This window comes from Melozone crissalis, unplaced genomic scaffold (genome assembly GCF_028551555.1).
Source record: "Melozone crissalis strain CALT ecotype California unplaced genomic scaffold, PUWL_Pcris_2 ptg000120l_1, whole genome shotgun sequence".
NCBI lineage: Eukaryota > Metazoa > Chordata > Aves > Passeriformes > Passerellidae > Melozone > Melozone crissalis.
The window spans coordinates 1-112,490 of record NW_026535896.1 but is presented as its reverse complement, the minus strand read 5'-3'; the positions used below and the strand labels follow the sequence as shown (position 1 = coordinate 112,490).

Sequence of the window (112,490 nt, the reverse complement as noted above, 5' to 3'; positions counted from 1 at the left end):
AAGAAAATAATTTATTTCAAAGGCTCCAGCGCTAAACCCAAATATTTTTAACTCCACTCTGCACCTGCATGCCCAATGAAGATTTATCAGAGCATGGAAGCACAGGACAGCTCCTGATTTGCATCTCATTTGCATAGATGTTTATTGCACTCTGCAGCTCCAGCTCTGATTCCAGGGCAGAATTGGGATAAATTTGTGCCCCACAACCCTTTGGGACAGGCAAGGTGTGCACAGGGCAGCTGAGCTTCAAAATGCAGGAGCAGGAAGATAAAAATGGAAAATTGGAAGAAAAAATTGAATAAAAATTGGGAAATAGGGTGCTATAATCAGCAATTTTGCTTTTTGGCTCAAAAAATAAAACATGCCATAAAACCACTGAAAATGTGGCAATTTCAGTGCACAGGGCAGCTGAGCTCCAAATGCAGGAGCAGGAAGATAAAAATGGAAAATTGGGAAAAAATTGAATAAAAAATTGAAAAATGTGGTGTTATAATCCGGAATTTTACTTTTTTGGTCAAAAAATAAAACAAGCCATAAAAACACAAAATATGACAATTCCTTATGGGATTGCTGAGCTTTCTCCCTCTTTTTTTCCTGCTGTGTTTTTTACTTTTTGCTGCTTCACATTTGTCCTCATCCCAAGTGAAGATTTTTTTTCACTTAACCAAGAGCCCACAACTCCAACAACCTCAGCCCTTATCAAATTTATTGCATGAGAAATCTTGCATAAATCAAACTTGGTGCAAGAGAAAAGCTTGAAAATCTGGAAGTATGGAATAAAAAAATGGAATAAAAAATCATGAAGAAAACACCCCAAAACTTCCATGAGTATGAATATTTCTAGTTATGTTAAATAAGGTTATTTATAAGTTATTCATTTTATTAAAGAGCAACAGGTGCTTTGAGTTCTCTGTAAAATAGATCAAACTCATGGCTTAAATTCCCCTAAAATCCACATTATTCACAGGCAATTCAACTCCAAGTTATTTGTGTTTTATGAATGGAAGTTTTGCAGAAAATTTAACAAAACCACATCAGGATTTTTCCCTCTCAGGTGCTGCCCTGTGTTTCCTTCTCCTCCTCAGGGTCTCCTTCAAGACTCAGAATTTTTTGGAGACATCAGGGAATCACTCCTGGGTTTGCTGCTTTCCAAAATACCTCATCTTATTCTATTATTAAAAATGAAATTAAATATTAAATTAAATTTAGAATTAAATATTATTCTGTTATACACTTGTTAGTTATCTTGGTCTTGGTTAGGGGCCCAAAATTTAGAATTAAATATTAAATTATTCACTTGTTAGATATCCTGGTCTTGGTCAGGGGTCCAAAATTTAGAATTAAATATTATTAAATTATTCACTTGTTATTTCTCCTGGTCTTGGGGTCCAAAATTTAGAATTAAATATTAAATTATTCACTTATTAGTTATCCTGGTCCTGGGGTCCAAAATTTAGAATTCAATATTATTCAATTATTCACTTGCTATTTATTCTGGTCTTGGTCAGAGGTCCAAAATTTAGATTTAAATATTATTCAATTATTCACTTGGAGGAGAAAAGTCAACAGGAGCTTCAAGGCTCAAATTTTTGGTTTTCCAAGATCAAAAGTTTATATTTATTAATGTTTATATTCACAAAATATAGGTTGGAAAAGGAAAAACAAGAACTATTCATCTAGTCCAGATAAAGCAAGATGCTGATCAGTGTCATTCATAAATAAATGAGATTCTGTTAAAATAATTTACATAAATGAAATAAATGTATTTTACTAAATGAATATATTTTAATAAATAATTTTACTAAATAAATGCATTTTAATAAATGGAATAAATGAGGGGGTTTTGTATTTTAAATGAATAAATGTTATTTATTTAACATTTACCCAATAGTTTCAGACTTCTTGTGTGGAAAAGGTCAAAAGCAGATGATGGTAACAGCACCTGATATCTCCATAATGGCCTTAAATTTCTTTTTTCCCTCTTTGCCTCAGCGTGTTCTCACGAAAAATGCACAGAAGCAAAATGGATCAGATATGAAATCAGACAGAATTTTAGTTTAAAATAAATTAAAGACAAGTTCTGGTCACCAATCAATGCTCTTGCATGGAAATTCCATTTACAGCCTTGCAATTGCCCTGAGCAACAGGACATGAAGCTGTGGAGAAGATTAAAAAGGAAAAAAGGGAATTTTTCCTGGATCTCCAGTGATGATTTTTTGCTTTCAGTGTGACATTTCTATCCAGATTAACCAAAAAAAAAAAAAAAAAGGGATTTTTTCCTGGATCTCAAGCGATGATTTTTGCTTTCAGTGTGACATTTCTATCCAGATTAAAAAGGACAAAAAGGGAATTTTTCCTGGATCTCAAGTGATGATTTTTGCTTTCAGTGTGACATTTCCACCCAGATCCCAGCAGTGTGGGAAGTCTGCAATCCCTGCATCCCCTGCACACAGTGACAGCACGCTGCTCATATTTCAGAAATGTTTTCTGTCAAGCACCCAGAGAATCCCAGCTGGCAAAACCCCCAAGATTAACGGTGTCATCTTTTATTCAGGATCACTATTAATGAGATTAGCTGGGTGTGCTCACACCATAATCAATTCCCGGCCAAAATCCTGGGCTAGGCTCAGCCCAAACTCCAGCCAAGGATTTTTTGGCAATGTTTATTGCTCTAAGCAATGCCTCCTCTCAATATTTGTGTGAATTATAGAAAATATTTGGGTTCATCCTGAAAGCACACAAAACAACTGGCTGTGAAAAGTGTGGTACCACTGATGTTAATTACAAATCTGTTCTGAGAACTCAAATGAGAGGTCTGGACCAACTTAAGCCTGATAACTCCTGTCTAAAATGCTATTTCAGGGCAATCACCTCCAAAGGGAAGCTAGGAATACTTGTTGGCAGGCAGAAAAGCCGCTCAAGAAAAGAAAACCAGAAGAAAACCGCCACAGAATGAAGATACGAGAGCAGAGCGAAAGGTTCGGTTTTAAAATTGAGTAGGTGCACAAGTGGTTTGGAATATCCAGGGAAAAAAAAATCCAAAAAATATTCAAAAAATATCCAAAACATAGTCTGTTATCAGAGCTGTCTGAACACCCCATCCTTCCTGTGCCAGCCCTTGGTTTGGAGGCTTTTGATGCTCCGAGACACTGAAATCTTGTGGGATGAGCAAAGCCAAAAGTGCCTGAGTTGTCAATTCCCTCCCAGCCCATCACAGCCTGGGTCCGTGTTAATAACTCCAGTCCATGTTAATAACTCCAGTCCCTCCCAAGCCCATCACAGCCTGAGTCCATGTTAATAATTCCAATCCATGTTAATAATTCCAGTCCCTCCCAAACCCATCACAGCCAGTTCCTCAGTCCATTTTAAGAACTCCAATCCCTCCCAAACCCATCACAGCCTGTTCGTCAGTCCATGTTAATAATTCCAGTCCCTCCCAAACCCATCACAGCCTCGGTCCATGTTAATAACTCCAGTCCATGTTAATAATTCCAATCCATGTTAATAACTCCAGTCCATGTTAATAACTTCAGTCCATGTTAATAATTTTAATCCCTCCCAAGCCCATCACAGCCTGGGTCCATGTTAATAATTCCAATCCATGTTAATAATTCCAGTCCCTCCCAACCCCATCACAGCCAGTTCCTCAGTCCATGTTAACAGCTCCCAACCCCATCACAGCCTGTTCCTCAGTCCATGTTAACAGCTCCCAACCCCATCACAGCCTGTTCCTCAGTCCATGTTAATAGCTTTACCAGCAGCAGGGCTGGGTTCTCACTGCACCCTCCAGAGATCTGTACTTTTTACTCCCTCATTTGTCCACCTGGCTCCGCACCAGCGCTGGTCCTGCTGCTGTGGCAGAGCCTCGGGTGAGGATGGCAGCAAGAATGGCTCTTACCTGGTTCCCGATGCCGTGGCAGTGCCTCAGGTGAGGATGGAGCAGGAACACCGTTCTTACCTGGGTCCAGGTGCTATGGAAGAGCCTCCCGTGAGGATGGAGCAGGAACACCGTTCTTACCCGGGTCCAGGTGCTGTGGCAGTGCCTCCAGTGAGGATGGCAACATGAACACGGGTCTTACTCGGGTCCCGATGTTGTAGCAGTGCCTCTTGCGAGGATGGGAGCAAGAACTCGACTCTCACCTGGTTCCCGGTGCGGTGGCAGTGCCCCCAATGAGGATGGCAGCAGGAACACGGCTCTCATCTCGTTCCCGATGCTGCGGCAGCGCCTCAGGTGAGGATGGAGCAGGAACTCGGTTCTTACCTGGCTCCCGGTGCTTTGGCATGCCATGAGGATGGAGCAGCAGCTCGGCTCTCACCTGGTGCTGTGGCAGTGCCTCAGGTGAGGATGGCAGCAAGAACTCGATTCTTACCTGGTTCCCGAAGCTGTGGCAGTGCTTCCAGTGAGGATGGAGCAGGAATACGACCCTCACCTCGTTCCCAGTACTGTGGCAGTGCCTCCAGTGAGGATGGAGCAGCAGCTCGGCTCTCACCTGGTGCTGTGGCAGTGTCCCCCGTGCGGATAGGAGCAGGAACTCGGTCCTTACCTGGTTCCCGATGCTGTGGCAGTGCTCCCAGTGAGGATGGAGCAGGAACACGGCTCTCACCTGGTTCCCGGCGCTGTGGCAGTGTCCCCCGTGCGGGTAGGAGCAGGAACTCGGTTCTTACCCCATTCCCGGTGCTGTGGCAGTGCCTCCAATGAGGATGGAGCAGGAACACGGCTCTCACCTCGTTCCCGATGCTGTGGCAGTGCTCCCGGTGAGGATGGAGCAGGAACTCGGTTCTTACCCCATTCCCGGTGCTGTGGCAGTGCTCCCAGTGAGGATGGAGCAGGAACACGGCTCTCACCTGGTTCCCGATGCTGTGGCAGTGCTCCCGGTGAGGATGGAGCAGGAACTCGGTTCTTACCCCATTCCCGGTGCTGTGGCAGTGCTCCCAGTGAGGATGGAGCAGGAACACGGCTCTCACCTGGTTCCCGGTGCTGTGGCAGTGCTCCCGGTGAGGATGGAGCAGGAACTCGGTTCTTACCCCATTCCCGATGCTGTGGCAGTGCCTCCAATGAGGATGGAGCAGGAACACGGCTCTCACCTGGTTCCCGGTGCTGTGGCAGTGCTCCCGGTGAGGATGGAGCAGGAACTCGGTTCTTACCCCCTTCCCGGCGCTGTGGCAGTGCCCCCCGTGCCGGCGGCAGCAAGAACACGGCTCTTACCCCGTTCCCGAAGCTGTGGCAGCGAGGATGGAGCAGCAGCTCGGCTCTCACCTGGCTCTCATTCACTCAGCAGCCGCGGCCAGCGGGATATCCCATCGCAGGGAGCAGGACGCGCTCCGGGCTGCGGGGACGCTCCGGGGGAACCAGAGGCGGCCCAGGCAGCGCAGCCGGCGGTGCCGGAGCTCATCCCAGCGCCGAGGACACGCAGAGCGCCCGCACGGCGGCTCGGAGCCTGGGAAAGCCTGTTAACCCTTGCCTGGCTGCGGCGGCGCTCCCGCATCTCCGGGGATGCTCCATCCGTGCCCGCCAATCCCGGCGCTCGCAGCCGCCTCTCCCACAGCCGGTGGGATTTGGAGGCTGAAAAGGTGTCAAAATCCCTGCTTTAAAAACCCCAAAAAACCCTGATGGAGAAGGTACAAAACCCCTCATTATCAGCAGAACGAGGGGGTGTGTGACCGTGTTCACAGGGGTCTCAGGAAAGGGAAGAGATGAGGATCTGACTCCATGTTTCAGAAGGCTTGATTTATTATTTTATGATATATATTATATTAAAACTATACTTGAAGAATAGAAGAAAGGATTTCATCAGAAGGCTGGCTAAGAATAGAAAAAGAAACAATGACAACAAAGGTTTGTGGCTTGGAGAGAGAGCCCGAGCCAGCTGACTGTGACTGGCCACTAATTAGAAACAACCAACATGAGACCAATCCCAGATGCACCTGTTGCATTCCACAGCAGCAGATAACCATTGTTTACATTTTGTTCCTGAGGCCTCGCAGCTTCTCAGGAGGAGAAATCCTAAGGAAAGGATTTTTCATAAAAGATGTCTGCGACAGGGGTGCTATGGAAAGGGAGCTCCTGGACCGGCTGAATCTCAAACCTAAAGGAGTGGAGGTGGAAAGGTGGCTTGGACCTTACAGAGGAGGGGTCTGGGTGTTTATATTCCCTCCTTTCACAGCAGTATTGGAGAGATTTGGAGCACCTGTGCCCACCAAGATTACAGTTCTTGGGGAGTTTAAGGATTTCTTTGTTCCCAGAATCAGAGGGGTGAGGGCAACGCCTGAGAGGTCCCTGGCCGAAATGTCACAGAGGACACACAGAAACAGATCAGGTTAATGGGAAATCAGCTCCATTCCAGCACTTTTAATGGGAAATCGGGTCCATTTTTAATGGGAAATCAGCTCCATTCCAGCACTTTTAATGGGAAATCGGATCCATTTTTAATGGGAAATCAGCTCCATTCCTGCATCAAAGCCCTTGCACTGGAGCACACCAGCCCTGCTGCCAACACGGGCTCAGAGCTCTGATTGATCCTCTCTCCCTCACTGTGATCACCTTCCCTTTGCACATTGCCTTGATTCAATGACAAGGCCTATTCCATTTCTCTCTCAACAATGTTTATCCTATTCTATAACATTTCTAAATCAACATTTCTTATCTCAAAGTTAAGAAATCTGAGAAGAAATTTGTTAAGAAATTTATATACAAATACAGACCATGTAAACCTTCTGTCAAGCTTTAAAAATTCTCTACAAATCCACTTCCCACAAAGACCAAATATTCCTTCCCTAAAAACACACCCAACCCTGGGGGCTTGGATGCCAAGCTGTCGTTGACTGTAATGAACCAAAATCCACTGTGGGGGCTGAGGTTCAGCTGCCTGGTGCTGCTTTAAGCACAGCTCAATACAAAACCTGAGACTTCCAGCCCTGACAGAAAAACCATCTCCCACCCTGGGCTTGCCAATTCTCAGGGGACAGCCTGGATTGTACAAGGTCAGAGGAATCAGACTGGTTTGGAGCAGGCTGGCGCAGAGAAAGAAAAAATCAAAATTACGAAGCACGTTTCCTCAAAGGACCAAACTCACACCTCCAATGCACCAGGGTCAGGGAAATAAAGCATGTGGGGATGGCAAAAAACCTTCACAAAGCAAACCCCAACCATCACATCCTTCCCCTCCAGGACTGGCTAATTCAGGGCTTCCTCCTCCTGTTTGTTCCCAAAGCAAACCTCAGCCTTCTTCTCCAAGTTTCAAGGCAAACATTGGCAAACTCCAGTGTTTGTATTGTATTATATTCTATTGTATTATATTATATTATATCATATCATATCATATCATATCATATCACATCATATTACATTATATTACATTACATTACATTACATTATATTATATTACATTACATTATATTATATTACATTATATTACATTACATTACATTACATTACATTATATTATATTATATTACATTATATTACATTATATTACATTACATTACATTACATTATATTATATTATATTATATTATATCATATCATATCATATATCACATTATATATTACATTATATTATATAACATTATATTATATTTATTATATAACATTACATTATATTATCATAAAATAATAAATTAGCCTTCTAAGAACACGGACTCAGATTCACCATTCCTCCCTGCCACAGGGGACCCCGAAAATCCCACAGTAACCAGCAGCACGCCCATCCCAAAAACCTCACTCAGGTTTTTCTCTTTGATGTCAATGTAGAAAATTTGCTTAATTAACTTTTTGCTGTGAGTTTGTCTCCTCAGGAGCTCACCCAGCATGAAGCCCATCACAGCATCCAGTACAAATACCAAACACAGCACAGCTCCATCCCTTGGTGTCTCACTGAGGAAACTCCTGGCCTGGAATTTAAAAAATTTAAAAGCTTAAAAAAGCCCAGAACAGGCTGGGGGTGTGGAGCATTTCTCACTCTCTTCTGCAGGCAAAACAACCGGTCTTCGAGAAACCACCCTGAAATTCCACATTTCAATCAGAGTTTTGGGTTAGTCTGCCCAGACTTGAATAAAAAATGGGGCTGAGGAGCCGGAATTTATCAGGGAAACGCAGCCACAATTCAAGCACAGCCCTCACTCCTTGCTCTGCTGCCTCCATCCCTCTTGCTTTGATGCTCCTCTACAAAAAGCAAAGCTGACCCTTGGCAGGAGCCAAGCCCTTCGTGCATCACCTGCCAGCTCAGGAAAACATCCTGGAAGGGAGCTGTCAGTGCAGAGCTTAAAATACCCCGAGGATGGCAGAGCTACACGGGATTTCCATGGGAGGCAACAAACACGGCACCAGCACCAAAAATCACATTTCTTGTGCTCCCAGCCAGCGGGAAATTGGACATCAGGCTTCCACCTGCCTGTTTTCAGGCCTAAATCTCTTCCCTTGGAAAAAGGAAACAAAATTTGCTCCTGTTTTGCCTCCCCCAGGCTCTAATCTGTGTTCTGCAAAGCAGGGAGTCAACACAAAGCCAACCCAGGGCTCCTGAGAAAGGAATTCGACCTCACAGACTCATGTGGATGTTGATAAGCTGCAAAAGAAAAACAGTTTCACAAACAGGATTAAAAAATCCCCCAAACCTCAAACATTTAACTGAGCCCACCTAGACGTGGGATTAAGTCTGTCTGCACAACAGGTTTGTGTTTATTCCCCTCAAATATTGAATTTTCTGCTAAGACTCAGCTCTTAAAACCCAAATATGTGGTTTTCAACAAAGGAAAAAACAATAATGGCGAAAAAACCAGTCAAAAGCTGCCTTATCACCACACAACCAGAGTATTCTTGATTTTCTGAGCAGAATTAACACCTAAATTGTCTCCAAATGCTGCAGTTTCAGCCCTTCAAGGCAGGAGTGCAGCATCCCATAAGGGCAGAAGCCAAACTGGCAGAGCTGGGATCAGAATTTAGGAGCAGCCCCTGCCTAGGCTGGAGAATTCCCGGTTTTCCCATTGCTTTGCTCTCCGCACATCATTTTTAGGGCCACACGTTCATTTCTGTCCTGGAGCAAGCAGGGAACGCAGCTGGGAGCTCAGCCCTGCAAGAACAGCTCCTAAATTATAAATTATACATGACCCTAAATTCCAGCCAGCCAGGAACTGCTGCTGGGATTCACCCCTGCTTTTCCAGCTGCCAATTAGAGGGAAAAACCAAAATAAATAAAAAGGTCTCATTCTTCACTTGTGAGTTCTTCAGGGAGACCTGGGGGAAAGTGAAATTTGTCCCTCTTGTTCCAGCTGCAAAGAGAGCTCTGGGGATTTTGGAAGTTTTGAATGAGTTAGAGATGGAATTTCAGAGGTTTTATGTGATGTGGTTTATTTTCCTTATTTTTTATATAGGTAAGAAGGGTGAGTTTGGTTTCCATCTTCACTGTATGGTTTAGAATGTCACAGGTCTTCTAGTTATAAGATTTTTTTTTAAGGATTTATTGATTAATGAAATATTGTTAACAAGGTATGGTTTTGACTTAATTTTTAAATATTTCATTTTTAAATATTTCATTTTAGGACTTGTAGTGTAAGGATTTTTGCCTAATCATATTATGACACACAAAAACTAATAGTACTGCGTTTTAAACTTCTTGCTTATTTTTATAACTGCTTCTATTTTTTATATCTTAAACCTTAAAACTCTAAATTTTCTTCTACTTATCATATTTCTGCTTTAAATTATAAAATTTACATTCTCGCTTTTAACACCTAAGTTTAGAAATCTTTTCTAAGATCTCAAATTAAATGTTGTGTTTAAGCTTTACCTTATAGACCCAAAATTCTGAGAGTTCCCTTTATTTCAGATTCCAACAGAGAGCAGAGGGATTTATCTCCCCTCCCAGCACTCATAAATTGGAATTTGAGGATTGGAGCAGGGAGAAAGGAAATTCAAGAAGAAATTGAGCAGCTCCTGATGGTTGGGATGGGAACCAAGAGATTTTATAAGATTTAAGAGGTCATTGGGCCTCCATTCAATCCCCTTGGGTAGAATTCTGAATTCTCGGGCAGAATCCTCTGAAAAGGATTTTTTCTCTTCCATAGAATAGTAACACTCAGATTTTTGGGTGAATTGCCTCATCCCTGCTGGGGATGGGTGGAAAATGCAATTCCAGTGTCCAGGAGGGTCTGACTGTGCCCTCACACCAAAAATGAATTTATCTCCTCTCCTGGGAACCCACATTGCACCCGCACCCTGCTCATGGAAAATGTTTCCCCAAAATCCTTTTTATTTGCTAGCCCCTATTGTGCAAGTTAAACTGCCCAAACAGCTGCACAGGGAAATAAAAAGCTGCTTCAGCTGCTCACAAGGTTGAATCCACAATCTGTCAGCTCATAATTGCTGCACAAACATAAAAGGAGTCCCTCAGAAATGGGATTTTTTTCTGAGACCTAGTGCTTGTTCCCATTAAAAATGCAGGTCCCAGGCTCTGTTCCCATTTCCTTCTGTATTTTTTATTTTTTGCCACGTGACCAAATTTAGTTTCAAATAAATCAGAAGACAAAATTTGTCTCAGTACCTGCGAGTGCTGAAGCAGAGAAATTAAAGCACAATCAGGCTGTGGAGAACTTGAGCACACAAACATTCATTTTCCCTCTGAACCATTTCCATGCAGCATTCTTGGTTTAGATGATTTTAGATTTTTGTTTTAACATTTTCCACAGAAGAACTGAACATTCCTCAGGTTGTGGAGGTCAGGACAGATTTGAAGGAAACTTTGAACAGATTTCTATTTTCTCCAGTTCAAAACTCTTTGTAGAAACATTCAGAATTTCTCCAGTGAACCATTCCACCCTGCTCTGAACTCATTTTTACTGCAGGCTGCCCACTTAAAACAAGGGGAAAACAACAAATAATGGGTAATTGGAAGCAAAAAAAACCCAAGAAAAGCCCTGACAACAGGCTGGGCAAAACAGGCTTGGCAGCACAAGGCTGTGAAAGCTTTGAGGTTTTATTTTTCAGGAAATAAACCCATTATCTAAAGCCTGCATGCTGGAAATGCCTCTGTCTTCACTTGGCAGGCTCAGAGAAACTTCTGAGCATCAGCTGCCCTTGCAATCCTCAACACTTCCACAGGGAGAATAAACAGAGATATTAACGCAATCCAGGCTGACACAGCTCTTTATGATATGATAAAATTCTTTATTTACCTATTTTCAACCTCTGACACCGTTCCTGGATGGTGAAAAACCTGAAATCACGTTTTCAAATTCCTGTCTGATGTGGTGGCCCCACAAATTCAGGTCCCATAAATTCAGGTTTGGCCTCAGCTCCTTGGGGTGACCAAATCAAATATTTTTCATCAATTTGCCTCTGAAAAGGATTTTTTCTCTCCCTATTAATAGTAACACTCAGATTTTTAGGTGAATTACATCGTGCATTGTTGAGGAATCCCTTCACTCTCCCATTTCCTGAGAAACTGGGCTCAGTATTGGAGATCAAGCCTGGTTTATAATCAGGGCCTTCCAAGATTTCCAGCAATAAAAAGATTTAGAAATAACCTGAGGAAAAAGGGCCCCATCTCCCTTTTGAGCAGCCTGGATTTATCCAAGAGGATGACAAAAATCTGCTCTCTAATTTTCAATCACACCTCAGAATTTGGCAGCTCTAGGGCTGCGCTTCCAACCCTTCATCCTCAAATTTTACCTTTTTCCCTTCATCCTCAAATTTTACCTTTTTTGTGTGAGAAAAGGCAGAGTTCTGTGCACCAGTAAAGGCCTGGTGAGGCTCCAGATTTAAACTCAGTGCACAAAAAGTTGATTTTGCTTAGTTGTGCACTGGGGAGGGAAAATAAATCCCAGCTCAGGGCAGAAATAGGAGCTGCCCTCTTGGTCCAGAATTCAAGCTATTTTTTGATATAATGGCCTGAGGAAAAAGGGCCCCATCTCCCTTTTGAGCTGTCTGGAGTTATCCAAGAGGATGACAAAAATCTGCTCTCTAATTTTCAATCACACCTCAGAATTTGGCAGCTCTAGGGCTGCGCTTCCAACCCTTCATCCTCAAATTTTACCTTTTTCCCTTCATCCTCAAATTTTGCCTTTTTCCCTTCATCCTCAAATTTTACCTTTTATTTTGGTGAGAAAAGGCAGAGTTTTGTGCACCAATAAAAGCCTGGTGAAACTCCAGATTTAACCTTGGTGCACAAAAAGTTGATTTTGCTTAGTTGTGCACCGGGGAGGGAAAATGAATCCCAGCTCAGGGCAGAAATAGGAGCTGCCCTCTTGAGACAGAATTCAAGTTATTTTTCAATGTAATGGCCTGAAGAGAAGGGGCCCCATCTCCCTTTTGAGTTTGAGCTGTTTGGATTTATCCAAGAGGATGACAACAGTCTGCTCTCCAACTTTCAATCACACCTCAGGGTTTGGCAGCTCTAGGCCTCCAACCCTTCATTCTCAAATTCTACCTTTTTTTGGTCAGAAAAGGCTGAACTTTGTGCCAAGTTCTGCACCAATAAAAGCCTGGTGAAACTCCATATTTAACCTTGTTGCACAAAAAGTTGATCCTGCTTAACTGTGCATTGGGGAGAGAAAAATCCTAGCTCAGGGCAGAATTAGGAGCTGCTGTCTTGAGCCAGAATTCAAGTTATTTTTCAGAGTAATGGCCAAAATCGAGGACTTTTGCTTTAAAGTCAGGCAGAGAAAAGAATCACAACATCTCCACTGTGTCCCTGTGGCCATTGCCACCAAGGCCAGGAAAAGCAGAAATCTTAAATTCTTCAATTACATCAGACCCAGGCAGGCAGCAGTAAACAATAAATACCAGAGATAAAAAAGTTCACCAGGCCTCGAGGCTTCTTCTTCCATCAAGGGCTGGGGTGTTAAATAATAAATGGGAGATTAATCCAGCTCCCCATCAGCGGGGCAGGCCCTGGGGGAGAGCTCAGGATGGAGGCTGATTTTATTGGAGCCATTTAGAATATTCCCAGTGTCTGCTCCCTCCCAAACCCGCCCCACACGGATAAACACAGCGTCCAAATTTAGCTCTCTGATTTCCCTCCTCTTCCCAGCACTCCCACAAACAAAACCTTGGTTAAAAAAACAAAAGGTTTTTGCAGCAGCAAAGAGAACAAAGAGAGTGGAAAGCCAGCAGGGTATCAGGGGTGTTGCTCCTGCTAAGCGGCAAAAGTTCTCTTCAAAATGAGGTGAGAAAATTCCAGTGTTGGAGGAGGAATTGTGTGGGGCACGTGGGGAGAGCAGCTCTTGTTTTTGGGTTTTTTCAAATTTTTTCTGCCACATTTTTGCCTAAAGTCCCCCTGAGCGCCACCCAGGGCTGCTTTACCCCATCTCCCCTCCAAGCACATTCACAAACCCCTCTGAGCCCCTGCAGGATTATCAAGCACAGAAAATCCCATTATCAAGCACAGAAAATCCCATTATCAAACACAGAAATTCCCATTATCAAGCACAGGAATTCCCATAATCAAGCTCAGATATTCCCATTATTAAACACAGAAATTCCCATTATCAAACACAAAAAATTCCCTTTGTCAAACACAGATATTCGCATTATCAAACCCAGAAATTCCCATTATCCAAAATAGATATTCCCATTATCAAGCATAGAAATTCCCCTTGTCAAACACAAATATTCCCATTATTAAGCACAGAAATTCCCATTACCAAGCACAGAAATTCCCATTAAAATGCTCCCTATTCCACCCAGATCTGCTGCTGCCCTGGGAAGGCTCCAGAGGAGGAATCTTTTTTGGGTTTAAACGAAGTGACTTTGTGTTTGTCACCTGGGGAGCCCTGCCCGAGGCACAAATGGAGCTCAGCTGAGTTCCTGCTGCATCCTTTAACTCCTGACCATGAAATTTTATCTTCTTGCAATTCATTGCAGAGCTCTGTCCAGCCAGGGACTAAAATAGAGTTAATAGGCCGCTGTTTCTTTTTTATTATTCCTTTAAAAAGGAAAATCTCAGCCCAAAACCCCAAAAATCAAAGTTCCTTTGCTGTGTCTTCCTCCCATTGCTGCAGGGAGAACGAAGGATTGATAAAATGGTAAAAAGCTGAACAAATAAATGTGATTTTAGTCCTGGAAGCCAAACCCTCCCCAATTCCCAAGGGGTTCAAGGTGCAGGCACTAAATTGTGCGGCTGGAGTGTGAATGGACTCAGCTGGAACAAAAATTCTTTTTATCCAAGGGAGAAACCTCCCCGTCCTCTCTCTTCCAACTCCCCACAGGATTATTGCACATTCTGATTATTCCAGTGGGCTCCAACCATCCTGCTTCCACCAGGAAAGGGAAATTCCTCGTTTCACAGGAATTGAACTGTTCCTTGTTTCAGTAAATTCAGGATTTGCTGCCACCTGGAGCAGCCACCAGTCCCACTCAGGAGCATCAGTGAGGTGTAAATCAGCCGAAATCCAGGATGAGAATTTCCTTTCTGACCCTCATTTCCTCATGGATTGGCTTTCCCTCATTTCCCTCATTTCCTCATGGATTGGCTTTCCCTCATTTCCCTCATTTCCTTCTGGATTGGTTTTCCCTTGTTTCCCTCATTTCCCTCATCTCCTCGTGGATTGGCTTTCCCTCATTTCCTTCTGGATTGGTTTTCCCTCATTTCCCTCATTTCCCTCATTTCCTCATGGATTGGCTTTCCCTCATTTCCCTCATTTCACTCATTTCCCCATTTCCCTCATTTCCTTCTGGATTGGTTTCCCCTCATTTCCCTCATTTCCTCATGGATTGGTTTTCCATCATTTCCCTCATTTCCCTCATTTCCCTCATTCCCCTCATTCCCCTCATTTCCTTCTGGATTGGTTTTCCCTCATTTCCTTCTAGATTGGCTTTCCCTCATTTCCCTCATTTCCCTCATTTCCCTCATTTCCCTCATTTCCCTCATTTCCTCATGGATTGGCTTTCCCTCATTTCCCTCATTTCCCTAATTTCCTTCATTTCCTCATGGATTGGCCTTCCCTCATTTCCTTCATTTCCCTCATTTCCCTCATTTCCCTCATTTCCCTCATTTCCTCGTGGATTGGTTTTCCCTCATTTCCCTCATTTCCTTCTGGATTGGTTTTCCCTCATTTCCCTCATTTCCTCGTGGATTGGCTTTCCCTCATTTCCCTCATTTCCCTCATTTCCTCATGGATTGGCTTTCCCTCATTTCCCTCATTTCCCTCATTTCCCTCATTTCCCTCATTTCCTCATGGATTGGCTTTTCCTTGCACACACAGAAGCAGAAAATGTTGACCCTGTTGCAAACATCCAAAGTTATTCTTCAAACAAACTTTCAAACCTAATAACTGATTAAAAAAACAATGAGAAGGGCATGCCAGCCTTAGTTAGGGCAAGCCAAAGGAATCCATTCCTTAACATAATACACCTGGCACAAATAATCCAGTGCAGCAGCAAATTCGCTTCTTCTGGAGATAAAGATTGGATTCCTTCAGTGGGAGCAGAGAAAACTCGATGTGAAATCTCAGGATTGTGCTAATCCAATGCGAGAGACAAGCCCTTACATGGCAGAATTGAGGGAGAAAAGCACTTGCCTGTCTCACTAAAAAAGCTGGAGAAGCCTGGCAGGAAAAATTCCCTTCAGTTCCTTCAGGATGAAGTGCAGGATTTGAATTTTAAGCTTTCCAGTACAAGAGATTTCCATGCAAATTCTTTATTCTGTTGTCTACATCCAGACTAGCTGAGGCTGGGGTTATTTATTCATTGCTCACCCAAAGGAAAGGGTTAATGTTGCACAGATTCCTGGGGTAACAGTATTTCAGTCTGTTGATCAGCAAAGTAAAATATTCACAGCAATCAGTCTGTGAGGAATTATCAGCAAAATAAAATATTCACAGCAATCACTCTGGATCTATCAGCAAAGTAAAATATTCTCAGCAATCAGTCTGGGAGGATCTATCAGCAAAGTAAAATATTCACAGCAATCACTCTGGATCTATCAGCAAAATAAAATATTCACAGCATCACTCTGGGAGGATTTATCAGCAAAATAAGATATTCACAGCAAACAATCAGGGAGGATCTATCAGCAAAATAAAATATTCAGAGCAATCAATTTGGATCTATCACAAAGTAAAATATTCACAGCAATCATTCTGAATCTATCAGCAAAGTAAAATATTCAGAGCAATCAATCTGGATCTATCAGTAAAGTAAAATATTCACAGCAATCAATCTGGGAGGATCTACCAGAAAAGTAAAATATTCACAGCAATCACTCTGTGATGATCTATCAGAAAAATAAAATGTTCACAGCAATCAGTCTGGGAGGATCTATCAGTAAAATAAAATATTCAGAGCAATCAATCTGGATCTATCAGCAAAGTAAAATATTCACCGCAATCATTCTGTGAGGACCTATCTATCAGCAAAATAAAATATTCACAGCAATCAATCTGGATCTATCAGCAAAGTGAAATATTCACAGCAATCTCTCTGGGAGGATCTATTTATCAGCAAAATAAAATATTCACAGCAATCACTCTGGGCAGATTTATCAGCAAACAGCCTCAGGGGGAAGAAAGATGTGGGGGCATTTGCCAATATTCCCCTTCAGTGTGACAAATTCAAAAATAAAACCTAAACCAGGACACCACAGAGGCCATGTCACAAGTTTTTATTCACCCCCTGCTTTCTGTTGTGTTCTTAGGCAGCATTGCCACGATTTTGTGCACGCTCAGGTCACGCTGATCTCTCCCCAAGGCCATTTTCTGGGTGAAATGATCCAAAGAACAGGAGTGTGAGCTGTCCGTAGGGACAGGAGGCAGAGACAGGGTCAAAACCTCCCTTGTGGGTCCCTCTGAAGGGGAGAACCCTAAAAACTTCAGTGCCAGGAATGATAGACAGACGGGATTTTTGATTTTTTGGCCTTCAGGTTGTTGTTTATTTTTCTTTCATTAGAATTTCAGCACTCTGCCTACATCTCAGACAGTGTAAAAAGAGAAGGCACCAAAAGTCACAAGACGCACAGATTCAAGGTCTTTTAAAGCTATTTTGTCCAATTAACTCTCAGAATGTACTTTATTTCTACCAATAACTAATTATTCGTCTGTCAACACAACCTCTTTCTAACCAACCACTCTGTGCCCCAACAGTGCAGAAAATGGAGCAGATGAAGAGCAAGAAGGAGCTCAGACAATGCCCAAAATCCTTAATTTTGTCTCCTATCCACCTCTGTGGAAACCCAGGGCACTGGGAATATTTCTGTGCCTGCTCTGGGGTGCCCTGACCCCCAGGGCAGCGCTGACTCTGACCCTCATCCATGGGGAAAGTTTCCTAAAGACTCCAGGATAGACTGGAATGCACAAAAGTGTGGAATGGATTATAGAGAGCAGTGTGGGTGTGTCGCTGGGTGAGAAATTGAGGGTTGGGGATTTTTAGTGTGCTGTGGATGGAAGCAAGATGGAGGGCATAGGGTGCTGTCCTGGGTTTCTTCTTCATGATTCTTCTTGGGTTTGGGTGGCATTTTGTAATTGGGTGGAAAGTCTGCACTGGGGGCTCTGTGGGATCAGTTATTGGGTTATTATAAGGGGAAATAATCCAGGTGTCAGGTCTTAATTGGATAGTTTAGTCTAAAAAAGATCTTGTTAGTCTTAAAAGACCTTGGAACAAGAGACTGTTGACCGTTTTGTGCCTTGTTAATGAAAAGCTGCAGAACTCACGGTAGTGAGACTGTTTCACTGATAAGAAATAATAAACACCTGAGTCTGAACATGAGCTATCATCTCAAGTGCCTTCAATCCAGACCTGACTCATTCTCCCAGTTTAGGTTCTGGGATTTTTAGTGTGTTGTGGATGGAGGCAAGGTGGAGGGCACAGGGTTTGTCCCGGGTTTCTTCTTACTCCTCCTCCTTCTTGGGTTTGGTGGTGTTTTGTAATTGGGCAGGAAAGTCCACATTGGGATCAGTTATTGGGTTAAAAGGGAAAATAATCTAGATGTCACTTCTTAACAGGACAGCTTAGTCTTAAAAGGCCTTGGAACAAGAGGTTGTTGCCATTTTGTGCCTTGCTGCAGAACTCATGGTTGGGAGACTGTTTCACTGATAAGAAATCATAAACACCTGAGTCTGAACATGAACTACTTTCTCAAGGGCCTTCAATCCACACCCAGAGAAACCAACAGTTCCCCAGCCTGACTCATTCTCCCAGTTGAGGTTTGGGATTTTTAGTGTGTTGTGGATGGGAGCAAGATGGAGGGCACAGGGTTTGTCCTGGGTTTTCTCTTCTTCCTTTTTCTCCATGGGTTTGGTGGCATTTTGTAATTGGGCAGAAAAGTCCGCATTGGGATCAGTTATTGGGTTAAAAGGGAAAATAACCCAGGTGTCAGTGCCTAATTGGGTAGTTTAGTCTTAAAAGGCCTTGGAACAAGAGGTTGTTGCCATTTTGTGCCTTGCTGCAGAACTCATGGTTGGGAGACTGTTTCACTGATAAGAAATGATAAACACATGAGTCTGAACATGAACTACTGTCCCAAGTGCCTTCAGTCCAGACGTAGAGAAACAGATCCACCTGCATACTAAAACCCCAAAACTCTAAGTGTTTCACCCTGCGACAAACTCTACCTATTTCACACATTCACAGATTCCATCTCATCCCAAATCCTTGGCAGTTTTCCCCATGGATGAAGGTTTAAAGCAGTGTTCTCCTGGGGATCAGGACACCTCACCTCAGAGCAATATTCCCTGTGCCCTGGGTTCCAACAAGGCAGAATCACCCTTAGATTTCTGCCATAATTCCCTTTTTCTCCATCCTTCCCTTGGGATTTGGGAGATCCAGAGCAGCCTCCTGGCTGACGGGAATTTGGGTGGCAAGAAGCATAAAGACGTGTCTGCTGCAATCAGAGAGTGTTCAGCCATTCTCCAGAGAGCAGAAGGAAAATTAGGATGAGGTTGGGAGCCCTGAGGGGCAGAATTGTGGCAGGCAGGGCCAGCAGCTCGTCCCTTGCTTTGACTGCTAAAGGTTGTGGCAGCAGCAGGTCTGCCAGCCTGCGACAATCCCAATTATTTCCAGTGCTGTGGCAAATTGTGGCCCTTCCAAGGAAGGATCCGTGCCAAACCATCTTTTCATAGCTACAGGGGATGCAGCAAATGTGGAAGGATGAAATTCTTGTTGCTGGTATTACCCAGACTTGTGTTCCTGCTGCAGCTGTGCCCTGCTAGGCTCTGTTACATAAGCACAGCCAGTGCTTTCCCAGAGGCTGAATTTCTCTTTTTATAGAAAAAAAAAAAGGTTGAATTTCCCTTTTTATAGAAAAAAAAACCAGGCAGATGCACTCGGCAGGCTGAGCAGGGGGAAATGAGGCTCTATCACGTCAGTATAGTGAGAATCTGCTTTACCTTGACAATTTTCTGTCACAGGCTCCAGCCCTTCCAGCCTCCTTCAGCAGATCTGAGTTTATTTATCTGAACTGGAAAAGGGAATGAGCTTTGCTTCATTTTGCTCTGAAAAGAAACTGGGAGCAGGAGAGAAGCTTTGAATAAAAATAATCCATGGGGCCCGACCCAGCCACTGAAAAATAAGAAGGAATTTTGAAGCAGGTGATGTTAAATTTGGATTCATAGGAAAACACATTGTAGAAGCATCTTGATTTTTAATCAGGTTCTGAAGGCAGGGTTGTGTTGATGTCTTATGAAGGCTGGCCTGGAACAGAGGCTGGACAGAGTTACAGAATAAAGCAGGGATTTATTAAAAGGATCTCCTCCACGGATGCACCTTGGGCAGCACAAGAGCCCAGCCAGAGCTGCACCCAAGATGAACCAAAATGGTCCCAAAATGAACCTAAAATGGTCCCAAAATGAACCCAAAATGGTCCCAAAATGAACCCAAGATGACCCAAAATGGTCCCAAAATGAACCCAAGATGAACCAAAATGGCCCCAAAATGCACGAGCGCTCCCGGGGTCTCTCCCTCGGATCAGTTCTGCTCCATTTGCACCTTGCAGTTCATTGTCCCATCCCAGCTTTAGCCCCTGCAGTCCCACCCTGCTTGTTTTTCTCTCTCCAGCCCACGGTGTTTGTGCTCCTGGGCTGAGATTGGGATCATTTGTCCTTGGTGCCCAGCTGGAGCAGGAATTGTTTTGTCTCCCTGCTCTGTGCACAGAGCTCAGCATCCCCTGATGTGAGCCCAGACCCACACACTAAAGCAGCATAGAATGGGAAAAATAGAAAATCCAAACCCTGAGGCATCAGTGGCAGCTCAGGGTGGGGAATTCTGTGTCCTCTAGGAAAGAACACAATCTCCCTGCTGGGCAGGTCTGTCCTGCTGGGAATCCCTGGCTCAGTCACATCTTTAATTTTAAGATTTTGGGGTGCAGAGTTCAGCTCTTCCCCCATTTTTCATTCACACCCACAGCAGCTCCTCATCACCACCTTCCAGCTCAAATTTCCTTTTCTCTCACGCTCACACCCTTCCCAGCCAGTCAGAAGTGCCACCAACACCAACCATCAGGACCTCACTCCTCCACACCACAAACGCACCTCATGCTCACCCAAAGCCATGGAGAAGAAATCCAACATAAATAATCCATCCTCAGACTTTCTGGGGCCCATTTAAAAGTCTTTATTCACTTGTTAACCCAGCCTGGCCTTGCTTAACTTCCACTTCCAGATAAAAATCATGACCTAGAAAAAAATTTTTGCTGTGGGAAGCAGCAACGTTGGTAATTGAAGTGCAGGGGAAGGAAAGATAAAAGCGCTGGGGAAAGGCATTAAGTTCCTTTGGAGGCCTGGGGAGAAACATATTTCAGCTTTAATGTGGGGTGACATGTGCAGGCTTAACAAAGAGATGTTAGATCATGATCCAGCTCCCTGCATCCTCTCCCCTGAATTCCAGGCATGAAGCACCAGTGGTCAGAAGCACTTCTGCTTTCTCTTTAGGGGCTCTGGGTTTGCTTGCCAGGACATTTTGGGTTTTTAAATCTCTGCTCATCCCGTGCAGCACTTCCTTTATCTCCTGGATCAGCTCCTGCAATGAAATGAGCTGCAATTCCTGCCTTTCCTCCTTGGCCCTTGGAAAATGTGTATTTTATGATTGGTTTTTTTACAAATATTCAAATTATTATTATATGTGTTGTCTTAGAAAGTGATGCTGTATTAATTTTCTTAAGTAGTGTGTTAAATACAGTTTTAGATTATAACATAATGTTAAAATAGAAACTATGCTATGTAAGATGTTTTTTTTAAAAGAAGGGACTCACAGTGAGATAGCAGCCACAGGACACCTGAATCTTTCAGAGAAAGAGAATTTATTGCTCCATTATCAGAAGAAATGAACGTCTTCCCACCTTGCTCAGCCCTGAAGAGCTGTCAGGATTCAGAGGAAGAAGCTGACACTGCCCAGCCAGAATCCTGTGTTTGAATGGAATTTATGCATCATGGGTGAGGTGTATGAATATGCAACAGGCTGTTGTTTTTAAGAGTTAATCCTCTGTTAATGCGGGTCCTTTTTTGGGCCTATTTTGCCTAGAAAGAGACACCCAGACTGTCCCTAACTCTTTGTTTTTATTGTCTCGTATTGTCCTAATCCAAACTGTCGAAAATTATTATTACTCCAATTATATTACTATTTTATAACCATTTCATTACTGTTAAAGTTTTAAAATTTTGAAAACAAGTGACTGGCATTTTTCACAGCCCACGAACCTTTCCCAGACTTTTTCATTCAAACCCTTCCCAGATTTTTTGCTTGCCAGGGTGTGTTGGGCAGGACTGGAAATGTGACCTGCTGCATTTCAGAGTTCATTATCAGAGAATTGAACCACTCCAGGAAAACTGGAGTGGTTAAATTCAATTCTCACATTTCCTTGGTGTCTTTCATTTCATTTCCTTGGTGTCTTTCTGTGACCGTGTTCACAGGGGTCTGAGAATGAGGGAAGAGACGAGGATCTGACTCCATGTTTCAGAAGGTTTGATTTATTGTTTTACGATATATATTATATTAAAACTATACTAAAAGAATAGAAGAAAGGATTCCATCAGAAGGCTGGCTAAGAATAGAATAGCAAGGAATGATAACAAAGGTTTGTGGCTCAGCTCTCTGTCCAAGCCAGCTGGGCTGTGATTGGCCATTAATTAGAAACAACCACACGAGACCAATCCCAGATGCACCTGTTGCATTCCACAGCAGCAGATAACCATTGTTTACATTTTGTTCCTGAGGCCTCCCAGCTCTCAGGAGGAAAAATCCCAAGGAAAGGATTTTTCATAAAATGTGTTTGTGACATCTTTCCTTTCATTTCCTTGGTGCCTTTTCTTGCTTTTCTCCGGAGCTTTCAGAAGCAGCCAGATGGAAACAGCGTTAAAGCCAAGTGTCTGCTGTGTGTAAGAAACAAAAAAAAAAACCGTTTAGTATTCCTTGTAACTTCCATGAGATATAAAATTAAAATAAAAGATACTTGTATTGATGGTGAATGTTTTCATTATTTGGGGTTAGGGTGAGCTGTAAGCTCCGCTTTGCAGGAGGTGCAGAGGTTCCAGCTGGGCAGGGGCTCCACCTGCTGGGACACGGGGCAGCCTCGGGCTGCTGGACGGACGAGAATGGAAAATACACAATGAAAAATTATTGTATTTTTGAGAGGAATGAGGGATTTGTCTTTCCAAACAAGCTGTGGGGCTGCTGGGAGATAAAACCAGCACTGGGAGATAAAAGAGACAATGGGAAGGATCCCACTGACTGATGAATGGAATAAGAGATTTGCTTTTACAAATAAACTTTAGGTTTGCTGATTAATGAAATTAGACATTGAAAAGTGAAAGAAATAATGGGGAAAAACCCCTAAATTTCATTAGAATTAAGAATTAAAAGGGAGGGTTATACATGAGAGGGGAATCTCTGGCATCAGGTGTTGTGGGAAGTCTGAACCTCTCAAGTACCTCAGAAATGGGGAGGAAAACCCTAAATTCTATAAGAATTAAAAATTAAAAGGCAGGGTTATACATTAGAGGGGGAATCTTTGGGATCAGGTGTTCTGGGAAGTCTGAACCTCTCAAGTCCCTCAGAAATGGGGAAAGAGAGAAGGGAAATGTGGCTGGAAATTGGGATAAAAAGGAGGCTGCAACCTCCAAAAACTGGAGAGACCCCAGGGGATGCCCCATGGCCTCGGCCTTGATTGGTATAAAGTACCAGGACTGCTCTGTCTCCTGTTTGGACATCAACCTCTGGTGTTTGTGGATTGATTTTCCTAACAATTTTCACAAGGATGAAGAAACATATATATTCATTCTTGTCACGATTTTTTCTTTTTAAACAACAGCACAGAAAAATCAAATTATTTCATTTTTCAAAGGCATCTCATCACTCCTGGGGAGTGGGAGCATTTCAGGACAGACCCACATGTTGGAATATCAAGGAGCTCCTTCTCCATGCCTTGTTTTTTATCCATTTTTGAACTAAGTTGATTAAAGTATTTAAAAACGCTTTGAAATCTTCAGCACAGACCCAGCACCCAGTGTGTGTGTGATTAAAATTTCCAACTAACGAGCCGCACTCGGCGCCGCTTTCCTTTGATATGGATTCGCTAGAATTGCCCAGAAACTCCTTTGAAAAATGCGAATTAAAATCCACCAAATAACTCTTGTCTGGCTACAGCAGAAAAAGGGTAAAAAATTAATTGTTAACAAGAAAAGTGTTGTAAGGTGAGGCTGAAAAATGGGAATTTAAGGGTTGGGAGCGTCCCCTGCTCGCTGGATTTCGGCCCTTCTTCCCTTCTGAGCCCACGAGGGGGCGCCGTTACCAAAAGAACAAAAACAGGAATTAATTATTTCATAATCCATTAACAACTCCCGAGTTTGGAGAAGTTGGGAGCAGGATTTTCACCTAAAAAAAACAGCTTTAAATTCCAATTTTGCCTTTAAACCGATGCTGAGACAGAAATAAAAAGGAATTTTTTTTTATATTAAATAAAAATAAATAAATAAATAAATAAAAATCTTATTAAGAAATTAAAATAATAAAATTATAAAAATTAAAATAATAACATTTAAATAATAAATTTAAAAATAAAAATAAAAATAAATATTTTAATGAAATAAAAATGAAAATAAAGAAAATCAAGAAATAAAAATATCATAAAAAATTAGAAATTATGAGAAAAAAATAACATTATAAAATAAAAATAAAATTAAATATTTTAATGAAATAAAGTGAAAATAAATAAAAATGAAGAAAGAAATAAAAATATTATAAAGAAATTAAAATTATAAATGAGAAAAATTAAAATAAAACTATTAAAAAAACTTAAAAATAAATATTTTTATAAACAAAAACAAATAAATAAATAAAATTTTACGAAGAAATAAAAATTATAAACGAGAAAAAATTTAAAATTATAAAATTATAAAGGAATAAAAAGTCTGTTCTGCATTTCCAGAGCAGAGCAGAGAGCTCATAGAGGCTCTCAATGCCCCGAAAAATCCGATTACACCCTCGGAGGGCCGGACGAGCCTCCCTTGGTGTCTATAACAGAAATATGTGGAGAGCCTGGTTCAAACATGGCTTAAAGAAACAGGCCATGAAGGTACACTTCAGGTAGACTTTTCCCTTTGGTCAGAATTGGAGGATTAAGTTGTAAAAACTGGGAGCTCTAATTTACACAAGGAGCAGAATCTAACAGTGCTCACAGAATCACGGGATCAGAGAATCGCAACCACAGAATTATAGGATCACAGAATCACAGAATCACAAGATCACAGGATCAGAGAATAACAGGATCAGAGAATCTCAGAATCAGAGAATTGCAGGATCACAGAATCACAGAATCACAGAATCATAGGATGAGAGGATTGGAGAATAACAGGACCGCAGAATCAGAGAATCAGAGAATCAAAGGATCACAGAATTACAGAATTACAGGATCGCAGAATCACAGGATCACAGGATCACTCACAGAATCACAGAATCACAGGATCACATAATTACAGGATCAATCAGAGAATCACAGGATCAATCACAGAATCACAAAATTGCAGGATCAGAGAATCACAGAATTACAGGATCACAGAATTACAGGATCACAGAATCACAGATGCACAGAATCATAGAATCAAAGAATCACAGAATCAGAGAATCAGAGAATCAGAGAATCACAGGATCACAGGATCACATAATTACAGGATCAATCAAAAATCACAGGATCAATCACAGAATCACAAAATTGCAGGATCACAGAATCACAGAATCAGAGAATCACAGAATCAGAGAATCACAGAATCACAGAACCACAGGATCACAGAATCAATCATAGAATCACAAGATCACAAGATCAGAGAATAACAGGATCAGAGAATCACAGAATCAGAGAATTACAGGATCACAGAATCATAGGATGACAGGATCAGAAAAATAACAGGACCACAGAATCCGAGAATCAGAGAATCAAAGGATTACAGAATCACAGGATCACATAATTACAGGATCAATCAAAAAATCACAGGATCAATCACAGAATCACAAAATTGCAGGATCACAGAATCACAGAATCATAGAATCACAGAATCACAGGATCAGAGGATCACAGCATCACAGTACGAACTAGCTCAGAAGAGATCTTTGAGATCACCAAGCCAAAGCCATTCTCAGGTGTTACAGCACTGAGCTGATGCTGCTCTAATGGGTGGTTTCCATGCAATTCTCAAATCCATGATGCACTCATCAGAAGTTCTGTTAGATAAACGAATTTTCTCCCTTTTTATCTTATTTTCTCCCTTATTTTATCCCTTTTCATCATCCTGACCTGATGAACTCAGCTCCTTTAGAGCTGTTTGGTTCCTGACTGTTCTTGCACTTCTCCTCCAGGCTAATACAGGCAAAGGCCAGACATGGAAATATGTGGAGAGCCTGGTTCAAGCATGGCTTAAAGAAAGAGGCCATGAAGGTATACAGCTGAGGGAAAAGTAAAAGGCAGCTGTACAGCAGCATTTCCCAGGCTTGATTCTGTAAATAATTAGGTTCTCAAGCAATTTTATAAAGCAATAAGATTCTCAGACAGTCTTCCCATAACAGGCAAACATTCTGTCCTTGGGCTCTCTGGGAACAGACATGAAGGTTTTGAGAACTTTTCATATCACAGTGAGAACGCTGATCCTGGTTTCAATGAACAAACCACAGGTATTGTAAAACAAAAGGAGGGGTTAGAGTTTTCTCTGTAACCTATCGTGAGCTCAAGTTTTGCAATATGCATGAAGTCACTTAACACTGTTATAAAAAGTGGCTGATTTGATCAATAAATCGGAGTCGATGCTGATCAACAACAAAGATGGGTTGGCTCCCTTCGCTTTCAACAGAAATATTGGTTTGAGCAGCAGCTGCTGCCCGGGTTCAGCTTTAAGGAAGCCGGGCCTGGGCTGCCCCAGCTCTCCCGTTGTCTCCTCTCCAGTCCTCATTTCCATAACAATGCCATCAGCTCAAGCGCCCTCATCAGCTCCATTGCCTGTGACATCCCCTCAATATTTCATGATGGAACAGCCCCTGCCTTCATCTTCCCAGCCCTGGCTCCAAGCTGTTGGAGATTTTTGCTCAGACACGGCTTGAAGGAAAAAGGCCATGACAATATACAGCTGATGGAAAAGTAAAAGGCTGCTGTAAGCAGCTAATTCTCACAGCCTGTTTCTGTAAACAACAAGAGTTCTCAGGCGTGTTTATGTAAACAGCAGAAGTTCTCAGGTTGTTTTTAATAACAAGTAAATATCTTGTCCTTGGATAAGTGTTGCTTTCTGATGTAAGGCAAGGCGACTTGGTTTTGAGGAAACGGCACGGCGACTCAAACCCTCTAGGGTCACTCGGGTTAAGAATACGCGCTAGTACCAGTATGGTGGACGGTCTAAGGCTTTTATTGTTTCGTCTCGTCGGGTTTTATACTCGGCAAGTTTTTTTTCTACGTCAGGGGGTCTTACTTTACTGTAATTGGTTAGTAAGGAGTAGAAAGTTACTAATGTTAGGGGCGACTACATTCTTGGGTGATCTCTTATCACTAGGCGTTAGGGGGAGAGGAATTCTACTGCTTTCTGTGGCATCGTGAGTTTTTCCGAGCGCCTAACCCTATCTACTACAGATAAGGTATGGGAAAGCAAAAGTGACAAACATGAAGGCCTTGAGAACCTTTCATACCAGGGTTCTCAGGCAGTTTTCTCATAACAGGTGAACATTCTATCTTTGGCTGTTTTGGGAAAGTAAAAGTAAGTTTTGAGAGCACAAATCTTGGTATTGAAAACAAAAGGAGGGGTTGATGTGTAATCTCTGACCTATGGTGAGCTCGAATTTTTGCAATATGCATGAAGTTAATTAACACTGTTATAAAAGGTGGCTGATTTGATCAATAAATCGGAGTCGATGCTCATCAATCGGATGGTCGTCTTCCTTCACTTCAATACCAAGCCTCAGGTTTTTGCCCATTTCCATCTCCAAATGATAAAAATTCTCCCGTTTTTTCTGCTCAAGCGCTGAGGAATGTTGAATTTCCATTCAGCAAAATAATCCTGATTTTCCCCTCTCTCCCAGGGGTGGTTTAGCAATGTACCCACAGAACGTTTCCTGCTGGTTCTAATGAAAGTAAAATTGTCCACACTACAAATGAACAGAGAAGGAGGGAATTTAAAAACCTGCATTAATTAACATGTCCTAAATCCTGAAAATTCAACCATGGTGATGCCACCCTTGGATCAACCTCATCCTCACAACCTTCAGCTGACACAAAGCTGAGACCAAAGTTAAACCATCCTTGCCTTCAGCTCGTTCTTCTGAGCACAAGGAACAAGTGACACCCGTTTGAGTAATTTATCCATCAATATTGCAATATTGCAATGACAGGAAGAGAGAATTTATTCTTAATTTACATAACTAATAATAAAAATAAATAAACAAAAAAATTTGATATTTATAATAATAATAAATTAAATTAAATTGTTTAAATTTTTATTTAAAATAATAATAATAAATTAAAAGAATGAATTATAATAATGAAGATAAGTTAAAAATAATAAATAATATAATAATAAATTGCATTGATAATAAAGTAAAGTAATAATGAAATAAATAAAAAGTAATAAAATAAATAACAATAATAAATTAAAATAATAATAAATTAAAATAATAATAAATTAAAATAATTACATAAATAAAAATAAAAATAAATAAAAATAAAGTAAATTAAAAAATAAAATAATAATAAATAATATAAATAAAATTAAGAATAAATAAAAATAACAATGAAATAAATAGATAAAAATAATAGTAACTAGAATTAATTATAATAAACAATAATGTATTAAATTAATAAAAATTAAAATAATAACAGAATAAAATAGTAATGAAATTATAATGATTCATAAATAATATAAATTGTTTATAAAATAAATAATGAGTCGTCTTGTTTTATTTCAACTCCACTGGATATTCCCAGCCAGGCTGAAGAATCCCAAGGGTTCCTGCAGAGCATGAAAGCTGCAGGAACCCTGAGCTTGTGCTGCTGAAGATCACCCTGCCCTTCTCCAGGCCGCCTGTAATCGATGTGACAGAGGAGCAGCTGAAACAAGGTGACATTTTCTACCTCACTGTGCAAAACACCAGCCAGGAGTGGGTTTGCATTCCCAAAGCGCCACGAGCACCTTCCCAGCCCCGGGGAAACATCTCCAGAGCTCCCCCAGAACATCTCCAGAACTCCCTGGAGAACATCCCCAGAACTCCCCGGAGAACACCCCCAGAACATCCCCAGAGAACACCCCCAGAACATCCCCAGAACATCCCCAGAACATCCCCAGAACTCCCCCAGAACTCCCCCCAGAGCATCCCTCAGAGCATCCCTCAGAGCTCCCCCCAGAACATCCCCAGAACATCGCCAGAACTCCCCCAGAACTCTCCCAGAACATCCCCAGAACATCGCCAGAACTCCCCCAGAACTCTCCCAGAACATCCCCAGAACTCCCCTGAGAACATCCCCAGAACATCCCTAGAACATCCCCAGAACTCCCCCCAGAACTCCCCCCAGAACATCCCTAGAACATCCCCAGAACTCCCCTGAGAACATCCCCAGAACTTCCCCAGAACTCCTCCAGAACACCCCCAGAACATCCCCAGAACATCCCCAGAACATCCCAGAACATCTCCAGAACATCCCCAGAACATCCTCAGAGCTCCTCCCAGAACATCCCCAGAACACCCCGAGAACATCCCCAGAACATCCCAGAACATCTCCAGAACATCCCCAGAACACCCCCAGAACATCCCCAGAACATCCTCAGAGCTCCCCCCAGAACTCCCCTCAGAGCTCCCCCCAGAACTCTCCCAGAACACCCCCAGAACATCCCCAGAACTGCCCCGGCTGCTGGGGCACACTCAGGGATGGCAGAGCCCTGCAAAGATGCGGGCTGAGGTTCCCTCCAGAGCAATGACAAAATCAGGCCCAAAACCTGCTCAGATTTTCCCCATCCATGCCAAATTCCTGTTTTCAACAACTAAAATCTTCCCTCACCTCATGCCCTTCCCCTGACAGCCAGGCAGGCTGTGGGCATCTCCTCATTTCTCCTCCCAATCATTTTCCAGCAGCTTTTCCCTGAGCTCCTGTGGAAAGGAGTCCCCAGACAGGTCAAAAAGATGTCTGGCTATGCCCTCTCTCAAAATTCCCTGTCCTTTCCAAGAGAGGGCCATCCCATCTCCCAATATTCCCCGTCCTTTCCAAAGGACATCCCTTCTCCCAAATTTCCCTGTCCTTTCTCCTCAGGCAGAGTGAGTTAATTACCCAGCTGGATAAAGCAGCTTGGAGCTCTGTTCTCCAAGCCAGACTGAGGGCAATGAAATAAAACAGAAGACTTTTCCCTTTGGTCAGAATTGGAGGATTAAGTTGTAAAAACTGGGAGCTCTAATTTACACAAGGAGCAGAACCTAACAGTGCTCACAGAATCACGGGATCAGAGATTCATAATCACAGAATTATAGGATCACAGAATCACAGAATCACAAGATCACAGGATCAGAGAATAACAGAATCAGAGAATTACAGGATCACAGAATCACAGAATCACAGAATCAATCATAGAATCGCAAGATCACAGAATCAGAGAATAACAGGATCAGAGAATCACAGAATCAGAGAATTACAGGATCACAGAATCATAGGATGAGAGGATCAGAAAATAACAGGACCACAGAATCAGAGAATCAGAGAATCAGAGAATCAAAGGATCACAGAATCACAGAATCACAGAATTACAGGATCACTCACAGAATCACAGAATCACAGGATCACATAATTACAGGATCAATCAAAAAATCACAGGATCAATCACAGAATCACAAAATTGCAGGATCACAGAATCACAGAATCAGAGAATCCCAGAATCACAGAATCATAGAATCACAGAACCACAGAATCACAGGATCAGAGGATCACAGCATCACAGTACGAACTAGCTCAGAAGAGATCTTTGAGATCACCAAGCCAAAGCCATTCTCAGGTGTTACAGCACTGAGCTGATGCTGCTCTAATGGGTGGTTTCCATGCAATTCTCAAATCCATGATGTGCTCATCAGAAGTTCTGGAAGATAAAGGAATTTCCTCTCCATATGAACTCAGTTCCTTCAGAGCTGTTTGGTTCCTGACTGTTCTTGCACTTCTCCTCCATCTGACCCTGAAACTTATAAAAATTAACATCCAGGAAACCACGATTGCAACAGAGGAAACAGCAACGCTGGCACTCAGTTAGGGGCACGAATCCCAACGGAGCACAAGCTGTGAATTATTCACCAAGCCACATTTTCCTCTCCTTTTTGTGGCCAGGCTCTGAAAAAGGATGTGGCAAATGGTCTGTAACAATCTCCATATCTGGCTGGAACACTTTTTCCTTTTTAACAGGCTTTTAGTTATGTTCAGTGGAGTGAGGAACTTTATTCAGACACCAGGGGACAGCTCCCAAAAAGTCCAAATGTCCCACAGAGAAACCAAATTTTTAATGTGCACATCCAGCTTTAAATTCATGTTCAGCAGAGGGAGGAGCTTTATTCAGACACCAAGGGACAGCTCCCAGAAAAAGCAGCTTCGAATTCTGTTCTCATGCCCGTTTCATGAGGGCAATGAAATAAAATGGGAGAAGACTGTTCCAAGTCCAGAAATCCCACCAAGCATGGAGAAACCCAAATTTTGAGATGCACATTCAGCTTTAAATTCATTTTCTCTAGAGGGAGGAGCTTCATTCAGACACCAAGGGACAGCTCCCAAAAAAAGCAGCTTCGAGTTCTGTTCTCATGCCCATTTATGAGGGAAATGAAATGAAATGAAATGAAATGAAATGAAATGAAATGGGAGAAGATTGTTCCAAGTCCAGAAGTCCCACCAAACACAGAGAAACCCAATATTTGAGATGCACATTCAGCTTTAATTTCATGCTCAGCAGAAGGAGAAGCTTCATTCAGACACCAAGGGACAGCTCTCAAAAAAATCATCTTTGAGTTCTGTTCTCATGCCCGTTTCGTGAGGGCAATGAAATAAAATGGGAGAAGATTGTTCCAAGTCCAGAAGTGCCACTAAACATGGAGAAACCCGAATTTTGAGAATTTGAATTTAAAGCACATCCAGCTTTAAATTCATGTTCAGTAGAGGGAGGAGCTTTATTCAGACACCAAGGGACAGCTCCCAGAAAAAGCAGCTTTGAGTTCTGCTCTCATGCCCATTTATGAGGGAAATGAAATTAAATGAAATGAAGTTAAATTAAATTAAATTAAATGGGAGAAGATTGTTCCAAGTCCAAAAGTCCCACCAAACATGGAGAAACCCAATGTTTGAGGTGCACATTTTTAAATTCCCATTGGCATCACAGTTTTGATCAGCCCAGGAGCCGTCGGAGTCATTCCCCTCCTGCCCCCTCCATCACACAACTCCAGCCCCTTGCTGCCCCTCAGGCAGCCAGGCCCTGTCAGATCTGCTGCCAAATTATTGCCAGGAAGGGCTGAATCTGTCAGGGCAGAGCTTGGGGCGAGCAGCCATGAACAGAGCAAACCACAGATCACCTCACCCTGAGCAGGGCTGGTCTCTGTGTCAGAGCTCTCCCGGATTCCCAAAGATATTTGGGATATTTGCTGCTCCATCCCTCCCTCCTCAGCAAAGCTTTCACTTGGAAGTGATGAACAAAATAGAGGAGAGGGGAAGGAGGAGTGAGCTGCACAGAGATTTTATCGCATTTACGATCACCTGGACAGGTGAAGGTTGTCTCAGCAGAAGGCCCCACCACAGACTACCTTTCCTAGTAGAAAGCACAGCTGCTTTTTGCAAAATTTCTCTGTGCGGAATTCAAAATAAACTCTGGCTTTCCTTCCCTCCTGAAATTCAGAGGATTCACAACTCCAGTTATTCAGTGAAGGGACCAAAATCAGCTGCCAAATGTGGGTGGTGGTGGAGGAAAAGCTCAAAAAGGTTGGAAAAGACCCCGAGGATTATTAAACTCATTCTCTGGCCAAGCAGCCCCTGATGAACCAGAGCAGAGCACCCAGGGCCACATCCATCCTGGGGACTCAGAACAGCCAAGGAGTTGTGAAAGAAAAGCTGGAGTGAATTTCCTTTTATTCTGAGAGGCTAAAACCAATTTAAATCCAGGCTAATACAGGCAAAGGCCAGACCATGGCCTGGCCCCTGTGTCAGCAAAACCCCTTCAGGTGTGTGTTGTGTCCCAGCGTCACAGACATCTTTCATGGAAAATCCTTTCCTTAGGATTTTTCCTCCTGAGAAGCTGGGAGGCCTCAGCAACAAAATGTAAACAATGGTTATCTGCTGCTGTGGAATGCAACAGGTGCATCTGGGATTGGTCTCGTGTGGTTGTTTCTAATTAATGGCCAATCACAGTCAGCTGGCTTGGACAGAGAGCCCAAGCGACAAGCCTTTGTTATCATTCCTTTCTATTCTTAGCCAGCCTTCTGATGAAACCTTCTCTTCTATTCTTTTGGTATAGTTTTAATGTAATATATATCGTAAAATAATAAATCAAACCTTCTGAAACATGGAGTCAGATCCTCATCTCTTCCCTCATCCTCAGACCCCTGTGAACACGGTCACAATCCTGTGTCCCCCTGTCCCAGAAAATGAGTTTCTGGTGAGTTTTCTGTCTCAGAAAATGAACTTGGGTGAATTTTCTGTCCCCGAAAATGAACCTCTGCTGAGTTTTCTCCCCGTTTCCCTCTCCCTGGAAGGGCTGGGAGGCAGCAGCAGGGCAAGGCTCCATCTGCACACTCTGCAGCGCCAGATCCCCGCCCAGCATCCCCCTGCTCACACACAGCAGGGCACAACTTCCTACAATTTATCTCCCCAGGAGCTTTTCTGCTTCATCATCTCCCAGACATGTTATTTTGTCTTCAGCTCCAAAGGGACACACGATGTTCTAGGGAAGGATATTTGCATTTTGAAAGCATTTCCATTAACTGGCTTTTCCTCCTTTTTATTTTTTTTTTATTTATTTTTTTTCCCTTTGCTTTTTGAAGGTCACATAAATAATTCAGAGCTACATGCTGGAGGAACATGCAAAGCTCAACTTTGGACACGGACTGGAGCTAAAGGAGAGATTTCCATGAGCACAGGATCACAGCTCATCTGAGAGCTGCTCCACTCAGCATGGAAAGCTGTGAAAAACGCCAATCACTTGGTTTTAAACATTTAAAAGTTTAATAGTAATAAAATGGTTATAAAAATAGCAATATAATTAGAGTAATAATAATTTGGACAGTTTGGATTAAGACAATATGAGACAATAAAAACAAAGAGTTATGGACAGTCCAGGTGGGAGATAAAAAATGAAGCTGTGAATAGAGCAGATCAAAATAATTGGGTTTGTCTTTCATTTCCCCACCTCTATTGAGTGAAAGTTGCTTTTTTTCAATCTCTTAAAGCAATGTACAGAAATTAGCTGTAAACTCTGCTGGTTGTTAAGCAAAGCAGCTTCCTCAAAAAAATCAACACACAGGAGCCCTCAAAAAATATCAATACACAGGAGTCCTCAAAAACCATCAACACACAGGGGTGCTCCAAAAATATCAATACACAGGAGTTCTCAAAAAATATCAATACACAGGAGTTCTCCTTCATCTGGAGCCAGAAAAATTCCAGGTTACACCTCAGCTATACTTCTCTTAAATTAAAAGTTCAACATTTGTTTTTATTCCTCTAAGGCAGCACTGGAGAGAAAGGAGCACTGCCTCTGGGGTGGGAATTTACACACCCCTTGCAAGAATTTACACACTCCTTGCATGAATTGACACATTCCTTGCAGGAATTTACACACTCCTTTCATGAATTTAAACACTCCATGCATGAATTTATGCACACACTCCTTGCATTAATTTACACACTCCTTGCAAGAATTGACACACTCCTTGCATGAATTTACACACTCTTCACAGGAATTTACACACTCCTTGCAAGGATTGACACACTCTTCACAAGAATTGGCACACTCCTCACAAGAATTTACACGCTCCTTGCAGGAATTTACACGCTCCTTGCAGGAATTGACACACTCCTTGCATGAATTTACACACTCTTCACAGGAATTTACACACTCCTTGCAAGAATTTACACACTCCTCGCAGGAATTGACACACTCCTTGCAAGGATTGACACACTCTTCACAAGAATTGGCACACTCCTTGCAAGAATTTACACGGTCCTTGCAGGAATTTACACACTCCTTGCAAAAATTTATGCTCACACTCCTTGCAAGAATTTAAACACTCCTTGCAAGAATTGACACATTCCTTGCATGAATTTACACACTTCTTGCAGGAATTTACACACTCCTTGCAGGAATTTACACGCTCCTTGCAGGAATTTACATGCTACTTGCAGGAATTTACACACTCCTTGCAAGAATTGACACGATACTTGCAGGAACTGACACATTCCATGCATGAATTTACACACACTTCACAGGAATTTACACACTCCTTGCAAGAATTTACACACTCTTTGCAGGAATTTACACACTCCTTGCAAGAATTGACACGATACTTGCAGGAATTGACACACTCCTTGCATGAATTTACACACTCTTTGCAGGAATTTACACATTTCCTTGCAAGAATTTACACACTCCTCACAAGAACTGACACACTCCTCGCAAGAATTTACACACCAGTAGCAGGAATTTATGCACTCCTGGCAGGAATTTACACACTCCTTGCAAGAATTTACACATTCCTCACAGGAATTTACACACTTTTTGCAGGAATTTACACACTCCTTGCCAGTGGCTGCCTGCAGCTGCCTGAGCAGCAGCTGATGGGGAGATTCCACTGGGACTGGGGCTCCCATTTTGGGGATTTTCAGGCAACCCCAACAAGGGAAGAGATGAGAATCTTGACTCTACGTTTCAGAAAGCTGATGTATTATTTTATGATATATATTATATTAAAAAGGCTATAGAAAAACTATACTAGAAGAAAGAAAGAATAGAAGAAAGTATTTCATCAGAATGCCAGCAAGGAAAGGAATCAATAATAAAATCTTGTGACTGCTCACAACCTCAACACAGCCGGACTGTGATTGGCCATTAATTAGAAACAACCACATGAAACCAATCACAGATGCACCTGTTGCATTCCACAGCAGCAGATAATCAATGTTTGGATTTAGTTTCTGAAGCCAATCAGCTTCTCAAGAGAAAAATCCTCAGGAAAGGAATTTCATAAAATACATCTGTGACACCCATTCACACCCCAAACTCTTCAGCACAGTCGCACTCAGTCCATCCTTCAGCACAGCCTCAAGCCCTAAAAGGCTCCATCTCACCCCAGCCATGCTTTGCAGCTTGATGAATTCCCTAAAACTCATTGCCATGACAAAAGACACGAGCGCTGCCCAGGCCAGACCTGTCAGGTTTCTGTCGGGAGCAGGAAATGAGTCGCTAAAGCTGGGATCCGCTTTGCTGCAGCATCTGTTCCTCGTGTGGGGGCAGCGCGGTGACACCGAGCATCGTCTCACGCTCGGGATACACGAGCTGGATGCAGCAAACACGGCAGGTGCAGCTGGTACCCCGAGGGGTGAGCCAAGGGCTGCTGCTGAGCCGCTTGCTCCGGTGCCAGCAGAAGGAAAATCCGGCTCCAGTGCCAGCAGAATGAAGATCCTGCTCCTGGAGAAGGAAAATCCCTGTTCCTGCCAAAGGCAGTGTGTTCTGAGGGAGAGGAATGGGATGAGGATGAAGAAAAGGAGATTTTTTCATGCACAACCTCCCTTTCCACCCTCCTCGCCCCAGCCCTGTGGGATGCGAATTTATTTTTCTAGAGGAAGCTCCCTTAGAGGGGGTTCCCCTTTGAGAGGACTGAGGGATTTGCCTTTCCAAACAAGCTGTGGGGCTGCTGGTGGATAAAACCAGCACTGGGAGATAAAGAGACAAGGGGAAGGATTCCACTGATTGATGAGTGGAAAAAGAGATTTGCTTTTACAAATAGACTGGAGGTATGCTGATAAATGAAATTAGACCTTGAAAGGTGAAAGAAACAATGGGGGAAACACCTAAATTCCATAAGAATTAAGAATTAAAAGGGAGGGTTATACATTAGAGGGGAATCTCTGGTATCAGGCGTTCTGGGAAGTCTGAACCTCTCAAGTCCCTCAGAAATGGGGAAAGAGAGAAGGGAAATGTGGCTGGAAATTGGGATAAAAAGGAGGCTGCATCCTCCAAAAACTGGGGAGACCCCAGGGGATGCCCCATGGCCTCTGCCTTGATTGGAATAAAGTTCCAGGACTGCTCTGTCTCCTGTTTGGACATCAACCTCTGGTGTTCGTGGGTGAATTTTCCTCACACTGGCCAAGGCACCGTGTTCTGAGTGACTGTGCTGCAGTGTACAGAGCACATTTCTCCCCCACGCTGAACCATTTCCATTCCTGACCTCTCTGTCCTTTCCCCTCCCCTCCACCTTTTAAAAATATTTTGCATTTTAAGTCGCTGGCGACAAAAATGTTTGCGTTTGGAGCTTTTCCAGGTTGGAGCCTTCACGTCCCCGTCAGCAGAAGCCTCTGAGTTAAGAGAAAGAAATTTGCAAAAATCTGACACCTGCCACTTTCCATTGAGCTTTGGGTGGAAAATGTCCCTGGCCTCTTCCATTTTTAATGTCAGAGCCAGCCTGGCGGAAAAGATTACCTCAGGTAAAGTCATTGGGAACAGGAGCTGCTGCCAAAGCCCTCCCTGCACACGGCTCCTCCTTCTGCAGGGATGATCCTGCACCCTGGGGAGCTGCACACAGCCCCCACTGCCAGGGCTTTGCTCTCAGGGGGGGTTTGGGAGCACAGGAACCAATCCTGGTGGGATTCTCCTCACCAGGAATGGGGCAGGATGTCCTCTTTGAAATCCTTCAAGAGAAAAAACAACCAATTTCAGGATCTGGATGAGAACAGAACAGGACTTCTGCTCTCCTGGTGTATTTGTGAGGCCAGGACCCAATCCTGGTGGGATTCTCCTCACCAGGAATGGGGCAGGATGTCCTCTTTGAAATCCTTCACAAGAAAAACCAGCTCATGTCAAGAGCTGGCAGAGAACAGAAGAGGATTTCTGCTCTCCTGGTGTGTTTGTGAGCCCAGGAATGAATGCTGGTGAGATTCTCCTCACCAGGAATGGGGCAGTGTCCTCTTTGAAATGCCTCAGAAGAAAAACCAGCCCACGTCAGGAGCTGGAAAAGAGCAGAACAGGATTTCTGCTCTCAGGGGATATTTGGGAGTCTACGACCCAATCCTGATGGGATTCTGCTGGCCAGGAATGGGGCAGAGTGTTTTTGAAATTCCTTCACAAGAAAAAAGCAGCCAATTTCAGGATCTGGATGAGCAGAACAGGATTTCTGCTCTCAGGGGGAATTTGGTTTCTAGGACCAAATCCTGGTGGGATTCTCCTCACCAGTAATGAGGCAGAGTGTCTTTGAAACTCCTTCACAAGAAAACCCAGCCAATTTCAGGATCTGGAAGAGAACAGAACAGGATTTCTGCTCTCAGGATATATTTGTGAGGCCAAGACCCAATCCTGATGGGATTCTCCTGCACCCTCTGCAATTCCTTCACAAAAACAACCAGCTCATGTCAGGAGCTGGAAGGCAACAGAACAGAATTTCTTCCTGTCCTTGTGTATTTGGGAGCCCAGAACCCAATCCTGATGGGATTCTCCTCATCAGGAATGGGGCAGTGTGTCCTCTTTGAAATTCCTTCAGAAAAAAATATTCTCATTTCTGGAGCTGGAAGACAACAGAAGAGGATTTGTGCTCTCAGGGGGTATTTGGGAGCCCAGGAATGAATCCTGATGGGATTCTCCTCCCCAGGAATGGGGCAGGGTGTCCTCTTTGAAATCCTTCACAAGAAAAACCAGCCCATTTCAGGATCTGGAAGACAACAGAACAGGATTTCTGCTCTCCAGGTGTATTTGGGAGCACAGGACCTAATCCTGATGGGATTCTCCTCACCTGGAACTTGACAGTGTCCTCTTAGAAATTCTTTCAGAAAAAAAAACCAACCAGTTTCAGGATCTGGAAGAGGATTACTGCTCTCAGTTGGTGCTTGTGAGTCCAGAACCTAATCCTGATGGGTTTCTCCTCACTAGGAACAGGGCAGAGTGTCTTTGAAATTCCTTCACAAGAAAAACCAGCTCATGTCAGGAGCTGGAAGAGAACGGAAGAGGATTACTTCCTGTCCTGGTGTATTTGGGAGCCCAGGACCCAATCCTGGTGGGATTCTCCTGGGCAATAATGGGTCACCTTTGAAATTCCTTCAGAATTAAAACCAGCTCATTTCAGGAGCTAGAAGAGAACTGAACAGGATTTCTGCTCTCCTGGTGTATTTGTGAGGCCAGGACCCAATCCTGATGGGATTCTCCTCTCCAGGAATGGGGCAGGATCTGTGCCCTCCCTGAAATTCCTTCCATCCCATTTCAGGAGCTGGAAGAGACGCCAATGCAGGAACCTCCACTTCACAGACATTTAACAGCTCTCAAATGCCCTTGTTAGTCTTCAACGGGGGAATCTCCTCAGGAAAAAGTTTGGTTTGATCCCAAATCTGTAGGACTGTGTATTTTAGCCCTCCCCAGCCCTGGGTGCTGTAATAATGAACAGCCTCCTCCTCTTCTACATATCAGCACTTCCAGAGCCTTTTTTGTGCTGCAAACTGGGGAGACAAAAAAAAAAAATCTAAGGATCAATCAGAACTTCCTAGAGCCAGAAAATGATTGGGTATGTTCCAGATTTGTACGGAGGCTGCTCAGGTTCAGGTTTAAATCCATTTGGATTAGAAGTGAATCCCATGGAAACATTTGGATTCCACCTCAGGTCCCTGGAGAGACCAAGATCTCCATCCCAGCAGAGGCTGGAGACCTGGCAGGGCAGAATTCCTCCTCAGGAAGGAGCTCCAGAACCATCAGGGCTGTGCCACCAAGCTACAGGAAAAACAGAGAAATCCAAACTAAAATAATGCTGCCTTGGAGGGGATGCATTTCTGATCAGGGCTCAGCCCAAAGCCTGAAGGATGCCTGAATCTTACTAGACAGCAATCAGATCACTCAGACATGGAAACCTGGAAGGAGCAAGGAATTCCTGAAGGAAACTCCATAACAGAATAGTTGAAAAATGCTTCCCTTGTTATCTGTGCAAGATAGAAGAGTTGTGGCACGAGTAGAGCAAGATTTTACCAGGTAGCACAGTAAATACAGCTCATCTAATTAGTATTGGACTAATTGCTTTAAAAAAACCTTGTTCCTTCTGAAAAAAATCAGATTTGAGTTCTGCCACAGCTCCCATTTATTATAGCGTTTTGAGTGGGTCGCTGGAGGTGAGAGAGAGACGAGAATCTTGTTTCTTGATTAGAAGGTTGGATTTATTGATATATGATATATAATACATTATTACTATACTAAATACAATAAAGAGAGAAGTTTGCAGAGGCTGTTAGTTAAGTTAAGAATAGAAAGAAAGAAATTTATAACCAAGTTGTGTCTAGGGACTCTGTCCCTAGCTTGCTCTTGTGATTGGTTTTTAATTATAAACATAGGAACATGAATTAATCACTAATTAAAATAGGTGTATCTTATTGCATTTTATAGCAGTTGATAACAATTGTTTACATTTTCTTTTTGGGGGCCCTTGCTTCCCAGAAAATGAACAAGTCCCAAAGAAAGGATTTCTGTGAAAAATGTCTGCGACACCCATTCCTGCCAGCACATGGAGAATCTCTGTGTCACAGACATCTTTTATGAAAAATCCTTTCCTTAGGATTTTTTTCTCTTGAGAAGCTGGGAGGCCTCAGGAACAAAATGTAAACAATGGTTATCTGCTGCTGTGGAATGCAACAGGTGCATCTGTGATTGGCCCATGTTTGTTGTTTCTAATTAATGGCCAATCACAACCCAGCTGTCTCAGACACTCTGGTCAGTCACAAGATTTTGTTATCATTCCTTTCTATTTCTTTCAAGCCTTCTGATGAAATCCTTTATTCTATTTTTTTAGTATAGTTTTAATGTAATATATATTGTAAAATAATAAATCAAGCCTTCTGAAACATGGAGTCAGATCCTCGTCTCTTCCCTCATCCTCAGACCCCTGTGAGCACCGCCACACTCTGCTCCCTTCCCTGCATGGTCTCCTTGGGCATTCCTGCATTCCTGCTCCCTCAGGACTCTCCAGCCCAGACTGAGCTCCTGGCAGGGCTGGGTGCCCTGGCTCAGGCAGGAGGAGCCCATGGAGAAGGTTCAGGGCAGGCTCACACAGCCCCCTCTCAGCTTAATGGATTCCTTTAGCACAACACAAATTCCCTTTTTTAATCCAGCCCTCAGAACCGTGCTCCAAGTGCCACTTGGAGCTGAATATTATAACTTGAATGCTCCAAAATAGAAGGAAATAAAAGCTAAAGAGATGTCATTCTTTCCTCTCTAATGCCAAGAGATACTGATGCTCTTTATTTATTGATGGAGCGCTCTCACTCCAGCCTAGCAATCTCAACATCCTCATGAATATTTCTGTGCACAGGGGAAGGAGATCCTTCTGCTTCTTGCCTTTCTGCTGGGACCATGAAAAAAAAAATTGGTTTTCCTTTGAGATGCTGGGCTATTGTCATTTGGCTGCCAAGGAACAGGAGCAAACTCTGAGGCAGCACTCTTGCTTATCTGCTCTGGTTATCTTGGTTATCTGCTCTGGTTATCTTGGTTATCTTGCTTATCTGCTCTGGTTATCTTGGTTATCTGCTCTGGTTATCTTGCTTATCTGCTCTGCCTAAACTCCTTGTAATCCACAGAAATCCAGGTGCAAATAGCCAGGAAGATCCTGGAGAAATATTAATTTAATAATGATTAATTCCCAGCATGGCAGGGGCTGTTCCAAACCCTTGAACCAGGAATGGTGGCAGGAGGTGGGAGGAGGAGAGGAACAGAACAGGAACTCCTGAGGGTGATTTATCAACCCCATATGAAGGAAAAAAGGGGGAATGGGATTCCCTCGTGAATGGCACTGGATGGGTCAGTCCTGTTCAATTAAATATTAATTTAATTAATTAATTAATTAATAATGATTCATTCCCAGCATGGCAAGGGCAGTTCCAAACCCTTGAAGCAGGAATGGTGACAGGAGGAGGAGAGGAACAGAACAGGAACTCCTGAGGGTGGTTTGTCAACCCCATGTGAAGGAAAAAAGGGGGAATGGGATTCCCTCGTGAATGGCATTGGATGGGTCAGTCCAACACACTGATCTAAAATGGGAATTCCAGCAGGAGCCTGGCTCCAGAGCCTCAGAGAGGAGGAGAGAAATAGATCTGCTGTCAGAAGAGATGTTCCTGTGGAACCAGAGCAGACAGGGGCAGCTCCAGCTCAGCTCCTGCCTCCTGGGAGGAAACAGCAGCTCCTGCTGCCTGGCCTGAGCAGTTATCCCAATATTCCAAATATTCCCATTGTTCCCTGTGGTATTTTCTGGGTCCCTCACGGCAGGAAGGAAAGATGAATCTGACTCCATGTTCTCAGAAGGCTAATTTATTATTTTATGATATTATATGAAATAATACTATACTAAATTATACTAAAGAATACAGAAGGATGCAGACAGAAGGCTAAAAAATAATAATGAAAAATTTGTGACTCTCTCCTCAGAATCTGACACAGCTTGACAGTGATTTGTCATTAAGTAAAAGCAATTCACATGAAACCAATCAAACAGTGACCAGTTGGTAAACAATCTCCAAACCACATTCCAAAGCAGCAAAACACAGGAGAAGCAAATCAGATAATTGTTGTTTTCATTTTTCTCTGAGGCTTCTCAGCTCCCCAGGAGAAGAAGTTCTGGCAAAGGGATTTTTCAGAAAATATGACAGTGACAATTCCCATTATTCCCATTAACCCCACTCCTGCCTCTTCCAGGCTGCCCCCAATACCCAAACAATTTGCTCAGAGCCCAGAGAAGAGCAGGGGAGCATGAGGGAAGAGGTGAGACATTTCCTGCTGTGTTCCTGCCTTTTTATTCCATTGCTCCAGCTCTTGTGAGGGCTGAATTTCATCCTCTCCAAACACAGACAGGGAAACCTCTAAACTGTACTAAACTATACTAAAGAATAGAGAAAGGATACAGACAGAAGGCTAAATATAATAATGAAAACTTGTGACTCCTCAGAGTCCCACACAGCTTGACAGTGATTTGTTATTAAGTAAAAACAATTCACATGAAACCAATCAAACAATGACCAGTTGTTCAAATGTCCATGTTCAAATGTGAGGCATTTCCTGCTGTGTTTCTACCTTTTTATTCCATTGCTCCAGCTCTTTGAGGGCTGAATTTCATCCACTCCAAACAGACAGGGAAACCTCTAAGAGCAGAGCTCATTCAAGATTTCTCCTCTCCCGTGTCCTCTTGGTTTAAATGGCTCTGATTGGTGCACCTGGAACTGTCAGGAGAGGTTCAGGGAACAAAATGCTAATTTATATAATTATTAGTGAGCGGGAAGCTTCCCAGGTGTCCTTCAGTCAGTGTCACCACCGCAGTGACCACGCTGGAGTCCTGATGGGAGCTGAGGGAGCAGCTCTGGGAGCCCTCACTGCTGGCACTTCACATTAAATTAGTAATACCCATTAAACGGTGATCTTAGCTGGCATTATTTAAACATAACCTCGCAGGACATTGGCCTGGAGCAGCTGCAGCACGGAGCTGGGGGATGATGCAGCTCAGCTATGCATGAGTGTGCAGCAGCTCCTCCGCACGTGGGGCTGGGGCCAGGAGCTCCAGCAGGTTCTCAAGCATATGGACACCCAAACTCATTAAAACCAGGCTGAAAATCAGGATTTTGTAATGGATAAAGTCATTTTTTTAACAGATTTGGAGTTTTATTTGCATTATCCCTAGACAAAGGAAGGAATGATCAATCTGACTCCATGTTCTCAGAAGGCTAATATATTATTTTATTATATTATATTAAGAACACTAAACTATACTAAAGGATACAGAAAGGATACAGACAGAAGGCTGAAAAGATAATAATGAAAACCCGAGACTCTGGAAAGAGTCCTGACACAGCTTGGCTGTGATTGGCCAAAGAGTGAAAACAATTCACATGAAACCAATAAAACAATCACCTGTGGATAAACAATCTCCAAACACATTCCAGCTGTGCATGAGTGTGCAGCAGCTCCTCCGCACGTGGGGCTGGGGCCAGGAGCTCCAGCAGGTTCTCAAGCATATGGACACTCAAACTCATTAAACCAGGCTGAAAATCAGGATTTTGTAATGGAAAAAGTAATTTTTTAACAGATTTAATGTTGTATTTACATTGTCCCCGGACAAAGGAAGGAATGATGAATCTGACTCCATATTCTCAGGAGGCTAATTTATTATTATATTATATTATATTATATTATATTATATTATATTATCAATACTAAACTATACTGAAGAATACAGAAAGGATACTTACAGAATGTTAAAAAGATAATAATGAAAACTCGTGACTCTTTTCAGAGTTGTGACACAGCGTGGCTGTGATTGGCCAAAGAGTGAAAACAATTCACATGAAGCCAATAAAACAATCACCTGTCGGGTAACCAATCTCCAAACACATCCCAGCTATGCAAGAGTGTGCAACAGTGCTGGGGCCAGGCCCTGCAGGAGCTCCAGCAGGTTCTCAAGCATATGGACACCCAAACTCATTAAAACCAGGCTGAAAATCAGGATTTTGTAATGGATAAAGTCATTATTTAACAGATTTGATATTGTATTTGTGTTACCCCCAGACAAAGGAAGGAATGATGAATCTGACTCCATGTTCTCAGAAGGCTAATTTATTATTTCATGATAATATATTATATTAAGAATACTAAACTATACTAAAGAATACAGAAAGGATACTTATAGAATGTTAAAAAGACAATAATGAAAACTCGTGACTCTTTCCAGAGTCCCAACACAGCTTGGCTATAATCGGCCAATGAGTCAAAATAATTCACGCTAGAAACCAATAAAACAATCTCCAAACACATTCCAAAGCAGCAAAACACAGGAGAAGCAAATCAGATAATTGTTGTTTTCCTTTTTCTCTGAGGCTTCTCAGCTTCCCAGGAGAAAAATCCTGGGTGAAGGGATTTTTTCTGAAAATGTAAATGTGGCAATTTGAGGCTTTCCATTTGAAGGCACCTTCCTTAAATATCAAGAATCTGAGTTTAGGCACTCAAAAATCTTGGGGATTTCAGGGAATCTTAAAATAAATAGAAGGAATATGGAAGGAAAAGAGAAGGAAATAGAGGGAATATGGAATTATATGAAAGGAATATAGAAGAAAAATGGAAGCAAATAGAAGGAAACTGGAAGGAAATAGAAGGAATGGAGAAGGAAATAGAAGGAATATGGAAAAAATAGAAGGAATAAAAAAATAGAAGGACTATAGAAGGAAATAGAAGGAATATGGAATGAAATAAAAGGAATATGGAAGGAAATGGAAGGAATGGAGAGGGAAACAGAAGGAATAAGGAAAGAAATAGTGAGTGCTGAGCCTCATTGAAGGGATATTTTCCCACTGATACCAAATGACTAATTGTGCTTTTATGATCAATTATTGAAGCCTGGATGAGAGAGGAGAGCTCCTTCAACAGCCACTGATTTACAAAGCAGGCTCTGGCTGCCACAAAACACAAATCAGCCTTTCCTCCAGTGGCTGGTTGTGAAAAGAAATCTGTGTGAAGGGTTTTATTTCTCCCTTAACATTTTTTGTTGTTTGTTTGTGTCATTTGGGGTTTTTTTTCCCCCACGTGTTCTTGGTGTTTTATTTCAGTTGCAAACCCAGAAATGGAACAGAAATGGGTTTTTGCTCAAGGGATTCAAAGTGATGAATGAATTTTGTTCTTTTAGTGATTTTATCAAGAGGCTGCTCAGATCATTTAAACTGAGTGAGGGAATATTGAAGGAAATCTTGAAATATGGGGAAATAGAAGGGAATCTTGGACAAGGGACAAAATGGAATCAGCACCAGGGGGAGTCAGCAGCAATAGAGGGAGTTTTGGGGAAAAATGCAGGTTTTTGATAAGTTTTGGGTGATGGGGACATTAAAACACCACTGAGAAGAGAATTAATAACTCTGCAGCACTGGGGAGCAGCTCAGGCTCAAGGAGGTGTTTCCTTGGAGGAGGAAGAGCAAAGTGAAACGAATAAATTGACAGAGGGGCAAAAAAAGCCTTTATTTTAAAATAAAGTTTAAAAACTTTAAACCTTATTTACAAATGAAGTTTTGTTTGGGGGAGGTGCCAGCACTCCTCTGCCTCTCCCCGGGGAGGAATTGATCCCATTAAATCCATCAGGGAATTCACAGCAGAGCCAGGGACATCTTCTGTCACACCCCTAATGCACAGAGACAGGCTCAGTGCTGCCTGGCCTGCAGAAAAATGAATTTTTCTCCATTGATTCGTGTCCTGCTCTGAGAATCAAGGGGGGTTTAGGTGCATTCGTTAAGGAAATCAGGTTTGGTCAAGCGTGTGGGGGAAAGTTCTGGAGGAACCTTGGGATTGGGTTCTGTGGGAACTGTGACATTCACCTAATCTAGATTGGATTTGGATAATCAGTCTAGATTAGATAAAAACGCTGTTTAAAATGTTGTGGTACAGGGAGAAAATCAGTTCTGGAGAGGAGGAGCCAAATGCTGCTCCTGTGTCCATCCGAGGCTGGGAGGGGCAAACAAAACTTGGATGAAACTGGGTGCACAAAGGTGATTTTTATTCCTTTTATTCTCTCTGGATCTTTTCAGATTTTGGTTCCAGGATTCAAAGATGTAGGTTTTGATCTTTGTTGCCTTGCCATAAATACCTGCAGAGCTCAGTCATCAACACCAAAGGCACCAAATTCCTTCAGAGCTTCCAAGAGTTGTGCCCCTCACTGAGGGCTCCATAAATATTTCTGTATTTCATAAAAAGTACAATATCCTGAACTGAAGGTGACCAAAAGAATCCCTGAGCCCAGCTCCTGGCTTTGCACAGGGTTTGCTTGTAAAATCAGCATTTTATCCCTGATTTTATTTTTTTGGGAAAGTATAGGGAAATGGTGTGTGGGTGGAGTAACACAGGGAAAGGAGAGAAAGCTTGGAAAAGCGGAGTGTGATGTCCCAAACCACAGGCTGGCAGCCTTGCCCATGCTTTGCTGCCTTCCTCCAGGCTTTACAAACACTTTCATAACTGTGCTGAGGGGAGGAATTTCTGCTCTGCACTCCAAGGCACCGAGGTGGGTGAATCTGCTTTATTTCCTTTCTGCTGTGCCGGCTGGCTGTTTCTTTACGGGGTACCTGAGGAAATTTTGAAAATTCACGAGGGTGAAGCTGAAGCTGGGCTGTAAAGGTGTCTCTGTGTGCCTTAAAACCCCCTTTGGGAGGGAGTTCACACTCACACCCTGTAGCCACCAATTTCTGCCTGATTGGGCTTTGCCCTCATCAGCGAAGCGCGGCTACGACGTGGAATTAAATCAGTTTTTAGGGGATTTCTTTCCCTCCTAAAAACACAAAAAGAAAACCAGGCAGCAGGCAGAGAGAGGGTTCAGCAAGCCTGAAATCTCCCATTTCCAGTGCAGAAAAGACCCCAAAGCTAATGAATCCAGGGGAGTGTGTTTGTCCTCCTGAGGAGCTTTTTCCAAGAGTCTCCCTCCAACCCCTGAGTGTCGAATCTGATTTTTTTTTCCATGCTGGATTTTTTTCCCCTTTTTTTTTTTTTTTTTTTTTTTTTTTTGCTGCCTCCAAACTTAACTGTTTTGCCACTGGAGAAATCCAGTTGTTTTCTCTGTTAAATATCTGTATTCTTGCTGGAAATCTACCTCACCCACATGACTGGTCTTCACTATTAATCCCAGCTGATGGCAGGGAGGGGCTCTAGTGGGAGGCAGCCATGTGGTGAACATTGAGCTCAGTGTTTCCCCCCTGCTTCTCTCCTCTCCAGACAGGCAAAATTGTTCTGTGCTGCCGTGGATGTGAAGTCCTCTCCGTGCTGCTTCTCCCCCAGAAACTCCCAGGGCCTTGAATTTGCAGCCCTCCAAAAAAAAAAAAAAAAAAAAAAAAAAAAAATCCATCAGGCTGGATCTGGATGGAAGATGGAGCAGGGGGTGGATAGCAGGAGGGAAGAAAGAGTGAAGTTGGTGATTTTTCTGGCACATGGATGCAATTACACTCGGTGCATTCCAGAGGCGTTCCTGTGAACGCTCTGCAGGTCTGCCTGCCGTCCTTGGGAGAGAGGAAGAAAAAGGGAGGACAAGTCCCTCGTGCTGGGAGACGGAATGTCTGCATTTCCAATCCTCTTCTTAGGTAGGTTGGCTTTTTTTTTTTTTTGGTGTTGTTTGCTTTTTATTTAATCAAACTTCCACCAGTCTGCTCCGTGTGTGTCTGAAATTCGTGGCTGGCGAGTTGGAGAAAAGGGGTTTGTAAGGAGGAAACTTTTGTGTAAAACTGTAATTTTCAGTGGTGTTTGAGTTCTGATCTTTTTCTGGTCACTTTATGAGCAGGTTGACAGCCAGAGATCTCTGATTAATCCAGATTAAATTTAAAAAGTGCTGCTCAAACAGGCTCATTTGTGTTTGTTGTTTGAAGAGAGCAGAGCTTTTCAGGGATAAAGGAGAGAAAGGCTTGCAGCTCTTGGGCAAAACAAGGTTGAATAAAATGTCTTTGTTTCAGGCAGAGTGTCAAATTTGTGTAACTGTGTGGAATTGTTGGGCACTGAGCGTTCAGATGTTGAAAAGAAAAAGGAGTTATTGTTTGCAAGGGGCGGCTGAGATTAGAAACAGATGTGCTGGAGTGCAGCAGGGGGAGAAAGGGATGAGAGAAGGGGGAAGGAGGGAGAGAGAAAAGGGGGAGAGAAAAGCGAGAGAGGCTGATTTGGTGAGGAGGAGAGAATGGAAAAAGAGGAAGGAGGAAAAGGAGAGTGAAGGGAAGCTGGAGGGAAGAGAGTTGGCAGCCCTGAGGGGCTCCTGTGCCTCCCTCCTGCTCACCCCGCGCTGCTGACAGCTCCAGCCCTGCCTGGGCAATGCCTGGGCAAACCCTGCCCCTTCCAGGAGCTGTGGGTGCTGGAACCTGGCACAGGTGTGGCAGAGGGGCTGGCCCTGCCTGCCTGGGAGGGGCTGAGGGCAGAAATGGCATTTCTGAACAGCACTAAAGGATCGTGGTGGGCAAAGCCCAGTTTGGGGCTCCCGGGTGTGGGATGTGGACTGGGGAGGGAGGTTTGGTGGTCAAATTCAACATTTGTGCAGCTGCTGATGAATGGAGAAGTGGCTTTGGACCTGGGGATTGGGAAGGTTTTTCCTCTGTGGGGCTCTGAGGTTTTTTCTCTGTAGGGCTCTGAAGATTTTTCCCTGTGGGGCTCCAAGATTTTCCCTGTAGGGCTCCGAGGTTTTTCCTCTGTGGGGCTCTGGGGTTTTTCCTCTGTGGGGTTCCAAGGTTTTCTCTGTAGGGCTTTAAGGTTTTCCCTGTGGGGCTCTGAGGTTTTTCCTTGTAGTGTTTTAAGGTTTTCCTCTGTGGGACTTTGAGTTTTTTCCTCTGTGGGGCTCCAAGGTTTTCTCTGTGGGGCTCTGGGATTTTCCTCTGTGGGGCTCTGGGGTTTTTCCTTGTAGAACTTTAAAGTTTCCTCTGTGGGTCTCTGAGGTTTTTCCTCTGTGGGGCTCCAAGGTTTTCTCTGTAGGGCTCCGAGGTTTTCTCTGTAGGAATTTAAGGTTTTCTCTGTTTTCTCTGTGCTGATGGATGTGGGCACTGCAGGCAGCACTTTGTGCCCTGCACATCTGCCCATTTGTGCCTCTCTGTGGCGGGGAGTGCTTGGGAGAGTGCTCAGCCCTTCAGGAAGTGGCTCTGTGGAAATTTGGGACACAGAAGGGTGGGTTGCTCACCTTGCTGATGGAGACAATGGGGATTTCAATCTGTGATCCCATTCAGCTGCTGAATGTTCCCATTTGTGGAAGGTTTGGAGAGAAACGAACAAACTGTTGCTGCAGAAAAGGTGGGTTTGTCAACTCACCTTTGCTGCTTTTATCTATAAAACACAAGTGGCTTTATCAATTGTCTTGGTTTACAAGGCAGCTGTTTGCTGGGGAAGGCAGAAATCCTTCCTGGAATGGAGAATTTAAATTTTCAATGTTTCCACAATGATAGGAACACAGGAATGCCCAACAAAAGACACTTTTCCCTCACCTGGAATCAGCTTTCTCAGCCTCTCCTGTCCAGGTGCTGGTGAGGGGAGAATTGTCCTCAAAACTCAGAACAAAACCTGGAATTTTTGTTTCCTGGCCCTGCAGTGGGCACTGAACTTCACCTGAGCTTTACCTGCCCTGCCAGCACAGGATTTGCTCTTCCTGCTCCTTGTCCAGCTTCATTCACCAAGATTAGGAGCAAGCCCAGGGAAAAGGAAGGAAATGTTGTAGTGCCCTGTTCCTGGATCCTCCTGAACACAGGGAGGCTGGGGAGTCTGATTTGCTGGCTAAAACCTGGATTTTCTGCAGTAAAAGTCTACAAAACTGCCAGGGATGTCTTGCTACTTTGGGTTTTTGGGTTTTTTTTCTGATAAAGTGAAGACTAATGTGGAAAAACCCAGGTTTTAGAGAAGCCTGGAGAGGAAGGTTTCTGTTTTCATCATTAAACATCCCAAAAACGTGGCTAATGTACACAAGTCTTGTCTTTTCCACTGTTTACCTCTCTGGGGCACACGAGCAGCTGTGTGAGGAGACAGGAAACAGGGGCCAAGCTGCTTGAAGGAGACTTTATTAAAACAGGACGAGATGAAAGGCTTGGCTGAGTGTGGACAAGAGCTCACTTTGCCAGGGGATGTGAGGAAGCGAAGGTGGCCCTGTGGGTTCTGCATGATTGTGGCCAGCTGAGCAGTGAGAATCAGGTGTCACAAACTCCCTTTGTGCCACTGCACTCTCGAAAAGCAGAATTTTCAAGTGGTTCTTCACTCCAGAGTGGAAAAAGTTCATGATAGGATGTTGCATTTTTCACCCAATAAAGAATTAGCCGGTTCTTTCATTGAAATTTGTTCCTGAAGTGGTTTAAGTTTTATGGGGTGGGAAATCTCTGCCTTTCCCCCTCTTCAAGTCAATCATGAGTGTGACCGTGTTCACAGGGATCTCAGGTTGAGGGCAGAGATGAGGATCTGACTCCATGTTTCAGAAGGCTTGATTTGTTATTTTATGATATATATTATATTAAAACTATACTAAAAGAATAGAAGAAAGGATTCCATCAGAAGGCTGGATAAGAATAGAAAAAGAAAGAATGATAACAAAGGTTTGTGGCTGGGACTCTCTGTCTGAGCCAGCGGGGCTGTGATTGGCCATTAATTAGAAACAACCACATGAGACCAATCCCAGATGCACCTGTTGCATTCCACAGCAGCAGATAACCATTGTTTGCATTTTGTTGCTGAGGCTTCCCAGCTTCTCAGGAGGAAAAATCCTAAGGAAAGGATTTTTCATAGAAGATGTCTGTGACACATGAACGTTTTTAATGATTGACAATGAAGGAAACAATGAAGGAAAAAGATTATTTTCTTGTGATCAGAACAGCTTGGAGGGGTGATTTTTTTTATTTGTATGCCTGGCTCTGTCGCTGGTTCCCTGTGTTCTGTCACTGGTTCCATCTGCTTTTTCTGCTTTTTCCTTGGCCATGAGTGCTCTGCCCTGCAGGAGCTGTGCCAACCCCAAGGCCTCACCCACCTCTGCCATCCTGGTGGGCACTGACACTTCCAGCAGTGCTGGGGGTCACCCACCCCAGGGCAGTAAAGCAGCACTTCACCAGTGAGAGGAACAGTGGATTTGTCTTTCCAAACCAGCACTGGGAGATAAAAGAAACAATGGGGAGGATTCCACTGATTGATGAATGGAAAAAGAGATTTGCTTTTACAAATAAACTGGAGGTATGCTGATCAATGAAATTAGACCTTGAAAGGTGAAAGAAACAATGGGGAGGAAAAACCCTTAAATTCTGTAAGAATTCAAAAATTAAAAGGCAGGGTTATACATTAGAGGGGAATCTCTGGTATCAGAAATTCTGGGAAGTCTGAAGCTCTCAAGTCCCTCAGAAATGGGGAAAGAGAGAAGGGAAATGTGGCTGGAAATTGGGATAAAAAGGAGGCTGAGTCCTCCAAAAATTGGAGAGATCCCAGGGGAAATGCCCCATGGCCTTGGCCTTGACTGGAATAAAGTTCCAGGACTGCTCTGTCTCCTGTTTGGACATCAACCTCTGGTGTTTGTGGATGGATTTTCCTAACACCAGTGATTCTGTAGGAGCTGGGGGTCACTCTGGGGTGCTGCGGAGGGTGAGGGTCCCCGCAGAGCAGCTCAGCTCACTCTGCCCTGCACACTCTGAGCTCAGGGATCTCTTTCAGCGCCGTCCCAGGGCTCTGACCCTGCCGTGCTGAGCCCCAGCTCCTCCTGTCTCTCTGCTCAGCCAAAAAGGTTCTGGAGCAGCTCCTGGCAGGGCCTGCTGGCGTGAGGAATTGCCTCTGACAGCCGGCATTTGCCCAGGTATCCACGGCTGGTAGCTGGGAAATGCGAGCTGATGCAGAGCTGGGGCTGCCCGGGGCTGTGCTCTGCTGGGAAAGGCTCCAGTTCCTGCTGGGAGAGCACAGCAAACAGCAACTCCTGCCCTTGGCATCCTGCTCCCCAAACCCCTCTGTTTCTGCTCTCCAAACCCTCCTGTTCCTGCTCCCCAAACCCTCCTGTTCCTGCTGTGAAAGAACAGCCAACCCTGGCCTTGGCATCCTGCTCCCCAAACCCTCCTGATCCTGCTCCCCAAACCCTCCTGTTCCTGCTGTGAAAGAATAGCCAACCCTGGCCTTGGCATCCTGCTCCCTAAACCGCCCTGTTTCTGCTCCCCAGATCCTCCCATTCTTGCTGTGAGAGCACAGAGTGCACTGCCCTTGGCATCCTCCTCCCCAACCCCTGGCCTGGGCATCCTGCTCCCCAAACCCTCTCATTCCTGCTGTGAGATCACAGTGTGCCCTGCCCTTGGCATCCTGCCCCCCAAACCCTCCTGTTCCTGCCCCCCAACCCCTGTGTTCCTGCTCCCCAAACCCCTCTGTTCCTACTCCCCAAGCCCTCTGTTCCTGCCCCCCAAACCTTCCCATTCCTGCCCCCCAAACCTTCCTGTTCCTGCTGGGAGAGCAGAGCAAACAGCAATCCCTGGCCTTGGCGTCCTGCTCCCCAAACCCCTCAGTTCCTGCTCCCCAAACCCCTCTGTTCCTGCCCCCCAAACCCCTCAGTTCCTGCTCCCCAAACCCTCCTGTTCCTGCCCCCCAAACCCCTCCTGTTCCTGCCCCCCAAACCCCTCTGTTCCTGCTCCCCAAACCCTCCTGTTCCTGCCCCCCAAGCCCTCTGTTCCTGCCCCCCAAGCCCTCTGTTCCTGCCCCCCAAACCCCTCTGTCCCTGCCCCCCAAGCCCTCCTGTCCTGTGCACAGCACAGCCCAACCCACTGGCACAGCTGGTTTTTCAAGAAGTGCCCCCTCTGTCAGTGAGAATTGGGGATTTGGTGGGTGCTGCTGTCTAGGAGTGGTGGAAACCAAAGCAGACGGATTCCAGGGTGCTTAAAACAAAGCCTAGGAGCCTTTATTTCCCAAAAAATCAAAGGAGAGTTTGCAGGTTCCTTACAACAAAATTTATGGATTTTTATTTCCCAAAAACCAAAAGAGAGAGGTTTCAGGTTCCTTAAAACAAAGCTTATGGATCTTTATTCCTGTTGGTTTTCCAGAAGTGGTGAAAAACAAAAGGAGAGTTTTTAGGTTCCTTAAAACAAAGCTTGTGGACCTTAATTGCTGTTAATTTTCCAGAAGTAGTAAAAATCCAAAGGAGTGTTTTCAGGTTGCTTAAAACAAAGTTTATGGACCTTTATTTCCCAAAAAAAACAAAGGAGACAGATTTCAGGGTGCTTAAAACAAACTGTATGGATTTTTATTTCCTAAAATCCAAAGGAGAGTTTTCAGGTTCCTTAAAACAAAGCTTGTGGACCTTTATTTCCCAAAAAACCAAAGGAGACAGATTTCAGGGTGCTTAAAACAAAGCCTATGAATCTTTATTTCCCAAAACATCAAAGGAGCATTTGCGGGTTCCTTAAAACAAAGTTTACGGACCATTATTCCTGTTGGTTTTCCAGAAGTGGTAAAAAACCAAAGGAGGGTTTTCAGGTTCCTTAAAACAAAGTTTATGAACCTTTATTTCTCAAAAACCAAAGGAGACAGATTTCAGTTTGTTCCTTAAAACAAACTTTATGGATTTGTATTTCCCAAAAACCAAAGGAGGGTTTTCAAGTTCCTTAAAACAAAGCATATGAACCTTTATTTCCCAAAAACCAAAGGAAACCATTTTCAGGTTCCTTAAAACAAACTTTGTGGACCTTTATTTCCCAAAAAAACCAAAGGAGACAGATTTCAGGGCGCTTAAAACAAACTGTATGGATTTTTATTTCCCAAAAACAAAAGGAGAGTTTTCAGGTTGCTTTAAACAAAGCTTGTGGATTCTTATTTCCCAGAAACCAAAGGAAGAATTTTCAGATTCCTTGAAACAAAGCTTATGGTTTTTTATTTCCCAAAAAACCAAAGGAGAATTTTCAGGTTGCTTAAAACAAAGCTTGTGGTTCTCTATTTTTGCTGATTTCCCAGGAGTGAAAACCAAAGGAGACAGTTTTTAGGTTGTTTAAAACAAAGCTTGAGGACTTTTATTCCTGCTGATTTCCCAGAAGTAGCAGAAAGAAAAGGAGATTGTATTCTTTTCAAAACCAAAGTTTAGGGGCCTCTATTTCTGCTGATTTCCCAGGTATTTCCAGAATTTCTCAGTGATAACTGGAAAATAACAAACATATTCCATATTTTTGTTTTCTTTGCTCCTTCTCTTGTTTTTGACTGTTCCATGGTGTTGCAGGTTGGTGGTAGAAGAGCTTTGCCTCACTTTTTTCTAACATTTAGCACAAATTTTGGCTCAGGAATGGTTTAAAAAAAGGCAAACCAACCTGCAACTGGGAAAAGGAGTTTTGTGTGTGATTTTGTGTCTTGATTTCACCTCCCTTTTGTCGCTGGCTGCTGAAGGAATGCAGGGAATTTGGTGGTGTATTTAACTTTTTAAAAAGGACTCTTCTCCCCAGGACAGCTTCGTGGGATTGATAATAATTCTCTCAAATTCCAAGAGCAGGCAACAAAACATCAACTGTGAGATGTTCAAGCTGTTAGAGGATTGAAATTTGGGTTTAATTCCAAGTTTTTATTAGAGCACAGCTCTGGGAATACCTGGGAAAGGGAATAAAGGAGAGAGAATTAAAAGAGCCAGATGTAACTGAGTTGTTCTCTGCAGAATATCAGGGTTAAACCTTCTCTGGGACACTCCAGTTCTTCCAAAGCCAGGGATGGTTTGCATCAAATATTTGCTGTCAAGACACTTGATGATGAATTGCCTGTTTTTCCCCTAGTGCTGCTTTGTTTTGTATGAAATAGTTGGGATTTTTAACATCTAACACCAAACAAACTTTATTTTGGAGGGTTTTTTTTTAATCCAGAAAGGACATTTTACCATGAGGAGGAAAGGGGGAAAAAGACTGACCTGTTTTAGAGGAAAAGCAGCCAAATTTTTAGAGAAAAAATATATTTTTATGGGAAGTAAAGGCAGAGGGAAGGCAATTTTTTGAAATTTCCCATGGAAAATAAATAGTATTTTGCTTTTGTACTCACCCTGGCTTTGTCTCCTCCATGCAGAATTAGTGGTTTGGTTTTGGGGAGGCCCTGGCTCACTTCAGAAGGATATTTTGTGTGGGAGCAGCACCAGTTTATTCCCAGAAATGCCCCTGCACAATTGGCAGGGAGAAATCCTGGTGTTTATCCTCAGGATCACAACCAGCACTGCTGTTCTCCTCCAGGCAAACACAGGGCTTGAAGGGGGTTCAGCAGCTTTGCAGCCTGGGATTTGTTTCCAGAACCAAAAAATAGATTTAAACACTCTTAAATGTGTTTGGAAAATCTTTTATGTCTAAGTTTTTGTTACACTGGACTAAAATCTGTGTGGAATACCAATAAAATTGGTGTTACCAATGGTGCTGCAAGCTGCTTTCTGTGCCTTTTCCCCTCAATTTTAGTCAAAATAGACCTTGAATTCCTAATTAAACCTTAAATTAAACAATGCCCTGAGTTAGCCCAGGCTGCAGGCAGTGTTTGTGCCCCAAAATGTGTTTTATTGTTTTATTGTGCACATCCTGTACAGAAGAGGCTGCTCTGGGTGCAGAAGGAGCTTGGTGGTGCCTGGTTGAAAAAATGAACGGGTCTGGTTTGGTTGGTTTTGGTGTTTGGGATTTTCTTTATGTTTTATTTTTCTGGGGTTTTTTTTAATAATTTTTATTTGTGGAGTTTTTTGTTTTGGTGGTTTTTTTGTGCTACAGAAGAGGCTGCTCTGGGTGCAGAAGGAGCTTGATGGTGCCTGGTTGGAAAGATGAATGGGCCTAGTTTGGTTATTTTTTTGGTGTTAGGGATTTTCTTTTTGTTTTGTTTGCTGTGTTTTTTTAAATTTTTATTTGTGGGGGGTTTTGTTTTGGTTTGTTTTGTTTGTTTGTTTTTTGGGGTTTTTTTGTTGGTTTTTTTCCAGGTTTTTTGGGGGGGGTTGGTTTGTTGTTGTTGTTGTTTTTTGGGGGGGGTTGTTTTTTGGGTTTGTTTTTTTTTGGGGGGGGTTGGTTGTTTTTGTTGTTGTTGTTGTTTGGGGTTTTTTGGGTTTTTTTTTTGGTTGGGGTGTTTTGTTTTGGGTTTTTTTGGAGTTTTTTGTGGGGTTTTTTGGGGTTTTTTTTTGGTTGGGGTGTTTTGTTTTGGGTTTTTTTGGGGTTTTTTGTGGAGTTTTTTGGGGGTTTTCTTTTTGGTTGGGGTGTTTTGGTTTGGGTTTTTTTGGAGATTTTTGTGGGGTTTTTGGGGTTTTTTTTTTGGTTGGGGTGTTTTGTTTTGGGTTTTTTTGGGGGTTTTTGTGGAGTTGTTTTGGGGGTTGTTTTTTTGGTTGGGTTGTTTTGTTTTGTTTTGGGTTTTTTTGGTTCTTTTTCCCCCCCCCCCCCAAAGCTGTGCCTCCATTTGTTTTCAGAAACGCTCACTTTACACAAGCAGCCCAGCAGAAAGCCAAGGGTGAGGCCGGGTCAGGGCGGTGTGGAGCTGACGGGACAGCGCAGGGCGCAGGGCAGGAAGCACAACCATGGCAAACGTGTGAGGAGTCACAGGCACGGGGCTGAACCCCAGCCCCTCCATCTGCTGGGGGCTGTCACGGCCCCCTCTGGGCTCTGCCACTGCGAGTCCAACCCCACCAGGGCTAAAATGAGCTTGCTTTGAGTGCAAAGCGAACCTGGAGCTACCAACCCGGAGTGGAGCTGCTCCTCCTTGCCAGAAATATCCTGGGAAAGCAGGATGGGCACCAGGCCAGGCTCCAAACCTCACCCTGGCACCTTTCATTATTCATCTGAGCTCTGGCTCTTCTTTGCAACAAGTTGTAAAGAGAACGGAGCAGCTCTGAGGTGCTGGGTGTGACGGAAAGCCACAAAACCCATCCTGTCCTCATCTGCTCCTTCCCTTCCTCCAGGAAATCATTTTGGGGAGGCCCTGGCCCGCTTCAGAAGGAGATTTTGTGTGGGAGCAGCACAAGTTTCTGCCCAGAAATGCCCCTGCACAATTGGCAGGGAGAGATCCTGGTGTTTGTCCTGAGGAGCACGACCAGCACTGCTGTTCTCCTCCAGGCAAACACAGGGTTTGCAGGGGACTCAGCAGGTTTGGCAGCTGAAAAAAGGCAAATATTTAACAGAGAACTTCCCAGCCCCAGCCCCAGGGTGTCAGGATTGCTGACACAATGATCAATACCCATCACAGCCTCTCTCTCCTCTCTGGAGCTGCCAGGTTTGGGGGTTTTGGGGTTTTTTTTTGTGGCAGGAAAACTGTTGGGATCTCTGGCTTGTCACAGTGACCCTGAGATGAGTTCCAAAGTCTCTTTTCCCGGCCTGAGCACTTGAAGAAGGAGTCAGGGCTCTTCATTTCTCAGTCTCAATGTTGTTTATTGTTCCTTATCTATAAAATTCTTTCTCCTGCCCTGCCGAGGTCCATCCAGCAGGACAGTTCCAGGCACTCTGCCTGCCCCGGGGTGGTGTTGTCTTTTTATTCTAAAAACTACGTGTACAATATTTACAATTACTTCCCAATACCCATCACCCATGTTAGACAGTGAGCTTCTACTCTAAACCAATCCCAAAGTGCCACCATCACAGCAAAAGATGGAGGCCAATAAGAAGAAGGAGAAAGGCTGGACATGCTCAGATTCCTCCATCTTGCCCCCTGAACCCCCATTCTGAAAACCCCAAAATCTACTTTTTCACCCCATGATAACTTCATTATTACTCTATCTAAACTATTGTGTCTTGCTGATCTTCATCTAAGGTTGGTAATTTGCTCATAATCAAACCCACAGGTGTTCTGGGCTCTGTGCCAGGGTCTCTGAGCCCCCTGGCAGGGTCTTGGACAGAGGGATGCTCTGGGTTCCCACACCCAGGATTTCACCTGTGTTAGACAGTGAGCTTCTGCTCTAAACCAACCCAAAAGTGCCAAAATCACAGCAAAGAAGAAGAAGGAGAAATGCAGGACATGCCCAAATTCTTCCATCTTGCCCCCTGAACCCGCATTCTGAAAACCCCAAAATCTACTTTTTCACCTTGTGATAAATTCACTATCATTCTACTTAATTTGTCATGGCTTGCAGATCTTCATCTAAAGTTGTTAATTTGCTCCACGGGTCACAATCAAACCCACAGGGGCATCCTGGGCTCTGTGCCAGGGTCTCTGAGCCCCTGGCGGGGTCTGGGCTGCTCAGGACAGACAGGGGGATGCTCTGGGCTCGCACAGAGACCCAGGCTGAGCCCTGGCTGGGTGGAAAGGTTGGAGCTCAGGTCTGTGCCTGCAGCTGAGGGAAAAGGTCACTGAGGATCGGGCCGGGTTTGTGACACTGCCCGGCAGCGGGGAGGCTGCGCTGAAATGGAGCGTGCGGGGTTAGAGGCAAGGGATGACCACGGCTTGGCCACTCTGAGAGAGAGATTTTATTCCCTTTTTATTCACTCCACGTTGCACAGAGAACATTTAAAGCGCGTTTGAGACAGGGGGAAACTCACACACGGGTGGGTGCATGCTGCTGATGGTGATGGAGCGCTTGGAACACATCAGACTTATTCACGTTTTAATTTAAAGGCGTTTTCCTCCTGACCCATCCCCAAATGTGGGCACAGCAGTGATGTGCAGACCATTAACAAACAGCTGAATCCTTCACCTGCCACCTGGAGGGACTTGGCTTTATGTTCTAAAAGATTTCTGATATTTATCACCTATTAATGGATTTTTTGGTACAACTGTGCTGATGTTAAAAGCAGGACCACATTCCTGGTACAGTATCTCTTATAACTCCAATTTTAACCCCTTTAACAATAACCAAACTAACAGGATATTCTTAACAATTATCAACTATTTTACCACTGTTTTATCAACTGTTTTACGTTTCTAACCCATTTTTAACACTGAGGAGCTCCACTGGTGCTCTCAGAAAAACCTCACAGAAAGGAAATCCTGGGCTCTGAATTGCTTCATGCTGCTGATGAAACAAGGAAAATGAGATTTTAACAAAAATGCACGGAGTGTATTGTGGCTGTGAGGTCTTTTGAACAGATTCTTTCCCTAAGTGCCTGGATGGGCTGTTAGGAGCCCTTTTCAGAAATGTAAAACAAAAAGAGAATTACTCCATTCCACTCCCTTTGTGCTTCAGCAAAATATTGGAATTAGGTGGTTTTCCAGTATTTGGAATGTTTGAGATGGGTGCTGGTGAGTGTCACAGATTACTCAGGCTGTGCTTTTCCTTGCAGATGTGACAGAATTTCAAAGCTCACAGCAATGTTTAATAAGAGATTTGGACTTTTATTGGCCAGGTAGAGCCAGAAATCACAGGGTGCCTTTGTGTGTGTTTGTGCTTCCATCCAACACAGCCAGCCCGGAATATTGAACTGAACCAGAGCCAGGCACTTCTTCTTTTTTTTTATTATTAAAAAAAAAATATATAGCAGGGTTTTCAACCTTGAAGGCAAATCACTTTATGACTTCATTGTTTAAATTTAGGTTTTGTTTTGCGGGGGGATCGTTAGACTTGAAGCAAAAGCCTCGTAGCCCAGGGACTGTCACTTCTGATTACTTCCAGTGACACTTCCAATTATTTCCAATCACAATTCCAGGGACAAGAGGGAAAAAAAAGGAGCCACGTTCTCCAACATCAGGGCTTTATTTTCCCCTTTTATTTTCCTTTTCCTTTCCCCTGCACAGCGTTTCTGTGAGCTGTGCAGGGAGAGGTGCAGAGGCAGATTGGGAGCAGGAATTCCAGGCTGGATCTGCAGCACTGAGGCTGGAGGGGTGCTGGGGGTGCTGCTGTGGATGCTGCCTTGCTGAGCAGTGGTGAGGAAATCACTTTGTGCTCCCCAGGCACTGCTGGCACTGGCACTGCCCCCAGAGCAGCAGCAGCAGCAGGAGGATGCTCAACATCCCTGCCCCTCACGGGAGCTGCACTGGAGCTGATTCTGGAGAGCAGGACACAAAATGGGACACAAAAAATCTGCTGGGAGAGCTTGGGTGACTCCCAGAAAGACAAAAAAAAAAAATCTGGGAGAGCTTGAGAGACTCGCAGGCACACCAAAACCCAGGATTTCATGCAGTGAGTTTGCCCCAGGGACACAGGGACCTGCTGGGAGAGTTTGGGTGGCACCCAGGGACACAAAACTCAGGATTCAGTGCCATGAATTTGGGCCAGGGACATAAAAAAAATCTCCTGAAGGAGCTTATGTGACTCCCAGGGACCCAAACCCAGGATTTGGTGCAGTGAGTTTGGCCCAGGGACTCAAAAAATCTCTGGGAGAGCTTGGGAGACTCTTGGGGACACCAAACCATGGATTTGGTGCAGTGAGTTTGACTCAGGGACATGAGAATCTTCTGGAGGATCTCAAGTGACTTCCAAGGACACCAAACTCAGGATTTAGTGCAGTGAGTTTGGCCCAGGGACAGAAAAAATCTCTGTGAGAGCTTGAGGGACTCCCAGGGACACAAAACACAGAATCTGGTGCAGGGAGTTTTGTCCAGAGACAGAAAAAATCCGCTGGGAGAGCTTACAAGACACCAAACCCAGGATTTGGTGTAGGGAGTTTGGCCCAGGGACAAAAAAATCTCCTGGGGGAACTTGAGGGACACAGAAATCTCCTGGAGAGAGCTTGAGGGACTTCCAGGGACACCAAACCCAAGATTTGGTGTAGGGAGTTTGGCCCAGGGACACAAAAAAATGCTGGGAGAGCTTGAGGGACACAGGAATGTGCTGGAGGGGCTTGAGGAACTTCCAGGGACACCAAACCCAGAATTTGGTGCAGTAATTTTGGCTGAGTGACACAAAAAGGACCTTGGGACACTGAGCGCATCCAGAGGGGCTGGGAACACAAACCCTGTGAGGAACCCCTGAGGGAGCTGGGGGTGCCCAGCCTGGAGAAAAGGAGACTCAGGGCTGCCCCCATCACTCTCACAGCTCCTGAAAGGTGCCTGTGCTCAGCTGGGGCTGGGCTCTGTCTGCAGCAGCACTGACACAACCAGAGCACACAGCCTCCAGCTGTGCCAAGGGAAATACAGGTTGGATATTAGGAAAAGGTTTTTGCAGAAAGGGTGATAAAGTTCTGGAATGTTCTGCCGGGGCAGGTGGTGCAGTCACCATCCCTGGGTGTGTTTAACAAAGCCCGGATGTGGCACTGGGTGCCAGGGTTTGGGTGAGGGGTTGGGGCTGGGTTGGACTCGATGATCTTTAGGGTCTCCTCCAACCTGGTGATTCTGTGATTGTGTGAGTTCTGTGATTCTGGGAATTCTGGGAATTCTGTGCTTGTGTGAAAGGAGCTGTTTGGATCCATCCAATGCCATGGAGATGTTCCCACAGTGCAGCTTTGTCTGTGGTCTCTGCTCTGGGCAAGTCCTCTCCTGTTTCCATTGTTTCAAGCTCTTGCCTGGAGACAAAGGGAATTTTAGCCACACAATGCAGAGCTTTTTGTGTTGACAAATACCACGATCTTTTTTGGTTTTTTCTATTCAAGGGGGAATATGAAGCAATGGTGAGTGTCTTCTGGTCAAAGAAGCATTCAGGATATTGAGGTTCCAGCCTGGATTTTGCCAGTGATTCATGACTTAGTGGTTCAGGACTCATTTTTAAATGCCTGCTCATTTTGAGCGTCTCCATTTCACTGGAAATTGAATATACCCTGGAATTTGTGAGTGTTCCTTCTCTGTGACCGTGTCCGCAGGGGTCTGAGGATGAGGCGAGAGACGAGGATCTGACTCCATGTTTCAGAAGGCTGATTTATTATTTTATGATATATATTATATTAAAACTATACTAAAAGAATAGAAGAAAGGATTTAATCAGAAGGCTGGCTAAGAATAGAAAAGGAAGGAATGATAACAAAGGTTTGTGGCTGGAACAGAGAGTCTGAGCCAGCTCACTTTGATTGGCCATTAATTAGAAACAACCACATGAGACCAATCACAGATGCACCTGTTGCATTCCACAGCAGCAGATAACCATTGTTTGCATTTTGTTCCTGAGGCCTCTCAGGAATAAAACTCCCAAGGAAAGGATTTTTCATAAAACGTGTTTGTGACAATTCTCTCTCCATCTGGGGAACCTTTGCGTTGGGCACCAGAATCTTTGATTTGTGATTATTTGGGGGTTCACTGAAGAACTGGAAATGCTGTTTGACACTTTGAGAGCTCTCAGCCCATGCCAGCCTTTCCCTCCCGAGCTGCAGAGAGCTCTGAATCCCGGCACAAACGGGGCTGGAGAGCGCAGCCAGCGTTCCCCACCTGCTCTAATGGTTGGAGACGCTTCCCATGCTGTGCCAAACGCTTCCCTGCCTTTGTCAGCTCCTTCCTCCCGGCCCCAGGCTGCCCTGGAGCCAACAAAAACCACAATTCTGCAGCTGTCACCGCACTCGGGGCCTGGCTGAGCTGTGAGGGAGGATCTGAGCTGTGCTCTGCTGTGGAGAGCCTGGTTCAAACATGGCTTAAAGAAAGAGGCCATGAAGGTATACAGCTGAGGGAAAAGTAAAAGGCAGCTGTAAAGCAGCATTTCCCAGGCTTGATTCTGTAAATAATTAGGTTCTCAAGCAATTTTATAAAGCAATAAGATTCTCAGACAGTCTTCCCATAACAGGCAAACATTCTGTCCTTGGGCTCTCTGGGAACAGACATGAAGGTTTTGAGAACTTTTCATATCACAGTGAGAACGCTGATCCTGGTTTCAATGAACAAACCACAGGTATTGTAAAACAAAAGGGGGGGTTAGAGTTTTCTCTGTAACCTATCGTGAGCTCAAGTTTTGCAATATGCATGAAGTCACTTAACACTGTTATAAAAAGTGGCTGATTTGATCAATAAATCGGAGTTGATGCTGATCAACAACAAAGATGGGTTGGCTCCCTTCGCTTTCAACACTCTGCAGATTTCCATGCTGGATTACAGCAGGCTCCTCTCCAATTCCAACGCCCTGGGCTCGCATTTCCCTCTCGAGCAGCGCCCTGGGCGCACTGCTCCCATTGTGGGGCAGCCAGGAATGAGTTTGTGCCATTAGGAAAAGGCTGCAAAGGCAGCGGGGGCGGTCACAGGCACCTTCCCCTCTCCACATCCCCCACAGGGGAAGCCAAAACTGCGGTGTTGATAGTGGAACCCTGGAAAAAGTTAAAGATAGAATCTAAAAATGTTGGGCTTTGTGCTTTCCCAGATCAACTGCACCTGCGTAAGCAGGATGATAAATTATATAATTGTTAGATGCGATGATTGTTTAGTAATTAAATGTAATCATTATATAACCATAAGAAGAATAGTGAGAAACTATTCAGAGAGGGGCTAAATTTATGTATACAACAGAACAATATAAGTTTAATAATTAACATGAAAGTTCTGTAACGATAGAGTATAAAACATGATCATTTCGGATGTATGGTCGGAGTCAGATTTGGGTTGAATATACCCCGATTCCCAGAGCTCTCAATAAAAAGCACCACATATAATCCCCCGTGATTATGTGTGGTTTTGAATGCTAACAATGTGAATGGAGGGAACTTGGCCTCATTGCATATTTTTCTGTATATATTGATTTTTTTCAGGCGATATTGGTTTTTTTTTCCCCTGGATATATCGATTTTTTTTTCCTGCATATATTGATTTTTTTTAAAATAGATTGATGTTTTTCTGGCTATATTGATTTTTCTGCCTATATTTACATTTTATATGGCTATATTTGAATTTTATCTGGCTATATGCATATTTTTCTGGATATATTGATAGTTTTTCCTGGCTATATTGATTTTTTAAATATATTTATATTTTCTGGCTATATTGGTTTTTCTGGCTATATTTATATTTTTCTGGCTATATTTATATTTTATATGGCTATACTATATTGATATTTTTCTCAATATATTGATATTTTCTGCCTATATTTATATTTTCCTGGTTATGTTTATATTTTCTGGCTATATTGATATTTTATCTGGCTATATGCATATTTTTCTGGCTATATTGATATTTTATCCTGCATATATTGATTTTTTTAATATATTGATATTTTTCTGGCTCTATTGATTTTTTCTGGCTCTATTGATTTTTTTCTGGCTATATTTATATTTTATATGGCTATATGGATATTTTTCTGGATATATTGATTTTTCTGGCTCTATTTATCTTTTATCTGGCTATATTGATATTTTTCTGGCTATCTTGATATTTTTTCCTGGCTATATTGATTTTTTTTTTAATATGTTGATACTTTCTGCCTATATTTATATTTTCCTGGCTATGTTTATATTTTCCTGGCTATATTTATATTTTCTGGCTATATTTATATTTTATATTGCTATATTGATATTTTTCTGGATATCTTGATAGGTTTTTTCTGGATATATTTATAATTTTTCTGGATTTATTGATAATTTTTCTGGTTTTTAAGTGCTCTAAGGCAGAGATTGTTTCTTTGCCTGTTTGCACTGTTCCTTAAACCCATCAGCATCAAACGTCTGTATGGAAATCCTAAATTTTAACCAGGTTTAAACCTGGTTTTGTCCCTGCCAGGCACCTGGTTAGCATCTCTCCGTGCCATTCCAGAGCACAAATCCCTGCACAAAAAGTGGACACTGAAGATATTCAGCTTAAATGAACCCTTTACCTCCTCCCCTTCCTCCTGACAAACACCTTTGAGCAAAAACCACGCAGGGGGATAAAACAGAGCTGACAACAAAAGCTGATTATTCATGCATGCAGAATGACTTTAACCTGCCACTTAGGCAATATTGACATTTTTGTGCCTTGTTAGTGGGTTCTGAGCCCTGCTGGAGCCTGGTTTTTGTTCACAATGCCCCAGTAAATCACAACCTGCTGGGTTTTTAGGGTTCTGATGGTGCTGCAGGGCATCTTCTGTCCCAGCCCAGAAATTGTGGGAATGTGCTCGCTGTTGATGGAGTGACCAAACCGTCCTTTGTCTCCTTAAAAAGGAAAAAAGCCCAGAAATTTCTCTCCCTATTAGGTAAAAAGGGGGACCTCATAGGACCTGGGGGACTTCACCTCAAACTTAAGGATAAAATTGGACATTGTCCTTTATTTTAACCAATTTTTCACCTCAAACTTAAGGATAAAATCAACAAAAGCTGATTATTCATGCATGCAGAATGACTTTAACCTGCCACTTAGGCAATATTGACATTTTTGTGCCTTGTTAGTGGGTTCTGAGCCCTGCTGGAGCCTGGTTTTTGTTCACAATGCCCCAGTAAATCACAGCCTGCTGGGTTTTTGGGGTTCTGATGGTGCTGCAGGGCATCTTCTGTCCCAGCCCAGAAATTGTGGGAATGTGCTCGCTGTTGATGGAGTGGCCAAACCGTCCTTTGTCTCCTTAAAAAGGAAAAAAGCCCAGAAGTTTCTGTCCTTAATTAGGTAAAAAGACACCTCTTAGGCCATGGGGACTTCACCTCAAACTTAAGGATAAAATTGGACAAATTTTAGCCAAAAGGTCCCTCCTAAGCAATTCACTAGAAAAAGAAGAGAACAAAGAAATGAATCTCTTTTGAGGGGTGTTTTACCAAGAGCAAGAACCTCTTACCCTAACTCAGCTTTTCTCTGTAATTTTGTTATTTTGCCTTTTTATTAAAACTTTTCTGTTTCCAACACTGCCCCAGAAGCCATCCTGGTGATTTTATGCCTTCTAAAATAGCTGAGCTATCTTGAATGTGATACAGATCCCCAAGAGCTTATGAGACCTGGCTGGAAGAGACCCTGATGTCAGGAAAATCCATCAACAAACACCAGAGGCTGGTGTCCAAAAAGGAGACAGAGCAGTCCTGTCCAAAAGCAGACAGAACTTCATTCCAATCAAGGCCGAGGCCATGGGGCATCCCCTGGGGTCTCTCCCATTTTTGGAGGGTGCAGCCTCCTTTTTATCCCAATTTCCAGCCACATTTCCCTTCTCTCTTTCCCCATTTCTGAGGGACTTGAGAGCTTCAGACTTCCCAGAACACCTGATCCCAAAGATTCCCCTCTATTGTATAACCCTCCCTTTTAATTTTAATTCTTTTGGAATTTAGGGTTTTTCCCCATTGTTTCTTTCACCTTTCAATGTCTAATTTCATTTACCAGCAAACCTACAGTTTATTTGTAAAAGCAAATCTCTTTTTCCATTCACCAATCAGTGGGATCCTTCCCATTGTTCCTTTTCTCTCCCAGTGCTGGTTTTATCTCCCACAGCTTGTTTGGAAAGACAAATCCCTCATTCCTCTCACTTCTATCAAGAGAATGTTAAATGAATTAAAAACCTAAGTGATTTACCACTGTGCCTCCCCACCCTTTTTTACCAGGCTGTGCTGGGCACAACGTTGTCCTTTATTTTAACCAATAAATTTGCTTTCCCCGAGGAGAACCCTCTGAACGCAACCCCTTTTTCTCACTTTGCAATGGCACATGACATATGCAGGAGCCTTTCCCCTTCAGGTGCCACCCCTGCCGCCTCCCCCTTCCAGAGCAGCCTCTCCCCTCCCTGTGATGCCAACCCGAGTGTGCACATCCCTCTGCTGCTGCCTGCAGCCCTTCCTTCCATTCCTGCCCTCGGGGCTCTCCTCCCAATATTTCCTTCTCTGCACAGTGGATTCTCCTCTCAATATTTCCTTCTCTGCAGAGTGGATTCTCCTCTCAATATTTCCTTCTCTGCAGAGTGGATTCTCTTCTCAATATTTCCTTTCCTGCCCTCAGGGTTGTCCCCTCAATATTTCCTTTTCTGCAGACTGGATTGTCCTCTCTCAATATTTCCTTTTCTGTAGAATGGATTATCCTCTCAATATTTCCTTTTGTCATTGTGGATTGTCCCCTCAATATTTCCTTCTCTGCACAGTGGATTCTCCTCCCAGTATTTCCTTTCCTGCAGAGTGGATTCTCCTCTCAATATTTCCTTTTCTCATCGTGGATTGTCCTCTCAATATTTCCTTTCCTGCCCTCAGGGTTGTCCCCTCAATATTTCCTTTCCTGCAGAGTGGATTTTCCTCTCAATATTTCCTTTCCTGCCCTCAGGGTTGTCCTATCAATATTTCCTTTTCTGCAGAATGGATTCTCCTCTCAATATTTCCTTTTCTGCAGAGTGGGTTATCCTCTCAGTATTTCCTTTTCTCATTGTGGATTGTCTCCTTAATATTTCCTTTTCTGCAGAGTGGATTCTCAATATTTCCTTTTCTGGAGAGTGGATTCTCCTCTCAATATTTCCTTGCTCTCTCAATGTTTCCTTTTCTGCAGAGTGGATTCTCTTCTCAATATTTCCTTGCCCTCTCCATATTTCCTTTTCTGCAGGGTGGGTTATCCTCTTAGTATTTCCTTTTCTGCAGAGTGGATTCTCCTCTCAGTACTTCCTTTTCTGCAGAGTGGATTGCCCTCTCAGTATTTCCTTGCTCTCTCAATATTTCCTTCTCTGCACAGTGGGTTCTCCCCTCAATATTTCCTTTTCTTCCAGCCTGCCCAGCAACACCAGCAGCTCCAGCAGCTCCTGGCAGCCTCAGTGCTGGAGCTCTTTTAACTCTGTGTGCTCATCTTCTCTTGGGGGTTTGGGGCTTTTAGAAGGGTCTGGGATCCTCTGACTCTGTTTCTCTCCACACTGAAAGCTCCTGGTTTATCAAGTTGAGCTCAGGAGCAGCTTCAGCCCATGGAAAATGAGTTCATTTCCAGTTCCTGCAAGGCTGGAGCAGATTCAGGCAGGAATGAGCGCTGCTCCTCCACCCTTGCTGCTGATTTAAACGCTGCTTCATTTTTTATGATCATCTTGTAAAAGCACAACAGAGAGAGGGGGAAAGTCCAAAGCCTAAAAAGCAAATAAATTCAGTGTTTTTTCTAAAATATCTGTGTGGGGATTGGAACAGAGCTCACTGAATGCTCTCTCCTGGAAGAGATGGAGTAGGATCTGCCTGGCAGGGAGAGTTATTTGCCCCAAAACTCCTGGATTTAGGAGTCTGAGGAGATCCAGTTCTCTTCTCCCCTCCCTGATTTAATGTCCCACCTCTGTTGTGACTTCTGCTGTGCCTCTGAAAGCTTCGACTCATGCAGGGGACACAGTGTGTGGTCTCCTTGTCAGCAGCACTGATAATCTTATCAGCAAGGGAGGGAGAGGCTGTCAGAGCTCTGGGTGAGGAGAAGGAGCTGGGTTTGGGTTTAGGCCGGGTCTGTGAGGAAAGGGCAGGAGCAGCTCTGAATTCCTGCTCTGCTCATGCTTTGAAACCATTCAGGGCTTTTATTTTTCTGTGTCAGCACTGTCAGAGCCGATAATCCTCAAGCAAAAGAGGCCAACCCAGCCCAGCAAGGGAAGGACTCGGTGAGGAATCCCCTTCAGCAAGGATGTGACAAGCAGACTGACAATGTAGAAGAAAGGGGGGAAAAATATCCTGAGCCAATATGCACAAAATTAGGGCCTGATTATGAGGCAGAATTAAAAATAAACCGGGCAGAATTCCCCTGGTGGAGGGAGCTGGTGGAGCAGCAGCACGGGCAGCTCTGGTGCCAAGAGCAGGAATTGAGCAGGTGATGGTGATGAGGATGAGGATGAGGATAAGGGTGCACAGGCAGGGCTGGATGGAGCAGAGAAATGGAATTATTTTAAAAAGCCACTTTAAACAGCAGCCACTGCTCCTCTCCTCCTGCCCTCCCTGGTCCTGCAGTTGTGCACAATGGATGAATGTTCAGGGAGATGCCAGGGAAAATGTCCTGGGAGCTGAGGGGGAATCAAAAACCCTGGGGCAAAAAATATCCTGAGCCAATATGCACAAAATTAGGGCCTGATTATGAGGCAGAATTAAAAATAAACCGGGGAGAATTCTTCTGGTGGAGCAGCAGCATGGGCAGCTCTGGTGCCAAGAGCAGGAATTGAGCAGGTGATGGTGATGAGGATGGTGAGGATGATGATGAGGGTGCCCAGGCAGGCAGGGATGGATGGAGCAGAGAAATGGAATTCTTTTTAAAAAAACACTTTAAACAGCAGCCACTGCTCATCTCCTCCTGCCCTCCCTGGTCCTGCAGTTGTGCATTATGGATGAACGTGCTGGGAGATGCCAGGGAAAATGTCCTGGGCAGTTGGGGGGATGAAAAACCCTGGGGCAAAAAATATCCTGAGCCAATATGCACAAAATTAGGGCCTGATTATGAGAATAAAAATAAAAGAATAAAAATTATAAGAATTAAAAATAAACTGGGCAGAATTCCCCTGGTGGAGGGAGCTGGTGGAGCAGCAGCTTGGGCAGCTCGTGGTGCCAAGAGCAGGAATTGAGCAGGTGATGAGGATGATGATGATGATGATGATGATGATGATGAGGATGCCCAAAAAGCGTCCCTGGCTGCTGGAGCCACCAGGCAGGGCTGGATGGAGAAAATAAATGGAATTATTTCAAGCAGCAGCCACTGCTCATCTCCTCCTGCCCTCCCTGGTCCTGCAGTTGTGCATAATGGATGAATGTGATGGGAGATGCCAGGGAAAATGTCCTGAGAGCTGGGGGGGATGAAAAATCCTGGAACATCAGGGCTGGGCTGTGCTCTGGGGTTCAGAAGCTTCTCCTGGTGGGCTGAGGAGCTCTGAGCTGGATCTGCCCTTTGGATGTCCTGGAACACTGAGCAGGACACTCCCTTTGAGATCCAGGTGGAGCTGGAGACTCCCTGCAGGAGCAGTGGGGACTAAAGCACAGAAAATGGCATTTTAAACGTGATTTTATAGCAAAAAAAGTCAGAATTCTTTGTGAAGAGACAGGATGGGAAGACAGAAATTTGTGGTTTTTCTTCCAGTTGCAGTGGTGACTGTGTCATCTACTGGAATGAAAATTTTCACTGCTCAAATTCTCTTCTGTCATTGATGAACTCATCTCCTCTCATCCTGTTGCTGATGAACTCATCTCACCTCACCTCCAGCCCCACAAGCTGCTTTTAACAAACCCTTTTGGAGCCTCAGCTGTAAAAATTTTTTTTGAAAAAAAGGGGAAATGCCTCGTTAGGTAATGGAATTTCTGGTCCTGAGACAAAACGGGGAGTATTGGTAAATAATTTGATGATGGTTTTTTATCAGGCTGCCCTTTCCAAAGAGCTCACAGCTGCTGTCTGCTTGCATTTGCGTTTGGTGTCCCTGGGATGGAGCTGTGCCCTGACAGAGGCAGCTCGGGCAGCATTCAGGGAGGAAAGCTTTGAAATCTTAAGGAGCCACACAAGCCCTTGCCTGAATTCTTTATAAATTTTGTAGGAAACACAACCCAACCATACTTCCTAAAAGAGGAAATGCTCGAGCCCTGTCTCCTGTGTTTAGAATAAACAGAGTCCAGATAATTTAATCTAAAAGGAAAATGCTCTTTTGAGGATAAACAGCCTGAATAAAACATTTCTGAGCAGAGCCACGGTCACATCCTCCCCCAGTTTGGATCCTGCAGGAGCAGCTCTGAGCAGGGAATTGGCCTCAGCACACCCCAAATCCTGCTCAGGACACCCCCAAACCCCCCCTGCATCCATCAGGAGCCACAGCTGGGCACATCTGGCTGGCTGCTCCTCAGAAATGTCCAATATTCCCCGGCAGAGACTTTGGGGCTGGTTCTGGATGTTAACGAGGGCCAGATGGACACTGGGGCAGCCTGGGCTGCTCTAATCTGCAGCCATTTGATTGTTTTGATTTTATTTCATTTTTATTTTCTTTTATCCCTTCTCTACTAAGCAAAAATAACAAACAATTTCCAGTGGGATGAATCTGTTGAATTTGCTGAGCTGGCTGGGCTGGAAGAGCCCAAGAGGGCAAATCCAGGCTGGAAAAGGGGAAATGAGGGATTCCTGTCACTCCATGAAATAAAAACTCCTGATTTTATTTTATTTCATTTTATTTTATTCATTTTATTTCTTCTCTACTAAGCAAAAATAGCAATTTCCAGTGTGATGAAGCTGTGGCCGCTTTCTGCTGAGCTGGCTGGGCTGGAGGAGCCCAGGAGGGCAAATCCAGGCTGGAATGGGGGAAATGAGGGATTCCTGTCACTCCATAAAATAAAAACCCCTGGTTTTATTTTATTTTATTTTATTTTATTTTATTTTATTTTATTTTATTTTATTTTATCCCCTCTCTACTAAGCAAAAATAACAATTTCCAGTGGGATGAATCTGTTGAATTTGCTGAGCTGGTTGGGCTGGAAGAGCCCAAGAGGGCAAATCCAGGCTGGAAAAGGAGAAATGAGGGATTCCTGTCACTCCATGAAATAAAAACTCCTTATTTTATTTTTATTTTATTTTATTTTATTTTATTTTATTGAAATCCCTTCTCTACAAAGCAAAAATAACAATCAATCTGTTGAATTTGCTGAGCTGGCTGCGCTGGAGGAGCCCAAGTGGGCAAATCCAGGCTGGAAAGGGAGAAATGAGGGATTCCTGTCACTCCATGAAATAAAAACTCCTTATTTTATTTTTATTTTATTTTATTTTATTTTATTTTATTTTATTTTATTTTAGCAAATAGGGATGGGAATTGTCAGTGCAAGAGTCACACATGGAAGTGTCCTGGGTGCCAGGATGTGGAACAGAAAAATAGGAACAGTCAGGGCTGGGATACTGCTGGCTTCAGTTATTTCAAATAAATTACATTTTTAAAAATCTATATATAATATATAAAAATATATATAAAAAAAAAAAAAATATATATATATATATATATATATAAAATTATTTAAATATTAAATATTTAGAGTAACTGGAATCCAGTAATTTTAAATATTCCTTAGCATAAGGAAAGCATCCAGTTAAAAGCCAGTTATTTCAAATATTCAATCTTTTTAATAACTGGAAACCAGCTGACAGGCACTTGAACTTTGCCTTTTATCTTGTTTCGAATTTTTAAAATATTCACTTAATCAGTTAGCTTGTTTCCAGTTATTTTAAAGATTTCTTTGCCTGTTAGCTGGTTTCCAGTTATTTAAAATATTTTCTTAACTTGTTAGCTTGTTCCTAGTTACTTAAAATATTCACTTTACCTGTTAGTTAGTTACCCATTATTAAATATATCCTTTAGCCTGTAATCTTATTTTTAGTTACTTAAGATACTCACTTTGCCTGTTAGCTTGTTTCCAGTTATTTTAAATATTCCTTTGCCTGTTTGCTTGTTTCCAGTTATTTTAAATATTTACTTAACCTGATAACTTGTTTCTAGTTATTTTAAATATTCCTCAGCATCTTGAATTGTTTCTAGTTATTTAAAATCAATCACTTTGCCTGTTTGCTTGTTTCCAGTTATTCAAAACATTCCTCCACCTGTTAGCTGGTTTCCAGTTATTCAAAGTATTTACTTACCCTGTTAACTTATTTCTAGTTATTTTAAATATTCCTTTGCCTGTTTGCTTGTTTCCAGTTAAAGAGTTTCTGATATGGTTTTATTTCACATTTATTTACTGTTTAATTCCATTTCTTTTTTATTTAATGATTTATTTTAGTATTTTGCTGGTGCTGTTTTATTAAACCGTTTTATTGAGGCCCAAACCTGTCTTGTAAAGGATTTTAGGGAGTGAGTGCTCAGAATAAAAATCAGGATTCTGTTTAGCCTTGATGGGATGGGCCCGGCTTGCAATGGGAAAAAGGGAACCCAACTGGGGAGGGAACTCAAACTGAGATTTTTTTATATTTCATGGAAACATCTGAGTGAAAATAAAAATTACAGGCAGTTTATGGATCTGAAGTGCTGAACTTGAGTGGAGGTGATATTGAGCTGAGGTTTTTCATGTTTTGTGGCCAAAATCTGAGTGAAAATAGAAATTGCAGACAGGTTTATTGATCTGAACTGATGAATTTGAAGGGGATCTGATGTTGAGCTGAGATTTTTCACATTTTGTGGCCAAAATCTGAGTGAAAATAGAAACAACAGACACTGGCTGAGAGTTTATGAATCTGAACTGAATTTGAGTGGATCTGGTGATGAGTTGAGATTTTTCATATTTCATGGCCAAAATCTGAGTGAAAACAAAAACTGCAGAGAGTTTATGGATCTGAAGTGCTGAATTTGAGGGGATCTGAGATTTTTAATGTTTCATAAAGCATCAAACGTCTCAGCTCAACATCTGAGTGAAAATATAAACTACAGACACTGGCTGAGAGTTTATGGATCTGAACTGCTGAATTTGAGTGGATCTGGTGATGAGTTGAGATTTTTCATATTTCATGGCCAAAATCTGAGTGAAAACAAAAACTACAGAGAGTTTATGGATCTGAAGTGCTGAATTTGAGTGGAGGTGATATCGAGCTGAGATTTTTCATGTTTTGTGGCCAAAATCTGAGTGAAAATAAAAACTACAGACACTGGCTGATTTTATGGATCTGAACTGCTGAATTTGAGTGGATCTGGTGTTGAGCTGAGATATTTCATGTTTTGTGGCCAACATCTGAGTGAAAATAGAAATTACAGATAATTTATGGATCTGAACTGCTGAATTTGAATGAATCCGATGGTTTATAATTATATTTGTTCAGAACGGGAGTTTATTTATAATAATATTTATTATTATTTATCCATTATGTTTTATTTATTATTGTGGTGGTTTGACAGGAAATGGCTCTTCTGGGATGCCAAACCTGGTGCCAGTATTAAAATCTGAGTGCCCATTGGCCTGACCAAGCATCCCAGAAGAGCCATTTCCTGTCAAACCACCACAATTATTATTATTTTTATGATGTTTTTATTATTTTCATTTGGTTTTATTTTAATCCTTCCTCTACGAAGCAAAAATAACAAATTTGTGGAATTTGTAGGCAATCCCGACAAGGGAAGAGATGAGAATCTTGACCCTGTGTTTCAGAAGGCTGATTTATTATTTATGATATTATATTGTTATATTATATTATATTATATTATATTATATTATATTATATTATATTATATTGTGTTGCGTTGCGTTGCATTACATTACATTACATTACATTACATTACATTATATTACATTATATTATATTATATTATATATTACATTACATTATATTACATTATATTATATTATATTATATTATATTATATTATATTATATTATATTACATTATATTACATTATATTACATTATATTACATTACATTACATTGCATTGCATTGCATTACATTATATTATATTATATTATATTATATTATATTACATTATATTACATTATATTACATTATATTACATTACATTACATTACATTGCATTGCATTATATTATATTATATTATATTATATTACATTATATTACATTATATTACATTATATTACATTACATTACATTGCATTGCATTGCATTGCATTGCATTACATTACATTACATTACATTATATTATATATTATGTTATATTACATTATATTACATTACATTACATTACATTTTATTAATCTATTAAAACTATACTAAAAGAGTAGAGAAAGGAGACATCAGGAAGTTAACAAAGAAAGGAATAAATAATAAAATCTTGTCACTGACTCAGAGTCTGTCACAGCTTGGCTGACATTGGTCATTAATCAAAAACAATTCACACACAACCAATCAAAGATGCACCTGTTGCTGAACCATCCCCAGACTATATCCCACAGCTATCAGATAATTTTTATTTCTAATTCTTTTCTGAGCTTTCTCAGCTTCTCAGAGTTAAAGCCCCAACAAAATGATTTTTCAGAGGATCTGTCAGTGACAGCTCCAGTTTATAGCAAACATTCCTGGCTGAGCGTGCAGGCGAACAGAACGGGTTCCCCAGCCCAGATGGAGAGTGCTGGGACAATCCTCCCTCCTCTCAGGGAATTTGAACTCATTGAGTCGTGGAAATTGCAGCCTGGCTTTCAATGAGCCCTGGATCCAAACAGCACCTGACAGCTGGGGCCGGTCCCTGCTCGGCTCCCCGGGACCAGGGCAGCCCCTCTGAGCATCCTCAGAACGGGGATTCAGGCTCTGCCAGCCGGGACTTCGGCAGATGTGGGATAGAAACCGAATTTCCAGCAATTTTCTGTTCCGGTTTGCTGTTTCACAGAAAAAGACGCTGCAGGCTGCCAAGCTGCAAACACTGTGGTGAGGCTGTGTGGCCTCTGCTGCACTAAATCTGCTGAAACTCCACCAAAATCACCAATTCTGTTTTCATCTATTGCCAAATTAGTTCACTTTTGCAGTTTGATTATTGCTTGAGCCTTGAAGTGTGCACTTAAAAGGCCCCTTTGAACTCTTTTGGGCTTAAAATCCCTTAAAATTCTGAGCTAAATCTGCTTCTGCATCACCATTAAATACAAATATAGGCACAGAAATTTGTTGTAATGACTGCACCAAGACATTTCTTGGACTCTAAAAATGTCTCTGCTGCACTAAAACCTGCTGAAACTCCATCAAAATCACCAATTCTGTCTTGACAGATCTGTTGCCAAATGGTCCAGTTCATTTTTTGCAGTTTGATTCTTGGTTGAGACTTAAATTTGCACTGAGCCTTGTTCACCCCATTGAACTGGTATGGGCTTAAAATCCCTTAAAATTCTGAGCTAAAGCTGCTTCTGCACCACCATTAAATGCAAATATAGGCACAGAAATTTGTTTTAATGACTGCACCAAGTCAGTTCTTGGAGTCTAAAAAATGTCTCTGCTACACTAAAATCTGCTGAAACTCCATCAAAATAACTTTTTTTTTTGACAGCTCTATTGCCAAATGGTGCGCTTAATTTTTGCAGTTTGATTATTGGTTAAGTTTTAAATTGTTCTCTTAGAAGTCTCCATTGAACGGTTATGGCCTTAAAATCCCTTAAAATTCTGAGCTAAATCTGCTTCTGCACCACCATTAAATACAAATATAGGCACAGAAATTTGTTTTAGTGACTGCACCAAGTCAGTTCTTGGACTCTAAAAACTGTCTCTACTACACTAAAATCTGCTGAAACTCTGTCAAAATCACCTTTTTTTTGACAGATCTATTGCCAAATTGTGCATTCCATTTTTGCAGTTTGATTATTGCTTGAGACTTAAAGTGTGCACTTAGAAGGCCCCATTGAACTGTTATGGGCCTAAAATACCTTAAAATTCTGCTTCTGCACCGCCGTTAAATGCAAATATAGGCACAGAAATTTGTTGTAATGACTGCACCAAGACATTTCTTGGACTCTAAAAATGTCTCTGCTGCACTAAAACCTGCTGAAACTCCATCAAAATCACCAATTCTGTCTTGACAGATCTGTTGCCAAATGGTCCAGTTCATTTTTTGCAGTTTGATTCTTGGTTGAGACTTAAATTTGCACTTAGCATTGTTCACCCCATTGAACTGTTATGGGCTTAAAATCCCTTAAAATTCTGAGCTAAAGCTGCTTCTGCACCACCATTAAATGCAAATATAGGCACAGAAATTTGTTTTAATGACTGCACCAAGTCAGTTCTTGAAGCCTAAAAAATGTCTCTGCTACACTAAAATCTGCTGAAACTCCATCAAAATAACTTTTTTCTTGACAGCTCTATTGCCAAATTGTGCATTTCATTTTTGCAGTTTGATTATTACTTGAGACTTAAAGTGTGCACTTAAAAGGCCCCATTGAACTGTTATGGGCCTAAAATACCTTAAAATTCTGCTTCTACATCACCATTAAATACAAATATAGGCACAGAAATTTGTTGTAATGACTGCACCAAGACATTTCTTGGGCTCTAAAAATGTCTCTGCTGCACTAAAACCTGCTGAAACTCCATCAAAATCACCAATTCTGTCTTGACAGATCTGTTGCCAAATGGTCCAGTTCATTTTTTGCAGTTTGATTCTTGGTTGAGACTTAAATTTGCACTGAGCATTGTTCACCCCATTGAACTGGTATGGGCTTAAAATCCCTTAAAATTCTGAGCTAAATCTGCTTCTGCATCACCATTAAATGCAAATATAGGCACAGAAATTTGTTGTAATGACTGCACCAAGTCAATTTTTGGACTATAACCCTGCTGAAACTCCATCAAAATCATCTATTCTGTCTTGACAAATCTATTGCTAAACAGTGCAGTTCATTTTTGCTGGTTGATTATTGGTTAAGATTGAAATTGTGCTCTTGGAAGGCTCCATTGAGCTATTTTGGGCTTAAAATCCCTTAAAATTCTGCTTCTGTACTACCATTAAATGCAAATATAGGCACAGAGATTGTTTTAATGGCTACCCAAGACATTTCTTGGAGTCTAAAAAATATCTCTGCTGCACTAAACCTGCTGAAACTCCATCAAAATCACTTTTTTTGGACACATCTATTGCCAAATGGTGCATTTAATTTTTGCAGTTTGATTATTGGTTGAGACTTAAATTGTACTCTTGGAAGGCTCCATTGAACTGTTATGTCCTTAAAATCCCTTAAAATTCTGAGCTAAATCTGCTTCATGCATCACCATTAAATGCAAACATAGGCACAGAAATTTGTTTTAGTGACTGCACCAAGACATTTCTAGCACTCTAAAAAAGGCCTGACTCACTTTCCTGTTTTATTTCAGTTTGTCTCCTCAGATATCTTTGGTGACCCCTCTCAGTTTCAGATTAGAGGCCTGCCTTCTCCTCAGCCCTACAATTTGTTCTAAAGATACCCACAGGGCTGCTTTTGTTCTCCTGAGAAACCCCGGGGAGTTTGAGGCTTTGTCAGCCTCACCAGCTCTTTAAAAATAACATTTAGCAAACGCAAGCTCAGGAAAAATAAAAAGCCAGAGGGACTGGAATGCATAAGGGGTGGCATTTAAACGGGTTGGAAATTGTGAGGAGTTGCACTGAAAAAAAAAAAAAACCCTTCAGTTGTTCGGTTTTTCCCCCAGCCAATTGAAAAACTAAAATTTATAAGAAAACCTAAAGATTATAAGTCCCAAATTCTCTTTTAAAAGTTTCTTCATCAGTTCTAACTTGTCTGGTGTCTCCTTTTGCACAAACATTTTAAGATGCAATAATCACAACTTTGATACTCTTTATGCAGCACCTATATAAAAGGTATCCTTAGCACTACAAAAAAACCTTCAGCTATTTATTTTTTTCCCCAGCTTTTCAATAACCTAAATATTTTAAGTCCTAAATTCTCTTTTATGAGTTCCTTCATCAGTCTTAACTTGCCTGGTGTCTCCTTTAGGACAGAAATTTTAAGATGCAATAATCACAACTTTAATGTTCTTTATGCAGCACCTAAATAAAAGATATCCTTGGCACTGCAAAAAACCTTCAGCTGTTTGATTTTTCCCCAGCTATTTGATAACATAAAGATTTTAAATCCCAAATTCTCTTTTAAAATTTCTTCATCAGTCTTAACTTGCCTGGTGTCTCTTTGGGTAAACATTTTGAGATGCAATAATCACAACTTTATTATTCTTTATGCAGCACCTAAATAAAAGATATCCTTGGCACTGCAAAAAAACCTTCAGCTGTTTAATTTTCCCCCAGCCACTTGATAACATAAAGATTTTAAGTCTCAAATTCTCTTTTATGAGTTCCTTCATCAGTCTTAGTTTGCCTGGTGTCTTCTTTTGCACACAAATTTTAAGATACCACAATCACAAATTTGTTATTTTTTATGCAGCACCTAAATAAAAGGTATCCTTAGCACTGCAAAAAACCTTCAGCTATTTATTTTTTCCCCCAGCTATTCAATAACCTAAAGATTTGAAGTCCCAAATTCTCTTTTATGAGTTCCTTCATCAGTCTTAACTTGCCTGGTGTCTCTTTTTGCACAGAAATTTTAAGATTCCACAATCACAACTTGGTTATTCTTTATGCAGCACCTAAATAAAAGATATCCTTAGCACTGCAAAAAAACCTTCAGCTATTTATTTTTTCCCCAGTTATTCAATAACCTAAAGATTTCAAGTCCCAAATCCTCTGAGTTTCTTCATCCATCTTAACTTGTCTAGTGTCTCTTTCTGCACAGAAATTTTAAGATTCCACAATCATAATTTTGTTAATTTTTTATGCAGCACTTAAATAAAAGATATCCTTGGCTAAGGCAAATAATACCAAGCCACATCTCCACCTGGCATCAGGAATTTGCCCAATTTTTAGCCAGAAAAAAAGAGCAGAATTGAATTTTTACTAAGCAGTAATTTGGCATTTAAATGCTTTAGATGTTCTATTTTTCAATGCCTTTGGAATAAACTCCCCACACCCTCCCCAAAGCAGAGAGCCTCGTTTGTAGCATTTACCCTGGATTGTTTATTTATTTCATCTTAAAAGTTCTTTGGGGGAATCTCTGATCAGCTGTGGCTGTGGCAGCGAATAAGGGAGCCGTGACATTAAAAGTAATTGACATTAAAATGTTGTGACATTAAAATTAATCGTGTTTGATGGATGTCGGAGGCAGAATCCACAGAGCTCCCGGGTTGGTGTTCCAGCAGGCTTTGACATTCACTCTCCCCCTCAGCTCTTATGTAACCGCTCTCCCCTCTGCATTTGGGAGCTCCTGGAGGGGCTGGGTGGGCAAGGAGAAGGAATTTCCTTGGAATTCTCCACCTGGGAATGGGAGGTGGAAAAATTCTTTTAGTCCCCAGCCAGGGAATCTGAGTCAGATGTTCAGGATTGGCGCAGAAAGGGCAACGTTGGGGTCGGGATCAGCACGAGATGAGGATGAAAAGGACAAATTTGGGGTCTTAATCACATGAGACAAAGAAAAAAAGGATCATTTTGGGGTTCTAATCAGCACTAGAAGATGAGGATAAAAAGGATCATTTTGGGGTCTTAACACCATGAGATGTAGAAGAGATTATTTGAGGTTTGAGTCAGCACCATGAGATGAAGATAAAATGGGTAATTTTGGGTTCTTATTCACCACGAGACAAGGAGAGAAAAGATCATTTTGGGTTTTTAATCAGCAGAAGATAGAGGGGATAATTTTGGGTTCTTAATTAACACCATAAGATGAAGATAAAAAGTATGATTTTGGGTTCTTAATCACCATGAGACAAAGATAAAAAGATCATTTTGGGTTCTTAATCTGCACCAAGACATGAAAATAGAAGGGATCATTTTGGGTTCCTAATCAGCTCCATGAAATGGAGATAAAAAGGATCATTTTAGCATCTTAATCACCATGAGACAAAGGAGACATAAAAAGATCATTTTGGGGTCTTAAAAAGCACCACAAGATGAGGATAAAAAGGATGATTTTGGGGTCTTAATTAGCACCATAAGATGAAGATTGAAAGGGTCATTTTGGGTTCTTAATTACCATGAGACAAAGAGAGAAAAGATCATTTTGGGTTCTTAATTAACACCATAAGATGAAGATAAAAAGTATGATTTTGGGTTCTTAATCACCATGAGACAAAGATAAAAAGATCATTTTGGGTTCTTATCAGCACCAAGACATGAAAATGGAAGGGATCATTTTGGGTTCCTAATCAGCTCCATGAGATGGAGCTAAAAAGGATCATTTTGGGGTCTTAATCAGCACCAAACAAGATGATAGAAGGGATCATTTGGGTTCTTAATCAGTAACATGAGAAAAAGATAGAGGGGATCATTTTGGGTTCTGAATCACCATGAGACAAAGAAAAAAATGATCATTTTGGGGTCTTAGCACCATAAAAATAAGAAAAGAGGATAATTTTGGGGTCTTAATCACCATGAGACAAAGAAAAAAAGGATCATTTTGGAGTCTTAATCAGCACCACAATATGAGGATAAAAGGATAATTTTGGGGTCTTAAATGGCACCATAAGATGAAGATAAAAAGGATCATTTTGGGTTCTTAATCACCATGAGATGAAGATAGAAAAGATCATTTTGGGTTTTTAATCAGCAGAAGATAGTGGGGATCATTTTGGGTCTTAATGAACACCATAAGATGAAGATAAAAAGTATGATTTTGGGTTCTTAATCACCATGAGACAAAGAAAAAAGGATCATTTTGGGTTCTTAATCAGCACCAAGACATGAAAATGGAAGGGATCATTTTGGGGTCTTAGTCAGCACCATGAAATGAAGATAAAAAGGATCCTTTTGGGTTCTTAATAAACACCATCAGATAAAGATAAAAAGTATGATTTTGGGTTCTTAACCACCATGAGACAAAGATAAAAAGGATCATTTTGGGTTCTTAATCACCACCAAGACATGAAGATAGAAGGGATCATTTTGGGGTCTTAAATAGCACCATGAGATGAAGTTAGAAGGGATCATTTTTCTTTGTCTCATCCTTGGGATGTTGGGGCAGAGCTGCTGGGGTTGGTGTGGAGCCTTTTTTTCTCTGTGACAATTCCAGGCAGAAAAACCTTGCAAAAAAAAACCCCCAAAAACCCCCCTTGGCCCTTGCAGTGTAAATAGTGCCATGTTTTGTTGCCATTTTTAGTAATAATGGGGAAATATTTCATTCCTGTAACAGCAGTGCCAGGTTCAGGAGGAAACATTCCCAGCCGCCAGCTCAGCTCCCAGGGAATGAAAAGAAAATGAGATTTTTCCTTCAGGGCCTGGAGCTCCTCAGAGCTGGTACAACCTGATTTTACAGCCAGGAGCGTGGGAGTGCCAGGAATGATCATTAATTCCACAATTTTGGGGGCAAGAAGTGTGTGAAAACCCTTCCAAAGTGGGAAAAGCTCACCTAGAGCTGCTCCCTGCAGGCAGGCAGGCAGGGAAGGAGGGAGAAATGCAGCTTTTTGTGCTTCCAGGACATTTTCCAGCTGCCTTTTTTAGCCCTGTGGAGCTGGAGGGGCCTCAGAAGAAGGAAGGGATGGTTTGGGCAGGGAGCCAGGTGCCTCCTCACAGCCTGAGCTCGCTCTCTCTCCGAGCTGGAAACCAGGAGCAATGAGCTGGATTTGGGGTTTTTATTATCCCTTCCCACTGTGGGCTGTGCGAGATGCCAATCCCTGGGTGTCAGCACAGCTTTTTTTTTCCATGGTACCTTGCACGAAACTCCATAAAATTTATATTTTTTTGGAGCAGAAAGACCGGGCCATAAATTAATCTGGAGTTAAAGCTTGGCCTCAGGGTTAGGGGACTGAAATCTGCCAGCAGATTTCTGTGAGAAGTTTCCTTTGCATGGAGATTGTGCATTGTAGATTTATCCCAAAATTTGAATTTGTCACAGTGGTCAGCCTTGTTACCCATTGTACTTTCAATATTGGTTTTATCTTTTGCAAACTGCAAACAGGGAGAGTTGGGAGCTGCAGTGAACAGAACATAGAGTTTTTAGCAGGGATAAAATGTGATTTTTGTCCTTTTTTATTGCCCAGGTGGCACTGTGGGATGTCTTTGCTTGTGCAAGAAGGAAAAGTGAAAATAAGGAGGTTTAAAACAGAAAATAATGACAACACTGAACACACAATTTCCTTTGGATGGAGCTTGTGCATTGTAGATTTACCTCAAAATCTGCCACAGGCTGGGTTCCTCTCAACCTTGGTCATTCTCGTTGTTTCCTGAGTTACCCACTGTGCTTTCAATATCTGTTTTATCTTTTGCAAAATAAAAAGAGGAGATTTGGGAGCTTCAGTGAAGAGAACACAGAGGTTTCAGCAGGGATAAAATGTGATTTTTGTCCTTTTTTACTGCCCAGGTGGCACTGTGGGATGTCTTTGCTTGTGCAAAAAGAAAAGTGAAAATAAGGAAGTTTAAAACAGTAAATAATGACAATACTGGGCACAATATTTCCTTTGCATGGAGATTTTGCATTGTGGATTTATCCCAAAATTTGCCACAGTTTGGGTTCTTCCCAAACTTTTTGCACCCTGAGTTACCCATTGTACTTTCAATATTTGTTTTATCTTTTACAAATTGAAAACAGGGAGATTTGGGAGCTTCAGTGAAGAGAACACAGAGGTTTCAGCAGGGATAAAATGTGATTTTTGTCCTTTTTTACTGCCCAGGTGGCACTGTGGGATGTCTTTGCTTATGCAAAAAGAAAAGTGAAAATAAGGAGGTTTAAAACAGTAAATAATGACAACACTGGGCACAGTATTTCCTTTGCATGGACCTTGTGCATTGTGGATTTATCCCAAAATTTGCCACAGGTTGGGTTCCTCCCAACCTTGGTCATTCTTGTTGTATCCTGAGTTACCCACAATCCCACAATCTGTGAGCTCTTATTCCATGATCCCACACCTGTGAGCCCCCATTCCATAATCCCACAACCTGTGAGCCCCCGTTCCATGTTTCTGTGAGCTCCCATTCCATGATCCCACAACCTGTGATCCCTCATTCCATGATCCCACAACCTGTGAGCCCCCATTCCATGTTTCTGTGAGCCCTCATTCCATGATCCCATATCTGTGAGCTCCCATTCCATGGTCCCACAACCTGTGAGCCCTTATCCATGATACTGTGAGCCCTATTCCATGATCCCACAATCTGTGCAATCTTATTCTGATCCCACAACCTGTGATCTCCAATTCCATGATCCCACACCTGTGAGCTCCCATTCCATGATCCCACACCTGTGAGCCCCCATTCCATGTTTCTGTGAGCTCCCATTCCATGATCCCACAACCTGTGATCCCTCATTCCATGATCCCACATCTGTGAGCCCTCATTCCATGATCCCACATCTGTGAGCCCCCGTTCCATGATCCCACAACCTGTGAGCCCCCATTCCATGTTTCTGTGAGCCCTCATTCCATGATCCCATATCTGTGAGCTCCCATTCCATGGTCCCACAACCTGTGAGCCCTTATCCATGATACTGTGAGCCCTATTCCATGATCCCACAATCTGTGCAATCTTATTCTGATCCCACAACCTGTGATCTCCAATTCCATGATCCCACATCTGTGAGCCCTCATTCCATGATCCCACAACCTGTGACCCCTAATTCCATGATCCCACATCTATGAGCCCCCATTCCATGTTTCTGTGAGCCCTCATTCCATGATCCCACATCTGTGAGCCCCCATTCCATGTTTCTGTGAGCCCTCATTCCATGATCCCACAACCTGTGAGCTCTTATTCTGATCCCATAATCTGTGATCCCTTATTCCATGATCCCACAACCTCTAAGCCCCCATTCCATGATTCCACAATCTGTGAGCCCTGATTCCATAATCCCAAAACCTGTGAGCTGTTATTCTGATCCCACAACCTGTGATTATTCCATTCCATGATCTCACAACCTGTGAGCTCTCATTCCATGATCCCAAAACTGTGTGAACCTTCATTTAATGATCCCACACCTGTGAGCCCCCATTCCATGATTCTTTGAGCCCCCATTCCATGATCCCACATCTGTGATCCCCCATTCCATGTTTCTGTGAGCTCCCATTCCATGATCCCACAACCTGTGATCCCTCATTCCATGATCCCACATCTGTGACCCCTCATTCCATGATCCCACACCTGTGAGCCCCCATTCCATGATTCTGTGAGCTCCCATTCCATGATCCCACATCTGTGAGCCCCCATTCCATGTTTCTGAGTCCCCGTCCCAGTGCCTGACCGCTCCCACTGTGGTTTCTCCCCCTACAATCTGTCTGGGATTCCCTGTTTAGGATTTCTCTCCTCACCTCTGGGAAGCCTGGCTTTGATTTTCTTGTTCCTCTGTCAGCTTTACACATTCCCCCCGAGGCACTGCAGCTTTTCTCACTCAGATTGGGAAGGACAGAAGTGAGATCAGAGAAGCTGCAGCTTGTCCAGGGAACCCAGCAGGGCTCAGGTTCTCCTTCAGTTCCAGATGAAATATGGAGCTAAAGAAAACTTTATTCCAATCAAGGCAGAGGCCATGGGGCATCCCCTGGGGTCTCTCATATTTTTGGAGGATGCAGCCTCCTCTTATCCCAATTTCCCAGCCACATTTCCCTCTCTCTTTCCCCATTTCTGAGGCGCTTGAGAGGTTCAGATTTCCCAGAGAAGTTGTTTGTGAGAGATAGTTTTCATTGTGTGAGATAAACACTGCAATGAGCCCAGGTAAAGGGACTGAGGGTCTGCTTGGAGCAGGAATTTGGAGTTTCTTGGGAATTTTTTGAAATAATATAATATAGTATAGTATAATATAGTATAATATAGTATAGTATAGAATAGTATAGTATAGTATAATATAATATAATATAATGTAATGTAATGTAATATAATATAATATAATATAACATAACATAATATAATATAACATAACATAATACAACAAAATACAACACAATACAACACAATACAACGCAATACAACACAATACAACACAATATAATATAATTATAATATAATACAATGCAATGCAATACAGTACAATGCCATGCAATATAATATAACACAATATAACACAATACAACACAATACAACATAATGCAATATAATATAATACAATACAATATATAATATAATATAATAAATATATTATAATATAATATAATTATAATATAATACAATACAATGCAATGCAATGCAATACAATATAATACAATACAATACAATGCAATGCAATACAATACAATACAATACAATAAAATATAATACAATATAATACAATACAATATAATATATTTATATTGCACGCAGGCCCTTTGCAATAAATCTCAAATTCCCAGCCCTGGCTGCAGAGATCTCTCATTTCCATCCATCCCCACCGTCCTACCCCATGATGTTCCTACACCAGTGTTTCCCCAAAGGTGCCTGACCTTTTCACATCCCATCAGCAGAACGCTTCAGCTGCTGCCTGAATCCCATTTTCACCTCCTCCTGCTCTCTCTGTGCTCCCCTGACGTGCTGTAGCTGTCAGCCAGGCGTTTTTTAGGCTGGTCCCCAATTCCTGCCCTTCCAAAGGGCTCTGCAGCCTCACTCGGGGCGTCCCTGGCTGCAGGGATGCTGTGCCAAGGAGCTGCTCTGCTCTTTTTACAGCAAAGGTCACAGGAACACTTGGCGGGAGCCGTGCTCGGCATCTTCTGCTTGGGGTGGCCCCCAGTCATGGCCCTGGGCTTGCACAGATCCTCTGCCTCAGCAGGACCCTTGGTATTTGCAAACAGGAAAAATCCCTGTAACAGCTCAGCTGCTGGCAGGGGAGCATCTGATTCCTTCCCAAGCTCATCCCTGACAATTGTTAGGAAAATTACTCCCCAAACACCAGAGGTTGATGTCCAAAAAGGAGACAGAGCAGTCCTGGAACTTTATTCCAATCAAGGCAGAGGCCATGGGGCATCCCCTGGGGTGTCTCCAATTTTTGGAGGATGCAGCCTCCTTTTTATCCCAATTTCCCAGCCACATTTCCCTTCTCTCTTTCCCCATTTCTGAGGTCCTTGAGAGGTTCAGACTTCCCAGAACGCCTGATACCAGAGATTCCCCTCTAATGTATAACCCTCCCTTTTAATTTTTAAATTCTTATGAAATTTAGGGGTTTTTTCCCCATTTCTGAGGCACTTGAGAGGTTCAGACTTCCCAGAACACCTGATCCCAAAGATTCCCCTCTACTGCATAACCCTCCTTTTTAATTGTTAACTCTCGTGGAATTTAGGGGTTTTTCTTCCTCATTGTTTCTTTCATCTTTCAATATCCAAATTCATTTATCAGCAAACATAAAGTTCATTTCTAAGAGCAAATCTCTTTTTCCATTCATCAGCCAGTGGAATCCTTCATCAGAAATCTGTTTTTTCAGAACATAGGCATGTATTCACGTTACCTTTAAAATATTTTGGTATAACAAAAAGGCAGCCTGGAAAAGTGAAGAGGAAATACTTAGGATAGTCTAAGAAAGGAGAAATTTTTATTTCTTTTCTCTCCCAGTGCTGGTTTTACCTCCCAGCAGCCCCACAGCTTGTTTGGAAAGACAAATCCCTCATTCCTCTCACACTGGATGTGACATCAGAGTGCTGGGCTGAGCTCCCCCCTCTGGAATCATCCATCCCTCTCTGGCTTTTCCAACAGTTTCCAGGTTTGATTTTACCTCCAGGAACGCCAAAACTTTATTTTCAGTCTTCCCACCTGGATTTTTGACAGGCTGCTAAAAATGGAATTGGAAAGTTGTAATTTGAGCGTCTTCCTGAGAGCGAGGAAATGGAGCTGCTTTCTGCTTTAGTCCTTCTGCCTTTTCCAAACATCCCACTTGGTGACTTAACTCGTGCTGTGAACTTTTAAAGATCAGGATTTTGGCACATCTACACTAAAACTGAAGAGGTTTCTAAGTAAATAAACAAAAAACTCCCACAGCCAACCAATAAACATGATTTGAAATAAACAACTAACATAATTTCCCAGAAGTTTTTCAATCTCCCAAAATTTTGATGGAAACAAAAAAAAAAAAAAAAAATTCAATATTTCTTCATTTTCTGAGGTTGTTCCTTAGGCTGAAAATATTGCTGCACTTTTTATGGTGTATGGTCATGCCCTTTTCAGGTTTGTGGGATGTTCTCAAGTGGAACAGATCCAGAATTGGAATTTGGCATCCTCAGCTCCCAGGCTGGAACCCTGTGGGGAGCAGAATCCCCCTCGGGCTTTTTTCAGTACAGGAGAACACCTTGGGTCAGGAAAACAAAACCATAAATATAAATATAATTATAAATATATATGTAATTATAGAGAAATATAGAAATAGAGAGATAGAGAGATAGAGAGATAGAGAGATAGAGAGATAGAGAGATGTAGAAATATATAGAGATAGAAATATAGAAATACAGAGATATAAAAGTATAGAAGTGTAGAAATACAGAAATATAGAGATATAGAAGTATAGAAATACAGAAATATAGAGATATAGAAGTATAGAAATATAGAAATGCAGAGATATAGAAATATAGAAATATAGAAATATAGAAATACAGAGATATAGAAGTATAGAAGTGTAGAAATACAGAAATATAGAGATATAGAAGTATAGAAATATAGAAATACATATGTATGTGCAGGAATCAATCATACTTCATGTTAAACACCATTTCCTTGTTTCCTGTCTCTGATTTTCCCCCAATTTCAGCATTTTAGGATCACTTGCAGCAGTTGTGCTGTTCTGTCAGTTCAAAGAGCTGCTGTGCTCCCCTTTGGAGAGGGAGAATTCCTTCCAAGTCGTGTTCTGTCTCATTTAGGGGTTGTTCAGTCCAATCCTTGGCTTGTGAATGTTGTTGGGCAGGAATTTGGGATATCTGGGGCCAGGTGAGGCCGTGCTCAGCGCAGCGTGAGCTCTCCCAGGGTGAGCAGTGAATAATTCCCTGTGAATTCCAGCTCCCTGAAATGCAGCTGGCTCCCTCCCAGCCCTTCCCTGGGGTTTGCACTCCTCAGCAATCCCCCTGTATTGGAATATGAATCCCAATATTACCAGTTAGATGGTGCCTGGGCCAGTCTGACCCTCGCTGCTGGGCCAAAGGCGGCAGCTGTTGTGTGTCACCCCAGAGATACCTTTGGCTTGCTGGAGGTTGCAGCTGGGCACTGAACAAGTCCAGGCTTGGTAGGAACTCCGTTTACCTCAGGAGGAAAGCTTCTGGCGAATGGTGAGGAGGAAAAGGAGATGGATTCTGCCGGAGGGTTTAATATCCAGAGCTTTATTCCGTGGTTACAGAGGTCTGAACGTGGGCAACTGCTCCAACAGAAATCCGACCGCGTGCTCTGATTGCCTTTTAGGGACAGGGGGAGGGGAGGGGACAGGTGAGCACTACTCAGGTGGGAGGGACAGGGTCTCAGGGGACAAGGGACACCCAGACAGGCCAATGACCCCCAGGCCTGAGGAGCATCCTTTGAACTTGACCAACCACACCACGCCTTGCTGGAATGTTCAGCCTGATTGACAGGACTCACTCAGCAAGGGGCGAGGGGGAAGGGAGAGTGGGATATTGGCACACCTGGGAAGGGACCCGGAAGCTTAAGACACACTGCAACAAGGAACTCCATTTACCTCAGGAGGAAAGCTTCAGGCGAACGGTGAGGAGGAAAAGGAGATGGATTCTGCCGGAGGGTTTAATATCCAGAGCTTTATTCCATGGTTACAGAGGTCTGAACGTGGGCAACTGCTCCAACAGAATCCCGGCCGCATGCTCTGATTGCCTTTTAGGGACAGGGGGAGGGGAGGGGACAGGTGAGCACTACCCAGGTGAAAGGGGCTGGGTCTCAGGGGACAAGGGACACCCAGACAGGCCAATGACCCCTGGGCCTGAGGAGCATCCTTTGAACTTGACCAACCACACCACGCCTTGCTGGAATGTTCAGCCTGATTGACAGGACTCACTCAGCAATGGGCGAGGGGGAAGGGAGAGTGGGATATTGGCACACCTGGGAAGGGACCCGGAAGCCGAAAACAGGACATTACAACACACCACAACAGCCCTGGCTGTGCTGGTTCACAACCTGCATCTGAGCTCCACCTCCACGCCGAGCTCAGGGCCACGTCCAGACGCCTCAAACCCTGCCAGGGGTGGGAAAAGTGAGAGCAGAGCTGCTCTCAGTGTTCTCAGGGCTGCTGCAGCTGGCACAGGGCTCTGCCAAACTGCAGGGGAAGGGCGGGGAGCGAGCTCAAACCAGAGGTGAGAAGCAAAAATCTGAATTTCTGGGTCATGCTAAAGCCAGTGAAAAATGAGGGTTAAAGAATTAGGTTCCTTTCATTTTCTTACCTCTGGATCAGGAATGTTTTAAATAACTGGAAACAAACTAACAAATGAATATTTAAAATAACTGGAAACAAGCTAACAGGTTAAGGAACATTTTAAATAACTGGAAACAGGCAAAGGAACATTTTAAATAACTGGAAACAAGCTAACAGGGACACGAATATTTTAAATAACTAGAAACAAGCTAACAAATGAATATTTAAAATAACTGGAAACAAGCTAACAGGTTAAGTAAATATTTTAAATAACTGGAAACACGTTAACAGGTAAAGGAATATTTTAAAATAACTGGAAACAAGCTAACAGGTAAAGGAACATTTTAAATAACTGGAAATAAGCTAACAGGTTAAGGAACATTTTAAATAACTGGAAACAGGCAAAGAAACATTTTAAATAACTGGAAACAAGCTAACAGGTACATGAATATTTTAAATAACTAGAAACAAGCTAACAGGCAAAGGAATATATAAAATAACTGGAAACAAGCTAACAGGTTAAGTAAATATTTAGAATAACTAGAAACAAGCTAACAGGCAAAGGAATATATAAAATAACTGGAAACAAGCTAACAGGTTAAGGAATATTTAAAATAACTAGAAACAAGCTAACAGGTTAAGTAAATATTTAAAATAACTGGAAACAAGCAAACAGGTAAAGGAATATTTAAAATAACTGGAAACAAGTGAACAGGCAAAGTGAGTATCTTAAGTAACTAGAAATAAGGTATCAGGCTAAAGAATATATTTAATAATGGGTAACTAGCTAACAGGCAAAGGAATATTTCAAATAACTAGGAACAAGCTAACAAGTTAAATAAATATTTTAAATAACTGGAAACCAGCTAACAGCTTAAGTGAATATTTAAAATAATTGGACAAAAATAATTGGCCCTGCTTGCAACAGAATTGCGGAGAAGAAGGGTGCAAGCAGTGGATTAACAGTGTTGATGCCTCAAGATTTTAGATTTTATATTTCTATTTATTTGCAACCTTGCAGTTCTTTAGTGTACAACTCTAAACTCCACACACAGTGGGAGCTGCTGCTTCCCCATTTGGGGCAGACACAACAATTCCTCTCCAGGATTTCAGCTTTTCTATTTTCATCTATTTGAAAGAGATGATATTGTATTTAATACTACTACTACTACTACCAATAATAATAAATTATATTTAATGACAGTATATTATTATATTTTCTATCTACTTGTAATCCTGCAGTTCTTTAGTTTGTAACTCTAAACTCCATATCCAGTGTGAGCTGCTGCTTCCCCATTCTGGGCAGACACAACAATTCCTCTCCAGGATTTCAGCTTTTATATTTTCATCTATTTGAAAGAGATTATATTATATTTAATACTACTACTACCAATAATAATAAATGATATTTAATAATAGTATATTATTATTTTTTCCATCCATTTGCAATCCTGCAGTTCTTTAGTGCAGAACTCCAAACCCCACACACAGTGGGAGCTGCTGCTTCCCCATTTGGGGCAGACACAACAATTGCCCTCCAGGATTTCAGCTTTTCTATTTTCCCTCTACTTGAAAGATATTATATTATATTTAATACTAATACGAATGTTAATATTACTACTAATAATAACAATAAATCATATTTAATAATAGTATATTATTATATTTTCCATCTGTTTGTAATCCTGCAGTTCTTTAGTGCAGAACTCCAAACTCCACACACAGTGGGAGCTGCTGCTTCCCCATTTGGGGCAGACACAACAATTCCTCTCCAGGCCTGGCAATCAAGGACACCTCACTGCCTCAGGGCCCAGAGATGGAAACAAAAGGGGGTTGGGGGCAGCAAACTTGGCGTCAATGACTTCATTGGCTGAAGCTGGAATTGGCAGATTCACCCCCAAAATGTAAATGGACCAAACTTATAAAAGTGTGAAAGTCAGTGAGTCCATTTTTGGGTGCAGCCCCTGGAGGGCTTCATCTGCCCCAAACACCCGAAAACCTGAAGGAATAACGAATTTTTATTCTCTCAATTTTGCCTGGTGCTGTTTTTAGGTATCCCAAAAAGGATCAGCGTGGCCACCACCACTGCGGCGCCGCTCAGCCCCTGCAGTGGCGCCTTGGCTCCATCTCTGGAGCCTGCAGAGTCCAACATCTCCCTCCCAAGACTTGTGGGGGTGATGGGGAGGAGCTGCTGCTGCTCACTTGGAGCCTTGGGGCAGCCGTGGCCGGGCTTTGAGGCTGAGTGGAGATGAAAAGTGACAGAGTGTTAATACATTAGGCATTCATTTTGTATCATATTAGTGCTGCTTGTAGTGGGTAAGTGAGATGTCAGAGCCGGTTATGTGCAATTAGGAGCCCACAACTGAACATCCCATGGAGGAGGGAACGGGGATGTGAGAGGAGCGAGGGATTTGTCTTTCCAAACAAGCTGGGAGATAAAACCAGCACTGGGAGAGAAAAGAAATGATGGGAAGGATTCCACTGAGTGATGAATGGGAAAAGAGATTTGATTTACAAATAAACTTTAGCTTTGCTGATAAATTAAATTGGATATTGAAAGATGAAAGAAACAATGGGGAAGAAAAACCCCTAAATTCCATAAGAATTAAAAATCAAAAGGGAGAGTTGTACATTAGAGGGGAATCTTTGGTATCAGGCGCATCAGGGAATCTGAACATCTCAAGTACCTCAGAAATGGAGGAAACCCCCTAAATTCCATAAGAAATAAAAATTAAAAGGCAGGGTTATACATTGGAAGAGAATTTTTGATATCAGGCGCATCAGGGAACCTGGACCTCTCAAGTACCTCAGCCAATGGGGAAAAACCCCTAAATTCCATAAGAATTAAGAATTAAAAGGCAGGGTAATACATTAGAGGGGGATCTTTGGGATCAGGTGTTCTGGGAAGTCTGAACCTCTCAAGTACCTCAGAAATGGGGGAAATACCCCTAAATTCCATAAGAAATAAAAATTAAAAGACGGGGTTATACATTAAAAGGGAATCTCTGGTATCGAGCACATCAGGGAATGTGAATTTCTCAAGCACATCAGAAATGGGAAAAACCCCCTAAATTCCATAAGAATTAAAAATTAAAAGGGAGGGTTATACATTAGAGGGGAATCTTTGGATCAGGGAGTCTGAACCTCTCAAGTACCTCAGAAATGGGGAAGAGAGAAGGGAAATGTGGCTGGAAATTGGGATTAAAAGGAGGCTGCATCCTCCAAAAATTGGAGAGACCCCAGGGGATGCCCCATGGCCTCTGCCTTGATTGGAATAAAGTTCCAGGACTGCTCTGTCTCCTGTTTGGACATCAACCTCTGGTGTTCGTGGATTGATTTTCCTAAGAGATGGGCTGAGCAGGGACTGAAGGCTGGGCCTCAAACCTGCACCAAACCCTGCTGGGAATGGGATCTGAGGGATCTCTGCTCTGCACACAGCAGCCAAATATTCTGGTGGCTCCTCGTGGCAATCCTGGCTCCAGAACATCGGGAGATTTCAAAGCCAAAATGAACCCGTTGGAACAGTAAATTGCAATAATTCAAATTCCTTGGAAAGGAGATTTTGTGGGATTTGCAGATGGAAACCTGGGGCTGTTTGCATTTCCAGGAGCACAAGAGGGAATGGAGCCAAAGGAAGCAAACTGGGCTGGTTGAGTTTCCCAATTCTTGCCTCAATTCCCTCCTGCAGGGAGGGATGAAGTCCCCCTGATGGGAAAAACCCCAAGTGTGAAAACCTTGAATTTCTTGGTCCCTTTTTGGGCAAGTTTAGAACAAGCTGAATTTCCAGGACACCAAGCACAAGTTCATTGCCTTCTGATTAAAATCTTGATGCAAAGGGATAAAAAAGGGAGAATGAATCCTCAGCACAACAGCATTTTTACTGGGAATCCTTATCAATCTCTCAAGTCTCTTCCAATCTCCTCAGTTTTCAGAGTTAGCTGATGCAACCTTCTCCTTGGATTTCAAAATGGGTGAGGGAAGATCTGATGGACAAATACTGCTTTGAAAACAGTTTTGTTGCTGTCTCTTTGGGTTTGTATTCTGGATTCTGCTCCGTGTCTGCCTTGGGCACAGAACTTCATTTCTGTGTGCCTTCATTTGTGCGTCCCTGAACTGACAGCAACAAGAGATTCCCTGCGAGACTGAGGCCTAAGAATATTCCCCAGACAAAAGAAACCCTAGAAATTATCACTGAAACCATCTTCCTCCTCTTAACCCTTTTGAAACCAGGTGAAAGAGTGAAATTTGTGATGTTTAGGGATGGAATTTTTAGGTTTTCTTGCCTTTCGGTCTTCAAGGTACACAAAGTAACCCAAAAATTCCTGGAGAAAAAAGAAAAGGAAATATCAGAGAGCCATGGAATAGGGAAAGAAACCTTAGAAATGATCACTGAAACCATCTTCCCCCTTTTTAAAATCAGGTGAAAGGGTGAAATTTGTGATGTTTAGGGGTGGAATTTTTATGTTTTCTTGCCTTCATATCATTAAGATACACAAAGTAACTGAAAAATGCCTGTGAAAAAAGGGAATATCAGAGAGCCATGGAACAGGGAAAGAAACCCTAGAAATGATCACTGAAATCATCTTCCTCCTCTTAACCCTTTTGAAAGCAGGTGAAAGAGTGAAATTTGTGATGTTTAGGGATGGGATTTTTAGGTTTTCTTGACTTCAGATCTTTAAGGTCCTGTCCTGGTACAGCCACCCCACATCGCCTCCCTGGCTCATCCAGGATTTCCCAATGAAGGATTGCTGTGCACTGCTGATATTTCTGCTGATAAAACACCACCAGTGCAATTCCAGTCCCACTCCTGTTGCAAACCTCTAAAAAGCAGAGGTTTTGCTCTGCTTTTGTTGGTTTTTCTGATGAATCACCTCATTTAGGCTCTAGGAAGAGTGAATTTACTCACACAGGATATGCTCTAATGCTGTCCTGGTGCAGCCATGCCAAATTCCCTCCCTGAGATGGGCTGAGCAGGGAATGAAGGCTGAGCCTCAAAACTGCACCAAACCCTGCTGGGAATGGAATCAGAGGGATCTCTGCTCTGCTCACCCAGGCTCATCCAGGATTTCCAAGTGAAGGATTGCTGGGCACTGTCGGTATTTCTGCTGGTAAAACATCACCAGCCCAATTCCATCATCAGTCCTGTTGCAAACCTCTAAAAAACCGAGGTTTTGCTCTCCTTTTGTTGCTTTTTCTGATGAATCACCTCGTTCAGACTCCAGGAAGAGTAAATTTACACAGGGAAGAGTGAATTTACTCACAGACTAGTGCTGTGCTGGTGCAGCCACCTCAAATCCCCTCCCTGGCTCATCCAGGATTTCCAAATGAAGGATTGCTGGGCACTGCTGATATTTCTGCTGGTAAAACATCACCAGCCCAATTCCAGCCCAATTCCAGCCCCTCTCCTGTTGCAAACCTCTAAAACCCAGATGTTTTGCTCTGCTTTTGTTGGTGTTTCTGCTGTCCCTGGCCTCGCTCCCTCCCCTGCAGTCCCAATTCCAAACTCTTCACGTCACCGCTTGGAAGCCGGGCCGCGCACGGGCCTGCGCTGTGTTTGCTCAGCTCCCCCGGCCTCAGCACATGTGGTTCCAATTCCAGAGGCTCTGCAGGGCTGTGGGGATGGGGATGGGGCTGGTCTGACCCCTCTCCTTCACCTCAGGGAGGGGGAACCACCCTTTATGCAGCATCTTTCCCATTTGGGATGCTTTTGTGTGGTGGCGGGGCCTGCTCTCTGTCTGCACAGCTCCCCCAGCGTCAGCACATGTGGTTCCAATTCCAGAGGCTCTGCAGGGCTGTGGGGATGGGGATGGGGCTGGTCTGACCCCTCTCCTTCACCTCAGGAGGGGGAGCCACCCTTTATCCAGCATCTTTCCTATTTTGCGTGGCGGCTGGGAGGCGGCTGCAGGCAGCGTGCTGGGGCCAGCCCGTGGTCACTGGGAGCACTGGGGCTCCCTGGAGAAGACAACCCTTGGCCTGTGCGACTGTGGCAGCCAAGGAACACAGCGAGCAGATGTCCCAGGGCACAGCCTGTGCTCCCTTAATGGCCCTCAGGGGACGGCGGCCGCCTCCAGGCTCCCTCCCCGGTGCAAGGAATGCACGGAGCCGTCTGCGAGGAGACGCTGCCTGCTGTTTATTTTGGCCTGAAACGCTGTCAGGGTAACTGAGAGCGCTGCTGTGGTCTGAGCGTGAGTGGGGCTGCCGACCTTTTTGGGTTGTGCTCATAACTCTGGGATGAAACAACACAGCTTTGCTTCATCCTGCTCTACCCGCAGCAAAAACTGGGGGAGGAACCCAAGGGGACGTGAAACCCTTTGTGTGCCTGTGTCTGAACAGCGCAGCGGGGAAAGAAGAGGTTTTGTTTCTCCAGAGATTGTTTTTGAGGCCCTCTGAGCCTTAAATGCTGGAGTGTGGAACTCACAGCTGGTCACGCCAGCAGCCCTGCAAAGTCTGACTGCACACGGAATTCCTTGGCCATAAAAGTCATGTTCAGCCTCCTCCTCCAGCAGCTGAAATCCTGAATCTGCTGATTGCAAAACCCTCAGGGTTTTTCTCGTCAGCACGGGATGGGGGGCAAGCTCTTGTTGTTAGAGGAACTCAGTAAATCATTTCCTATAAGACTCCAACAGATGTGAAACATCCAAAATTCCTGCCACGAGGGAGTGGTTCAGAGCTGCAACATGGCAGGCTGTCCTTTTCGTTTTGAACTCCCTAATACATTATTCCTGACCCCTAATTTAGACACATCCTGTTCTCAGACACGTCGATTTTAGCACAAAACTGTGAGGCAGATGAGGGATTATCCAGCTGAAGGAACACCCTGGTGTAGTTCTGTGCATGTTTATTCTCTCTGGGCTGACTTAAGGAGGAAGTTTTTGTTTATTTGGGTTTTTGTCACTAAAATGAAGTATTTCAGCAGTTCAGGTCTGGCTGAGAGCAGCTATAGCAGGGGATTTTTGTGGTTTTTATCCAACAGCCTGAATTTTGGGAAGAGTGGGTGAGTCAGGACCATAGGGAATTCATAAAATCACAGAATCACCAGGTTGGAAGAGACTTTTAAGATCATCGAGTCCAACCCAGCCCCAACCCTTCAACTCAACCCTGGCACCCAGCGCCACATCCAGGCTTTGTTAAACACACCCAGGCATGGTGACTCCACCACCTCCCTAGGCAGAATATTGCAGAATTTTATCACCCTTGCTGTAAAAACCTTTTCCCAATAACCAACCTTCTTCCTTCTTGTGAGACATAAACTTTAAGGAATTTAGGGATTTTAGAGGAGCTGAGGTTTTAGTTAGAAATAAGCTTTATTGGAGTTAATTAAAATCAATGGGTAGGCCTTGATGAAGTTAAGAGTTAGTACTTAACTAATAATTGATTGCTTGGCAACACAATGTTGGGTTAGCTGGGTTTATAATGAAGAATACAGAAACTGATAAATGGCTTTTAGGAACATAAGACAATTGTGGCCTCCTCTGTTCTGAAACCAATTGAAGGTGGGAATGGGAGTTCTACCAAGGGTTCATTTGTCAGATTTGCATTGAAAAGGCAGAAAGGGCAGAAGGAGGAAAACTTCATTGACTTCCTCATTTTGGGACCCCTCCCCATGAAAGGGACCACTGACCCATTTCAAGGAACAAACTGCACATGCTTAATGGCTTTTGAACTAATTACCATGCTTAATAGCTTTTGAACTAATTACCATATGAAGTGGGGAATGGGATGTACCAAAGTTATAAACATGCATTTATATTTTGGGTATTCAATACTTGTACAGATAAAAGAGCTCTGTAATCACCTGTAAATTGTGGTGTATATTTGGGAGCTATCCCACAATAAACACACACTTTTTAACTTTAAACTTTTAGTTAGAGAGTTTTTGGCTATTGGTACTAGATCAATATCCATATTGGGAATGGGATGTACCAAAGTTATGAACATGTATTTGTATTTTGGATATTCAATACCCAAATAGATACAAGGACTCAGTAATCACCTCTAGATTGCAGTGTGCATTTGGGAGTTATCCCACAATAAACACACACTTTCTAACTCTAAACTGTTTGAGAGTTTTTGGATATCGGTACCAGATCAATATCCATATTGGGAATGGGATATACCAAAGTTATGAATATGCATTTGTATTTAAGGTATTCAATACTGGTATAGATAAAAGGACTCTGTAATCACCTGTAAATTGTGGGGTGTCTTTGGGAGCTATCCCACAATAAATACACACTTTCTAACTCTAAAATGGTTTTGGATATCAGTACTAGATCAATATCCATATTGGGAATGGGATCTACCAAAGTTATGAACACGCATTTGCATTTTGGGTATTCAATTCCTGTATAGATAAAATGACCCTGTAATTATCTGTAAATTGCAGTGTGTATTTGGGAGTTATCCCACAAACCCTTTCTAACTTTAAACTGTTCGAGAGTTTTTGCCTGTCACAATTGGATATCGGTGCTAGATCAATACCCATATTTTCAATAAATCACTTGGAAATCTCCCATTTTCCCTCATGGGAGCGGCACAGAGGCGAGGGTGACTTTTAGGAGGACGCCAGGGAAGGAAGCCGTGCCTGCAGGGACAGTGCTGTGCAGGGAGGATGAGATGTGCCCTGGCACCGGGGCTGCTCCTGTCACACCTGCACCCAGCCCGGCTGTGATCCTAACCAGCACAAGCAGGCAGGGCACCCATCACAGGTGAGCCGGGGATTGTTCAGACAGGGCACAAACTCTCTGCGTGTGGATAAGTTTTCCTCAGCAGCAGATTCCAGGCGTTTCCTGAGTCACCTCCAGCCTCTGCAGCTGCAGGACAATCACAGGTTGCATTTCTGCTCCTCTCTGGGCATCAGGAATATTGTGGTGCAAATCTCATCTTTGATAAAATAACCAAAATGAATCATAAAAAGCGCTGCTGAAGGACAAACTGCTCAGATGTTCCTGGAGAAGCTGAAATTTTTCAAAACCTGTTCTGGATATTCACGTTTTAAGTGAGCTTGGCTTGGCCTTGGGTGTGGTTTGGGCTAAGCTTACAAAGCTTTGTTGTGCATTTCTTTTGTCCTGATTCTCTGAATCTTTTCTAGGCTGTTCCTCCTAATTCCAGCAGTTAAGTGATACAGAACAACCTATTACTTTTTAAATAGCAGAACCTATTTTTAGCATTGCTCCCTAATTCAAACCTTCTGAACCTAATGAAAGATTAAAGTCTGGAAGCTCTTTAGCTTTTAGGATGGGAATTTGCCCACAAATAAAAACGTCAGCAACGCATTTATTTCCCCTTTGATTCTGCTTGTCTGGTGATGTGTGTTTGATGTTGGGGTACGTGGGGGGTGTGTACATACATTTAATTGTAACGGGTACGGAAACTCTCTGGGCTCCAGCATGGAAATGTGGAGTCCTGGAAGGATTCAGGCGTGAAAACTCTGCTTTGGGGGCACAGAATTTGTGATAAGGCCAAACACAGCCCGGGTTCAGTCAGCATTTGCTGCTTGCTGTGCTGCACAGGCTCCTTCCCTCTGCTCCCATTTCAAAGGGCTGATGCTGCTGAAATTCAACCCCTTTTATGACATTCACTCACAATGAGGAGTCCTTAAAACGTTGTTGAAACGAGTTCTGAGGAATTCCTCGAGCCTGACATCTTTGCTGAGGGATCCAGCCTGTTGTCCATATTTATTTGTTTTTAATTTATTCAAACTCTGCAAGGCAGAAGGGGCTGAGAGGGCTGAAAACCCCTTGGAATCCTTCCCCTGATCAATCTGGGCGCTGTGGGGATGGTTTTGGGCTTGATTAAAATCTTTGTTGCTTTGTTTTCCTTGGAGATTTCAACGCGGGGAGGGATGAGAGGATGGCTGTGGTTGTCTGCAGGGTGTGGGGTGAGTTATTGTAGTTATTGTCCCGGGAACAATGCAGGGAACAGTCACACAGGGTCACTGCCGTGCCACCCAAAGCCAACGCTTCCAAAAGCATTGAAAAACAAAGAAAAAAAGAGTTGGGTAAGCAGGAAAAGCAATGCCACCTCCTCCTGGAGTCATGGGATGGGAGCTGAGTTGTGGCAGTTCCAGTTGTGGGTTTCTCTGGGATTGAAAGCACTTGAGATGATAGCTCATGTTCAGACTCAAGTATTTATTTATTATTTCTTATCAGTGAAACAGTCTCACTACTGTGAGTTCTGCAGCAAGGCACAAAATGACCAAAAATCTCGTTTCAACGTCTTTTAAGACTAAACTATCCAATTAAGAGCTGACACCTGGATTATTTTCCCTTTTAACCCAATAACTGATCCCACAGAGCTACAATGGGGACTTTCCTGCCCAATTACAAAATGCCACCAAACCCATGGAGAAGAAGGAAGAAGAAGAAACCCAGGACAAACCCTGTGCCCTCCATCTTGCTCCCATCCACAACACACTAAAAATCCCAAAACCTCAACTGGGAGAATGAGTCAGGCTGGGGAACTGTTGGTTTCTCTGGGTCTGGTTTGAAGGCACTTGAGATGATAGCTCATGTTCAGACTCAGGTGTTTATTATTTCTTATCAGTGAAACAGCCTCCCAACCATGAGTTTGGCAAGGCACAAAATGGCAACCATCTCTTGTTCCAAGGTCTTTTAAGACTCAACTATCCAGTTAAGAACTTATTTTTCTGCCCAATTACAAAATGCCACCCAAACCCATGGAGAAGAAGGAAGAAGAAGAACCCCAGGATGACACCCTGTGCCCTCCATCTTGCTTCCATCCACAAAAATCCCAAACCCTCAATTTCTTTACCCAGTGACACACCCACACTGCTCTCTATAATCCATTTCACCCTTTTGTGGGTTCCTGTCTATCCTGGAGTCTTTAGGAATCTTTCCCATGGATGAGGGTCAGAGTCAGTCAGGGCACCCCAGAGCTGACACAGAAATATTCCCAGTATTCCCAGCAGACACAGAAATATTCCCTGTGCTGCTCTGCGTTTCCACACTGAGTGAAGCCACAGGCAGCAATTCCCAAACTCCTGCGAATTCCACACAGGATGTGGAAGGGGAGCCGAGGCTTTGTTGGGCAAGAACTGTGGAGCCTGCAGAAATGTGGCATTGCTTTGGGACGTGATTTCTGGGAAAATTCAGCCCTTTTTCCATCCATTGTGTGCAGGATCCAGCCCTCGAGGCCACCCAGGGCTGGGGAGCTCTGGGAGGGGAGGTTTGGAACAGCTCAGGGATAAATAAATCCCTTTGCAGCCCTGCTCTGTGTCCTGGGCAGTGCTGCTGGAAGGGGCAGACACTGCTCTGGCAGTCTTTTAAATTAAACTTTAATTTTTAACCATGAAAATGGTTAAAACCTTATTTATTTATTAAAAACCCCATTTACTCCAACTTTTAACCATGAAAGTTGTTGAAATCTTATTTATTTATTTAAAGAAATCTAATTTACTTCAACTTTTAACCATGAAAATGGTTTAAAACATTATTTATTTACTAAACATCTCATTTACTTCAACTTTTAGCCATGAAAATGGTTAAAATCTTATTTATTTATTAAAAACCTCATTTACGTCAACTTTTAACCATGAAAATGGTTAAAATCTTATTTATCTATTAAACATCTCATTTACTTCAACTTTTAGCCATGAAAGTGGTTAAAACCTTATTTTTCTGTTAAAATCTCATTTACTTCAACTTTTAACCATAAAAATGGTTAAAACCTTATTTATTTATTAAAAATCTCATTTATTTCAACTTTTAGCCATGAAAATGGTTAAAACCTCATTTATCTATTGAAAATCTCATTTACTTCAACTTTTAACCATGCAAGTGGTTACAACCTTATTTATTTATTAAAAATCTCATTTATTTGGACTTTTAACCATGCAAATGGTTAAAGCCTTATTTAATAATTAAAAAATCCCATTTATTTCAACTTTTAACTATGAAAATGGTTAAAACCTCATTTATCTATCAAACATCTCATTTACTTCAACTTTCAACCATGATAAAGCTGAAAACCTTATTTATCTATTAAAAATCTCATTTACTTCAACTTTTAACCATCAAAATGGTTTAAACCTTATTTATCTATTAAAAATCTGATTTATTTGGACTTTCCTTGCAAGGTCTCACCTACACAAATTTCAGGGAGTGTTTGTTCTTCTTTGGATAATAAAACCTAGAAGGGACCTGCATTTATTTCTGGCTCCTTTTTCTCTCCTGTGCCATAAATTCTTCCATATTTCTGCACCTAAATCACAATTTCATCCCTGTTTGATGCAGTAAAACCTTACCCAAACTGTGGAAAATGTGAGATTTGTTCATGTTGAGGTCTTTTGGGATTTTTTTGTGGGTAATTTCTCTACCTGGCTCTTTTAAGAAGCTGTTTTATTTTCCTTTCGGCATATGGAACTGGAGGGAAATAAAGGGAGGCTCCTGTCTAAAGAATCTGCAAAATTTAAACTCCTGTGGGAGTTTAAAGCATTAACGAGGATTAAAGAGACAAGGGGAGTTAAAATAAGATTTTTTTTCTTAATAATGTTATGGAAACGTTTGCACAGTGTGTGAGTTTGGTTATTGGGTCAGTGATGAATCAGCTCCAAATTATTTCTGATTTCTTCGAAAAAATAAAGGGTGCTGTAGGAATTTGTCACTATTCCATTGGGTGTCTCCTTGGTTTTTCTCCCCATTTAGATGATGAGTTTATAAATTCATCATAAACTTCCTCAAACCCACAGAATATTTCCTGGGAGCACCAAAAATCCCTCTAAGGTGCGAGCTTTGCTAAACCCAGCAGGTTTAAACCAGAAAAGAACGAAAACTCTGCCATAATCTCGCAGAAAATGATAATTTTTTTATGGAAAACGTGTAGCAGGATAAAGTTTAAAAACACAAAACACCTGCGAGGTTGTGCAGGAACCCTCAGAGCTCCCCAGGGCTTGGAAAAAGTCGCGAATGTCGCGGTTGTGGCGCCATAATTAAGATTATTGATCAGTGATGAGGCAGTGGGGCGCTAATGAGGGCAGCAAGGAGAGCTCCAGGGAAAAGCTGGATCCATCCTGGGCAGGAATTCTAATCGTGTTTGGCAGATGGAGCTCGGAGAGCAGCGAATCCAGCGATAAACTGGATTAATTTTCCCTTTTAAGCAAGCAGCTGATGTGGCTGGGCAGGAGCTTTCACTGGGAGAGAGCTGAAGGCTGAACCTGTCCTAAAATTCTGGATATTTAATGGAGGGGATGGTAATTCTTGATAAAGTGTTTGGGAAGGAGAAATTGAATCTCCAAATCTCAGCAGCTGAGGGATGGTTGTGGTAACTCAAGGCAGAGCTGAGAATGGGAGCAGAAAGGGATTTTCTAAAATTTCGTCCTGAAGAAATGGGAAAAATGAGGGAGAGTCGTGTTGGGCGTTAATTTTCTGCCTGGTTTTCATTTGAAGGTTCAGTGAAAGCTCCTTCTATTTAAACATTCCTATTTAAACATTTATATGTTTAAATAGCATACAAGTATATAAATAGTACATAATAATATTAAAAATACAGGAATAAATCCAGCCTGAGTAATTGGAACCTCTTGTGCCATTGCTCTGTCCTGCCAAGTATATCAAAAGTATATCAATAGTTATTAAAAATATTAATATGTTTTTAAATATGGGAAGAAATCCATTATTATATTAATAATATTAAAATATTATAATATTAAAACAATAGGAATAAATACTAATAATACAATGCTATTAAAATAATAATATTAAAAATACAGGAATAAATCCGGCCTGAGTAATTGGAACCTCTTGTGCCGTTGCTCTGTCCTCCCAAGTATATCAAAACTATATCAATAGTTATTAACAATATTAATATATTTTTATTAAAAATATAGTAATGCATCAATTATTATATTAATATTATTATAATATTAAAATAATAGGAATAAGTACTAATAATACAATATTATTAAAATAACAATATTAAAAATATAGGAATAAATCCAGCTTGAGTAATTGGAACCTCTTGTGCTGTTGCTCTGTTCTCCCAAGTATATCAAAACTATATCAATAGTTATTAAAAATATTAATACTTTTTATTAAAAATATAATAATATGTCAATTATTATATTAATATTATTATTATATTAAAAATAATAGGAATAAATACTAATAGTACAATATTATTAAAATAATAATATTAAAAATATGGGAATAAATCCAGCTTGAGTAATTGGAACCTCTTGTGCTGTTGCTCTGTTCTCCCAAGTATATCAAAAGTGTATCATAAGTATAATATTAAAAAGTATATCAAAGGTATAATATTAAAAATATAGGAGTAAAGAATATGAAAAATATAGGAATAAATACTAATAATATAATATCATTAAAATAATAATATTAAAAATATGGGAATTAATCCAGCCTGGGTAATTGGAATCTCTTGTGCTCCTGCTCTGTCCTCCCAAGTATATCAAAAGTATATCAAAAGATATCAAAAGTATATCAAAAGATATCAAAAGTATATCAATAGTATATAATAATGTTAAAAAACCAGGAATAAATCCAGCCTGAGTAACTGGAACCTCTCGTGCTGCTGCTCTGTCCTCCAGGATTGTGTGCCCAGCCACACGTGGGACTTCCCAGCGCTCTGAACTTCCCCAATTTTCTGCACTTTCGCAATATTTGGCCCAGGAAGCAAAATATTTCCTCCCACTTCGTTTCACAGGGAAAAAAAGAAACAGTTTTAGGGTTTTGTTTTGAACAGCAAAAGTGCAGAACAACTCAAGAGAAGATTCAAACCCCAAGAATCTCCCACAGATCTGCACCCCACAAACGGCAGCGGAAAGAATCTTTGCACCCCAAGAATCTCCCAAAGATTTACATCCCAGGGAAATTTGGGTGGGGAATTTTTGATTCTGACTCCAATGCCTTTAACCTTCCCTCCCTCTGGTATTTTGGGTCACTTTTAACAGAAGATTCAAACCCCGAGAATCTCCCAAAGATCTGCACCCCACAAACGGCAGTGGGGAAATTTGGGTGGGGAATTTTTGATGTTGACTCCAAGGCCTGGAACCTTCCCTCCCTCTGATCTTTTGGGTCACTTTTAACAGAAGATTCAAACCCCGAGAATCTCCCACAGATTTGCACCCCACAAACAGCAGTGGTGCCCCAGGGAAATTTGGGTGGGGAATTTTTGATTCTGACCCCAAGGCCTTTAACCTTCCCTTCCTCTGATCTTTTGGGTCTCTTTTAAGAGAAGATTTAAACCCCAAGAATCTCCCACAGATTTGCACCCCACAAACGGCAGTGGTGAAATTTGGGTGGGGAATTTTTGATTTTGACCCCAAGGCCTGGAACCTTCCCTCCCTCTGATCTTTTGGATCATTTTTAACTGAGTTTGAACTTCCCCTGCCGAGTCCACGTTTACAAGTCGGAGATGAGCAAAGCCAGGTATTTATGTTGGATTTTTGTGCAGATTTCAGTGGATGCAGAACAAAATCTCCATCAGGCAGTGCCTGAGGCAGGGCTGGCTGAAAATCCCATTTCCCAGCAGCCGAAAATCCCATTTCCCAGCAGCTTTTAGGGCCTCCAGGGCCCTTTTGAGGGATTTATCTCACATTCCGCGGGCTCTGCTTCCCTCTAGCGGCTGCGCTCGGCGCTTCCCTTTTTATTTCTGTTTTGCATCCTGACAGAGCAAAAAAACTCACAGGGTTTGGTTTTGGCGCTGCTATTCAAAGTTAGTTCCCAATCCTACTTACTTCACGCTTTTCTTAAGTTTAACCCTCTTCTTGAAAGGCTGGTTTCTTATTTCTGATATGCAGAATATTTCTGATATATATCTATTTCTGATATAAATAATATTTCTGATATAGATATCTTTCTGAATACATAATATTTCTAATAAATATCTTTCGGATATGCATAATATTTCTTATATACATCTTTCTGATATATGTATTTCTGATATACATAATATTTCTGACATACATTTCTGACATATATATCTTTCTGATATACATAGTATTTCTGATATATATTTCTGATATATACAATATTTCTTATACACAGTATTTCTGATAAACATAATATTTCTGACATATATTTCTGATATAAATAATATTTCTGATATAGATATCTCTCTGAATACATAATATTTCTAATGAATATCTTTCTGATATGCATAATATTTCTGATATACATAACATTTCTTATATATATTTCTGACATATATATCTTTCGGATATATGCATTTCTGATATACATAATATTTCTGATATATATATATATTTCTGATATGCATAATAATTCTGACAAACCTAATATTTCTGACATATAGCTATTTCTAATATGCATAATAATTCTGATATATTTATTTCTGATATACATATTTCTGACATATATATCTTTCTGCTATGTATAATACTTCTGGTATATATATTTCTGATAAACATAATATTTCTGATAGGCATAATATTTCTGGTATTTACTGATATATATATATATATAGATATATATATTTCTGATATATTTACTTCTGACATGCATATTTCTGATATGTATAATATTTCTGATATATATATATATATTTCAGACATACATAATGTTTCTGACATATATATTTCTGATATACGGTATTTTGAAGCATTTCCATATCCTTTTATGGTGTTAAATTGAGGCTGCTTGTCCCAAGCCTCCATCCTCAAAACCCCAAAAAATCTATTTATCACCCCGTGACAAACTAACTATTATTCTACTTAAATTTCTTGACTTGGAATTCTCCATATAAAGGTTGATAATTATTTTTTCCAAGGGCTCAATCAAAGGCACAGGGGGCTTGGGTTTCATGCCAAGGTCTTGGAGCCCCTTGGCTTGTCTTGAGCCCTTCAGGGCAGCCTGAGGGATTCCCTGGGTTCCGACATCTGACCAATCTGAAGACTGAAATTTGAAATTTGAAATTTGGAATTTGAAATTTGGAATTTGAAATTTGAAATTTGAAATTTGAAATTAACGGAAATTTGCAATTTCTCCTCCAGCTTCCTGTTCCGTTTGGCTTGGCGAGGCCCAGACCGAGTTCAAGAGGGTGGCGGAGGAGAACGTGACCCTGCCCTGCCACCACCGCCTGGGGCTGCTGGAGCAGGGCAGCCTGGACATCGAGTGGCTGCTGCACATCTCCGAGACCGTGCAGAAAGCGGTGGGTCTGCTCGGAAAATCACTTTATTCCTGCCCAATGTAGACCTGCAGCAGAAATAACCGCGCTTTTTGCACCATTCTCAGGGCAGGAAGCGGTGGGTCTGCTCAGAAAACCGATTTATTTCTGCCCAATAGAAACCTCCAGCAGAAATAAATGCACTTTTTGCACCATTCTCAGGGTAGAAAGCGGTGGGTCTGCTGAGAAAATCACTTTATTTCTGCCCTCACGCCACCAGGCCGCCATTTCGCAGCACTGCTGTGATGATCTCTGCAGCTTGTTCTGATGATGTTTGGAAAACAGAGCTGACTTAAAGACTTTAAATTTTTAGATTTTAGAATGTGGAAAAGTTATTTGATATCCAACGTGGACCAGGTCGGGTTACAATGGATTTTTTTTTGCTTAAATGTAGTCAGTCCTCATTAAATCAGGTTCAGAAGTGCCCTTCAGGCTTTCAAAATAACCTTGGATTTTGCAGGCCCAGTTTTTGAATCTTTGGTTTAGTACAACACACAATAGTTTAGTCCCGATAAAAATGAGAAAAATGAGATCTGCAGGGACTTAAATCAGCACAGCCAAATCTCCAGACTGCTTTGATGCGTTGTGGCACAAACTGATGCCTGTTTCCACACTTGTACAGTGCCCAATATCAACCTCCAGCAGAAATAAATGCGCTTTTTGCACCATTCTCAGGGTGGAAACCCAGGTTTGCTTCCCCACCCTGCCTCATGCCTCCTGTGTGATTCCTGACAAGCCATGGGATGTGCAGCTCCTGGAAACGCTCAGATTTGTTATTCCTTATGAAAATAAAACAACAACTCAATGTCTGCTCTGCTCCCAGGTGATCACCTACTCCGGGGGCCGGGTTTATGATGACCTGAACGAGGAGCAGAAGGGCCGTGTGTCCTTCACCTCCAACTTCCTTGCTGGAGATGCATCCCTGCAAATCATCTCCCTGCAGTCCAGCGACGCGGGGAAATACATCTGCAAGGTCAAGAACGCCGGCCAGTACGAGTGGGCTCGCATCACCCTCAAGGTCGTGGGTAAGGGCAGCTCCTTGTGCTCACAAAGGGGAAATAAGAAATCCAGACTCACTTCCTGGGGAGAGATTGGTTTCAGCAGGGTAGAAATACACAGAGACACCTCAAGATTGGGTTTCAGTGCCCAACTTTAAATCTTCCTTCGCATTTTTTGGCCACAGGAAGAGCCGAAGGAATTTGAGGTTGGCGTGATAGCACTGAAGTGTGATACCTCAAAAAATTCATAAGATCAACTCATGCTCAATGGCTCCATCATGAAAATATCAAGATCACCATCTGATTACCTCTCTAGTAGGTTTCTGCCTAGCACAGACACCTCAAGACTGGGTTTTAGTGCTCAATTTTAAATCTTCCTTTGTGTTTTTGGCCACAAGAAGAGCCTAAAGAATTGGTTTGAGGTTGCTGTAATAGCACTGATCTAAGTACTGAACCCTCAAAAAAATTAATGACGATCATCTCATGCACAATGGCTCCATCAAGGTTCCCATCTGATTGCATATCTTCTAGTAGATTCCTGCCTAGCACAAAGACACCTCAAGACTGGGTTTTAAAGAACTGGTCTGAGGTTGGTGTACTGAACTATGCTGAACCCTAAAACAAATTCATAACGATCAGCTCATGCACAATGGCTCCCTCATTAAAATATCAAGGTTCCCACCTGATTACATCTCTAGTAGGTTTCTGCCCAGCACAGACACCTCAAGATCAGGTTTTAGTGCTCAACTTTAAATCTTCCTTTGCATTTTTCGGCCACAGGAAGACCCTAAGGGACTTGAGGTTGGTGTGATAGTACCAAACTGTGATAAGTACTGAACTCTCAAAAAATTCCTAAGATCATCTCATGCACAATGGCTCCACCATGAAATTATCAAGGTTCCCACCTGATTACATTTTTGGGTTTCTGCCTAGCACAAAGACACCTCAACACTGGGTTTTAGTGCTCAACTTTAAATCTACCTTTGTGTTTTTGGCCACAGGAAGAGCCTAAAGAACTGGTCTGAGGTGTGATAGTACTGAACCCTAAAACAAATTCATAACAATCAGCTGATGCACAATGGCTCCATCATGAGATTATCAAGGTTCCCATCTGATTACGTTTTTAGGTTTCTCCCTAGCACAAAGAAACCTCAACACTGGGTTTTAGTGCTCAACTTTAAATCTACATTTGTGTTTTTGGCCACAGGAAGGGCCTAAAGGACTGGTCTGAGGTGTGATAGTACTGAACTAAGTACTGAACTCTAAAACAGTTTCATAAGGATCATCTCATGCACAATGGCTCCACCATGAAAATATCAAGGTTCCCACCTGATTAGTCTCTAGGTTCTTGCCTAGCACAAAGACATCTCAAGATTGGGTTTTATTCCTCAGCTTTATATCTGCCTGTGCATTTTTCGGCCACAGGAAGAGCCTAAGGGACTTGAGGTTGGTGTAATAGCACTAAACTGTGACAAGTACTGAACTCTCAAAAAATTCCTAAGATCATCTCATGCGCAATGGCTCCACCATGAAATTATCAAGGTTCCCACCTGATTACATTTTCAGGTTTCTGCCTAGCCAAAGACACCTCAAGATTGGGTTTCCAGAGAGCAAACTCTGCTGTGATGCCATGACCTGTGCTCTCCTTGCAGAGAAGCCCTCCAAGCCCAAGTGCTGGCTGGAGGGGGAGCTGCTGGAGGGGAAGGAGCTGTCGCTGCAGTGCCGCTCGGCCTCGGGCACGGCCCCCATCTCGTACCGCTGGCAGCGCCTCAGCGAGGAGGACGAGAGAGCCGAGCCGCTGCCGCCCAGCTCCAGAGTCAGTGAGTGCGGGCTGGGCTTCCCTGGAGTGCGGGGATCACGGGGGGGATGCTGCTCCAACACTGCTCCAACACCGCTCCAACATTGCTCCAACACTGCTCCAACACTGCTCCAACACTGCTCCAACATTGCTCCAACACTGCTCCAACACTGCTCCAACACTGCTCCAACATTGCTCCAACACTGCTCCAACACTGCTCCAACATTGCTCCAACACTGCTCCAACACCGCTCCAACATTGCTCCAACATTGCTCCAACACTGCTCCAACACTGCTCCAACATTGCTCCAACACTGCTCCAACACCGCTCCATCACTGCTCCAACACTGCTCCAACACCGCTCCAACATTGCTCCAACATTGCTCCAACACTGCTCCAACACTGCTCCAACATTGCTCCAACATTGATCTAACACTGCTCCAACATTGCTCCAACACTGCTCCAACATTGCTCCAACATTGATCTAACACTGCTCCAACATTGCTCCAACATTGCTCCAACACTGCTCCATCACTGCTCCAACACTGCTCCAACACCGCTCCAACATTGCTCCAACATTGCTCCAACACTGCTCCATCACTGCTCCATCACTGCTCCAACATTGCTCCAACATTGCTGCGGCTGTACCTGGGAGCTGGCACACCTTTCCTCCTTCTTTCTCCTTCTTTTCCCCTTCTTTCTCCTTTCACTCTCCTTCTTTCCTCTTTCTTTCTTCCTTCTTTTTCCTTCATTCCTCCCTCCTTTCTCCTTTCTTTCTTCCTTTTCTCCTTCTTTTTTCTTCCTTCTTTCCCTCTCCTTTCTCCTTTCTTTCCCTCTTATTTCTCCCTTCTTTCCCTTTCCTTTCCCCTTTCTTTCTCCCATGTTTTCCCTCATTTCCTCCCTTCTTCCTCTCTTGTTCCTCTCTTCTTCCTTCCTTCCTTCCTTCCTTCCTTCCTTCCTTCCTTCCTTCCTTCCTTCCGCCACTTCCGCCACTTCCGCCACTTCCGCCACTTCCTTCCTTCCTTCCTTCCTTCCTTCCTTCCTTCCTTCCTTCCTTCCTTCCTTCCTTCCTTCCTTCCTTCCTTCCTTCCTTCCGCCACTTCCTTCCGCCACTTCCTTCCTTCCTTCCTTCCTTCCTTCCTTCCTTCCTTCCTTCCTTCCTTCCTTCCTTCCTTCCGCCACTTCCTTCCTTCCTTCCTTCCTTCCTTCCGCCACTTCCGCCACTTCCGCCACTTCCGCCACTTCCGCCACTTCCGCCACTTCCTTCCTTCCGCCACTTCCTTCCTTCCACCACTTCCTTCCTTCCGCCACTTCCTTCCTTCCTCCCTTCCTCTCTCCTCCCTCCCTCCCTCCCTCCCTCCCTTCCCCTTCCCCTTCCCCTTCCCCTTCCCCTTCCCCTTCCCCTTGCCCTTTCCCCTGGCATTGTTCTGGAGCTGATTTCACCCCACAGATCAATGCGCTCCTCTCTGCCCTACCCACAGCTGAAGTTCCTCCCTCCATTTGATTAACCCCAGTGCTGTTTCACCCCCAGACATCTCGAACCCCGGGCAGGTGCTGCTGAAGAACCTGACCCAGATGAGCACGGGGCTCTACCAGTGCGTGGCCACCAACGAGGCGGGGCAGGAGAGCTGCGTGCTGCAGGTGACAGTGCAGCGTAAGTACCGCCCTGGGCAGGGACACCCCCACAGACACCCTGATGGACAGAAAGGGGACACGGGAGGGATTTATCAAAAATACGGATATTGATCTAGTGCTGATACACAGCTGTGATGGACAAAAACCCTCGAACAGTTAGAGTTAGGAGGTGTGTGTTTATTGCGACATACACACTGCGATTTACAGGTGATTACAGAGCCCTTTTATCTGTACAAGTATTGAATACCCAAAGTACAAATACATATTTATGACTTTGGTACATCCCATTCCCAATATGGATATTGATCTGGTATCGATATCCAAAAACTCTCAAACAGTTTAAAGTTAGAAAGTGTTTGTTTATTGTGGGATAACTCCCAAATACACACTGCAATTTACAGAGCCCTTTTATCTGTACAAGTATTGAACACCCAAAATACAAATACATGTTCATAACTTTGGTACATCCCATTCCCAATATTGGTACCAATATCCAAAAACTCTCTAAAAATTTAGATTTAGAAAGTGTGTGTTTATTGTGGGATAGCTCCCAAATACACACTGCAATTTACAATGATTACAGACTCCTTTTATCTGTATAAATATTGAGTATCCAAAACACATGTTCATAACTCTGGTACATCCCATTCCAATATGGATATTAATCTAGTACCGATATCCAAAAATTCTCTAACAGTTTAAAGGTAGAAAGTGAATGTTTATTGTGGAATAAGTCCCAAATACACACCACAATTTACAGAGTCCTGTATCTATACAAGTATTGAATACCCAAAATACAAATATTCATAACTTTGATACATCCCATTCCCAACATGGATATTGATCTAGTACCAATATCCAAAAATTGTCTAACTAAAAGTTTAGAGTTAGAAAGTGTGTGTTTATTGTGAGATAGCTCCCAAATACACACTGCAATTTACAGAGTCCTTTTATCTGTACAAGTATTGAATACCCAAAGTACAAATGCATATTTATGACTTTGGTACATCCCATTCCCAACATGGATATTGATCTGGTACCGATATCCAAAAGCTCTCAAACAGTTTAGAGTTAGAAAGTGAATGTTTATTGTAGGATAACTCCAAACACACACCACAATTTACAGGCGATTACTGAGTCCTTTTATCTGTACAAACATTGAATAGCCAAAGTATAAATACATGTTCATGACTTTGGTAAATGCCATTCCCAATATGGATATTGATCTAGTACCAATATCCAAAAACTCTCTAACAGTTTAAAGTTAGAAAGTGTTTGTTTATTGTGGGATAGCTCCCAAACACACACTGCAATTTACTGAGCCCTTTAATCTGTACACTGAATACCCAAAATACAAATAGATGTTCAAGACTTTGGTACATCCCATTCCCAATATGGATATTGATCTAGTATTGATATCCAAAAATTCTCTAACAGTTTAAAATTAGAAAGTGAATGTTTATTGTGGGATAGCTCCCAAATACACACTGCAATTTACAGATGATTACAGAGCTCTT

General features: G+C 42.6%; 1 protein-coding gene across 1 annotated transcript; it reads left to right on the top strand.

The window, feature by feature from the left end:
* Nucleotides 1-47,588: 47,588 nt before the first annotated feature.
* On the top strand, nucleotides 47,589-110,992 carry CLMP (CXADR like membrane protein; the record flags this gene model as incomplete). The annotated part of the gene is made up of 5 exons (XM_054292989.1): nucleotides 47,589-47,705; nucleotides 106,371-106,528; nucleotides 107,367-107,568; nucleotides 109,194-109,361; nucleotides 110,870-110,992. Coding segments are annotated over exons 1-5 (679 nt in total), but the record flags the coding sequence as incomplete, so codon positions are not given.
* Between the last annotated feature and the right edge of the window lie 1,498 nt (nucleotides 110,993-112,490).